The sequence below is a fragment of the Muntiacus reevesi genome, chromosome 5, assembly GCF_963930625.1.
Source record: "Muntiacus reevesi chromosome 5, mMunRee1.1, whole genome shotgun sequence".
Lineage (NCBI taxonomy): Eukaryota > Metazoa > Chordata > Mammalia > Artiodactyla > Cervidae > Muntiacus > Muntiacus reevesi.
In genome coordinates, this window is record NC_089253.1 from 66064809 (window position 1) to 66208987 (window position 144179).

Below are 144179 nucleotides of genomic sequence, written 5' to 3' on the forward strand. Positions count from 1 at the left end.
GATGTGATGGAGAAAGGTTTGAAGTAATACTCTTCTTTGTACCTAATGACTCTCACAATAATGGTTATAAACTAGGATGAAATTTTTCTTAAACCAACCTTTCAGATTCTATGGGAATTTTAAATAATCAAATTATATTTAGCATTGATGTATATATTCATTTAAGTAGCCTAATATATTGGTTATATGGTTATTTGTTAACAGAAATCTTATTTGTTTTACTCACTTTTTCTGTTCATTATGTGAGCTCATTCTGAGGTTTGAAGAAAGAATATATCTGATTTTTAAAAAGGAGATCACAATTTCAAGCTACAGTGATATGATTTCTTATTTAAACCATAGCATTAGGAAGTGCTTTCTCAAAAGTTCATGTATATTGTGTACATTTTTTGGTTCAAATTTTTTCCTACTAAATTAAGTATATGATGATGGTTACTTTTTAAGAAAGCAATCTTCATCTTCATCTTAATTTTAGTTAAAAATCTTATTGAAATGAATCCCACCCCCCCTTCAATTATTCTGTATTCTTTTAAATTAAGAAGTCTACTATTCTTAGATTCTTAGACTTTGAGCAAACCTACCAAGAAAAATGTTGTGCCTTTGAAATAATGAAATTTGTTAACATTTCTTCCAAGAAAGTGAGGTAGAACTAATGCTCTCTTAAATAATATAAAGGAAATAGTATCAGTTATAGAAGAAGTGTTTCTATATTTTGTGCTTGTATAGGAACAAAGCAGATCACAGGGCATAATGTCACAATTTGAACACTTGAAGAATTCTTCTGATTCCTTCCCTTTTCCCCAAATCTTGCAATAATGGAATGGGATTTGGATTCATAGTTTTCAAAGTACTTTTATATAATAATTTATTAACCTTTAATTAAAATTCAACATATATTGACTAATGGTTATAAGAAACTTTTAAAAAGTACTCAACTGAATATATTAATCAGTAGTATCATCAGAGAAACTGTTGAAAATAGACATATTATTATAGCCAAAGTAGTCCAAGTTTTAGTTCTTTTTACACTTTAAGGAACTGTTGGTGTTGAATTTTGTATAAATACAAACCTTGTATTTATATCTGGTTGTATTTAAGATTTAAAACTTTACGGGATGTCCTAATCTACTATATCCTATTTCAATAGCTAACCCACATTCCTGTAAATCAGAAATTTAAATGTGTTGCACAACATCTGGGGGAAATGGGAAGAATGATCACAACCATGGGAGTTTCCTCTGGACAAAGTGAAAGAAAATCATTATATTGTTTTCTTTTTACCTAGGATGACAATGTGGGGAGAAAATCCAGTTTAAGAATTTGACTGAAGTTTCCCTGGTGGCTTGGCAGTAAAGAACTCTCCTGCCAATGCAGGAGAAGCGGATTTGGTCCCTGGGTTGGGAAGTTCCCTAGGAGAAGGAAATGGCAACTCACTCCAGTATTCCTGCCTGGGAAATCCCAAGAACAGAGGAGCCGGGCAGGCTACAGTCCATGGGGTTGAAAAGAGTCAAATCTGACTTAGCAACTAAACAACAACAAAAAGAGTGGTTTCAGTTTGGGTGTCCCTCCTAAATTTCTGACCCCAAAATATAGCTGCCTACTCAACATCTCGCTTCAATATCTGATACAATGCTGCCTTAACTGTGGTCCTCTGACTGGAGCCCATCCACAAATCATTTGTTATCTGCAACATACTAAGTACAAAAATGAGAATGAGTTTAACAACTTTTATAGCAATTTCACTTCACCTCATTCAAGTTCATCAGCAATGTTCTTATCTCATTGCACAAGGTGTAGACCAGTTTGGATGTTGTCAAATTTGCTTGATCAGTTATACTTGGCATGGGTGAGTTCCAATCACATACAGTAGGAACAAATATTGATCTGCAATGAAATGGAAATAAAACAAAATTGTCCTTAGTCTAAGACAGTTTGAGAAGTACTGGTCTAGTAGATATTCAAATTCAACATGTCCACTAAAAACAAGGGGGGGGGGTGTTATTTAAAAAGTATTTAATTTATATTTTTACATGTATAAATCTTTAAATGATATAACATTTTAAAACTGTCATTCAGACAACCTTGAATCTACTCTATTTTTTTTTTTTTAATACGTACAAACAGCCTGATAGCTCAGTTGGTAAAGAATCTGCCTGCTATGCAGGAGACCCCAGTTTGATTCCTGGATCAGGAAGATCCACTGGAGAAGGGATAGGCTACCCATTCCAGTATTATTGGGCTTCCCTTGTGGCTCAGCTGGTAAAGAATTTGCCTGCAATGTGGGAGACCTGGGTTTGATCCTTGGGTTGGGAAGATCCCTGGAGAAGGGAAAGGCTACCTACTCCAGTATTCTGGCCTGGGTCGCAAAGAGTCGGATAAGTGAAAGTCTGAGTGACTTCTCCTGTGGCTCAGGAGATGAGGAAGCTGCCTGCAGTGCAGGAGCTGCAGGAGATGCGGGTTGGACCCCTGGGCCACCCACTCCAATATTCTTGTCTAGAGAATTCCGTGGATAGTGGAGCCTGGTGGGCTACAGTCCCTGGGGTCCCAAAGAGTTGGACACAACTGAAGCAACTTAGCATGTAAGCATGAGCGACTCACATTTTCAGTTTTTTTTTTTTATGCATATACGTACAAGTAATGCATGATTGAAAACTCATTGTAAACACTTTAAACAATGTGAAAATCCACAGTTAAAAGGTTCTGCCTCTGTTCTTCACGGATGCCTTCCTCGTCTTGATTGTAATGACTATCCTAGTGTTAACATTTCTTCCCAATTTAATATGTGCACTTTTATATAGAAATTAGGAGACACAGACAACTTTAGTTTTGCTTTTTTAAAATAAATGACATTGCACTCAATGTATTAGTCTGTGACCTGATTTTTTCCCTCACCTATTTATTTGGAGACCTTTTCTGGTCATTTCATAATGATTTGCTCCATAATAATCATAATATGCAGCAATTCAAAAAATCATTCCCCTATTGTTGAACAGTCTAATTGATTCTAAATACTGCTACAATAAATGTAGCAGTATCAATATCACTTCTTGATCTGTACCTTGTGCATTTCTACAATAGTTCTGCAGGATTTATTCCTAGAAGATAAGAGCTGGGTCAAGGGTGTATACATTTCAAATGTTGATACTCTCAAGTTGTCTTCCCAAAACTGTATCTTTTAAGTTTCAACCAAAAGTGCATGTATGTGACCATTTCAATATTAGGTATTTACCAAACCTCTTAATTTTTTCCAATCTTGTAACTGAAAATTACATCTTTCTCTGTTGTTTGAGAAAACATTTCAGTGTTTTTGTTAGTTATCATTCCATCACTTGCCTGTTGATATACTTTCCATATTTTTCACATTTTGTCTTCTCAGTTGATTTGTCAAATGATACGTGTAATCACGTGCTTTGGATTTTTAATCATTTGTCTGGTAGTATTAATATTTTTTCCCATTCTGCTGCTTATCTTTGTTAATAATGTTCTGATTTGTTCAAGTGAAAGTATTAGTGTCAGACTCTTTGCGACCCCGTGGTCTATAGCCCACCAAGTTCCTCTATCCATGAGATTTCCCAGACAAGAATACTGAAGTGGGTAACCATTCCCCTCTCCAGAGGATCTTCTTGACCCAGGGATTGAACCTGCAGTGACAGACAGATTCTTTACCACTGAGCCACCAGGACTGCCTTATTTATTTTTAAGGAGTAAATCATATCCTAACTTTAAGTTTTATGAGTAAGAAATCCCTTCAGGCTCACACTGATCTGGACACATCAAAAAGCCCTGACCATTTTATTTTATAAAATAGTTGGTCTTTTCTCTTCTGACGAAACATCTTACTGATAGTTAATAATTACTATGCATGAGATGAATATAGTTTCATTTATTTATTTCAGGAAAGATAAGCCTTGTCACAAATAATTTTACACTTTTTTTTTTAACTTACAAGGCTTTATTCCAATCTGTGTTGGCTCTTAAGTTTATTAAAGAGAAAAATCTGTTAATAAATGCTCTTTTACTTTTTCCAGTGGAAAAATTAAACATCCAGGGATAATTAAATGGTCTTTTTTAACCACCTAATTCTGTCCTTCAAATTTGAAAGCAAAGGGTTAGAACAAAGACAGTTAACACTATTTAAAGTGTGAAAGGGCTTCCTGGGTAGCTCAGCGGGTAAAGAATCCACCTGCAATACAGGAGACCCTGGTTCAATCCCTGGGTAGGGAAGTTCCCCTAGAGAAGGGATAGGCTACCGACTCCAGCATTGCCTGGAGAATTCCCACAGACAGAGGAGCCTGGCGGGCTGCAGTCCATGGGACTGCAGAGTCAGACACGACTGAGCTACTAAGAACAAAGTGAAAAATAATTAGTTTGTTGCTCCCTTATCTTCTCAATATAAAGTGAAGGACTCAGGATATTCGTTGGAAGAACTGATGCTGAAGCTGAAGCTCTAATATTCTGGCCACTTGATGTGAAAAGTCGCTCATTGGAAAAGATCCTGATGCTGGGAAAGACTGAGGGCAAGAGAAAAACAGGGCAACAGAGAATGAGATGATTGCATGACATCATTGACTCAATGGCTTGAGTTTGAGCAAACCCTGGAGACAGGGAAGGACAGGGAAGCCTGGCGTGCTGCGGTCCATGGGGTCCCAAAGAGTTGAACACAACTGAGAGACTGAATAACAATAAAGTGAAGATATGAGATGCTGTGCCCTGGTTTCAAACTGTCTTCAAATTCCTGCTATGCCACATGACAGCTACATAATTTTGAACAAGTTTTCTGATCATTTTAAGTCCTACTTTTCTATTTTTGAAATAGTAAAACAATATTTGTGATAAAAAATGACAGAAAATATCTAAATCACTTAGCATGTGATAAATCCTTAAATATAGATCAGCTGTCAGTACCATCATTAACTGGGAGTAAATAATATTTATCTTATATCTGTAAGTACTGCTTTCCTCTTTTAAGTCAAATTTGGATAAGGTCATCTTGTGTGTGCTAAGTCGCTTCAGTCATGTCCAACTCTTTGCTACCTTTTGGACAGTTGCCCACCAGGCTCCTCTGTCCATGGGATTCTCCAGGTAAGGATACAGAATGGGTTACCATGTCTTCCCTTCCAGGGGACCTTTCTGACCCAGAGATCAAAACTGAGTCTCCTACAACTCCTGTATTGCAGGCGGATTTTTTTTTTTTTTTTTTTTTACCATTGAGCCACTGGGAAAGCCCAAGGGCATCATATCACTGGCATATTTGCCAGCAGAGGACTAAAAAATTTTTATAATAATGAAAATTAAAAACAATATCACATAGGTCTTCACGTTGAATTCCTAAGGTGAAACAATACGAAACATGATTCACGCTAAGGATTTAGTACCACAAACAACTTCTGAAACATCGTATACCATCTTTGCTGGCTTGAGGGGAATTGGGTTGTTGACAAAAGAAATTACTCAGTAGATCAAAGAAAGAAATGAAGACATCAACTATACTTCAGTAAAAAGTATGTATGTATATATTAAATAAAAAAGAACTTAGAAAATCTCCAAAGATTAAAAAAGAAATAGAAAACTGTTCTGCCCACAAGAGGTCAAAGCACAGCTATACTAGTGTTTGAGACAGAGGACTGGACACTAAATGATGGTTTACACAATTCAGATCTACGGGTATAAAGTGAGTGGCCCCAAGATTAAGAAGGAAGTTTATCTCCTAAGGAGGTCTGGGGAAGGCAGATGCTCCTTGTGTTGATCTTAAAACTTTCCCCCTCTTGCCATAAAATATGAATTTTACTTCACAAGCTATTATAGTGTTACTATTTAAAGATATATCTTAGTAGCCATTAGAGCTTTAGTTTGAAAAATGTACTACTTAAAGCAAAAACAAATAATATTTACAAAAATTGTATCTGTATGTGTAACATTAGTTGACTGCTTACTATAGTCAGGAGCATGGGGGCCTACACAGCCTAGGGTTCTACCTTTTTTTGCTTGTCTTTTGTTTCCTCCCCTGCTTAACAAAATCTAACTTCTTGGGAGAGTAGGGATGAGATGGAAGAGGATAAGGTAAGGAGTTTGCTAATGTAAGTGCTATAAACTTTTAAAATCCTCAAATTTTCACCACATTTCCACAGTAAATAGTACATGTTTAGGCAAAACTTCTACCTCTAAGAAAATTTCCTTTCTTCTCCCACATCCACGTGGAGAAGGTGTTACTGAGTCCAAGCTCAGTCTAGCCACCTCAGGATAGGCCAATAAATCCAAGAGACAAGGTGTTGAGGCAAGGAACACTACTTTATTCAGGAGCTGGCTAGCTAGCTGACAGAAAAGACAGCAGAGCAGCGTCTGAAAAATAACCATCTCTTTGGGGCCTGGATGCCAGGTTCTTTTATGGCTCAGAGGTTCGGGGAGGTGAGGAAACAAAGTAAAAAGGTTATTTAATTCTTGCAAATATCTCTTAGAATGGCAAGCCTCAGGCAGGGGGGATCTGTTTCATTTCTTTATAGTCAGCTCACAGGTGGTGTGAAACGATCTCCCGTCATGTGAAGAAACAAAGATGCCACAGCTATCTGGCATTCTGGCCCCCCAAACGTGAATATCTCCGTCATACAGGCAAGCAGCCCTACGGGTAAGCAGCGGACGAGAGGCGCCATTTCCCACACAAATAACTCAAGAATGTCACAGTCCTTCACAGGTGGGCAGGGTCACCTTATCTCTCAGTGGAGCCCAACAAAGTCACCCTAGCCCAAGGGTCAAGTGTGAGTGTGTGTGTGTGTGTATGTGTGTGTAAGGGGGGAGGGGGGGCAGGTTATCTCTCAGTGGAGCCAAAGTCACCCTAGCCCAAGGGTCAGGTTGAAGGTGTGTGGGGGACCAGGAAGAGGTGAGGAAGGAGGGGGGGGGGGGAAAGGGAGAGGGATGTAGGGAGAGGGGGAGAGGGGGAGAGGGGGGAGGGGGGAGGGGGAGTGTGGGGGTGAGGGGTTCCCTGAGGCAGGCCATTCTGTAAGCCCATAATAACAAAAGAGACAAAATAAGAGTTAAAGTCACAGAAGCAGATCCCGTGTGGTGTCAACATTAACCCTTCCTGGCTACAAAGAGAGACAGTCAAGATGTTTAGGACAGTTTGTCCAGACTTGCCCTCAATCTGAGAAATCTCGAGTCCCAGGGCTGGAAAATCTGAAACCTAAAAGGCAGAGGCGATTGTAGCGGGAGGGAGGGAAGAAACAGGATCCCGGGGGCGGCGCTGGGCCCGGAGCGCCTTCCTCCCGCCCTCCCGGCGTGCCGGCCTCGGGGCTAGGGAGCTCCACCCCGCCGCTCCTCTCCCCTCCTTGAGCTTCGCGGGCTTCGGCGGGCGAAGGGCCCGGCGCCGCCGTATTTTGTCCCGCGCGGCGATCCCTCCTCGCGCGGACGCCGTGGCCGCGGCGGTGGCGACGGGGCTCGCGGGGAGCTGACCGCAGGCGCCCCGGCCCGGCGGCCTGGAGGCCGCGAGAGGCGGAGGCCCGGCCGCCCTCCTGCTCTGCGGACGCCGAGGAGCCCCACCCGGCCGGCGAGAAGGTGGGGGAGGCTCCGCGCGCCGCCGGCCCCTCGGCCGCCGCCGCCCTGCTGGCTCTGCAGCCGCCACCGCCGCCGCCGCCGCCGCCTCGGGCTCCCGCCGCGGGCTCGGCGGCCCCGGCCGGGGAGGGAGGGCGGCGGGCGCCGCCGGAGCCGCCGGACATGGCTGGAGGGCACTGCGGCAGCTTTGCCGCGGCGGCGGCCGGCAGCGGCGAGATCGTGCAGCTGAACGTGGGGGGGACCAGGTGAGCCAGGGGGAAGGGGCTCGGGGCCGGGATGCGGCGGGCAGGGTCCTCAGGGGCCGGCATCGCAGACGAGCGGTTTGAGGAGCGCAGGGCCCCTCCGGGCGGGTGTGGAGGGGCAGGCGGCCTTGAGAGTCCCTGAGAGCCGGGCCCTTGGCCGCGCTGCCGCCTTCCTAGGACGCCGGCCACGATCCTCCCCTTTTTAGGAGATCTGCCCGGGGAACCTTCTGTAACCTTTTTTTACCTAACTTGGCGCGTACTTTTGAGTTCATTTTGTCGAAGCCCGGCCTTGTGGTCTGGCTGTTGCAGGTGAACCTGCCTCCCTTTCTATTTGGTCAACGAGGTAACATCTGTTTGCTCGGGCGAGAACGCCTCATTGAGGGCTGTTTTTAATCGCCAATAATTTCGGTGGAGGGAGCATTGTCGGTTTGCGGTGCGCTCTTATTTATTTCCAGAGTTTCTTGGTTCATGGCTCTGAAGGGTCTGTTCTGCTTGTAGCGCCGTGTGTCTGGAAGCTGCAGTTTTGAAGAGTTGGTTCTGGGAAACCTTGGTAGTGGCACCGTGTGGCGCCCTCCTAGTAAACAGACCGAAAGCTCTTCTCTCATCTTTCTGGTCTTCCGTTCCCTTACTGTGTGTCTTTTAATGAGCTTGTTGGGGGTAAAAAAATAGTATGCTTTTGGATTTGATATGGTTTATGAGTCACTCCTCTCGGAAATGCGAGTTTGGCAGCCCTGTTTGAAGGAAAGGGTGGTTGCCGTTTTAGGCTAGGTAAGAGATAAGCCATGAAGCGCCTTGGAATTCAGTGTATTTTGCTGTGTTGGAGAAGATAAAAGATTTTCAACGCTTGGGAGTTTTTAAGTAGTGTTTTTAAAAATGCAGAACGGCAGCACTGTGAACCGTAGTGATAACGATTGTGTAGTGTTTTAATAGTTTTCCAAGTGTGCTGGAGAATTCAACACAGGAAACAGTAATTCCTGTTATTCTGCTCACTCTTTTTTCTCCCTCATCCCAAACTGTTACTTGAAGAATTTACAGCTTTATTGCTGCTACATAGATTTCGGTTTCATGGAGTAGAAGATTGGTGTTTCCTAATTTAAGACACGGATAGTTTACCAAAATGAAAGTTTTGCAGGTTTGGTAACTTCAGGTCAGCTCAGTTGTGTCTGACTCTTTGCAACCCCATGGATTGCAACATGCCAGGCCTCCCTGTCCATCCCCACCTCCTGGAGTTTGAGTAAACTCATGTCCATTGAGTCAGTGATGCCATTCAACCATCTCTTTCTTTGTCCTCCCCTTCTCCTCCTGCCTTCAATCTTTCCCAGCATCAGGGTCTTTTCAAATGAGGCAGTTCTTCATCTCTGGTGGCCAAAGTATTGGAGTTTCAGCTTCAGCATCAGTCCTTCCGATGAATGTTCAGGACTGATTTCCTTTAGGATGGACTGGTTGGATCTCCTTGCAGTCCAAGGGCCGCTCAAGAGTCTCCTCCAACACCACAGTTCAAAAGCATCAATTCTTCGGTGCTCAGCTTTCTTTAAAATAGTCCAACTCTCAAATTCATACATGACTACTGGAAAAACCATAGCTTTGATTACACGGCCCTTTGTTGGCCAAGTAATGTCTCTGTTTTTTAATATTCTGTCTAGGTTGGTCATAACTTTTCTTCCAAGGAGTAAACGTCTTTTAATTTCATGGTTGCAATCACCATCTGCAGTGATTTTGGAGCCCCCCAAAATCTGTCTGTCACTGTTTCCACTGTTTCCCCATCTATTTGCCATGAAGTGGTGGGACCAGATGCCATGATCTTAGTTTTCTGAATGTTGAGTTTTAAGCCAACTTTTTCACTCTCTTTCACTTTCATCAAGAGGCTTTTTAGTTCTTCACTTTCTGCTATAAGGGTGTGTGTCATCTGCATATCTGAGGTTATTGATATTTCTTCTGGCAATCTTGATTCCAGCTTGTGCTTCATCCAGCCCAGCGTTTCTCATGATGTGCTCTGCATATAAGTTAAATAAGCAGGGTGACAATTTACAGCCTTGACGTACTCCTTTTCCTATTTGGAACCAGTCTGTTGTTCCATGTCCAGTTCTAACTGTTTCTTCCTGACGTGCATACAGATTTCTCAAGAGGCAAGTAAGGTGGTCTGGTATTCCCATCTCTTAAAGAATTTTCCAGAGTTTGTTGTGATCCACACAGTCAAAGGCTTTGGCATAGTCAATATAGCAGAAGTAGATATTTTTCTGGAACTTACGAATGCAAAAATGAATACCCTGCAAGGGCTGGCCTTCAAAAGAGTAGCACTATAGTCTTCCCTAGTTTCTAATTTCTGTTGATTGTTCATATACTTTTTGAATGCTATAGAGGACCTTCTAGTTTAATTCTAAAAGTGTTCGCTGTGTTTGAAAGTAAATGGCTTAAAAATGAATTAACTCTTGTTAATGATTGTAGAATTGAGTTTAAAATTTTAAACTGTATAAGAGTTATCTTGGAGCTGAACATTTTACTTTTCATTACATATAAAATTTGATTTTATCAGGTTTTAAATTTTTCTACATGATTTAAAAAATACAACATAAATATATTATCAGATTGGACAGTTTAGAAGGCAGGTGCGAGTTGTTACATAGGAATAAGAAAGTTTAAAAAGCCCAAACTTGAGACTTGCTAGGATAAATCTATAAAATAAGTGATGACATATAGAAAATAGAACATTCAGTTCCAAGTTCTCTGCAGATATTTTGAGTTACTTTGGACCATAGACAGTTGCAGCATTTTAGAACTAGGAGGGATCTAGAAATTATCTTGAGTAAAACACAGGTTAATAGTCACTTGAGGCATTATAAAAGAAAAAAAAAAATCCTCCTGTGGTTGTCTTTGAAGTTGAGGAATTGCCCCCAGGAGAACCACCTGTGGCATATAGTTAATGTCAGCTGTGAAGTGATAGCCTGAAACTCAGAAGGAGCTTTTCTTTTGAGCAGAGTAGGGAGCATCTCCCCACTCCCCACAAGAGAGGATAGGAAAATGGATCTATTCAAAGGATTTATAGAAATGACTGATTTTTATGATTTATTTAACACTTTATGGATGGCTCAGAAAGAAGATGAGGTTTCATTTAGAATTGTTAATATTATTACTTACCCAAAAAAAAGTCTAATGAGGTGAAAGAAAGACAGTATGGCTCAATTTGTGATTAATTCTGCTTTGAGTATGATTTTAGGCATCATGAGAGAAGTCTGGGACCAGTCAGTGGAAGTCTAGCTCAGCAACCTTGGGCAAATTATTTTTTAGTGCTTAGTTTCCTAAAATATTTAATGACATTAATAGTACCAGCCTTCTAAACTAATTTGAAGCATTAAGTGGGAAATACAAGTGTTTAGTGGCATTAGCTGTCAATAGTAACTTTACAGAATAATTTTAACTTGATTGCTTCCAAATAAATTTAGTAGGAAGTTAGTAGCATAGTGTATAAATGTGGATAAGGACCAGATTGCACATGACCTTTTTCTTGGCATACTGTGGGTATGAAATAAAACAGAAAAGGCTTTTCGTATGTATTTCAGAAAGTTATGCTTGTCATGTGTAATTTAAATGTAGTTTTCGTGAAATCATATTTGGAAACAGTTTTAGAGCCATGGGTTTTTTTTTCTCTCCTGTCTTTTAAAGTTTGGGGGGAAAAAATTGGTGGGGATGAGAGTCCAGTCCCCTTGCCTAAAAATTACAGATTACTAAACTTAGCTGAATTGTTGATTTTAACTTAAATTTATAATATGAGGCTTCCCTGGTGGCTCAGATGGTAAAGACTTCCTGCAATGCAGGAAACCCAGGTTCAATCCTTGGGATGGGAAGATCCCCTGGAGAAGGAAATGGCAACCCACTCCAATATTCTTGCCTGGAAAATCCCAGACTGTAGCCTGGGGTCGCAGAGTCAGACAGGACTGAGCGACTAACACTCTCACATTCATACCCATCTGAATTACTGATTTTAATTTAAATTGCTAATATGACCTTAAGCAGACCTGTGTAATTTTCTAAGTAACAAAATTTGAGTTATTTGGCAGACAATTTGCTGAATAAGCAGTGAACATGAAAGGTCACAAGTTAGAAATGATCCTTATTTGGAAATGAATTTGATGGCTTCCAAAACGCAGTGATTCATTTTTTGCAGTGGATCCTTGGATCTTTCAGTTTACTGTTTACTGGGTTTGCTTCTATTTGACCAAGTCAGTTTCCTCTACTTAGTTGTAATCTACTTTTCATTTTTTCTTAAAGAGCGTGCTAAGAAATACGCTTGGGAAAATTCGCCATATTCTGTTGGGTAAACTGGCTGCTTTCTCAGTCTGCCCAATGGGCATAGGAACTGCTTTAAAACAGTCATGATGCTGGAAAATGAATGGAGAAAAAATAAAGGTCTGTAAGGCTCTCTTCTGTGCGAGGACACATGATGATGGGGCAACAAGTCAGGAATACGTAGTACAGTGTGATGAGGCTTAAAATGAAAATATTCAGATATCAGTTGCACCATGTATCAGATTCTTTGCCGTGCTAGTTTATGTCAGTTTATTGTTTTGCCTCGGTCTGTTACAGTAGACTTTGATAAAGCATACTTCCCACCCCCACCGTTGGTGGTAATACATAGGCTTGATCAAATGGAGTTAACCTCAAAACAGTATTTACTGAGTGATTTTTGAATGAATGAATTGAGTCGTTGTGAATAGCCCAAGACTGTAAGGGAAGTGTTAAATGTACTCTGTGCAGTGGAGTTAATATGAGCTTAAAAAGCTACTCTAGGATAGACTATTTGGAAAAGCCAATTAAGGAGAAGGTAAAACCTTCGTGGTATCAAGAAAGATGGGTAGAACTCGAATAACTGAACATGAGGTTGATACAGCTGCGATGAAGATTCTGAAATGTTCTGACGTGGTGTAAGCATGGATTGTTTGGGGATGTTAAATGCTATCTTTCTTATTAGAAGGCAGTAGTTGGTGTTGGAGAGGTGAAATGGTGACCTGAAGGTAATTTCATATGTTGAGAAGTTTAGACTTCGTGTGATGGGCATGTTAGAAAGTAGTGTTTTAGGAAGCTTTATATGTAAGCGAATTAATTATTTGATTTTGTTGAGAGTTCTTGGAATAATCTTAACTCTGAAATGAAAGCAGAATTTTACAATGTGAGATGTTAATAAATATAATTGATACAGCTAGAGCTGGGCAACAACGTGTAAGTCATTAGCCAGCAGTTTAAACCAAGTTAACTAACACTGACATTTCAATCCTCTCCTCCCTTGTAATACCAGATATTTTTTAATTGCAGATTTAGTACCTCAAGACAAACACTTATGTGGATTCCAGATTCCTTTTTTTCCAGGTATTTCATGTAATTCTTTAGTACTTTTAAAAAATAGAGTTGATTATTCATCAAACAATAAAAAATTCTCTTGCCAGTTACATTAATATTTTTATTAGATAAAATCTTAACTCTTTGAATATTTAAGTTGTTATTTACTTTGGAGATACAATGATTCATTTTTACTGGTCTTTGACCTTTGAAAGAATTAGGACATTTTTATTCATACTCATGTTTTAAAAACTAATCCTGTCTTAATGATTTTTAGTTTGCTGAGTGGAAGAATTTCAACACTTCGAGATGAAACTGGTGCTGTGAGTATAATAATGTTGATGTGTATTTCTAAATTAGATCAAATAATGCTCTAATGTTTGGTCCTTATACTCTTAGAAGATAGAGGAAGTAATCTTTTAATAACTACTAAATGAAATATATGTTCTTAGATTTTTATTTCTTGTCATGAATTATTTCTGTAACTAGATGAGAACTCAAAACAGAGTACTGCATATACTATTTTAAATAATCATTAGAAATTATAGGATCTGAGCTTACATTGTCGAGAGGAAATATTTCTTTTAATCAATAATTGAAACTTTAACAGTGAATAGATAGGTGTAAACAGAAGTTTTGATATTAGAGTGGTAAAATGTTGCAAATTTGTGAAGCCCTACAATTTTTTGTTCTGAAGAATAACCTTATGAACTTGTGCAGCCATGGTGGAGTGAGGGAAGTAAAGAATTACTAAGTTTCAGCACACAAAAAAGTATTTCTTTATCTTAAAAGCAGTTTTAATATGCACAGTAGCAGGGCAGGTAATTGTGAAAAGCAAATAAGACTTTCAGTTTGGAGGCAGCAAAATGACCACAGGTGTTTATTTGCTGTGCTGAGGTTTGCAGATCAATAAAGTAGCACGAGCAAATATGTCCGTGTGAGGTTATAGAAAGGACATCAGTAACAAGACCCACAAATCTATGGTGTTTCTTCAACTTCAGCTTGATTCTAATAAAAAGCGAGAATTTATGAAGCCAGAAGAACCTCATTCACTGTATATAACACTGTATATAATAATTGATCATAGTAGGAAGAGGTATATTTTTTGCTTCATTCTGCTGTCTGATTGACTTAAATAAATCTTAAAAGATAATCAGTTTTATAGTTAGAGCTTTTGTAATTGGTTCAAAATAATATTGGCATACATTCCTGTAAAGAGTTATCAATTATATATTTCCTATTTTCTAAACATTTTCCCCATAAGTATTTCATGGTGGGTGCTTCAGGTATGTCCAACTCTATGTGACCTTATTCCGTGGTACTGTATTTATTTAAAAAAATTTGTTCTTGTCACTTTTTCTTTTACCCCACCCTCAGTCCTTGAGAAAACAGATAGTGGTATGTGAAAGTGTACTTTTATAATACACATGGGACAATCAAGAAAAGTGTGAAAGTGTTATTCAGTTTTGACTTTTTTGATTGTACACTGTTGTTTTAATGATTCGTTTAAGTCACAGATTATGCAAATCATCACTATCACCAATAATTAGGGATGATATAAAATGTATTTTTGCTTATTATTTTCAAAGTGTTAATTTCTAGAATATTTCAGATAAAAATTTTCCTTTCAGTGTCCCTTTGACTAAAGATGTTAGTTAAGTAGAAATAAGGACTTCCCTGGTGGTCCAGTGGTTAAGAATCCGCCTACCAATGCAGGGGACACGGTTGGATCCCTGGCCTGGAAGATTGCACATGTCACAGAGCAGCTAAGCCCGTGCACTAGAAGCCCGAGTGCCCTGGAGCCCATGCTCCAGAGAAGCATCTAGGGAGAAGCCTGCACATCTCAGCCAGAGAGTAGGCACCGCTCATTGCGGCTAGAGAAAACCTGTGCATAGCAGTGAAGACCCAGTGCTGCTAAAAATAAATAGAAATTTAAAAAAATTAGAAATGAGAAAATGGACCCATTTGATACCATTTTTTTCCCCTGCATGTTAAAATATCAATCTAATGATAGCTTTTCAGGGAGAGAAAAGACACCATTTCTACTGTACATTTATACAGTATACAGTAGTGGTTATAACTGCATTTCCATTTTAGAAGCATTAAAATTTAAGAGTATAATCAAGGAAATAGAGTTTTTATGTAATTCAGTATGTGTTCTCTAAGTTAGTGTTACAGATATTAAAGTTAGAAGTTTATAATTTGAAAATATAATTTGTAATTCTTTATTTACAGATATTTATTGATAGAGATCCAGCAGCATTTGCACCCATTTTAAATTTTCTTCGGACAAAAGAACTAGACTTAAGGTAAGAAATGTATCTTTTTTTTTGTTTAAGCTTTTATTTCTTTACATATGTACTTGTGGCAGTGCCTCACAGCTTGCAGGATCTTAGTTCCCCTACCAGGGATCGAACCCTGGCTCTCTGCACTGGACGTGGGGAGTCTGTTCACTGGACCACCAGGTGAGTCCCAAGAAATGTATCTTTTTAAAGTGCATTTTTATTGGTGGGCATGGTTTTGATCTTTGTTTATGAAGGAAAGTTTTTTTCCTTGCCTCAAGATTATTTTTGCTTGAAAGTTTCCTCAGAATTTCTCTCATAGATACAGGCCACAATCACCTCTTCTAAATGGATTACTCTCAAAGCTTCCTAGCCAATTTCCCTGCCTTCAGTCTTATCCCTTCAATTCATTTTTCACACTGTAGCCAAAATTATATCCTGAAAATATAAATCTAATTTAGTTATTCAGTCAGTTCAGTCGCTTAGTCATGTTCAGCTCTTTGCAACCCCGTGAACTGCAACATGCCAGACTTCCCTGTCCGTCCACCAATACCCAGAGCTTGCTCAAACTCATGTCCATCGAGTCAGTGATGCCATCCAGCCGTCTCATCCTCTGTCACCCCATTCTCTGCTTGCCTTCAATTTTTCCCAGCATCAGGGTCTTTTCTAATGAGTCAGTTCTTCACATCAGGTGGCCAAAGTATTGAAGTTTCAGCTTCAGCATCAGGCCTTCCAGTGAATATTCAGGACTGATCTCCTTTAGGATGGACTGTTTGGATGTCCTTGCAGTCCAAGGGACTCTCAAGAGTCTTCTCCAACACTACAGTTCAAAATCTAGTTAGTTATTACTTTGCTTAAAACTCTTATTTAATCTGCTGCTGGATTAACGGTGAAGGATTTTGCACTTCCTGTTCATCTAGCCCTTGCTTAGTTTCTCTTGCTTGAGCACCTTCAGCCCTTGCTGCCCTTGGCTTGATCTTGATCTTGCTGACGACTCTGCTGTGTCTCCTGACCCAGGTGGTCAGAGTTTCTTGAACTGCCACAGCTCCAGTGGCCTGTCTTACATGAGACTCTAAGAGGGCTTGCATTGTTTCCTCTGTACCTGCAGGATCAAGTATTACGCTTGACACATAGTATACATTTTTTTTGTATGACGCATAACCATACAGGTTTACCTGACACAAGTAAGGAACAATTTAAACTATTTCTGAACTTTGCCATAGTCTGGATTCCTAGTAGGAAGCTACAGTATAATCTGTATTTTATTGTTGTTTTATTTTATATATGCCTAATGAACTTTTACTGGGACTTATTAATACTTTTTTAGGTATAGCTTTTAGAATTCTAAATGTTTTTCTAAGCCACTTCTGTATAATATTACATAACTTTTGACATATTCACTAGAATATGAGCTTCTTGAAAGCAAAGATTTTTTGTTTGGTTTGTTCCTTGCTGTATTCAGAGTGTTGTTTAAAAAAAAAAGAAAAATTATGTATAGTAGCTGCTTAATAGATATTTATTAAATGAATAAAAGAGTTTGGTGGGGCTTTTTGTTTATTTTTTGGCTTGGGGTGGTAGGTGGGAAGTTTATTATTAACTCTTTACTTCTGGGGTAAAATTATTTTTAGCATTTGATGAAAATCTAAGTTTACTTCTCATCAGCGTCCTTGTGACAAATCTACAACTAAATTACCCATAAAAGGGAGCAGTAGTTTAAATATCTGTATTCATTGCTTTTCTTACAACTTGCTTCTTTATTTCAGTTAATGGAAGTCTAGCAAAACTAAGTTCTCTGAGTAGTATCTTCCAAAAGAAAGTGGGAAGGAATTGATAAGAGAATACTATATTCTACTTCCATTTTTTACATAAAATTCTTCCATTGCCTTTATCATTCTGTATTACTCTCCTATTTATTTGTCTTCTCCAAAAGTGTTATTTGTGTCCTGAGCTACTGTACTGTTAATGGAGATAGTTTTGAAATAGAATAAGAAAGTTTTAACTTTTCTTATGTTAAACTAGTAACAACCACTTTCTCAAATAAAAGCAATTTAATATTTCCATCACATATGTCTATTAGGCCTATCAGAATTTTTGTTTTTTGTTTTTTAAGAGCAGTTTTATGTTTACAGTAAAATTGAGAGGAAGGTACAGAGGTTTCCCATGTGCCCCCTGCTTCCATTATCAGCCTCCTCTATTATTAATGGCATTTACCTGAATGATACATTTTTTCTTTTTTTCAGTTGATGAACCTGCATTGATGTCATAATCACCCAAAGTTCATAGTTTATCTTCAATTCACTCTTGGTGTCGTACATTTTAGGAGTTAGCACAAATGTGTAATGACATGTGGACCTCTTTATAATACTGTACACAGCACTTACACTGCCCTAAAAATTTTTGTTCTCTGCCTGTTGCTCTCTCTCTCCACAAGCCACTAATCTTTCAGAAATGTGCATAATTTGACTTTTTCCTAAATGTCACAATTGAACTCACATAGAATGGAGCCTTTTCTGATTGACTTCATTCATTTAATAATATGCAATTAAGTTTCCTTCATGTTACTTCTTTTTAGTGCTGATAATGTTTCATTACCTGAATACCAATTTGTTTTTCCATTCACTTACTGAAGAGAACATTTTAGTTGCTTCCAAGTCTTAGCTGTTGTGAATAAAGCCTCTATAAATATCCATGTGCAGGTTTTTGCTTGGACATTAAGTTTTCAACTCCTTAGGGTAAATGTCAAGGAGTACAGTTGCTGGATCATATGGTAAGTTTTATAAGAAACCTACAGACTGTCTTTCACAGTGACTGTCATTTTCCTTTCCCACCAGCAGTGAATTAGGGTTGCCATTGCTTCATATCCCTGACAGCATTTGCTGTTAGGATTCTGGATTTTGGCCATAGTAATTGATGTGTAGTAGTGACTTACTGTCTTAATTAACATTTACTTAATGACATAATGATGTGGAGCATCTTTTCATAGGTTTGCTGCCTTTATAACTTTGGTTGAGGTCTTTGGCCCATGTTTTGATTGAACTAGTTTCTTTATTGTTGAGATTTAGGAGTTCTTTGTATACTTTGGACAACAGTCCCTTATCAAATCTGTCATTTGCAAATATTTTGTCTCGTTTGGTGGCTTTTCATTTTCTTGATACTGTCTTCTGTAGAGCAGAAGGTTTTAATTTTAATAAAATCTAGCTTATTCTTATTCCTCTCATGGATTGTGTCTTTGAGTTGTATTTAAACAAGTATCACCATACCCAGTGTCATTTAGGTTTTCTCCTAAATTTATCTTCTTGGAGTTTTTTAGTTTTGTATTTTACATTTAGGTCTGTGATCCACATTGAGTTAGTTTTTGTGGAGGGTGTAAGGTCTGTGTCTAGACTAATTTTTTCTTGCATGCTGATGTCTAGTTGTTTCAGCATTATCTGTTACTTCATTTTTTTGTCTTTGCTTCTTGTAGATCAGTTGACTGTATGTATGGGATTTATTTCTGAGCTTTCTGTTCTACTCCATGATTTGTTTGTCTCTTACAGTAACATACTATCTTGGTTTTTCTAGGTTTACAATTTTGATGTCAGGAAATGGTAGTGCTCCAACTTTGTTCCTCTTCAGTATTACGTTGGCTGTTTTGGCTCTTGGGCCTTTTCATGTAAACTTTAGAATCAACTTGTTGATATTGATAAAATAACTTGCTAGATTTTGATTAGAATTGCATTGAATCAAATCAAGTAGGGAAGAACTGAGGTCTTAACAGTACTGCATCTTCTGTCCATGAACTAGAAATATCGCTCCATTTTTCTCGTTCTTTGAGTTCAGCCATCAGAGTTTTATAGTTTTCTTTCTTGTAGATTTTGTGTATATATATATGTATGTATATATATATATATATGGTGTGTTGTGTATTTAGTTAGATTTATACTTGAGTACTTTTTAGGGGAGTATTAGTGTAAATGGTGTTATTTCTAACTTCAAGTTTCTCTTGTTCATTGTTGGTCTATTGAAAAGCAGTAGACTTTGGTACATTAACCTTAGATTGTACAACCTTGATTTACTTGCTTATTAGCTCCAAGAGTTTTGGGTTCATTACTTTGGATTTTCTATTTTGACAGTCATATCATCTGTGATCGTCAGTTTTATATCTTTCTTCCCAATCTGTATGCCTTTTCTTTTCTTGTTTTATTGTGTTAATAAGGATTTCAGTATGAAGTTGAAAAGGTGTGGTGACAGAATCTTTGTCTTGTAACCAGATGTTAGTTCAAAGTTCTCACATTAAATATGATGCTTGATATAGGATATTTTAAAAAAATTCTTAGCAAGTTGAAAAATTTCCCCTCAGTTCCTGGTTTACTGAGAGTTTTTATTATGAATAGATGTTGGATTTTGTTATATGCTTTCTTTGCAGCTGTTGATGTAGTCATGTGAGTCTATTGATGTGAAAGAGTACATTAATTGATTTCAAAATATTGAACCAGCTTTCATACCTGAGATAAATCCTACTTGGCTGTGGTATATATTTCTTTTTATACATTGTTGGATTTGGTTTACTGATGTTTTGTTGAGAATTATTGTGTCTATGTTCATGAGAGATACTGGTCTATAATTTTCTTGTAATGCATTTTTCTGGTTTTGGTGTTAAAGTAATGTGGGCCTTGTCCTATAAAATAAATTAGATTTTTCTCTGCTTCTTTCCCTGAGATTGTAGATAATTGGTATAATTTCTTCCTTAAATATTTGGTAGCATTCACCAGTGAATCCTGGGCCTAGTGCTTTCTGTTTGGAAGGTTATTATTGATCTGTTTTTTTTTTTTTTTTTTAATATATATAGACTGAGATAGTTTCTTTCTGCTGTGAGTTTTAGCAGATTGTGTGTTTCAAGGAATTGTCCATTTTATTTGGGTTCTCAAATTTGCAGGCACAGAGTTGTTCACAGTATTTATTATCATTTTAATTTTCACGGAATCCTAGGTGATGCCCCCTCCACTTTCTGCCCAGGCAGTATTTTTAAAATAAGGACAATTGTAACTGAAACCTAAAATGAATTCTTTTAAACTCTCAAGTTTCTTTCTTTCTTTTTTTTTTTGCTTATTTTCTTATTTGTTGTAACATCTCTATCTGGATAACATAGCCCTTCTTAAGGCTGATCTTTTTTTCCTCCCTGTCTTCTGTTTTGCTTTTATTTTTGGTTTTTGATGAGAGGAGTCATGCTGATTGTTACATACAAGCACTGTGGTAGGCACTGCGTGACGTATACAGACATGGATCAGAGGTAGATCATGCTTCCAGGGAGCTTGTAGATTAATTGGGGATGTTAGAATATGTATAGAAATTACAGTCAGAAGTAATTAATACCGTATAAATGATTTCTACTCTTGTTTGCCTCTTAGATACTTATTGATAATTACTTGTATTAACCCTGTAAAGCCCTCATCTCTAATTTAGTCATCCAGTTCATCTATATATGAGTGGTTTTTTAGTAAGAAAAAGTTCATGGTAGTGTGCAGTTTTATTGTTAATACTTCAAATGATTAAGGATCTTAGGAAAGAAGTAAGTTTTAAAGCCCATGATTTTGTTCATGTTAAGAGCCTAGTACTTTTTCTGCTTCAGATGATAATCCAGGCTGCCACTGTTAGAAGATTTACATCATTAATTTGTTTCTTTGTAGGGGAGTGAGTATTAATGTTCTCCGACATGAAGCTGAATTTTATGGAATCACTCCACTAGGTATGTATCTTACTACTATTTTTTATTTGTGATTTGACCCTCTGAGCACTCAACTTGCCCAAATGAAGTGTGTTTTATATCAGGTTCTAATTTTTGATGGACTAGTCAGTGCTTGCTTTTTGTGGATTTTCATAGAAAAAAGATATTGTCAGCTGATTTAACTTAAGCGTTTTCCCTTTTCTTTCCTTATCCTCTTTAACTAGAGAAAATAAGTGGAGTACTGTTTTTCTGTTTGCATGTACTCTTGACAAGTTTGCTTTGAAATGTTTTTAGTAAGAAGGCTTCTCTTATGTGAAGAGCTGGAGCGTTCATCTTGCGGCAGTGTCCTTTTCCACGGTTACTTGCCTCCACCAGGTACTTCTGCTCTGTTCATTGAGTTCAAGTCTTTTTATCATTACACTAAGTACAAATGTGTGAATAGGAAAATCTATTTCTTGATTATCTCATTTGTAAATCTACTAGAAAAGATGAAAACTTTAATCTTAACAGAAGTTAGGTCAGACTATAAGGTAGGGTAGGAGTTTGCCAGACTTTTTCTGTAGAGGGCCAGTTAGGCTTGTGAGCTAGAAGGTCTCTGTGGCAGTTAACTGAACTCACCGTAAACACTGCAGAAATGGACGGGTGTGATGGTGTCTAGTGCAACTTCACTTACATAAACAGCCAACAGACTGGACTTGGCTTTGGTCAAATTTGCTAATTCCTGTGTTAGAGAACTGGTTGTCCATCTCCTTTGTGGAACCCCAGGAGCTTTGCAGAGATTTGTCAGTGTATAGGGGAGAGGAGGGTGAGGTGCATGTCATTTCTGCCCCTCTTCAGTCAGTTAGCACAGTTCCCTCTGTGCCTGTGTTGTAGCAGAGTTCTGAACAAGAGTTCATTTCAAAATGATTTCAAAAAGACTCCTCTGCCAAATAAGGGATGCTTGAAAATATAGGGCAATTCAGCTCTAAAGCTGAATAAAATTTAAATTAGTAAATAAAGTTTAAAAATTTAATAAAGTTTAAAGTTAAAATTTAAGCTTAATAAAGTTTAAATTAGTGAATAGTACCTGTCTCATAGTAACTGTTCCGTAAATGTAAAGAGTTAGTGACAGAATGAATGAATTAGTGGTGATTGATTTGGTATTATACATATGATAAATCTTAGTCTTACTTATTAAATATATAACATGAAAAATATCAGAAATCTGTTTTTAAAAATTTCATCTTGTTATGGTACTTATTTGTAGTAAATCGCTATATTAGAAGATAAATTTCAGCTATAATGTTTAGTTTTCTTGTTTTTTAGCCATAAGAACATATGAAATTTTCAAATTTTGGTAGGTGAACTTAAAAAAATATATCTTCTTTCCTTTCATAGGTATTCCTAGTCGTAAAATAAACAACACTACTAGATCCTCAGCTGATTCTAGAAATGGACTAAATTTTACAGAAGGTGAAGCTCGAGGAAATGGTACTCAGCCTGTTCTTTCTGGAACTGGAGAAGAAACTGTTAGGCTAGGTAAGCAAAGCTTACATAAATATAAAAAGCAAAGTATGTACCTTTTTAGCTCTAGATATTGAGTAGTTATTTTTAAAGATGTAGCTTTTGCTGTATCTCTTTTTAATCTAGGTCTCCCGTTTATATCTTGAAGAGTCTCACCTAGTATTTTTATTTAACAAGTTTGTGATCTTCTCTTTGCTGTGAACCTTTAGAACAGAGGCTGACAAGCTTTTTCTGGCAGGGGCCAGATGGTGGACATGGTGGGCTTCGTGAGCCCGAGGGCCTCTGTTGGAGCTGCTCATTTCTGTCTGTAGAGCGCAAGCAGCTTTGTGTGTGGACGGATGTGCTTGGCTGTGTTCCAACACAGCTCTCTTTCTCAAAACAGGCAGAGCACTGGAATTGGCCTCTTGGCCATAGTTTGCAAACTCCTTTTTTAGAGCACAAAAAGCATTTCTTTTTCTATTATCAACAGGGTTTCCTGTGGATCCACGAAAGGTGCTAATAGTAGCTGGCCATCACAACTGGATCGTAGCTGCGTATGCCCATTTTGCTGTGTGTTACAGGTATTATATAATTAATAGTGGTTTGCTTTTTACTTTGGGGAGTATTTTTTAATAGCTGTGATTTTATGCTTATAGATTTAAGAGCTACATAATTTTAGTCATCAGATTTTTTTCCTTCCAATTGTGCCTACTGATTAAATTCAGTTTACTTTTATTTTTACAACTAACTTCATAAATACTGATAGCCTCAGTATATTTAAATATTGCCCATACAGTATAAACTGTGAAATAGGTGAGATATCTTGAAGTTACACCTTCTTGCTCAGTATATCCAACTTCCAAGTCGTTTAACTGTTGTGTTAAATGAGGCAGGCTTGTTAATGTGACCCCTGTGTGTTTTTGTCTGTAATGATTAAATATTGTACTCTTAGAGGAGAATAAGATTCTGCATTGGTCGTGAGTACTATACACTTGGGAGTGAGGTAGTTAAGTAGGACTGTCGTGAACAGAAGTGATGTAGTTTAGTATCTAATGTGCAAGGTAGTTTTGTTTTATCTAATTCTTGCATTCTCAGAAACCAGCAGGAACAAGGAAAAGTATATACTAGGGATTTCTCTTTTTCATTTGGCTGAGAGGTAGGATTCTTAGTTCAGAATTACTGTATGAAGTGAGAAATGTTGATGACGGGGAAACGGTGGTGTCCAGTTACTAAGTCCTGTACAACTCTTTGCAACCCATGGACTGCAGCACGCCAGGTTTCCCTGTCTGTTACCAGCCTCCCGGAGCTTGCTCAAACTCATGTCCGTTGAGTTTGTAATACCATCCAACCATCCCATATTCTGTCATCCCCTTCTTCCTTCCTTCAGTCTTTCCCAGCATCAGGGTCTGTTCCAATGAGTCAGTTCTTCACATCAGGTGACCAAAGTATTGGAGCTTCAGCATCAGTCCTTCCAATGAGTATTCAGGACTGATTTCCTTTAGGACTGACTGATCTCCTTGCAGTCCAAGGGACTCTCAGTAGTCTTCTCCAACACCATAGTTCAAAACCATCAATTCTTTGGTGCTCAGCTTTCTTTACGGTCCAACTCTCACATCTGTACATGACTACTGAAAAAACCATACCTTGGATTAAATGGACCTTTGTTGGCAGAGATGTCTTCTACTTTTTAATATGCTATGTAGATTTGTCATCGCTTTCCTTCTAAGGAGCAAGCATCTTTTAATTTCATGGCTGCAGTCACAGCTCTCAGTCATTTCGGAACCCGGAAAAAGAGAATCTGCCCGTATTTTCACTTTCCCCCCTTCTATTTGCCATGAAGTGATGAGACCAGATGCCATGATGTTAGTTTTTTGAATGTTGAGTTTTAAGCCTGCCTTTTGAATCTCCTCTTTTCACCTTCATCAAGATGCTTTTTAGTTACTTTTCACTTTTCTGCCACTGAAGTGGGATCATCTGCATATCTGCAGAGGTTGTTGGTATTTCTCCTGGCAATCTTGATTCCAGTCTGGCATTTCACATGATGTGCTCTGCATAGAAGTTAAATATACAGTATGACATTATGTGGCCTTGATGCACTCCTTTTCTAGTCTGGAACCAGTCTGTTGTTCCATGTCCAGTTCTAACTGTTGCTTCTTGACCCATATACAGGTTTCTCAGGGGATAGGTAAGGTTGTCTAATACTCCCGACTCTTTAAGAATTTTGCACAGTTTTTTGTGATCCACACAGTCAGAGGCTTCCAAGTAGTCAGTGAAGCAGTAGGTATTTTTTTGGAGTTCGCTTGTTTTCTCTCTGATCCAACAGATATTGGCAATTTGATTTCTGGTTCCTCTGCCTTCTTGAAATCCATCTTGTACATTTGGAATTTCTCAGTTCATGTACTGCTGAAGGCTCACGTGAAGGATTTTGAGCATAATGAGCTCAAAGTGCTAGCATATGGAATGAGTGCAATTGTATGATAGTTTTCAACATTCCTTGACATTTCCCTTCTATGTGACTGGAATGAAAACTGACCTTTGCTAGTCCTGTGGTCATGTGGAGTTTTCCAAATATGCTGACATTGAGTGCAGCACTTTAACAGCATCATCTCTTATGATTTTAAATAGCTCAGCTGGAATTCTGTCACTGCCCTAAGTGTTTTGTGGTAATTCTTCCTAAGAGCCACTTGACTTCATGTTCCAGGGTGTCTGCTGCTGGGTGAGTTACCACACCATTGTGATTGTCCAGGTCATTAAGACTGTTTTGTGTAGTACTTCTTTGTATTGCCACCTCTTCTTAATTTCTTCTGCTTCTTTTAGGTCCTTACTGTTTCTGTCCTTTATCATGCCCATCCTTGTATGAAATGTTCCCTTGATACCTCCAGTTTTCTTGAAGAGATCTCTAGTCTTTCCCCTTCTATTGTTTTCCTCTATTTCTTTTCATTGTTCAGTCAAGAAGGCCTTATCTCTTCTTGCTATTCTCTGTAACTCTGCATTCAGTTGGGTATATCTTTATGTTTCTCCCTTGCCTTTCCCTTCTTTTCTTTCCTTGAAAGTGAAAGTGAAGTCGCTCAGTCATATCCGACTCTTTGCGACCCCATGGACTATAGCCTACCAGGGTTCTCCGTCCATAAGATTTTCCAGGCAAGAGTACCAGAGTAGGTTGCCATTTTCTTTCCTTAGGTGTTTGTAAACCTCCTCAGACAACCGCTTTGCCGCCTTCCATTTCTTTCTCTTTGGGATGGCTTGGGTCCCTGCCTCCTATACAGTACTACAAACTCTGTCCATAGTTCTTTGGGCATTTTGTCTGCATTGCCATGCTTCACTTTTACGTTTGTTCTCTTGCTCAGTTTACTGCATGTTACTTGAATTATCGAAAGAGTATTTGTGCAGATTATTACCCTTTTAGAATTGATATTCCACTTTAGATTTTTAAAAATATAATTGTGTCTATTTATTTACTTTGGCCGTGCTGGGTCTTCATCCCTGACTTGCTTTTCTCTGACTAGTGAGTGAGGGCTGCCCCCAGCTTGTGGCTGCTCCCTGGCTTCCCTGTGCCCGTGGCCTGCCTTGTTTCAGAACCCGGGCTCTGGGGTGAGCGGGCTTCCGGAGCTGCCACCAGTGGGCTCACTAGTTGTGGCTCCACGGGATGTGGGATCTTCCCAGATCAGGGATCAAACCTGTGTCTCCTGCTTTGGCCGGGGGATTCTTTACCACCAAGCCACCAGAGAAGCCCTCCACTTTAGATTTTTAATGCAATGTAAAATTTACTTTTTGTATAAGATTCTAGATTTAGGAATCTATTTTCTTCCACATGAGTGGCTAATTATGTTCTGATTATTACATAAACCATCCTTTCTCATTGAATTTGAAAACCTTCATCTTGTTTTATATTTATTTTTATATAATTGCATCTAATTTTATACTTTTTCCCCCTATTGTCGGACACTTGGCTATTGTAAGTAATGCTGCTGTCAGCATGGGAGTGCAGAACTTTTCAGGCTAGTGTTTTTGTTTTCTTTGAGTATATTCCCAGAATTTAAATTGCGTTATCATAGGGTAGATCTGTACTTAATTTTTTTGAGCAAACACCATATTGTTTTCCATAGTCCCACCAACAGTGACAAAGGTTCCCTTTTCTCCACATCTACACCAGCATTTATTGTCTTTTTTTAAACTTTTTATTTTGTAAAATAAATTCTTTTTTATTTTGTTTTGACATATAGCTAATTGGCAATGTGATAGTTTCACATGGACAGCAAAGGGACTCAGCCATACATACATGCATCCATCTCTTGTCTTTTCATGATGGCCGTTGCAACAGGTATGAAGTGATACCTTACTGTGGTTTTAATTTGCATTTCCCTATTGACAATTGATGCTGAGAATCTTTCCTTGTACATGTTAGCTATTTGTATATCTTCTTTGGGAAAATGTCTATTCAAGTCTTTGGCCCATTTTTTAGTTGGATTATTTGGTTTTTTGCTATTGAGTTCTTTTTATATTTGCATATTGACACCTTATCAGATATATGGTTTGCAAATATTTTTTCCTATTCCACTGGTTGTTTTTTTCACTTTGATAGTTTCTTTTTCTGTGCAGATGGTTTTTAGTGCAAGGTAGTCCCATTTGTTTATTTCTGATTTTATTGCTTGTGCTTTATGTGAGATTTTGAAAACAGTCATTACCACAACTCATGTCAAGGAGCTTTTCCCCTATGTTTTCTTCTAGGAGCCTCATGGTTTTAGGTATTCAGTCAATTTTGAGTTTATTTTTGTGAGTAGTATAAAGTGAAAGTGAAAGTGTTAGTCACTCAGTTCTGTCCGACTTTTTGCGACCCCATGGACTGTAGCCTTCCAGGCTTCTTTGTCCATGGGATTTCCCAGGCAAGAGTACTGGAGTGATTTGCCATTCCCTTCTCCAGGGGAACTTCCTGGTCCAGAAATTGAACCTGCATCACTTGCATTGCAGATTCTTTACTATCTGAGCCACTAGGGAAGCCAGTATGGGTCAAATTTGATTCTTTTCTGTTTAAATATCCAATTTTCCAGGCACCATTTATTGAAGAAGCTCCCTTTTCTTCATTTAGTGTTCTTGGCTACCTTATCAAACATTAGTTGACTATATATGCTTGGACTTATTTCTGGGCTCTTAATCCTATTCCATAGGTCTATTTGTGTGTTGATCTTCTTAATCATTCCTTTCATTAGCTGGTGAGAATTAGAAATAGGAGATTGGAGGATTTTTGTGTGTTGTGTTAAATGGAAGAGAAATAAGATGAAATATTCTTATGTGTTAAAGAGAAAAACTTGCATATGTGTTTGGCTTCATAATTTAACCTTTGAGAGGTAGAATCAGCTTCCTTTCTAATTAGCCTGGTAGTGAGGTGTTGGAAAGAAAACAGTGAAAGTTATATTGAGAAAAGTCCAGTAGAAAACAAGCAGTGAGGGATTTTGTGCTAATATATAGTGTTTAAAAAAAATAATAATTTAGGCAAGCAAAGTCACCCTAACGAATGTAGCTCCTTCATCTGGACCTTTAGGGAAGAAGCATCGTGTGCTTGTATTTCTGCATTCTTGTGGTACCCTCCTCAAACCACATTTGTGTTTTTAGTTGCAGAGTCTCCCTACCAACCCCCAGAACCCTTTTTCTGTCTGGGGTCCATCTTTTGAAGGAAAATGGGCAAAGGGAAATCTGAGAGTCTGGTTTGGCAAATGATTTTAGCACTGAGCAGAAATTATGTATTTGGGAGTTGGGAAAGGAATGGGGAGATGTGGGAAGAAGGGAGAGCTCTTCAAAATAAGGTGACTCGGCTCTAGAGGCTCCTGATGAGAAAATATTGGGAAACCATCCAGTTCCATAAAAATGACTTCTGAATATTGAGAAGTGAATTGAACTTCCCAGTTAGGACTTACTCAACTGTTAGTTTATGCCAGGCCTATAACCCTGAAGTCTCTTGTATACATGTTCTCATTTAATTATCACAACAACCTGTGGCATGGATCTCATCATCCCTATTTTACTAATGAGGAAACCAGGTTGGAGAAATTCCCTAGGTCATCCTGGGGAAAGAAATGACAGAATTCTCAACTCTCTCTATCCCAGTGCTTCTCATGTCCCAGGCACATAGTAGATTCCTAAGAATGCACCAGAATAAACACCATGTTCCTGGTCTCTGGTTTAAGTGAGTAGTGTTAGTTCCGACAACATTATTAATAATTCTTTGATTCAGTGGGACAGGCAGTGGGCTGGGCTCAGTTTGAGAGCTACCCCTCCTCATGTTGTGGTTTCTGTTCCTAAGGGAGTGGAGTGGTGTGGAAGCAGCTAACATCAACTGAACAACAAAGTTTTGGCTGAGAAGTATAAAATGAAAATAATGTAGGTGACTTGGTGTATTAGTTTCTTCCTGTTGCTATAACAGATTGCCATACATTTAGTATGATAAAACAACACAGTTTTTTTATCACTCAGTTCTGGAGTTCAGAAAATTCCAAATTGGATCTTGCTGGGCTAAAGTCAAGATATTGGCAGGTCTGTGTTCCTTCTGGAGACTCCAGCAAGTTTCTTTGTCTTTCCCAACTTCGAAAGGGCATCTGTGTTCCTTTTAACATGTTGCCTTTTTTACATTTCAAAACCAGCAGTGTAGCAGCTTCAGATCTCTTTCCTGTCTCCCACTTGTCTATCTGCTTATGAGGACCTTAGTATTACATTCCAGGCACCTGGATAGTCCCTCCGTCTCTTGAACTTAATCACATCTGCAAAGCCCCTTTGCCATGTAAGATAACACTTTTACCATTTTCAGGAATTTAGACAAGGACATGTTTGGGGAGCCATTATTCTGCCTATCACACTTGGCTAGGAGTTCCATAGTTCAGATGGAAAGGACAGACGTCAACCTGGAGGCAAATATTACTCTTCTACTGTGGATTTTAGTTGCTACAAGACTCCTATCAAGACAGGAAAGAAAGTGAAAGTGACGTTGCTCAGTCATGTCCGACTGTTTGCGACCCCATGGACTGTAGCCTACCAGGCTCCTCCATCCATGGGATTTTCCAGGCAAGAATCCTGGAGTGGGTAGCCATTTCCTTCTCCAGGGGATCTTCCCAACCCAGGGATCGAACCCAGGTCTCCTGCATTGCAAGCAGACACTTTACCATCTGAGCCACCCGGGAAGCCATCAAGACAGGACTTTTTTTTTAAAGTTTTAAACTGGAGTGTACAGTTGATTTACAATGTTGTGTTAGATTTAAGTGTACAGCAAAGTGATTCAGTCATCAGTTCAGTTCAGTTGTGTCCAACTCTTTGCGACCCCATGAATCGCAGCATGCCAGGCCTCCCTGTCCATCACCAACTCCCGGAGTTTACTCCAACTCATGCCCATCGAGTCGGTGATGCCATCCAGCCATCTCATCCTCTGTCGTCCCCTTCTCCTCCTGCCCCCAATCCCTCCCAGCATCAGGGTCTTTTCCAATGAGTCAACTCTTCGCATAAGGTGGCCAAAGTATTGGAGTTTCAGCCTCAGCATCAGTCCTTCCAATGAACACCCAGGACTAATCTCCTTTAGGATGGACTGGTTGGATCTCCTTGCAGTCCAAGGGGCTCTCAAGAGTCTTCTCCAACACCACAGTTCAAAAGCATCAATTTTTCAGTGATTCAGTCATATGTATACATATATACATTCTTTTTTAGATTCTTTTCACTTACAGGTCTTTGCAGAATATTGAGTAGATTTCCCTGTGCTTTATGGTAGATCCTTGTTAATTATCTATTTTGTATGTAGTAGTGTGTATGTGTTAAACTCCTAGTTTATCTCTCCACCCTGCATTTCCCCTTTGGTAACCATAAGTTTGTTTTCAAAGTCTGTTTTTGTTTTGTATTGAATTCGTTTGTATCTTTTTTAAAAAATTATATATATGATATATTTGTCTTTGTTTTACTTCAGTTAGTATGATTATCTCTAGGTACCTCTGTGTTGCTGCTACTGGCATTATTTCATTTTTTATGCCCGAGTAATATTTCATTCTATATATGTGCCACATCTGCTGCAGATGAACATTGAGGTGCATACATCTTTTCAAAGTATGGTTTTCTTCAGATACATGCCTAGATGTGGAATTGCTGAATCCTATGGTAGTACTATATTTAGGTTTTTAAGGAATCTCCATACTGTTCTCTGTACGATATACCAGTTTATATTCCCACCAACAAGTGTAGGAGAGTTCCCTTTTTTCCACATCTTTTCCAGCATTTATTGTTTGTAGACTTTTTGATGATGGCCATTCTGACTAGTGTGAGGTGATAGCTCATTGTAGTTTTTGCATTTCTCTAATAATTAATGATGTTGAGCCTCTTTTCACAGGCCTCTTGGTCATCTGTATGTCTCTTTGGAGAAATGTTTGTTTAGACCACCCACCCATTTTTTGATTGTGTCTTTTTTTTTTTTTTTTTTAATATTGAGCTACATGAGTTGTTTGTATATTTGGATATTAATCCCTTATCATTGTCTTTGTTTGCAAATATATTCTCCCATTCTGTGAGTTTTTTTGTTTTGTGGATGGTTTCCATGCTGTGCAAAAGCCCTCCCCCCCCAATTATTTTTATTAGTTGGAGTCTAATTACTTTACAGTATTGTAGTGGTTTTTGCCATACATTGACATGAATAAGCCATGGATTTACATGTCTCTGCTTTTTAATATGCTGTCTAGGTTGGTCATAACTTTTCTTCCAAGGAGCAAGTATCTTTTAATTTCATGGCTGCAGTCATCATCTGCACTGATTCTGGAACACCCACCCACCCCCCAAAAAAAAAAATAGTCTGTCACTATTTCCATTGTTTCCCCATCTAGTTGCCATGAAGTGATGGGACTGGATGACATGATGTTAGTTTTTTCAATGTTGAGTTTTATGTGAAATTTTTCACTCTCCTCTTTCACTTTCATCAAGGAGTTCTTTAGTTCTTCACTTTCTGCCATAATGTTGGTATCATCTGTGTATCTGATGTATTGTTATTTCCCCTGGCAATCTTGATTCCAGCTTGTGCTTCATCCAGCCTGGCATTTCTCATGATGTACTTTGCATATAAGTTAAATAAGCAGGGTGACAACATACAGCCTTGACATGCTCCTTCCCTAATTTGGAAGTTGTTGTTGATCAACAACTAAGTCTGTTGTTCCATGTCTGGTTCTAATTGTTGCATCTTGACTTGCATACAGATTTCTCAGGAGACAGTTAAGGTGGTCTGGTATTCCCATCTCTTGAAGAATTTTCCACAATTTGTTGTGATCCACACACAGTCAAAGGCTTTGGCATAGTCAATAAAGCAGAAGTGGGTGTTTTGCTGGAACTCTCTTGCTTTTTTTATGATCAAGTGGATGTTGGCAATTTGATCTCTGGTTCCTCTGCCTTTCCTAAATCCAGCTTGAACATCTGGAAGTTCACGGTTCATGGACTGTTAAAGCCTGGCTTCATCATTTGTTATACTGGTCTGTAATTTTCTTTTTGAGTGTTACTTTTGTCTGGTTTTAGTATTAGGGTAATGGTGACCCTATAGAATGTGTTTGTGAGTGTTCCTTTCTCTGCAGTTTTTGGGAATGATTTTAGACAGATCAATAATAACTTTTCTCTAAATGTTTGATAGAATTTACCTGTGAAGCCATCTGGTCCTAGACTTTTGTTTGTTGGAAGTTTTTAAATTTCAGTGTCAGTGTTTGTGATTGGTCTGTTCCTATTTTTCATTTCTTTCTGGTTTAGCCTTGGAAGGTGGTGCCTTTCTAAGAATTTAAACGTTTCTTCTAGGTGTTTTATTGGCATATAGTTGCTTCTAGTAGTCCATTATCCTTTGTATTTCTGTGCTGTTCCTTGTAACATTTTCATTTCTCATTTTATCCATTTGAGCCCTCTTTTTTGCTTGAGGAGTCTGGCTAAAGGTTTATCAATTTTATCTTCTCAAAGAATCAGCTTTTAGTTTCATTGATCTTTTCTATTGTTTTGTCTCTGTTTCATTCATTTCTGCTGATATTTATGATTTCTTTTCTTCCAGTAAGTTTCGGTTTTGTTTTCTTCTTTCTTTAATTCTTTAGGTGTAAGGTTATGGTGTTTATTTGAGATTTTTCTTGTTTTCTGAGGTAAGATTGTATTGCTGTAAGCTTCTCTCTTAAAAGTGCTTTCAAAACAAACAAACAAAAAAAAACAACAAAAAAAGTGCTTTCTCTGTGTCCTGTAGGTTTCAGATTGTGTTTTTGTTATCATTTGTTTCTAGGTACGTTTTGATTTCCTCTTTGATTTCTTCAATGATCCATTTAACCTCTATTGTTTTTTTTAACAACTTTTTGTTTGTAATTAATTTCTAATCTCATAGCATTGATCAAAATGATGCTTGATAGTATTTAAATTTTCTTAAATTTAACAAAGCTTTCTTTATGGCCTACATGTGATCTGTCCTGGAGAATCTTCTATGTGCACTTGAGAAAAATGTGTATTCTGCTGCTTTTGGATGGAATGTTCTATAAATATCTTTTTAAGAACATCTAATGATCTAATGTGTCATCTAAGACCTGTGTTTCCTTATTAATTTTCTGTCTGATGACCTGTCCATTGATACAGTTGTGGTGGTAAAGTTTTCCTATTACTGTGTTACTGTTAATTTCTCCTTTCATGGCTGTTAACATTTGCTTTATTTATTGAGTTGCTCCTATGTTGGGTGCATATATATTTACACTCGTTGTATCTTCTTGGTTTGATCCTTTGTTCATTATGTAGTGTCCTTCTCTGTCTCTTGTAACAGTCTTTATTTTCGTCTATTTTGTCTGATATGAGTATTACTATTGCAGCTTTCTTTTGATTGCCTTTTTCATTTAAAACTCCTTTTCCATTTCACTTTCAGTCTGTTCGTATCCCTGGATACGAAGTGGAACTCTTATAAACAGCACACATATATATAGGTCTTTTTTTTTTTTAATCCATTCTGCCAGTCTGTGCCATTTGGTTGAAGCATTTAATCCATTTACATTTAAGGTAATTATCTGTACATATGTTTATATTGGGCTTTCCTGGTGGCTCAGTGATAAAGAATCTGCCTGCCAATGCAGGAGACATGGGTACCATTCCTGGATCAGGAAGATAACCCTGGAGAAGGAAATGGCAACCCACTCCAGAATTCCTGCCTGGGAAATCTCACGGACAGAGGAGCCTGGCAGGCTATAGGCCATCGGGTTGCAAAAGATTTGGACATGACTTAGTGTCTAATAACATGTTAGACAAGAATAACATGCTCTTATTGTCATTTTATATTCTTATGTTCTTTTGACATATTTATCAATTCTCGTACAATTTGGTTACAGTATATTTATAGTAAGTTTCAAAAATTTGAGAGCATATACCCTCCACTATATCTTTCATGATCTTAATTTGAGAGTTAACCATATTCTTTGCATAGCTGTCATGATTTCAGAGTGTTGTTTCATTATGCAGGAATAAAGAGATGGGTTGTTAGAATACCAGAGTTTGTTCTATGTTTTTACACATTTAAAATTGTGAATTTACGTGTATGGAAAAATGTAAAGCAAATATTGCTGCTTCTTTGTACTTAATTTTAACTTAAAAAGTAGTAAATTCACACATCTCATTGAGTTAAATTATGTAATTGTTATAATCACTCCCAAATATGCTCTCCTGATTGTTTTACAGTTGTCTTCTTTTTGTTTTACAATACCCTAATTTCTCTAGAGAAAAATGACATAGAAGTACAGTTTTTGTGAAGCTCAGATCATATTTAGTTTTATTATCTTATTACTCAGTGGTCATAAGATTACATCATTCACCTCATTAAATCAGTACAGCACCCCTCTTTTGAAGACTGTGAGCCTAGTGCCTAGTATATGTCTGCATGCACGTGTTGGCAGATTGTCTTCATTCTTGCAGTGCTGGCAATCCCTGCTCTGTGTCCAGTCTGCCAGTCCTCGAGAGCATCTAGGCTTAATTTCTCAGTGTTCTGTCAGTATTTAGAGTTTATTGGACAATTATTTTCATTTTTGTATTTTGACACATGAATCCCATCTGGTGGCTGAAGTGGGTAATTACAGACCATATGTTGCCTAGGAAAACCATGGTAAGAGTTTTCTATATATTGCCTTTAAGTTTAAGGAAATCATTAATTCTTGGGATTAATAAGAGAGTTGAATTGCATATGTCTGTGGAATATATTTATATTTAGCATACATTTTAAACAAAAATAAAGCTAAAGTGTTTTTATATAGGTTGTTAGGTGGTCATCATTTATGAACACTTAAGTTTGATTTTTGTGGTTATTATGTCAGGTAGTAGTATTTAAAGGAGCACTTACTCATATTTATTGTCTTTGCGTAAGGCAAAGAAATTCTTTACAATTTTTTTTCTGTCACATGTTTTGTGTAACTTTAAAAATAAATATTTCATTGTTAAAAGTTCAGGTTGTTTATTGTCATGATTGCTTAACTGTGTAGGTTTTAAATATTCAAAGGCTTAATGTGTAACCCCACAAAATAATGCATGTCTGAAAGACTTCAATTCAGTTAGGACAGCAAAAGTTATTAAAAATTTACAAATATGTTTATCAACAGTTATATATTAAAGCATTTTTATTCAGTCAACTAAATCTAAATCATGATAAGAAACCTTTACTTATGGAGAAGGAATAGGCTCATGACATTTTTTTTTCATTTTGTGTGAAACCTTTAAAAAATCCAGTCCTCAGTAAGTGGTTTCCAAAGGTCACATTTCATTCACTTGATAATGCCAAGGTAATATATACCAGGTATCATATACCCTTATCTTAGTTTGTCTTAATAGACTATCATCTGAAGTATTAAAAAATGATTGATCCTCAGCTAATCATAGTAATTTAATAACTGATTAGTAACTGATAGGAATATTAATTCTCCTGAAACTGATTTTTGTTGACTATTTCCATTCGCAAATAATGGCAAAGTACCACTTTTTTGTGTAAAATGTAAAAAGATAACTACCTTTTTTTTTAAGTTTCTAAATCTATAGTTTGGAGAACTTTGCTAAATTATTCCTTGGAGAAGTATAGACCTCTAGTCTCTTTTAAGTAGTTTATGTGTATTTTATTTTTTAGTAAATATGCAGATAAATAGCTGTGATTAAATTTATTTTGGTATATTCATTCATGTTCTCTTTGCTAAGTACTGCTGAGTCTTATTTATGTGTCTGTTTATATTCAACAGAATCAAAGAATCATCAGGATGGCAACAAGTGTTTACAAGCCCATATTTGGACTGGACTATAGAACGAGTAGCTTTAAATGCAAAAGTGGTCGGGGGTCCACACGGAGACAAGGACAAAATGGTGGCTGTTGCCTCAGAGAGTAGCATCATCTTATGGAGTGTCCAAGACGGAGGAAGTGGAAGCGAAATCGGTAGGAAAATGTTGTTTATGCTGTTGCATGTAATATTCTGAAGTTTAAGAGGGATTGCCCATAAATATCAAAATTAACTTGGACTAGTTATTAGTTAGCTAGAGCTGGTGCATCTTCTGTTCAGTGTCCAGTAACAGTAAGACTGCTCAGTGTGAGAGGAATGATCTGGTAAAGAGGCAAACAAACTGACTTGACTGCTCTGTAAGAAGGTGCCCTTCCCGAATCCTATTTAGTGGCTGCATTCTCTCCACCTCTTTCATACCACTGGGCTGAAGATGGGGTAAATAACTTTCTTTGTCCCCCCCACTTATTGCTTCTAGACCTGAAGTTCTCAAGCTTTTCAATCTCTTCTAAATCTACTTTACTTTCTTAAGTCATTCAGGACCATTAATTGTTTTTGTATGTATAGGTTTTATCTATTGATATTTACCATAATAGGAGTTAATACTGACATTCTGATAATTTAAAAAATAACAATAAAAACCCATTACATGGTAACATGAATAATTTTAGTAAAAAATAACTATCTCCAAAGTGGGAAGAGTGGCAGTGGTTTACCGTTTTGTAAACCTCTTTTATGTTTGATTGAACCTATTTGTGCATTCAGTCTCCTGTGACTGAATTTGTTCTTCTGGTTGAACTTGGTGAAGAGTTTGGCTTCACACAGATATATGGTTGGAAAAAACATTTTTATATAGTCTTTTTAGATAATTGTGGATATTGTTTGCTCCTGTCCCCAAATTTTGAAATCATATTGATGAACTCTGTTCGTATAGATCATACTCTGTTAAATTAAAGTCAGTCTATTTTGTACTTTGAATGGATCTTTTTGTCCTTATATAATTTTGTATAACATCATGCATTGGTCATTTTTTAAGTGTTGGTTTACTGAGTCATGTAAAATCTTCAAAATGTTGATACCTTTCATTGTCAGTACAGTTAAAAAAATCACATTTATTACTATAACCACTGATCACATCTGTGAATTCCAATGTGTTAGGAAGTTTTCATACTTACTGTGGCAGAAAACATTTTCCAGATTCCTGATTTTCACTTGAAGCATTGAGCTTGTATCACTGAAATAACAAATTTGCTCTGTTCCACTTTTTGGGGGAAGTCTACCAGATACCAGAACTGAATTACCATAGGTGTAAGTCATCCTGTGCAGTGAAAATGGTCCCGTGTGAAAGAAACAGCTGATTTCCTCTCAGATCCAGCAGTTGGGAATGTGCTTCTCCACACAGAGAGAGGACTTAGTCACATAGAATATTAAGAAGACATGCCTTCAAAATTGAGACTTAGTAAAAATTCTTACACAGATTGCTTCATCTAGGAAATTCTTAAGTTAAACTGTTTTCTTTCCTTGAAAATGTGGCAGAGAAGAATTTAATCACTACCAGTATAGTTTACTGCCACTCCTTTGATTCATGCTAAGGTGTGTGCTGTTTTTACCCAACATTGCTTTGCATCGTTATTGCAAAGATCAACACAGATGTTCTAGGATAAAGCATGAGATTCGTAAGTTTTCAAAACTTTGAATATTTCAGTGTCGTGTGTATTTGTAATCAACAGACCGGTTCCAAATAGGAAAAGGAGTAAGTCAAGGCTGTATATTGTCACCCTGCTTATTTAACTTATATGCAGAGTACATCATGAGAAACGCTGGGCTGGAAGAAGCAAAAGCTGGAATCAAGATTGCCGGGAGAAATATCAATAACCTCAGACATGCAGATGACACCACCCTTATGGCAGAAAGTGAAAGTAAAGAGGAACTAAAAAGCCTCTTGATGAAAGTGAAAGAGGAGAGTGAAAGAGTTGGCTTAAAACTCAACATTCAGAAAACTAAGATCATGGCATCGGGTCCCATTACTTCATGGGAAATAGATGGGGAAACAGTGGGAATAGTGTCAGACTTTATTTTTGGGGGGTCCAAAATCACTGCAGATGGTGATTGCAGCCATGAAATTAAAAGACACTTACTCCTTGGAAGGAAAGTTATGACCAACCTAGATAGCATATTAAAAAGCAGAGACATTACTTTGCCAAAAAAGGTCCGTCTGGTCAAGGCTATGGTTTTTCCAGTGGTCATGTATGGATGTGAGAGTTGGACTGTGAAGAAAGCTGAGTGCCGAAGAATTGGTGCTTTTGAACTGTGGTGTTGGAGAAGACTCTTGAGAGCCCCTTGGACTGCAAGGAGATCCAACCAGTCCATCCTAAAGGAGATCAGTCCTGGATGTTCATTGGAAGGACTGATGCTGAAGCTGAAACTCCAATACTTTGGCCACCTCATGCAGAGCTGACTCGTTTGAAAAGACCCTGGTGCCAGGAAGAATTGAGGGCAGGAGGAGAAGGGGACGACAGAGGATGAAATGGCTGGATGGCATCACCGACGCGGTGGGCATGAGTTTGAGTAAACTCCGGGAGTTGGTGATAGACAAGGAGGCCCGGCGTGCTGCGATTCACGGGGTCGCAAAGAGTCAGACACGACTGAGCGACTGAACTGAACTGAATTCATATAAAAGATCTTTAATGATTGGTTGAGGCTGGTACTAGATGAAGAGAAACAAAACACGAGGTGCAGCTACATCTGTGTATTTGTAAGACAGAAATGCAGTTCTGCAGACAAGGTACTGTCTGCCAGTCTTTAATTTGAGGCTTTACTGGGTCACTGAAGAGGGCCAGCATTGTGGCTTCCTTTGCTGACGTTCATCTTGCAGGCATTCAGCATTGCCATCTGTCCAGGCTTTCCTAGTCTCCCAGCGAGGCGTGCCCTCCCCTCGCTGGAGCAGTGCCATACCCTGCCCAGGAGGAAGGGTCAATGACTTTTTCATTTCTAGTTTGAGGTTCTGTAATAGTTCATGGCTTTTCAAAAGTCTTTCCTATCTTCATTTAAAATACTTCTTTAAACTCTCGAGTACTTGGTCTGAAAGAACCCACAACTGGCTTTATAATACTGTTCAAAGAGGTTTTGTTGCTTAGGCACAATAAGGCAAGTTATTAACGTGTATAAACTGGGGGGAAAATTGTTATTTAAAATTTTATATGCAGTTTTGCCCAGTTTCTTTAGAGTCCTTCTTTCCATGAATCAAAGAATTCCTCTAGGTCATATTTATATTTGTCAGCTCTGTTGGATTTATATGGATTGAGCAGGCAAGTAAAGTACAATAAAAATGTATTAAAAATAAATTTATTTCAGAACAAAATATTTAACAGTTTTAGGTAAAATTTAAAAATGTAGAAAGATTTTTATAACATTTTAAAAACTAACATTGCAGAATAGCAAAGTGTACTTTTTTCTTGTATTTCTTTGTAGGCTCAAGAAAAACTTGTATTCTAAAATAATTACAGCAGTTATAACCGAAGACAGCTATTAAAGATAGTGGAAGTATTTAGGCCAAAATTAAGTTAGTCTTGGGAAACTCAGTTGTACCCCCAGCCTGCCACCATAAACCACCCTAGAAAACAGAAGAATACATGTGCAGGTGCCGTTGTCTCAGTGGTGACCTCACGTCATGGAGCCTCTGGAGAACTCCTTGTCTGCACATTCTTGAGATAATGAGAGGTTTTTATTTTTAAAGGCAAAGAAAATAGTCTTGACTTCAGGCTTCCGGAGGGTTTCCACAGACCGGTGAGGATTCCCAGACCATGCTTGGGGCATCATTGTTCTAGACCATTTCTCTTTCCTTCTGTCTCCGTGCCCCATCCTCCCCATCCCCCCACCGCTGCACCTGCCTGGATTTCAGATTTCATTCCTTCTGGACTTACACTTGATGTAGTGTGCTCAGCTGCCCTTTGGATTACTACCCTTCATTCCTTTGAAATTACTAACTCTGATTTTCTAACTCAGAAATTCTTTACCTCCACTGGGATCTTGACTCATTGCATTCCATCAGGCTTGGATTCTCTGTTTACAGTCACTCTAGCATAGAGCCTCTATTTTCTTCTCTTTCTCCCTTTGCTTTACCTACCTGAAGAAACTGTAGCCCAGGCCAAATTGGCATTACTCTCCTGAATAGCCAGGTGAAGTGCGGAGAAAGAAATGTGTGCACACCCAGAACAGTAGTCTTAACTTGTGACCTCTCTCTGGCGGACCTTTAAAGGTTACCCAGAAATCCTAGCACATTATCCGTATCTGATCTTGTTTCTATGTCTTCCTCCTCTCTTCATGATTTGAAGTTGCTCTAATCATGTCCCTAAGCACTGTCTACAACCACTCCTGTTAGTGCCACTCATGGATCTGTACTCTGCTAAATCCTAGGATCCAGTTCATAGTCTTCATCTGATTAGAACTGTCATTTGATATAGTTGATTTGATTACTGTTTCCTTTTGAAGACTTTCTTCCTTTGGCTTCTGGAACACTTCATTATCATGATTTTTATCCTCACTCTTTGTTTTTTCTCAGTTCCTTTTGATAGTTCTTCCTTATTTGCCAAATTTCAAAATGTTGGCATGCCCCAGGGCTTAGTCCTTGGGCTTCATTCCTCTATTTCTGTGTCTGTTCCTCAAGATATTCCCAGGTTCAGTGATTTGCTAGAAGGACCCAGAGGACTTAGCACATAGATACTTGGAGCTATGGTGTCTTGTAGTGAAAGCATGCAAAGCAAACTGACAAGAGAAAAGACCCGTGGTGGCGTCTGCTCCCGTTACTTCATGGCAAATAGGGGAGAAGCTCAGTGGAGGCCAGGTGCAGGCTTTCAGGGGTCCCTTCCAGTGGTGTTTGCTTAAAACTTCCCCTAGCAGTGAGTTCTGACTGCCTTGTGAGATGTCTCAGGGAAGATCACTAGAGACGTGGTACCCAAGTTTATTACCAGAGGCTAGTCACTGAAGTACACTCTGCCTGGCCTGTACCAAGACTCCAGATTCTTGAAAGGAAAGCAGATGTTCAGCAGAAACCCCATTGTTTACACAGCCATTTAGACTTTTGTTTTTTTTTAGATTTCTTTTGTCTGTAATTTCATATGAGTGAAATTATGTAGTATGTCTTCTTTTGAGTCTGGTTTCTTTCGTTCAATATAATGCTTTTGAGATGCATCCATGTTGTTGAGTGTTTTAGTGGTGCATCCCTTTTTATTGCTGAGTAGTATTTCATTGAATTAATATGCCAGAATTGGTTTATCTGTTCATTTGTTGATAGACATTTGGTTTACTTTCAATTTGGGGATGCTAGGAATAAAGCTACTATAAACAGTTAAGTAGAACTCTTTATATGGACATTTTAAAAATTAAATATCTGGGTGTGGAATTTCTGGGATGTATGAAAAGTGCATGCTTAATGTTATGAGAAAATGTAAAACTGTCTTGCACGTGGTTAAATCATTTTACATTTGTACTAGCAGTATATGAGAGTTCTGGTTGCTCCACACCCTTTCCAACACTTTTTCATTGTCTTAATTTGAGCCATTCTAGTAGATATACAGTGATTTTAATATTGGGTTTGATTGCATTTCCCTAATGACTAATGGTATTAAACATCTTTTCATATCCTTATTGGCCGTTTGTACTATTTTTTTTTTGAGACACGTCTTTTAAAAATCATTACCCTCTTTTTATGAGATTGTCATCCTGTTACTGATTTGTAATAGATTAGATTACGTAGATCTAATCTAATCTGTACGTAGATTGGATTAGTGGTTTGCAACTTGGGATAATGTCCCTCGGGGCCTATGGGAATGTCTGGAGACATTTTTGGTTGACACCATTGTGGGAGGAGTCTTCTGTCTTCCTCCCGCACTTCCCCTCCCCCATTTCTCTTTCCATATTATCCCTCCCTCATTCCCTCTTCTCTCTTCCTCTTTTGGAGATTCAGTTTCATGTTATGACGCTTTATATTTGCCTAGAGGCCATTGGAGCACTAGTTGTTTCCAGTTTCTTTCCTCCCCATCCTTCAGTTTAGATCAGTATCTTACTGTCTTTTGCCATTTTGCTGTGGTATTCGTTTAGTCTGCAGTGGAACCCATATGATAAGCTTTTTATTTGAAATGTTGGCCTTTTCAGCTCTAAGATTGCCTTTTAAAATTTTTATTTTAGTTTGTTTCTCTGCTGAGATTTTTCTAGTCTGTTCACTCACTATGTCCTGTTTTTTAATTAAACTCAACATATTCATTATAGCTGTTTTACTAGTTTTTGTCTGCTAAATCTATTATTTGAATCATCTGATTTATTTTGAGTTAGGGTTTCTTGCTTTTTCACATGTCTAGGAACTTGTGATATATGCTGGGCATTGCATGATCCATTATGCAGGGAGTATGGATTAATAGTGCTTTTAAGATGTGAGTTTTGTTCCAGCAGGCAGTTAAATTACCAGAGGACGTTTATTCTGCTAAGCTTGTTGTTCGTTTGCTTTGTTAAGGACAGGTACCCTTTCTCAGCTTTATATTTTATTTTAGGGCATGGGTCCTACTCAGGGTGTGTTAAGTATTGTCATTTTGGAATCTTAACAGAATGCCTGAAGAGTGAAAGACTCTTCACACTTACTGAGCTGGAACTATTGAATTCACCCGCAAGTGACCTCTACTATCTCCACTCAGCTCCCAGGCCTGCTGCAGCCCCTCTTTTTTATTCCTTATGGATTCTCAGGCCAGCCCAGGTGCAGCCTGGCCTCAGCCAAGGCAGAGGGAAACTAGGGAAACCCCTCTAAAATTCTGTGCCATCCTCATATTCACCCTGGTGCGTTTCCCTTCTTTCTTATATCTTATTCGTAAATTCTAGCTTCCTCAACAGCTCTGGCCTCTGATCTCAGCTTTCTCAGTTGAGAAAAACCATCATTTGGTTTTCCCTTGAGTTTCACCTCCCTGTTGTCAGGAAGGCTTATACAGAAAGCTAGTTTGATCGTGGGGCTTATCTTGTGTATTTACTGGCTTTCAAGTCTCCTGCTGCCTGTTGTCCAATGTCTAAAAACGGTTGTCTCATGTATTTTGGCCAGGCTTTTGTTATTGTTGTTTATAGTGAGAAATAGTCTGATGTCATGTTATCCATCATGACTGTTAGTGAAAGTCCACACTAAAACTTCAGGGAAAAAACTTAGAATGTTTTGAAATTATAATATACTTGTAATTATATAGAAAGATCAATTGTGATTTTAGTTTGTTTTTTCAAGTTGCCACTTGTAACATGCCAGTAAGTGAAGATTTTATGCCTTGCTTTTTTTTTCCCCAAAGGCTGACTTGCTAGCTATTTACTGAGATAATACATAGTAATTTATTCACACCCTGTAAAAGAGATCATTTGTTGTTATAAATATTCTTCAGAACTTGACAAAACCATCCAAAGAAAACTTGAGAGCTGGTGTATCCATGATAGAGCTCCCTTAGAGGCTGAATCCCTTCATTATAACTTACATCAGACAGTACTGCTGGCTTGCTGCTATAAGCAGTTTTTACCAGGAGGCTCCCTTAAGACAGGAACTTGTCATTATTTACAGTGTCTTCTTTGTGGATAACGGTCTGGGTTGTTGAGTCTAAGCAAGGGTCGGGGGTGACACTTTAAATTTCTTGAGATGGTTCAGAATGTCTTTCTTGATTTCCCAGAATCTTACTCTTCTCTCAAGTTATCAGTGTTTGCTAGTTTTCCTGTTTTTATTTCTACCTTTCACATAGCCTGTGTTACTGAATATAGGTATCTTAATGTGTTCTGAAAAATTGTCTAGCATCAAAATTAAAATACTCATACATGAGAATCCCTGAAACTGCATGTGAAATGATTACACTGCTTTGAAGTGGCAAGTTTATTTCTCAACCAGTTTAGCTTTTGTGTGCAGGCTTTGTTTTGTTTTGCTCTGGTTTTTCTGGTTGACAGGTTGGGCTGAGGTGATCGATTCATGTGTATAAATACGTATTTATAAATACGTAAAAGTTAAGGTGTGTATAAGGAAGACATTCCTAGCCATACTTTCCGGGTTTGTTTTTCATTTTTGTCAAGCTTATATCATTTTCATTCCTTGCGAGATGCCTGGCTTTTTCAAGATTGGTTGAGAATTTTCAAGGTGTTGTTTATTGCCACTGGCCTGGTCTCATATATAGTACAGTTCTGAACAGAAAGAGAAATATCCCTCATTGATATAAAATTCAAAAGAAATCAGTTACCTTTTCTGGCTTATGGTTTTAACATGTTGCAGTTACATTTAATAGTTTTTTTTCTCCCCATGAGTTCTTCAAAGTCTTGTGAATCCTTGTTTTTCTCAACTAGATGCTGAGAAAATTGTTCTCGTTGTCACATATTAGGTACCTTTTTAAAAATAAAAAAAATCTGATACCTGAAACAGCTAAAGATCCACATAAAATGGTCTTCTAAATGAGACTTATTTAGACTTATTCTATAATGAGACTTATGGTTAAATAAAAAGATACTTTTCATAAGATACTTTTCAAATAATTAAGATAATACTATTTTTTTTAAGATAATACTATTTAAATGTTAAAATTGGATTATAACATTTTTAAGGTGAAAGTGATCCTTGAGACACTGAGCGTAGACCCTGTTTTATCGATTAGATAAGTAACCCGAAAAGTGGTGAAGGTACTTTCAGAGCCAGGATTCCAACACAGAATCTTCCTGACTGCAGGTGTAGTGCTCAGCTACAGAGAGACAGCTGTGCAGTGCCACACGGACAAGACCAAGGTTAGCCGGGGCAGCTGTGGCTCTTTTGCTGTTAATGTGAGCTCTCCTTACAAGGTCCTTCCTCACCTGTGTCTCCTCTGCCCTTTTCTCAGATTCCCTGGGCTTACCCATTCCAAGTCCCCCCGTTTGAGGAACTTGTTTTCACCTTTTTAAAAACCCAATTCAGAGGGCTTCTTTCCTAAGAAATATTCTGAAAACTCTTTTCCTACTCTCTTTTATTCTTCTGGTTGTTACTTTATGCATCCTTTTGTTGCATTATAATTGGTTGTGGGGTTTTTTTCCTCTTTTAAATCACAAGTACCTAGTAAGATACTATTTTCTCACATGTGTTTGCTTTTCCTTGAAGTATAGTTGATTTACAGTATTGTGTTAGCTTCAGTTGTACGGCAGAGGAATTCAGAGATAGATCATATGTATACATTCTTTTTTAAAAAATTACCTTTGACTGTGCTGGGTCTTTGTTGCTGCATGCGGGCTTCCTCTAGCTGCAGTGGGCAGGGGCTCCTTTTCCTTGTGATGTGCGAGCTTCTCGTTTTTGGTGGTTTCCCTTGTTGCAGAGGCTCTGGGGCCGTTGGGCTCAGTAGTTGTGGTGCGTGGGTTTAGTTGCTCCCCGGCATGTGGACTCCTCCTGGGCCAGTGATCCAGCCTATATCCCGTGCATTGGCAGGTGGATTCTTAACCACTGGACTATCGGGCAGTCCTCTGTATATATTTTTTTGTTTTTGATTCTTTTCCATTATAGGTTACTGCCAAGATATTGAATTTAGTTCCTTGTGCTATACAGTAAATCCTTGTTGTTTAACTATCATTTCATGTATTTTAATCCCGTGGCCTAGTATAGTGTATCTGGAGTGAATTAAATTGAAATCTGCAATACTGGCAGATGAGAGGTTTAAAATAAGCTCTGATAAAGGCCTGAATGTTTACTTTGAACACAGCATGACTACTCGCTGTTTCATTTTTCTTGTTTGCTTATTTTCAGTTTTATAGATACATTGTGGATAGTTGGGTTGCCAAGTCTGTGTCTTCAGATCAGTGATTCTCAAATATCCGGTCTGTGAGCAGGCTGCAGCTAAAGCTTCTATGAATTTTATACAAAGGCAGTGGGTTTTCTCATTTAGTGGGCCTAGCATGAATCCCAGGATCCTTGCTATTTTATTATGTTCACTTTAAATCTACCCAGTTGTTTTGATGGTCAGCTATGGTTTTTCCGATAGTCATGTACGGATGTGAGAGCTGGACAATAAAAAAGGCTGAGCACCAAAGAATTGATGCTTTTGAACTGTGGCGCTGGAGAAGACTCTTGAGAATCCCTTGGACAGCAAGGAGATCAAACCAGTCAATCCTAAAAGAAATCAGCCCTGAATATTCATTGGAAGGACTGATACTGAAGCTCCGATACCTTGGCCACTTGATGTGAAGAGCCAACTCATTAGAAAAGACCCTGATGCTGGGAAAGTTAAGGCAGGAGAACGGGGTGACAGACGATGAGATGGGTGGATGGCATCACTGATTCAATGGACATGAGTTTTTGCAAGCTCTGGGAGATGGTGAAGGACAGGGAAACCTGGCGTGCTGCAGTCCATGGGGTTGTAGAGTTGGACACGCCTGAGTCACTGAACAACTACATCTAGGTTTGGGAGCCACAGCTTCAGATAACAAGCTGTTCAATCAGAGTGAGATTACTTGGGGCAAACTTTTACCTGCTGTTTAAGAGCTTAAAGTTTCTTATTTCTGGTTCCCAAAATGTCTGGCACATAATTTGTAGAAATGAGACGCCTTTAAGATGTTTTTAGGCTGAGTTTTGATTAATTGAAAGCTGGTGATTGCTTAACCTCCGTTTTTTTATTATCATTTAAGGAGTGTTCAGCCTTGGTGTTCCTGTCGATGCTCTCTTCTTTATTGGTAACCAGTTGGTGGCCACGAGTCATACAGGGAAAGTGGGAGTGTGGAATGCTGTCACCCAGCACTGGCAGGTTAGTTTTAACTAATGCGTGTCACAGAAATGAGATTATTTCTGAAACGTGTGCTGATTGTGCATGTGCTCTGTTCTTGTGGAATTCGTATTGTTTCTGTTTTGATTATATAGAATATTGAATATATTTAGTGGTAAATTAGCTTCTGGATACAAGTCTGACTATATTTTCAAGAATCTTAAGTCACTTTGGAAAATGAGTGGGTTTTTATACTGTGATTTGACATTTCTGTATTGCCTTGAAATGTTTTAAGTTTTATGCCTTGGGAAAAAGTTAGTCCAGGCAAACTTCATCTCCTGAGTGGAAGCACAGTTCTGTAGGAAAATAGAGGATAGCTAACTAAATGGTCTCAGGTACTTGAGACGAACAAGGATATAAGACTGAAGAAAGGTTAATACCTGATTCTGAAGAAGAGGAGAAAAATTAAAGAACTTTAAGCAGAGAGTGATTTGATCAGATCCATGGTTTAGAAAGATAACAATAATAGCTAATACAAAAAGTGGACTGGAGATCAGGGAAGGTATCCAGCAAAAGAAGCAGAGATTCAGCCAGAGTGAGTAGATGGTAAGAGACTATTTGAAAAGCAATTCGTAAGCCATCCTAAAACGATGAGGATTGGTATCTGATTAGATATAGAAAATTAAAGAAGAGAGATGGCTTTCTAATTTTGGCAGTTGGGTGGCTGGTAGTATTTTAAATTGAAAGGGAATGGAGTGAGAGAAGCATATATGCTGGTGCATAGTGTGAGGAATAATTAGAATGATTAAATATGTTTCTTTTGAGATTCCTGTGGGCATCCGAATACAGGGGCTCAGGAAACAGTTGGGAGTACCTCTTTGGAATTTAGGAAAGAAGAAAGGGCTAGAAAAAAGCATTTGGAAACCACAACACTTCTGTGGTAATTGAAAGATAAGAATTGATAAGATATTTCCATTGAAAGGATATCTCTAAGGAAAAGCCAGAACTAAAATGCTGGGTAACATTAGCTTTTTCAGGGAACAGGATAGGAAATGAAGAGCTAAAGGGACACATAAGGTGCGATTGGGAAATGGTGTTGGTTTTGGTGGTAGAATATCATTTGCAAAGTTAGGTTGTGGTGGGGAGACAGATTACAGGAACTGAGAAATTAAAAGATCAGAGATTAGAGGCAGCAAGTTCAGAATGTTTTTCAAAAGTTTGATGATGAAGTAGAGCAGAGAAATGAAGTGATAGTTTAAGGATCAAGGCTAGATGGAGGAAAAGATATTCAGTGCTTCATTTTTTTCTCTAGGATTTTAGAAGCTTGAGCATGCTTGTTAGTCAGAGAAGGGAGTTGACAGAGAAAGCATTTAAAGATTGGAAGAATGGAGATGGTTGCTAGTCCCATAGAAGTCAGGAGTATACGTACATAGTGTCTAGGGCATAGTAGACCCAATAAACCCAAAAGAGAAGAAAGACTTCTTTCTGTGTGACAGAAGGGTCAGGAAGGAGTACTGTGGAGGAGAAAGGCATGGAGGTGTGTTTGAGGGATTGCAGAGATTATAAATCTTTATAAGGGACCTGGTTGGTACAGTTTTATGAGTTTCTTCCTTAATCCTCAGTACTGGGAGGGAACAAGAGCAAGAGAAAACAGCAAAAGATGTAATTAAATGGGTCTGACACACAAAGGGATGAGAAACATAAAATGGCAAACCAGTTGAAATTGTAAGATTGAAATGGATTACTAGGCAAGCAGAGAAGGATGCAAGGATTCTAGGGACTGGAGAGAAGGTAAAGCAGGTCGATGACTTAAAAGGAGTGGAAATTGTGAAGATAGGAAGTTGTTGTCAAAGGCTGAAATTAAGATTTTGGAGTTGGAGCAGTTCTCGGTGATGTCATTTAAATCATATGTTGGACTGACTTAAAGGTGAAAGTAGTTGCAATAGGGGTCAGAGAACTGTGAGGGTCATCAGGGTGGACATATTGGTACCAGGATGGTGACAGAGAATAGGACAAAAATACAGCTGATCAGATGCCCAGCTCCTCAGCAAAGGTGATAGGTTGATCTGGAAACTGCAGTTGGGGCAGAGAGAGGGTAATTGAATGTCATGCTTGAGTTGAGCTTGTGCAGGGATGTCCTTGAGATCTTATGGCAGGGCCTAACAAGTGCCAATATTTTGGCCATCTGATGCGAAAAGCTAGCTCATTGGAAAAGACACTGATGCTGGGAAAGATTGAGGGCAGGAGAAGATGGGGACTACAGAGGATGAGATGGTTAGATGACATCACCAACTCAATGGACATGAGTTTGTGCAAACTCTGGGAGATGGTGGAGGACAGGGAATCCTGGCATGCTGCTGCTGTTGATGGGGTCGCAAAGAGTCAGACATTATTTAGCCACTGAACGGCAACAAAAGATGGTGGGGAAGTGGTGAGAGAGTGAAAGACTTGCAATGAAAGAGATTATGATCAGGGAAAATTAAGTTTCATTCTAGATGAAGACATGGAAGTCATGGTTGTTAGAAAAAGATACTAGCTAAGATTAGGTGGGGCTAGTGTCAGCCGATTTAGCATTGTTCTGTAAATCCCAATGGCTCAGCAAGTAAATATCTGCCTGCAATGCTGGAGACGCAGGTTCAGTCCCTGAGTTGGGAAGGTCCCCTGGAGGAGGAAATGGCAATCCACTCCAGTATTCTTGGCTGAAAAATCCCAAGGACTATGGAGCCTGGTGGGCTACAGTCCACAGAGTCACAAAGCCTGACACGACTGAGCACACACAGATGCACTGCAAATCCAAAGCAAGCAAATGTGGCATGTGCAGGGCAGTTAGTGGTCAGTACACAAGACATCCAGGAGTCAAGTCTCCTCGCCAGTGACTGAGCTAATTCACATAGGACCTTCCATATAGGCACAGAAAAGGCATCACAAAGGTGTTAGCGTAAAAGTGATGGGTCCGGGAGTGTGGGAAAGGACTGGTCTAGGTTGATCTAAAATTGAGGAGGAGGGATTCTTCAGCTGGTGCTGTTCCTGCAAAGAGGAATGTGGATTTTAATGATTTGTGGAAGGTCTGCTCTCAGGTAGGTTACTTGGCTAATATGTAAAGTCTGAACTTTCAGTGGCTCGGAGAAGTGGTGCTATCTGTGCCATAAAACTTGTAAGGTACATTTCAGTTCCTAAAGGAACATGTGTCTTTATCAGCTTTTTTGTCTTTTCTAATGTCACAACTGCGTGTAAAAATTTTCATATTTTTGAGATCCCCGAAACTATACTGGTGTCCTCAAAGTGCATACTTCTTAAGCTTTTAATCCCATGGGTATAGCCTGTTGCTTCTTGTTTGGTACATGCGTGAGTTGAAAACCATAGCTGACAAAGTAGGTTTGTTATCACATTTCAGGAAGACCTGGGGTAAGTTGAACATTCATGCAGCAAACAAGCCTTGTAACTTATAACCTAGATAGATGATTTATTTATTTTGTTTTTTGGTGTTCAGGACCAAGCTAGTCTGTCATGAAATCTCAGTGTCTGATCTGAAAATCTCAACAGACAGTTGTGACCTGGGGCTGACTCCTGTGACTGCTGTGGCACAGATGAGCAGATTCTGATGTGGCCTGAAGCCACAGTTCTGCCCGGGAGTAACTCAGAAGTACACAGGACAACTGGTGTAGTTCCTGACTCCAGTTGTAAAATCAAGATTGATTTGAAATATTTGAGTCAGATGAGCAAGCCTGAGAGCAAGAGTTTTTAAGCCTGAAAGCCATGGTGGTATTTAGGGGTAGCAGTTTCTCACTGTAGCTCTTGCCTGGTGGCTCAGATGGCCTGCCAGCGCAGGAGACATAAGAGACTTGGGATCCCTGGGTCAGGAAGACCCCCTGGAGAAGGAAATGGTACCCCACTCCAGTATTCTTGCCTGGAGAATTCCATGGACAGAGGAGCCTGGTAGGTTACAGTTCATGGGATCGCAAAGAGTCGGGCATGACTGAGCGACTGAACACACAAAACACACGTGTGCGCTAGGGCAGCTTCAGTGAAGTGTTAATAAAAGTGTCATGTACGCATTGTATCTGATGGGAGTAAGAAAAAGGGAAATTAACGTTTAGAAGAAACATTTCAGTTTTCTCTTTAATTCCTCTTTAGATTTAAGAAGATTAGAAATAAGGAGTGTTTCAAATAGGTAGGCTAGGCTGAGTTACATGGCAGAATAACAGTTTTAGGACTTATTTCCTCAGTCATTCAAGTTTAAATGTAGATGTATATTGGAAACATTACAGGTTTCATTCTCATATTGAAAGACAGTTTTGGAAGTCAGTCCTGGAAAGTCGTTGTATATCCTGATTCCTAAAGGATCAGAAACCTGTTCATTCTGGAAGACTGGGATCATCAGCCAGTCACCTTCTGAGTCATAAGCTAACTGAACAGTGGAGGGCAAGCTTGAGGAGGAAATTCAGGCTCTGGGAACGGAGAATGAAAGTGAATTTCTGTGGTCTGAGGGCTGTGCTGGACCAGAATGCGGGAGGCTTGTTTGATATCACTTCCCTTCTGTTGTGGTCTGATGCACTTGCAGCACTGATGTTGCAAGTACGGTTTGGTGGGATTGGCTGTCTTGTTTTTTGTATTTGTAACAGGTTTGTGAGCCCTGCAAGGTACAGATAAGGTGGGAATTGGAATCTTAGGGCCAGAATTCATTGGAGAGAGGACTGGCATTTGGGTGTCTACTGTGTCCTGAACACTATCCCAAGTAGGTTGTTTTTCTGAGTTGGGATGTGCAGCAGCACAGCTGAGCCAGCTGAGTCTCTGGCGAGGAGACGTGACACCTGGATGTCTACTGTGAGCTGACCACCGCCGTGTCACACGTGCTTGCTTAGGTTTTCAGTGCGTGTGTGTGCTCGGTCGTGTAGGCTCTTTGTGACTCTGTGGGCTGTAGTCCACCAGGCTCCTTTGTCCTTGGAGTGGGTTGCCCTTTCCTCCTTCAGGGGACTTTCCCGACCCAGGGGTTGAACCTGCGTCTCCTGCCTTGCAGGCAGATTCTTTACTTGCTGAGCCATCGGGATTTACAGTACAATGCTAAATCAGCTGACACTAGCCTTGCCAATACTGACATACAGAAATATTGGGTAAAAATATTAAATAGTATATATCGTATTAATATCAGATATTGAATTATATTTGCTATTTGTTTCTTTATACATAGTTGCATACCACATATCAAAGTCAAGGCTCTGGATTCTGGGATTCCACCAGAAACAAGAAAGAGGCATGGCTTCAGGGGACAGTGTAATTCCAGCCTTGTGCAAAAAGCTGAAGCTTTGATAATCTGCCTAAGTCCCTGAGAAGAAGACTGGGAAAATTTTGCTTAATAATTTTGGAATAGAAAAACTTGATATATGTTCCATATCTTGGATTGGGAAAGGTAGTTCAGGAGAAAACCATCAATGAGAAATTGAGGCCACAATCATATTGAGAGTACAGATACATGAATTGTGCTTTGGGAGCTCCAATTTGAGAAATTTATAGAACTGGTCTAGGGTCATGTACATTTCTAGAGGTGGACATTAAACCAAACAAGATATGGCACACAGGACTTCACGAAAGAAATATTTTCTAATGAAAGTGAGCCCATAACCTTCCTAAATTGGTAAAGTACACATGAGAGCAAATGAGGGAAAGTCATCAAATGTAGGCAGGAATACAAATGTTCCCTAGAGCTGACCATAATTGAACAATTAGCTACTATTGAATAAATTTCTAAAGTTATTTAATGAGAAAGAAGGACTAAACTATAATGAATAGGAACAGTCAGAAAAGAAGCAAAATAAAACTGTGGAAATTTGAAAGCCATTGAAAATTCAAAACAAAACTTACTCAGTGTAGGGGTCCCCCGCGTCCGGGCTGCAGACCCGTACCACCTGTCAGATCCGTGGTGCCTTTGGATTAGGAGTAACGTGCAAATTGCTTGAATCATCCCAGAGTCAACCCTCTCCATCCCTCCCACCAACCCCAGTCTGTGGAAAAATTGTCTTCCACAAAACTGGTCCCTGATGCCAGAAAGGTTAGGGACTGCTGAACTTAAGGTGTTAAACGGAAAGACAAATAAAAAGACAGTGGATGCTTCTGAGAGAATCATTCACAGTGAAGCAGAAAGTGAGTAGAAAATATGAAAAGAAGAAATGAGCCAATCACTTTCAGAAAGGAATAGTGGAGATGGGGGAATTTAGAAGAGATAATTGCTCACAGTTTTGGAGAATTAAAGAGAAACATGATTATGTTGATTAAAGAAATACATTAAGGCTGAATAAAATCAAATTCACACATTGTGAATCAATATACACATTGTGATGTAATAGAAGATAAAAAATATCAAAAGGTGTCCATAAAGTACTGACAGGTACATATCGTGTGTGTGTGTGTGTGTGTGTGTGTGTATTAGAGAGACAGAGAATCGCTCAGTTGTGTCTGACTTTTTGTGACCCCTTCGACTGTGTGTGTGTGTGTGTGTGTGTGTGTGTATTAGAGAGACAGAGAATTGCTCAGTTGTGTGTGACTTTTTGTGACCCCTTCGACTGTGACCCTCTAGGCTCCTCTGTTGATGGAATTCTCCAGGCAAGAATACTGTAGTCGGTTGCCCTTTCCTCCTTCAGGGGATCTTCCCAGGCCAAGGATTGAACCTGTGTCTCCTGCCTTGCAGGCGATTCTTTACTGTTGTGAGCCATCAGGGAAACTCCCAGATACACTGTAGTTAGATGTAAAACAGACTCTTCGTGAGCACCAGTAGAAGCCAGAAGACAGTAGGCTATTCTCGAGTTAGTTGAGGAAGTAAGTTTCAACCGAGAACTTTGCATTCAGCAAAACTGTCATTCAAACATGAATGAAAGATGTTTTCATATAATACAGAAAGACTTTGTCACTTATAACCCTCAGTGGAAGGACTGCTGAAGAAATGCCCTTTGACAAGGTTATTTTACTTAGAAGAGGAAGGAGTGGAATACTGCGAACATTACTAGCAAAGGCATTTTCTCGATATGTTGATGAATCTAAATAAGTATTTAAAAAGTAGTGGATGAAAGTTAAAACATTTTGTTAAAAAAATGATTATCCAGGTAGAGATTGTGGTTACAAGATTTAACGGGCCTAGTATTGCTTGGGAAGATAGACTGATTATTTTCAAAATGTAAATCATTTAAATTTTTGCATAGACATTAATGATAATCTCTGAACTACCTTAGGAGAGAAAACTCCCTTCCACCTTAGGTTTGTGACCACCATGACGGAACCACACGTACCGATCAGTGTGGTTTCTCAGGTTCTTGACTGCCTCCTTGCTTACGCTGGGAGAGAAGATCTTGGTACCACCTCCTCTGTAACCTAACTTCACGTGTCCTCTGCTTTTTCTGTTCTCCTTGTGCTCAGAGGTGGACATGAGGAGAAGAGCAGGATGTGGTCGGGGTGCCGGGGAAGAGCTGGTGGTGGTGGCGTTTAGTCGCCAAGTCATGGCTGATGTTTCGCAACCTCAGGGACTGTAGCACGCCAGGCTTCCCTGTCCCTCACTGTCTCTTGGAGTTTGTCCAGGTTCATGTCGTTTGAATCAGTCATGCCATCCAACCATCTCATCTTCTGTTGTCCTCTTCTCCTCCTGCCCTCAGTTTTTCTCAGCATCAGGGTCTTTTCCAATGAATCAGCTCTTCCCATCAGGTGGCCAAAGTTATTGGAGCTTCAGCTTTAGCATCAGTCCTTCCAAAGGATATTCAGGGTTGATTTCCTTTAAGATTGATTAGTTTGATCTCTTTGCTTTCCAAAGGACTCTCAGGAGTCTTTTCTAACACCACAGTTCAAAAGCATCTATTCTTTGGTGCTCAGCTTTCTTTATTGTCCAGCTCTCACATCTGTACATGACTACTAGAAAGACCATAGCCTTGACTATATGAACCTTTGTCAGCAAAGTGATGTCTTTGGTTTTTAACACATTGTTTAAGTTAGTCAGAGCTTTCCTGTCAAGAAGCAGTTGTCTTCTAATTTCATGGCTGCAGTCAGCATCAGCAGTGATTTTAGAGCCTAAGAAGAAGAAATCTGTCACTGCTCCAGGATTTGGAAGGCTCTAATCCTGGAGCCCACCCTCCCAGAGAATAGGAGGTCAGGTGTCTGTCTGGGATGTGCCTGGGAAAGCTCCAGGCTGCTGCCATCCTTTCATTGAAAAATGGTTGAGAGAGAGGAATCTCATGGGCTTACCTACCCCTATCCTCTGACTGTGAAGACTCTGGGGTCGAACTGAAGCACTTTCTGGAGTACCTGAACTAAAAAGATACAGTTGATAGAAGAAGATACATTAGTGAAGCAGCCTCCCCTCCTTTCTTCAGACCTCTTGACCCATCAGGGAAGAGTTCTCAGTGACTACCTTCCTCTGAAGCTGTTGGCTCTAAAACAGAAACCTGACCTGGGGTTGAGGGTGGCCATCAAATCTCTGCAGACATACTGCTAGTGTGACTTATAACCAAGCATGACACCAGAAAGTATGCACAGAAATTAGGGTTGTGAACATGAACAGCTTATAGGAGTCATTATTTCCAAGATTTAGCTGTTTTTAAGTTTGGTTTTTAGTTAAAATTGGTAGATTCTGTGCTGTACTTGCTGTTCTTCAGACATGTGCCTTTTTCCTTTCTCTGCCTAACTCCCAGTTATTTATTTGTTTTGTTTTCAAGCGTTACTTCCTTTTTCAACTTCTCCTTGATCTTTGTCCTTCTCCCTGGACTGGAGTTGGAACAGGAATCCTTTCTTCCTCCATGGTTGTATTGCACATCCTATTTTAGTGCCTGTCACATTGTAATTGTCTTTTTTTTCTTTCTTGCCCATGAGTTTCTAAGCTCCTACGGAGCAGAAGTAATATTTCATACCCCTTATCCATTCCAGTACCTCTTCACCTGGATGATATCTAGTACATAAAAAATGTATAATGTGAATGTTGAGTGTGTAAAGTTACACATGCATGCCTGTTCTGGCTGTACATAAGGGCAATTGAGTTTGATCTTACTGCCAGTACTCAGTAAGACTTTCTGGTTTTCATTTTGTTTTATAGTAAAAATCATGCCCTTTGCTTTTCTCTTAGCACAAACATAAGCATTCATTAATTTGTAACTAGCCTGATTTGCTTGAAAACTGATTTTTCTGGTGCTTGAAAAAACAAAAGCATTTGAGAACTTGGTTGGCCATTTCCTAGGAAATAGAGGAGAAGTCTTCGGGGGGAGATAGAGAATGCTTCCTTTTTGAAGAAATGACAGTGTATCAAGGGAGCAAGTACTGTCTGGAAGTTTACTGATCTGTTTTCTGATTCTAATTCTGGGCAGGTCATTTCATCTCTTATTTGAGAGAGAGAAGGGAGAAAGGGGCCTGGGTCAAACTTAGTTTTCCAGTTTTAGTATGTGCTCTGACCTCATGCTCATGTGCAGAAAATGGAGATAGGCCAGCTAAATTCTGAAAGGAAAGTGCTGCTGTTGGAAATAAGTTTGTTTTTTTTTTTTTTTAAAGAAGCTTTAAAGGGGACTCTATTGGTGGTTCTTCAGAGTTCCCCATGGATATGTGTGTGAGCGTGTATAAAGAAAGTCCATGTTCTAAGCCCTAATTAAGTATCTTCTTCATTGCAAGAATAAAAAAGTTTAGGAAATTGAGCAGAAAATATAGATTGTAATTAACATCTGACATCTAACAGTATTCTTACTACATCAGGTTCAAGACGTTGTTCCTATAACTAGTTATGACACTGCTGGCTCATTCCTTCTGCTGGGATGTAACAATGGGTCAATATATTATATAGGTAAGTGGTCAGACACTTAGTATGGCTCTGTTTAGTATGACTTTTTAAAATGAAAATAAAATACTAATTTTTTAAGTTTTAGATTTACTATTTATTTTCATACTATTTTTACTTTTTAGATATGCAGAAGTTCCCTTTGCGAATGAAGGATAATGATCTTCTTGTAACTGAACTTTATCATGATTCCTCAAATGATGCTATTACTGCTCTGAGTGTTTACCTCACACCCAAAACAAGTTAGTGCATAGCAAAATTATTATAAGCTATTGATGTTGTTTTATGTATGTTTATTCATTGGTTTATTCTAATACTAATCTGGTCCTTTGTTTTGGTAAACTGCAGTGATAGGATTTCATCTCTTTTAGTCTGAAGTTGATGTTTGGTTTTAGATTGAGGTCAAACATAACCAACAAACATACTCTGGGGTGGAAGATTAGAACTTTTCTTCTTCTGAATTGTATTGTTAATTCTTATGATGATAACTAGAATTATTTTTAAAACTTACCTTCACATTTACCTTCCTATGATCACTGATTTCATTTTGAAATTAAGAGCTTTATCTTTTTAACAACAACAACAGAAGCTTTTAGACTATTAATCCCTATTGGAAAATAAGCTTATTTCTCTGGGAAACTTCAAATTTAAGTTTCAGAGAACATCAGTACCCATAACTTCTCTTTCAGAGGCCATTGCAGTGAAATTAACAAACTAGTTCTGTAAATTATTAAGAATTTTTGTATTCTAGAGTGAAGGATAAACATAAATGGGGAACTGAAAATTAATCTGTAATGAAAGGAATTCTAGGAAATACTTACATGTGGCCAGTAATATTAATAGTTGAATGTATTACTTGTGTAGAATCATATTATTGAATTGATTGTAAGAAATCATTATCTTCTGTATGAAAGAAAAATATTCTGGTGTACACAGTTTTGATTGAAATTATGGTAGAATTTAAACTGTATTGCTCCGGAACAGAAGTCAGCAAACCATGTTCTTTTCATTGATAGTTTTATGTATTGTCTTTGACTGCTTTTGTGCAGCTGTGTCAGAGGTGAGTGGTTGTCACAGAGACAGTTTGGCATGCAAATTTTACACTGTTTGCTGTTTAGCCTTTGACAGAAAGTTTGCTGACCCTTGCTCTAGAATGAAGTATGCTGGCCCCCCCACCCCTGCAATTTAATTTAAAAGGGAGAAAAAAATTCGTGGTGGCAATATCTTTTAAGACATGAGGGTGTAGTTGCCTTAAATTTTGAGAAGTGTTTTCCATAGGCTGCCCTTTCTCCCTTGATTCAAATATTTTGGGGTTGATCAGAAATAACAGCTATTAAAGTTAAGAGGTTCTCTGTGAAGCTTTGAAAGGCTATCGATTCTGAACTCCATTCTGTCTTTAAATATGTGATGGAATCTGGTCACCTGTTTGAGAAAGAAATCCATAGATGAACCTAACATGATGAGATAACTTGTACATGATTAAAAGAGACAGCATAGGTAAGTGAGATGTCAGCAGTGTAATGGGTATATTTGTTCCCTAGTTAACAGCTTTGAAACTGTTGAAGAGCATATTACTTGTATATGTACAAGTAATTACAGTACTTGATTACACAAAGAGAAGATTTAATATTGTAGCAGAAGTAAAACAGATGGTCATTCTAAGCTGGAAGTCATGGAGCATTACTTTTGGAATGCTGTGTTGTATCAGTGGTGTTCTTAGCATATCAGATTTATTCTTTAAGCAGTTAATGAGTACCTGCTATGTCTCAGGCAAGGTACTCTGTAAGGTGTTTTAGATTAAAAGTGATTATGATTCAGTCTCATCAATAAAGAGTAGTGGTAGAGAACAGGGCTCACAGTTGCTGTGATAGAATCTAATAGTACAGTGGAGTGAGTGTTAGGAATCGATTTATAAAGGAAGTAAGGCACTTAAGACGGTCAGAGAAGTCTTAAGATTTCTGTGCTGAGCTGGATTTGGGCCGATACAAGTGCTGAACCCAGCTCTGCCTCTTCTGTCACAGGGAACACTTGCAAGGGCAGCTTTCTGTTGATCGTCTCCTATTATTTCACTGCTCCACTTTTGATTCTGTGCAGGTGTCAGTGGTAACTGGATCGAGATTGCCTATGGTACGAGTTCTGGTGCGGTGCGCGTCATCGTGCAGCACCCAGAGACGGTCGGGTCCGGCCCGCAGCTTTTCCAGACCTTCACTGTTCACCGAAGCCCCGTCACAAAGATCATGCTGTCAGAGAAGCATCTGGTGTCAGGTGAAGTGATTTTATTGGTACTGGTAAGGTGGGCTGCCTCCATGAAACCTTGCCTTGGGTATAATTTTCTAGACTCCTACAGATTAAAAGAATACAAAAGCAGTGTTTTATGTATAGGCATACCAAAAAAAATGATAGTAAAGTTTAATAAGAAATACTATGAAAATATGATTTTCTTTGATCATGTCTGGCTGTAGTATACATAAATTTAGGAGGCATTGCATCTTTTATTTACTCTCTATTTTAATAGTTTGTTCTTACGGCATGTTTTGCTTCAGAAAGTTTCTCAATCTTGTTGAGAATTTTTTATTAGAGGAATTAAGTATGAATTTAATATAAATTTGGTTGTATTGTCTTAAGGTTTAATGCTAAAGTTAGTGGAATGTTGGTAGTCTAACATCAACTACTAATGTTAAAAATTAGAAAATGTATAAAGAGGTGTGAAGAAGATAACATTTGTGGGTTTACTGTTTTTCATAGTCATAGAGGGCTTCCCTGGTGGCTTCGTTGGTAAAGAGTCTGCCTGCAGTGCGGGAGACTTGGGTTCAGTCCCTGGGTTGGGGAGATCACCTGGAGAAGGGAAAGCCTCCCCATTCCAGTATTCTGGCCTGGAGAGTTCCGTGGACTGTATAGTCCATGGAGTCACAAAGAGTTGGACATGATTGAGGGAATTTCAATTCTGTATAGTCATAGATTTTTTAAAATTTTAGAGATACCAATTTGATATTTAAAAAATTAGTTACAGATTTTAAAGCAAAATTAGGATGATACAACGTAAAATGATCAAAAAGTAAAATTCCACTGTGAAATTATTGTATATGATAGATAATTTCTGAAAGACCTTAAAAAATTGAATTGTCATGTATATCATGAGTATTTGCATTTATAAAACAATACTGCATTAAATCTTTTGTAGATCAGTTCCTGCCTAATTTAAATTTTTATAAGCATCATTTTCATATATCAACTTTGTTTATATGAAGACTACCTAATATAAAAAGGTGATGCATCTTTTCAGTAATTAAACATCAAATGGAGCTGAAATACCTTGTCCATATATGGATGAATGGGTAGAAGGGCAGATGGATGGATGACTGTGCTTTTATTGAATGTCTCACTGTTTTGGATGTAATGATGCCTTCCCGAAACAATCTCTTTTTTTAATCTTTCATCTAAAGCGGTACTCATCTAACATCTGCCTCACTGAGAAATCTCTCTCACTCTGTATGGGTGGTTCTTCCTCTTTTGCCCAATTACTAAGTGTTGGTTTGCCTTAGATCTTTTTCTAGATTCTCCATTCTTCTTTGTTCTTTCTTTCCCTGGTGATTTGAATGTTATCATCTATATGCCGGTGACTTCCAGACTTTCCTTCCACCTGTGACCATCCACAGAGTTCCAGACTTGTATATACAGTGCTTGTCCTTAGGATTTGGTTGTAGGTTTAAGAGCCATCTCTAAATTAACCCGGTGAATAAAATGGTACTTTTGATTTCTCTCTCAAAAGCCATCTTATTACACAGTATCACTAGGCATTTATACCCAAGCTGAAAATCTAGGAATCAGGTCTGATTCCTCCCTGTCTGTCACCTCCCTGCCTCACTACATGGAACCCATCGGTAAGCCCCATTTCTTTGATTCAGCATACATCACATCTGAGTGCTTCACTGTGTGTCCATGGCTGCCAGCCTGGTAGCGAGTTAGCGTTTCTGCCCTGGGGTGCTGGACCTCTCAGTTTTCCAGGTTCTGTCTTGGCTCTCTCTGTCATGTTCCACACCGCAAGCAGAAATATCTTTAGAAATGCTAGATCTTTAGAAAACCAGATCTGACTTGCTGATGGCCTCCTATTGTATGTAGAATAAATAAATTAACATGGCGCTTCCTGTTCTGGATCCTGCTTAGCTTTCGGGTCTCTTCTCTCAGCCTCCCTTGTCACTTTTCTTACTGCGCGTGATACCCTAGCTCATTGGCTCTTCTGTTTCTTAAAAATGCCTTAGAACCTTTGACCTTGTTCTGTTCGTTTGAAATGTGTTTTCCTAGATACTTGTTTGGCTGCCTCTCCTTGACGTTCAAGTCCCATTGCAAGCTCCTCCGCTTGAGGCCTCCTTGGCCACTCCGTCTAAACCAGCCAGACCTCTGTCCAGTCAGCTTTCAATAGCAGCAGAAACTTTTGTTCTCCACCCTGTCCTCAGCACTTAGCTCAGTTCTTGTAAATAAATGAATGAGACGACGCAATATGATCCTGTGAGAAAAATATTCGACTTTTTCTTTGCTAGACCGTTTTGGTATTTAAATGACAGCAACACACTAAAGAGCAGTTAATGCTGTTTTGATGGTAATGTTAGTGTTGGATGTGTTGTCTAAGAATTACTTGGTTAAGTTTGTATTTTAACAAACCAGCTGTTACTCTGCCACCTGGTGGATGTGAACAGATATGTAATGACGTTCTGTTTCCCTTAGTGTCAGTTTCAATGTTGTAAATAAATGTTAGATGATGATTCATACTAACAAATTTCACAACTGCATTTTTTAGTCAGCTAAGTATTTCAGTTATTTTTCTGAATCCTCTTAAGTTTAATAATGAAATCAGGAAACTATTTCCCATGAAGCCGATTAAATAGCCTAGAACTAAATGTCTTCTTTTTCACCAGAAAACTAGCATTCCGAGAATTGAGAATTTTGCTGTATAAGTAATGTGTACGTTTTTTATTCTTACTGCTGTTTGCTAAAATTAGATTTCTAAATTTCTGTTTAAAATGTGCAACTGTGCCACTTATCCCGGAGGAAATGTGTGTATAAAAGAAATTTTGGATAATTTCATAGTATATACTGATGAGTTCATAATAAAAGACAAGTTAGTAAATTTTTTTTATTAAAGCATGCAACAAAAGTACAGTTCTTGCATTAATGATATAATTGTTTATATATTTTAATAGGGTATCTATTCAGACAAAACCAACAGAAACAGATTACTTATTCGGAGATATCTCAGTATATAACTGCTTAATATGATTACTACAGAAAAATAAATTCAGCTAATTGGAATATGTTTCTTATATACAGACTTATATAAAAATAATTCTCAATTTTAGTATTAAAATCTTAATTTTCCGTGATGTAACTGAATGAGCAACAAGTTTTTGGACAAATGTCATTTGTGTCAGTAAATTTTCAGTAACTCCTGGTCTTGATTGTTTAATATCTGAGTAACATAAGCAGAAACCGTTTATATGGTTGGAAAAAATAAAGTAGGCAACTTGTCTACAGTGTAGTTTAGCAACAGAGCCGAAAATATTCCACATCTCTCTTACATTTTTTTTAACCTTTTCTAAATCTATACCCTATAGGCTACTTTTATAAGGATCTGTAGATTAACATATATACCTTATATTTGCAGCAAGGTAAACCATATTCAGTTATCTCATTTTTGTTGGTTAGGTACTAATTAAGTATGATTTTAAGATAAGTAAGTTGTTTTGTCACTCAAAATGTGCTATGATCTACTTATTGTAGATCATAGTGAAAAAAGTTAAAATGTGTTTGTAAAAGTGATTTTGTTGATGGTCTTACAATCTGTGTTTTAAAACTCTTTTGTGTGTCTCTTTCTCTCCTAGTTTGTGCAGACAATAATCATGTCCGAACGTGGACAGTGACACGATTCAGAGGAATGATCTCTACTCAGCCAGGTTCTACTCCTTTAGCATCGTTCAAGATCCTGTCTCTGGAGGAGACAGAAAGCCACGGAAGCTACTCCTCTGGGAATGACATAGGTGGGCATTCTCAAGTACAATGAAGGCAGTGCTGAAGAAGTGTATTACTGGTAGTAGGAACCTAAAAAAAGAGTTCTAAATATAAATTCTTCATGTTCACTTTTAAACTTATTTAAAACAGAAGCTTAGTGTGTTTTTCTGATTAAGTTCTCTAAAGTAAAAAAATGATACAGATGATATTTTTTGACTTTATGATGGTACAAAAGTGTGATAGTCATTCAGTAGAACCGGTACTTCGAAGTTTGATCTTTTCCCAGGCTAGGGATGTGTGGTACCATATTCCCTCGTGATGCTGGGCAGCAGCAGCAGGTCTGGTAAGTTCCCAGGCAGCCCCATGACCACGAGGATAAACAAGTGATAGGCTTAGAATCAGTCTGTATGCACACAGCTGTTCTCTTTCTTGCTTCCAGTATTCAGTAAATTATATGAGGTATTTAGCACTTTATCATAAAATAGGCTTTGTGTTAGAAGACTTTGCCCAGCTGTAGGCTAATGTAAGTGCTGTGAGCACATTTAATGTAGGCTAGGCTAAGCTGTGTAAGTAAAAAATGCATTTAGTACTAAATGGTATTTTCAATATTGTAAGTCATAAGCCCATCATAAGCTCAGGAAGATCTGTATTATGAAATTATTTTTAATTGTTAAAAAGTTGAGAGCAGATTTTTCATCTTTACTAGCATTTCCTAAGTGTTACCATCTCCAAATACCACTTTTGTTTATAATTAGAAGCCATGATGGCTATACACATTTGAAACTTGAAATGCTTTTTTTCCATTGTTGCTAATAATTAACCTGAAAAGGGGGCTGATGTTCTTAGATTCTGAGAGTGATTTTGATGGCATCCATCAGGAAATAGTATAGCCTGTCTCTACTGAAAGGTTCTGATTTTAGCAAAAGGTATATAAAGTTAAATCAGTTTCTCCATACACCATAACACATCATATATACACACACAGAATCTTCACAGAAGTAGATTCTTTTCCTCAGAGATCCATTTGAAACAATCTGTAATGTATGTGTATTATACCCACCATACTTTTAATAGTTGTATAGGACCTGTTTGTTAATTAATGTGCCTTCTAGATCACCTTGTATAGGCAGAACTTATAGCATTGGTGGAATATAAGGAGTACATTAGAATTGTTTAGGCATGAAACTATTAAATGAATATGTACCCACAGTAAAGATTTCAAAATAGTTCTCTTTAAAAAGTGTAAGCTGCTTATGAGAATTGTACCACCACCGTCTTAGTATTTTTAGGGCGAGAACTGCTAAGTATTGTCAGTTTTAATAGTTGCCCTGAGAACCCATTTCCCACTGTGATGAGAGGCACTGAAAGTTTACAGTTTTGACAACAAAATTTTTTCCCCCAACTTTATTGAGATATAATTGACACATAACATTGTGTAACTGAAAGGTGTAGCATTGACATATTTATTGAGTACTTTTGTTCCAGGCATTAGAAATCTAAAAAATTGCAAAAAACATCAACTTACACTTATATCATCGTTTTCTATTTTCTGATCAAGGACCTTTTGGAGAGCGAGATGATCAACAGGTGTTTATCCAGAAAGTTGTTCCCATCACTAATAAACTGTTTGTAAGACTGTCATCTACTGGGAAAAGGTAACACTTTACTGAAAAGATTCTGTTTTCAGAAGTCAACGTTTGTCTTACAAAAGGGGAAGTAAGTTGACAGTGGTAAAAGTGAGCAGGGAAAATCTTTGTAAAATCTTTTAAAGGAGGAAGTAATTCTAAGGACTCTATCCTATAGGAAAAATTAAAAGAGCCAAATCATATGTTTATTTTCACACATTTAGGCTTTCTGTACTTTTTAAAAATTTTATTTTTTTGAAATATGATTGATTTACACTGTTGTAATTATTTCTGTTCTACAGCAAAGTGATTGTTTTTTATACATACACACACAACTTTTTCATATTCTTTACCACTATGATTTGTCACAGGATTTTGTATATAGTTCCCTATAGTTAATGGCAACCCCCTCCAGTATTCTTGCCTAGCAAATCTCATGAACAGAGGAGCCTGGTGGACTACAGTCCATGGGGTCGCAAAGAGTCAGACACCACTGAGCGACTGATAAACACAGTTTGCATCTACTAAGCTCAAACTAACAATCCATCCATCCTCTCCCTTGGCAACCACAGGTCTGTACTCTGTCTGCAAGTGTGTTTCTATTTCACAAAGAAGTTCATTTGTGTCATATTTTAGATTTCTACATAAAAGTGATATCATGTGGTATTTGTTTTTCTCTGACTTCTCTTAGTATGATAATCTCTAGGTCTATCCCTGTTGCTGCAAAAGACATTATTTCATTCTTTTTTAAGGCTGAGTAATAGTTCATTGTGTATAACTACAATATTTTCTTTATCCATTCATCACTGGATATTTAGGTTATTTCCACGTCTTGAGTATTGTAAACAGTGTGGCTGTGGACGTAGGGGGTGCATGTATCTTTTTGAATTATAGTTTCATCTGGATATATATGCCCAGGAGTGGGATTGCTGGATCCTATGGCAACTCTTGTTGTAGTTTAAGGAACCTCCATACTGTTCTTCATACTGGCTTTACCAGTTTGCATTCCTGCCAACAGTGCATGAAGGTTCTTGTTTCTCCACACCCTCTCCAGCATTTTGTTATTTGTAGATATTTTTAATGATGGCAATTCTAACCTGTGTGAGCTGGTACCTAATTGTAGTTTTGATTTGCATTCCTCTAATAAGCAGCAATAATGAGCATCTTTCCATGCGCCTGTTGGCCATCTGTCTGTCTTTGGAGAAATGTCTATTTATGTATTCCTGCTTTTTGACTGCTTTGGTTTTTTTGAGTTTTATGAGCTGTTTGTATATTCTGGAAATTAAACCCTGTGGGTCAAATCACTTGCAAATATATTCTCTCAGTCTGTAGGTTTTGTTCCGTTTTGTTTATGGTTTCTTTTGCTGTACAAAGGCTTGTAAGTTTAATTAGATCCAGTTTGTTTGCTTTTATTTCTGTTGTCTTAGGCAACTGACATCAAAAAACATTTTATTAGTTGTTTGTACAATTTGTCAGAATGTTCGGCCTGTGTTCTCGTCTAGTTTTAGGGTATCGTGTATTTTACATTAAGTCTTTAAGCCATTTGAGTTTATTTTTGTGCATGGTGTGGAGGTGTGCGCTGATTTCACTGACTGCATGCTTATTGACAGTGGGCCCTCTGTGTCCCTGCAGGCAGATACCAAAATCCCACCATACTCAGGTCCCACATATAAAATGATACGGTCCACTCAGCCCTCTGTCTGTGTGGGTTCCATATCATGGAGAGCCGACTGTAGTTGTTCTAAACAGGAGTCAAGATTTTTAAAAATATTTTGTCAGTTCATATGTAATATTGAAAAATAATTCACCACATTAACAAAAATTGAAAAATGATCATCTTGATAAACACAGAAAAAACATTTGACAGTTTAGCAACAATTTGATTAAAAAAAAAAGAATCCTAGCACTTAATAAAGGCACATTCTTTAACCTGATGAATAATATCTGCAAAAGTAATTATACAAACTTCACACTCACTTGTAAAATGTTACAGGCTTTTCCCTTGAGGTTGGGGATGAGACTGGGATAGCTTCTATCACTATGTGGACACTGCAGGAATCAACTCTCCCCCTCACCCTCCGGTTCCCTGGTTGCTGGGAAGCTCAACTAAGTTTCATATTCTGTGCCTGTGTCTCTCTCATTAATAAGAATTGTGTTTCCTCTTCATTTTTTGACCTTGCATTTGCCTGGCGTTAATTGTTCTTAATCTTTTTTTTGCTTTTTTAAAGTGGGCTGGGATAAATGTTTCAATCAAGTACAATTTTGTTAACCTTTCTATGACTTGGGCACATCACTTACTGACATTATTTTTTGGTCTTCTTATTTGTCAAATGTGGATTACTGTTTATCTTTAATGAAAAAAATCAATGAATAACTTCAAAGTAATTTACTAACTAACAATATTAGTCTATTGGAGGGTACTGTTTAGACATCTCCATATAGCTGCACATTTCTGGTTTTAGATTTTTAAAATTTTCACAGAAATGTTAAATGATTTCAAGATTTTTTTTCTAGTATCATGCCTGCTTGCTTTGTTTCTTTATGCCTTTTTAGTTTAGTAACTTCTTTTTGAATAATTGCTTAATTCCCATCCAGGCTCTTTTAAATTTTCTTTTAAGATTGATTTATTTGTCTTATTTCAGTTACTTAATACATTGTTTTATAAGAGCCTTTTCTCTAGGTTCAAAGAAACAAGGCTTAAATTTTACTGACTTTCTTTGATTCCTTTAAATCTGTTTTATATATGTGGAATATTTGATTATAACTTGGCAAAGAGGCAATTAATTTCAAAAGTCTGAATTATAAAATGTGATTTGTTCTCCATAGTTAACAACTGCACAATATGTTTTGCAGAATCTGCGAAATCCAAGCTGTTGACTGCACTACAATATCCTCATTTACAGTAAGAGAATGTGAGGGTTCCAGCAGGATGGGCTCGAGGCCAAGGCGGTACCTGTTCACAGGCCACACAAACGGCAGCATTCAGATGTGGGATCTGACCACTGCCATGGATATGGTCAACAAAAGTGAGGATAAGGGTAGGTTCCTTAAGGAACAGTGTTCGTCACAGGGTAGGCTTTTGATGCAAATGATTACAGTGATGTATGTATTCCTAAGATGTAGGTGGTCCAACTGAAGAAGAACTACTCAAATTACTGGATCAGTGTGACCTGAGCACGTCTCGCTGCGCCACTCCTAATATCAGTCCAGCAACTTCTGTGGTTCAGCATAGCCGTCTTCGCGAATCAAATTCTAGGTAGGTTCATGCACTAGATTGATTGCTTTTTGGAAAATTGGCTGAAATATTGTAATCTCATAATCTTTTAAAGCCAAATTTTTCAAAGTACATTTTAAATTCATACTTTGTCACTATTCAATTTTTTAAAAAATTTTTTACTAAATTTCTCATCTACATGCATGTTTCCTTTCATAGAAAAACATTTTTCACCCTTTAACTTATTTGTGAATTGCTGCCAATTTAGATGTCTGTTACAGTGATCAAGAATTCATTCAAAGGAAATTAGAAAAATCACATGTCCCCTTAGATGCTATGTGGAGCTTTTTTTCCTATTGTCTCGGGACATATTAACCAAAATGATTACGCCTCTAATCTTAGACATTAAGTACTTTTAATACAATGACATGTATGTTCTTAGTTAACCATATTTTTGAAAAATTCCAAAATGTGAACTAAAGGCCAAATTCTGAAACTATATTAGTTCCACATTGATTTTAAAGGTTTTTTTTCCCTAGCTTTTTTCAGCTATTCAGGAATCTAGCTTCATTGAGAATATATGTATGGCATTGTTTGCATCGTTAATTTTATACACACAGTATATAGAGTGCTTAAGATATTTTTATATAGCATGCTAAGATACATTTTTACATATAAATATTGTAATATTCTTTATATATATTTACATTTTAACTGGTAGTTTAATTAATTAGATGTGCCCCTGAAAATTCCCAAGAAGACATGTGACTTTTGTATTTCAGCCTTCAGCTCCAGCACCATGAAACCATCCACGAAGCAGCTACTTATGGTTCCATTAGGCCTTACAGAGAAAGTCCTTTGTTAGCAAGAGCAAGGAGGACTGAGAGCTTTCACAGTTATAGGGACTTCCAGACTGTGAACTTGAACAGAAACATAGAAAGAGCTGTCCCTGAAAATGGTAACTTGGGTCCAATACAAGCTGAAGTTAAGAGGGCAGCAGGGGAATGTAATGTGTCTGAGAGGAAGTCTCCTGGAACAGAAGTTAAAAGCTTGAGAGAATCAGATAGTGTAGTGGAAGTTCATAGACTAGCTGAAGGTTTTCTGGAATCCAAGAAAAGGTCATCAGAAGATGAAAATGAAAATAAAGTGGAGTCACGGAAGAAAGGAGGGTTTGAAGGAGGAGGATTCCTCGGAAGAAAGAAAGTCCCTCACCTGGCGTCTTCACCAAGTACGTCTGATGGGGGGACTGACTCACCCGGTACTGCATCCCCGTCTCCTACAAAGACTGCTCCCTCTCCTCGGCACAAAAAAAGTGATTCTTCAGGTCAGGAGTACAGCTTGTGACACTCAACAGAGTGAGTAGTTTCGTTATTCATGAGAGTGTTAAACTCTACTGAATTTCAACTAGCTTTTACACCAAAACTTTACAAATTTGGACTTCATTTAGTATCTTTTTGACAGAATTACCTGGGTTAAGGAGATAAAATAACCATATCTCATCAGATCTTTTGGAAAATTTTTTTAGTTTTACAGGCACATTTAATAGATCATTTGTAAAGAAGTCCATTTCCACATTTATCTACTCTGGATTTTGGAAGCATAGTATTAATACCGTGTCTCAATAAGATGGTGCCCGGTATAGATGACCATCCCCTCAGAGTGTGGGAATCAACAGACTGCACTCCTTATGCTGATTTTGCCTGAGCTTCGTCTTGCAATGTTATGTTAAACGGGTTCCATGATTCTCTCTGGAGCTTAATCTCCCAACCCTTACTGTGACTGCAGAGTGGTTTACCAGGTATTTCATGAGGTGCTATGTTTGTGAAAAAATATGTAACTCAAAAACACTATTGAATACCAGATTGCTCTGTGTAGTACTAAGTCCTTTAGGATAATTTTAATTGTGGTCATTTTCTGATTCTCATTGTTGGAGTTCTTAAGTCTTAGCAAGCATCACCAATATTAAATGTCAAAAGTCCATTTAAACTTTCTTTAAAGTTGGAGCAACTGTTTGAACAGATGAAATAAAGACAGTTTTGAGTGCCCAGAAAGGAAAACTACCAGTTACTAGTTTGCCTTGTTTGAGGAGCCACCATATTTTTTTCTTGTGTTAATAATGAAGATAATTAAATTAGAATGTGGCCATTTTGTTAAACTTAAGAGACTGTACTTCTGAATTTTTGGTTAAAAGTTTTGGCTGCTATAGAAATTTTACTTTAAATATAAGAACAAAAATCTTTTGTACTTTGATTTAATTGGAATGATTTCCAAATTTCTGCAAGTAAGGTAATTGTAAATTTAAAGCATTAAGCATTTATTGATGAATAATGTGTATATTCCCATTCTGAGAAATATAAGTGGGTCAAGTCAAAATAAATTCTTTATATTATATTGCCAGTGGTTTCATAGACGTTCTCTTGTATTTGTCAAGTAAGGCAAATAAAAATGATTAAGACTAGGTGTTTTCAGTTATTTAAGGAATAGTAATCCTGTTTAAAGTGTACTTAGGTTTTGGTCATGTCTTTGCTTCCTCTCTTAATAAAGGAAGAGGGAGGATCTTATATGTATGAAGACTAACTTGTGTTGTCAGGGAAAAGGTATGCAAAGCATAATTTCAGTATTACCAAAGATTGTATTTCTCTCTTAAACCTTTTTTCTCATTATTATACTCATGTAAAAAGTTGGGTGGGCAAGTAAGAAAACTAAAAATTAAATATTTACCCAGTCTTTTCCAAGAGTAAAAGGCCTTTTTATGGGATTTTAGTGTAATTCTGAAAAAAAAACTGCAGTGGCAACTCACTATAGTTATTCTACAAATGTTTGCATTACAGTCAGATTGTTTTTCTTTCCCGTAAAAAAAAGCTTGAACCTTGATGGTACAGCAGAAATTTGAGTCTGTTCTGGCACTTAACTTTGTAAACTTGAGCAGATTATAATGAAAAATCTTAGGCATAGCAGGGATAGTTACATTAGGGTTTTTGAAACCGAAAAGGGGAAAAACCTCCAGAACCACCTGCACACATTGCAACCTCCTCACCTGCACTGTGAGAACTTCTCTCACTTCTTAGGAGAACGTGGACACTGTCTGTTGTTGTAAGGAATAATAAGATTTCCGAAAAAAGGCCATGTGAGTCCTCGAGAGAAGATGGCCATCTACAGGAGAGCGTTCACCAGAAACCAACCTCAGTGGCACTGTGATGCCAGGCTCACAGCCTCCAGAACCATGAACAGAGACTTTCAGCCAAGGTGGTGGAGTAGGACTTGAGCTCACTCTCCTCTCACGAGCACACCAAAAAAAAGTCTACATCAGGAGACGTGAAGATGAAATCAAGACGCGAGAGGACAGGTGCACTCATGGTGTAATCAGATCCCATGCCACTCAGCTGGACAACCCACAGACTGGAGAATAACTAAATCACAGAACTTCTCCCACAGGAGTGGAAGCTGAGCCCCATGCCAGGCTCCCCAGCCCAGGGGTCAGTCTTTGGGAGGAGGAGCTTCCAGAGCATTGGGCTTGGCAGGCCAGTGGGGCTTAAATTCAGGAGCCCCCCAAGGATGGGGGAAACAGACTCCACCCTTGGAGGACACACACAGGTGTTCAGGGTGAAAGCTGAGACACCACACGAACCTGGGCCAGACCTACTTCCGGTCTTGGGGGTGGTCTCCTTGGGAGGTGGGTGTGGCTGTGGCTTGCTGGCATCATAAAAGCTGGTGGCCGATCCAGTGGGGACCTATGCGAACTCTGGGTGGAGTCAGATATTTTCAGTCCTTGGCACTGGGACCCCACCCAACAGCCTGCAAGCTCCAATGCTGGACGCCTCAGGCCAGACAACCAGCGGAGTGGGAAGTGGCCCTGTCCACAGGCAGACAGGCCCAGACTTCGTGACTCACAGCCGCCTCTGGACACATCCCTTGGCAGAAGCTGGCCCACCACAGGGCCAAGACCCTGCTGCACACAGCAGTGAGGAGGCGCTGGCCTGTTCCCCCCAGAAAACCTGCATAGAGCCCTAAGACCAGCCTTGCCCACCAGGAGCAGACACCAGAAGTGAGGAAGTATAGTTTTGTAGAATTGAGTTTATAGCACAGATCAGAATCTACACTGGAACCGACTGGTCCCTGACCCTCTGCTGGGACCCAAAGGACATCCCCTTACAGAGGGCCCCTTCTCTAAGATGGAGAAGCATAACTAAGCGACTACACAACATACAAACAGAAATGTAAACAATGAGACAGCAAAGGAATATGTCCCAGACAAAGGAACAAGATAAAACCCCCACAGAACAGCTAAGTGGAGACAGCCAACCTATCTGTGAAAGAGTGCAGAGTAATCACTGTAAAAGAGGATCTAAGAACCTTGAGAAAGAATAAAGACACACAAAAATTTAAAGAAGAGCCAGAAGATCTAAATTAGAGCAAACAGATGAACCATAACTGAAGTGAAAAATACACTAGAAGGAATCAATAGCAGAATAAATGAGAGAAAGAATGGAAGAGACCCCTAGGATAACATTAAATGCACCAATATTTGCATTATAGGGGGATCACAGAAGGAAAAGAGGGAGAAAAAGGGCCTGAGAAAACATTTGAAGTGGTACTAGCGAAAGGAAATAGTCACTCGGCTCAGAGTCCCATACAGGATAAGCCCAAGGAGGAACACGCTGAGACACAGTAGTCAGATTGACCAAAAAAAGAAAAAAGAAAGTATTAAAAGCAACAAGGGGTAGAGCAACAAATAACACACATGGGAATCCCCCGTCAGCTGAGTTTTCAGCAGAAACTCTGCAAGCCAGGAGGCATGATAAATTTAAAGTGATGCAAGGGAGAAACCTACAGCCAAGAATACCTAGCAAGGAAGGCTCTTGTTCAGATTTGACAGAGAAATAGAAAGCCTTATACACAAGCAAAGCTAAGAATTGAGTACCCTCAAACCAGCTTTACAGCAAAAGCCAAAGAAGTGGAAAAGCCCAATACACTAGAAACAAAATTACCAATGGGAAAGCTCACTGGTAAAGGCAAACTTCAAAATACAGAGCAAATATTAACAGACATAAAAGGAGAAATGGACAGTAACACAGTAATACTGGGGGGACTTGAACACCCCACTTACCTAAATGGGCAGATTGTCCATCCAGACAGAAAATTAGTAAGAAAACAGGCCTTAAATGACAAAGTAGCTTAGATAGGCTTAATTGACATTTGTAGGACATTCCATCTGAAAGCAGAAGAATACACTTTGTTCTCAAGTGCACACAGAACATTCTCCACGAATAGATCACATCTTGGATCACAAATCAAGCCTTGGTAAATAGAAGAAAATTGAAATCGTAATCAAGTATCTTTCCCAGTCTCAATGCTATGAGATTAGAAATCAGCTACAAGAAAAAAAAACTGCAAAACACAGACGTGGAGGAAAAAAAATGAATATATGTATATACTTTGTGTGACAGATAAAAAACAATAGAATGTGTCAAGTTTTCCCAGTAATTATGAAATAAGTATTTTCATGTCAACTGGATAAGTATTGTTATCCTCTTTCACGATGAGATTACCGAGGCCCTCTGAGGATCAATAGCTTCACCTCAAGGCTCCTTAGCTACTGAGCCACCTCATGAACCCACGTCTGTCTCTGCAGCCTGTGGTCTTTTCCTGGCTTTCTCATCCAGGCTTACATATCAGAGCCACCTGCGGTTATCTGCTAAATATGTATCTCTGCTGGTTGGGACTCATGTTTTGCAAAATGTGTTACATTGATTCTGATGTACATCGATTTATTCAGAATATCCTGTTTTCTTAAATGGGCTCACCTTTATGTGTAAACTATAAATACAACCCAGAGCTATTAAGAGTATTTTTTCATAAATATATTAAATCAAACTTGGTCCACAGTTAAATATTTATTAAGCAAACCACATTTTGATTAATTTACATGATATCTGTGCATTGGAAATAAACTACTATTCATGTGTGACATAATTAAGTTCCTACTCGCTGACTTATTCCACCTGGACTATGTTTTATTTACAGGTTGTTCAGGTTGAATTATATTGACGCCAACTTGATTTTTAGATCAGCATAAGGTACCATAACAGATTTCACATTCAGGTAGAAATGCCAATAGATCATCGATAAGTACATGTGCTCTCATCAGACACAACAAAGCAGATCTTGAAATTAAAGCTGAGTATGTGATGGGACCAGGGTCAGGAGGTTTACGGAGAACTGCCTGGTGTCGTCTCTGTAAAGAAGTGGGCAAGGACCGGAGTCCCAGGGCACCGCATGTATTCTTTCAGGTTCTTTACAAAACTGGTTCTCCACTTTAGGAACATCTGGAAGCTTTTAAAAGTACTGACACCTCAGTGCCACCCCAGACCAGCTGAATCAGAAAATCTAGGGGTGAGTTGAATGGAGGCTTAATTAGCATATTGTACCACTTAAAGCAGCAAGACAATATCATGTGCTTCTCTGAAATCGATACAAGTCATGTTCAGAGTGTTGCGAGGGTGGTGTGGGTGGAAGCCATGCAGGCTTCTGTCCACTATGAGCCAGGGGATCAAAATGTGCAAGAGTCAGCTAATAAATTCATGCAGTAACTAAATGTCTAAATAGATGACTAAGTAGAGAAAATTTAAAGATAAAACCCTTGCAGTTCTTTTTGTGTTCAAGTTTTAGAATGTGATGATGGTGTCTAGTTAACCTTTCAGCGGTGAGGATGTACTCATTCTCCTGAATCCACCACCCACGACTAGCTCCTCATATTTGTGGAGGAGTAGACCAAGGGTAAGGATGCACAGACAGGACCAGGAGGGAACAGTGTGCTGTGGACAGAAACTCAGCCTCGGTCAAGGCATATCTGTGCCCACTTTAAACAGCTGACTGACCAAACCAACATGTGGGGATTGAAACCTGTAAACTAAATTAGCCAATCCTGTTTCCAGGTCAGAAAATATAAAACTTTTGGCGAGGGAAATTATATAATTTGAATATCCACTGCCAAACCGTTTTTTCGGATTTGTTTGTAGCAGTTCTAACGTGGGGGCAGAACTTGGGCTTAACACTGATCTGCGCTTTTGACACTTACTGTTGGCAAGGCTTGTCCAGGAGTTGGTCATTCTGAGGAGCTGCTCTTCCGAAAATTTGGATAAAGTCTCAGTGCCCTCAAAGTCCGTGGTCTATCTTTGACTGCTAGACAGTTAGTGTGATTCCTCATTTTTTCAGGCAGAATAAGCAAGGTTATTCCTTGTGCTCCAAGTTTTGCCAGCTCAGCTTTGGGGAAATCTACTTATCTCTGAATGTAATTTACAAAATATGTCCAACAGTTGTATTTGAGGCATACAGACTCAAAAGTAACTTCCCAGAATCATTAAGACCTTTAAGAATGAAGAAGAGGTTTTCTTACATTGTTTTCTGTGAAGAATAAACTTAAATACCTTTCATTTTATGTTTACTTGGGGAGGAAAGTGTTTCTTGAGGTAGGACTTACCAGTAACTTTCTAATCCAAATAGAGTAACAAAAACTTTTTTGACTCATGGAAATTGGTCATGAGTCACTTTAACAGTTAAAGTACCAATTTTCGCTCTTAGTGATTTTAGTAGTTCTCTGAAATGAAAGAAAATAGGACAGATATATGAAACATGTATATTCCTATATTTATATGTTTTATTTTAAAATTTTTCAAAGCTGGAAGAAACATAATTTTTTTAATTCCACATAGGCTAGTTAAAAATGCAAATAAAACAGTAGTTTCCATATAGAATGTGCCAAGTTGAAGGTATTCCTGGGTATTCAGTGAACTGACAGAATTCTATAAAAAGTAATGACTGGAGTTTCAAAACTATGTAAAATATCAAAACAGTTCATTTTTTTCTCTTTGAAATATATAAGTTAGCTGCTTGTTCCTTAGATTTTTAGAAGATTGATACATGTAAGGACAGACATAAGTTTATGTGGTTTGGTAAATACTTACCCCTAAACATCATAGTCAAATGGAAACCTGCACAGTCAAGTGTGTAGCCTCAACGCAGAGTTTGTTTTTCTCCGAGTGTTTCGGCTTGATCCGACACTGGGATCTGATTTTGCAGTTGTTACTAGAGTTGCTCCTCACAGGCTTGTTTCAGCCTCCATGAGCACGGGGCTGAGAGCAGCAGCAGTGACAGCCTCTCGGAAGAGCCCCTTAGCTTTCAAATCAGAACTTGCCTGTAGCAACTGTGGGCCAACCTGATCGCCACTGACTAGTCATTTAGATAGCCGTGTCACTGCCAAACATAGCCAAGTGACAGTTACATGCCTAGGGTCCTCTATTATAAATAAGAAGAGCAAAATAAGCGTTTTTCACTTGGACATAAAATTTCAGGAACCCCTCATTTTAGACTGCCAGAAAAACAACTTAGACCTCTATTAGGGAGGAGTAATTTCAAAAACACTCATCTTGAAAGAATTACAGCATAACAAGCAATAGCTCCTTAGCATTCATGATGTCTGATAACCCAGTGGGGATGGGGTGTGGGGCCTGAATCCAGCTTGTGTCTTACAGGTTTCCCTCCGTCACAGGTGGGTGTCGGTGAACGCGGTGTGTTCCTTAGTCACAGAGCTGAAACCCTTGATGGCATTCATCAGGTCCTCTTCATCCACATACTGAAAAGACACCAATCACCACTGGTTAGGATATTTGCTGGCAACAGTGTTACACAAAATGTGTATCTTTTGAGCATTAAAAGGTTAAGACGTGGCACAGTGTAAGCCTCAGTTTTCTCATTCAGTGGGGAGGTTTCATATGATTCAGTTCAGAATTTAAGCAGAAGAGCCAGAATGCAAGCTGTTGTGCTTCATTGTGTCCACTATCTTCTTACTGTATTTTTTTTTAATTGAATAGGGCTAGGAATACTGATTATAATGTTATAGGGAACAGATAATTTGCCACATATGGATATCTTAAAAAGCTTTCGCTGAATTGCTTTGCATACTGCCTATTACTAGTAAGGTCAAAAGTAAGCAAAAATGTCAGCATAGTACAATAGTGAAGAATGGGGGCACTGTAATCAGCGCTTTTAAGATCCCCAGTTCCAAAAAAAATTACTATTAGATGTGTGTCCTTGGGTAAGAGCACACATGCATCTAGCCCTCAATGTAATATATTGAACTACATGAAATTGCCATTTTGTATGTCAAATATGATCAATTAACAATTCTTTGTTTCAACCTAATATAATTATTCCTGACATAGAAACGTCACATCTGAAATGGAGTCATGGAATTCAGTAGTCATCACAACTTCAAACAATTCCATGATTTTAAAGTCCTTATTATATATCATCATTCTAACAAACCAGAAGGACTGTCAATTTTATTTTGTGTGTGTGTGTGATTGAAATCTAGAGCCATGAAAGTTTATTTCTTACCATTAGTTAAGGAAGTCTTTATGAAAATCATCAACTTTTCAGTAAAGGAAAAGTGAGAATTGGGGGGGGAAGAGGTGAGTGAGAGTTCAAATGTAGAACCAGAGCTAGAGACTCAAAAAAATATTAGATAATGATGAGGTTAACTTTTTGTATCCCCTGGGCCGAAATTATGAAAAGTAAAGTTCATACATACCAACGCTCTTACATTTATCATGATTTTCTGAGTTTTTTTAAAAGAAACTATAGATCCTATTGAGAGATTCTCTTTTACCTCTAACCATAAACCAGAAGGAAAATACGTATCTTTTCTTTCTCCTTTAGTAAAATAGGAGCTTGTACTTTATGCCTCAGTTAGGCCTGTTCCAGTGTTTTCAGTCATGTCCTGCCCAAGTTAATGAAGTAGAACCTGTTCATCTCTTCACTTGCACATGAATGTATTTTCTGAGCCTCTATTGTGTGCCAAAAGAATAAGACAGTCTCTCCCCCACTACTCAGGCAGGTAAACATGTCGTTACAAAATAATTGGGTAAGTGGCCCGAGGGATGAAGTGAGTATTCTGGAGATGATCGTTCTTCAGGGTACAGGAAACCACGCCACCTCTTTATCGGCATACTTGTGTTTAACAAAAGCTCGGGATGAGGAAATGGCTCACCAGTCCGCTGTCATGGCCCATGATGGCTTCCCACAGCGAGTCGTCTATCAAGACCTTCTTGTCCTGAATGTCCATGAGTTGACTGACACTCCGGTGGAGAGAGCCTTGGGAATAGGTCTGACTGACTTGACTCTGACTTGGGATGCGCAGAACAGACAGGCTTCGGTTGCTCCTAATGCTCACAGGTGTCCCAGACCGGGGGATTTTGGTATCAGCTAAGCCCTGAAGAGAAAGTTCTGTTGGTGACTAAGGTCTGAAGAAAATGGGCTTTAAGCAAGACAGAAAGTCATGTGTCACACACTGGCAATGAAGGGAACACGGTCCCCATGTCCTACAAAACAGTTCATCAGGAATACTGTAGCTCACAACTTCCTGGTAAAGGGAGATAGTAAGCTAATGGCCTCACTAGACAGCCGGTGTCCTTGCTGCCTCCCCGAGTCCTGTACTGTCTGGGGCACTGGCTACGTTTCCCTGTGGACAGGGCTGCTGCATAGCAAAGCAGTAGAGAGGGCGTGAGGGTAGCAAGGTAAGCTCTTCATGGCCGTCAACACACAGCCTCGAAAACCCCTTCCCCAGAGGAGAGACCAGTGTTCTCTCCTGGCCACTCACTAAGTGAGCACCGCTGTAGTTCACTTTAAAATTCTCACTTTAAAATTCCTGGATTTGTGTACAGAACTTGACTCCTCCCTCCCTCTTTTCTCACCCCACCTTGTTCCCCTTATTGCAGCCTCCAAAATAAAGTGGACCCAAAACACATCAGAAAGAAAAGCACTCTAGGATTAGGTTCTCGAATGTGCCATTAAGAAATGTAGCTGCTCTAAACATCTGAGGGTTCTGATTGAGCTGATTTAACCAAACTGTTTGGCTTATCGTCATGCAGTTGACACAACACACAGAGATCATGCATTATGCAGCACACAGAGGTACCTCAAGGTGCAGAGTGTAACTTTTTAGAGTAACATTGCTTGACACATCAGATACATCAGCCACAGAGTCAAACTGAAAACAAAAGTGGGGTATCAGTCTGTGGAACATTTAAAAACAAATTCTATAGAGGGAAGAATCAAGATGGGGGAATAAAAGGACTGGGTCTCACTTCCTCCCACAAATGCATCAGAAATACATCTTCATGTGGATGGATTCTCACGTGATGCCTTACTGCATGACGGCAGTAGGTATCAGACACCCAGAAGTGCAAGAAAGAACTCCACATAACCAAGGGAAAAAGGAGTCTGGATGGGACCTGGCCCCTGGAAAGGAGCCGTGGGAGAGGAAACTGTTCCTGCACCCTGGGAAGCCCCTTGACCGGCCAGGAGGTCAGTCTGGACAGAAAGCGAGCTTCAGAGACTTGGAAGAGCACATACTGACCGGTGCTTTGGCTATGGTGGCAGCAGGCAGAAGACAGACCAGCAAAGAGGATTGGTGCTGCGTTGCTGCAGTACGCGGCCCAAGATGCACACATGCCGGTACATGCAGGGGCTGGGTGCTGAAACTCGGGGTTCAGGACAGGCCCAGGGAGAACACAGGTTGGCTACACAGAGACAGCCTGAAGGGGCTAAAGTGTGATTGCAGAAAAAGCCTGGGCCCACCCCAGGGCAAAGTACCATTGCTAAAGGGCATGTGAAGGGGTGGGCACGGCCCGCCCTAACAGCCTTTCATCAGGCTGCCTGTAAGAGCTCTAGGAGCAGGACAGTAGGTGTTCCCACGCCTGGCACCAGTCTGGCCTCAGCAGCTATGGGTTTAGTGGCCCGTACACGCAGAGGTGGGGCTGGGAGGCTTCCACAGCTCCCATGCTGCCTCCAGGTACGTGACCCGGCACCCGACTTCAGGGGATGGGCACCTAAGGGTCTGTGCTGGTGGCCTTGCAACCACAGCGCCTGAGGGACACCAGGGCCAAGTGACCGCAGTCCCAGTGGAGGCGGTGCCAAGGGTGTTGCCGACAATCCACCCTGTGAGCCTGCACCCCACAGCGGACAGCTCCAGGGACGGAGTGCCCCAGCCAAGGCTCCTCTCCCAGCAGGAGCTCTCCAGGTCTGTCTCCCTCTCACTGGAGCTCAGAAGTGGAACCGAGGCTTCTACTCCAACAACTCAGGAGCAGGCCCTGCCCCTGACGTGCAGTGACGACAGAGCAAAGAGGCCCACTAAATGTGTGAAGGCCGGATTGGAACAAAAATGGGTACAGTTTGTAAGGAAACACAAAAGATGCTGGATAGCCAAAGCAATCTTGAGAAAGAAAAATGAAGCTGGAGGAATCAGACTCCCTGACTTCAGACTATGCTACAGAACTACAGTAGTCAAGAGTATGGGCCTAAACAAAAACAAATATAGATCAATGGAAGAGCACTGAAAGTTCAGAAATACACCCAGGAACCTGTGGTCAGCTCGTCTATGGCAAAGGAGGCAAGAATATATAGCGGAGAAAAGAGTTTCTTCAATAAGTGGTGCTGGGAAAACTGGACAGCTTCAAGTAAAAGGATGAAATCAGAACACTCTCCTAAGACCATACCCTAAAATAAACTCAAATAGATTAAAGACCTAAATGTAAGACCAGACACTATAAAGGAAAACACAGGAAAAACACTTGCTGACATAAAGCACAGGAAAATCTTTTCTGACCCACCTCTTAGAGTGATGAAAACAAAAATAATAGCAAGGGTAGTAAAAGATACTCCTTACAGATGGCTTCACAGGCAAATTCTACCAAACATACAAAGAAGAATTTTAAACACTGATCCTTCTCTAATTCTTCCAAAAGACAAGAGCAGGGAACACTCCCAGAGACATTCAATTAAGCCACCATCGCCCTGATACCAAAACCAGAAAAAGACATCACTAAAAAGAAAATTACAGGCCAATATCATTGGTGAATATAGATGCAAAAATTCTCAACAAAATATTAGCGAACAGAATCCAACAATACATAAAAAAGATCAAACACCATGAACACCTTGGATTCATGCGAGGGTCACAAGGATGGTTCAACATATGTAAGTCAATCCAGGTAATACACCACATCAGAGAAGACAAATACCACATGATCATGTTAATAGATACAGAAAAATCATTTGATAAGTTATCACCCATTTATGATTTTAAAAAAACCTCTAGAAAGTGGGCATAGAGGGAACCAATCTCAACATAATAAGGCCATATATGACAAATCCGTAGCAAACATCATGCTCAATGGTGAAAAACTGAAAGCATTTCCTTTAAGATCAGGAAAAGACAAGGATGTCCAATCTCACCACTATTATTGACCATATTTTTGAAAGTCCTAGTCACAGCAATCAGAAGAAAAATGGAGAATCCAAATTGGAAAAGAGGCAAAACTGTCACTGTTTGCAAATGACATCATACTATACCTAGAAAATTCCAAAGGTGCCACCAGGAAACTTTTAGAACCTATCAATGAATTTGATAAAGTTGCAGGATACAAAATTAATACATATAAATCTCTTGCATTGCTATACACTAACAATGAAAGATTGGAGAAATTCAGGAAAAAATCCCATTTACCACTGCATCAAAAAGAATAAAATACCCAGGAATAAACCTATCTAAGGAAGCAATGGACCTGTACTCAGAAAACAATAATAATGATGAAAGAAATATGACACAAATAGATGGAGAGATAGAGTATATCCGTGGCTTAGAAGAATCAATATTGTGAAAATGACTATACAACCCAAAGCAGTCTACAGATGTAATGCAATCCCTATCAAACTACCAATGACATTTTTAAGAACTAAAACATGAAATTTTAGAATTTATACAGAAACACAAAAGATCCTGAATAGCCAAAGCATCTTGAGAAAGAAAGATGGAGCTGGAGGAATCAGGGTCCCTGACTTTACACTATAGCTTCCCTTGTAGCTCAGTCAGTAAAGAATCTGCCTGCAGTGCAGGAGACCTGGGTTTGATCTCTGGGTTGGGAAGATCCCCTGGAGAAGGAAATGGCAACCCACTCCAGTATCCTTGCCTGGAAAATCTCATGGACAGAGGAGCCTGGTGGGCTGTAGTCCATGGGGTCACAAAGAGTTGGGCATGACTGAGTGACTAACACTTACTTACGAAACCACAGTAATCAAAACTGTACAGTTCTGACACAAAAACAGAAATATGGGTCAGTGGTACAGGATAGAGCCTATAAATAAACCCATGCACCTATCGTCTCCTACTTATGAGGAGAGGCAAGAATATACCAATGAGAAAAGATGGTTTCTTCAATAAGTGGTGCTGGGAAAAAATGGGCAGCAACAAGTAAAAGAATGAAATTAGGACAATTCCTAAGACCATACATGAAAATAACCCAAAATGGATTAAAGACCTAAATGTAAGTCCAGACACCATAAACTCTTGGTGGAAAGTATAGGCAGAACATTCTTTGAGATAAGCAAGAATCTTTTAATATACGCAGTAAGATTTTTTCACATATACCTCCTAGAGTAAGGTAAATAAAAACAAATGAGATGTAATTAAACTTCAAAAGTTTTGCACAGCAAAGGAAACCACTGAAATCAAAAAGACAAAACACAGAATGGGAAAAAAATATTTGCAAACCATGTGACCAGAAAGGGATTAATCCCCAAAGGGTATGAACAGCTCATACAGCTCAATAAAAAAATAAAAACGCAATCAAAATATGGGCAGAACATCCAGACAGACATGTCTCTACAGGAGACATCCAGGTGACCAAAAAAAAAAAAAAAAAAAAGCAACAGGTGAAGAGATGCTCAATATCACTAATTATTAGACAAATGCAAATAAAAACTACAATGAAGTATCACCTCGCAGCTGTCAGAATGGCCATCATCAAAAAGTCTGTGAACAATAAATGCTTGAGAGGTTGTGGAGAAAGGGGAACCCTCCTACCCCTGTTGGTGGGAATGCAAATTGGTACAGTCACTATGGAGAACAGGATGGAGGTTCCTTAAGAAACCAGAACTACCATATGATCCAGCATTCACACACCTGGGCATATATTCAGAGAAAACCATACTAGGAAAGAGTAAATGCAGACCAGTGTTCATTGCAGCACTATTTACAATAGCCAGGACATGGAAGCAATCTGAATGTCCATCAACAGATGTGGTATGTATACATAATGGAATATTACTCAGCCATTAAAGAAGGAAATAATGCCATTTAAAGGAACATGGATGGACCTAGAAATCATTATACTAAGGGAAGTAAGCCCAGCAGACAAAGGCAACTGTCACATGATACCACTTATATGTGAAATCTAAACATGATACAAATGAACTTAAAAAATGGAAACAGACTCACAGACTTAGAAAACAAACTTATGGTTACAAAGGGGAAAGCTATGGGTAGGAACAAATTAGGAGGTTATGATTAACATATATATACACTACTATGTGTAAAACATAATCAACAAGGATCTAATATATAGCACAGGGAACTGAATGTAATACTCCACAATATCTGTTTGGGAAAAGAATCTGAAACAGCACTAATATATGTACTGTTGTTGTTCAGTCACCCAGTCGTAGCCAACTCTTTGTGACCCCATGGACTGCAGCACACCAGGCCTCCCTGTTCCTCACCATCTCCTGAAGTTTGCCCAAGTTCGTGTCCATTGCATCGGTGATGCTATCCAGCCATCTCACTGACACCCTCTTCTGTCCTCAATGTTTCCCAACATCAGGGACTTTTCCAATGAGTTGACTGTTCACATTAGGTGACCAAAATATCAGCTTCAGCATCAGTCCTTCCAGTGAATATTCAGGCTTGATTTCCTTGAAAATTGACTGGTTTGATCTCCAAGGGACTCTCAGGTGTCTTCTCCAGTTCAAAGGCATCAATTCTTTGGTGCTCTGCCCTCTTTACAGTCCAGCTCTCACAACTGTACATGACCATTGGGAAGACCATAGTCTTGACTATACAGACCTTTGTCGCAGAGTGATGTCTCTGTTTTTCAACACACTGTCTAGGTTTGTCATGGCTTTCCTGACAGGAGGCAGCTGTCCTCTGATTTCATGGCTGTAGTCACTGTCCTCAGTGATTTTAAACCCCAAGAAGAGGAAATCTGTCACTGCTTCCACCCTTTTCCCTTCTATTTGCCATGAAGTGATGGGATTGGATGTCTTGATCTTAGTTTTTCTAATATTTATTTTTAAGCCCGCTTTTCCACTGCCCTCCTTCACCCTCATCAAGAGATTCTTTAGTTCCTCTTTGCTTTCTGTCATTAGAGTGGTATCATCTGCATATCTGAGGTTCTTAATGTTTCTCCCGCCTATCTTGATTTCAGCTTGTAACTCATCCAGCCTAGGATTTCTCATGATGTGCTCAGCGTGTAAGTTAAACAGGGTGACAGCATACTTCTTTCTCAATCCTGAGCCAATCAGTTGTTTCATACAGGGTTCTAACAGTTGCTTCTTGACCTGCATACAGGTTTCTCAGGGGACAGGTAAGATGGTCTGGTATTCCCATCTCTTTAAGAACTTTCCACAGTTTGTTATGATCCACACAGTCAAAGGCTTTGGTGCAGTTGATGAAAGAGAGGTAGATATTTTTCTGGAATCTTTGGAATTCCCTTTCTTGCTCTATGATCCAGCGAATGTTGCCAATATGTACTATGTATAACTAAATCACTTTGCTGTATAGCTGAAACTAACACATCAATGTAAATCAACTATACTTCAGTATAAAATAAACTATTTTAAAATAAATAAGGAAAATAAAAACTTTTCTATGAAAGACACAAAAATATAAGGAATTAAAAATACATTGAGGCAAATGACAATGAAAACACAACCATACAAAATCTGTGTAATGCAGCAAAAGCAGTTCTGGTGAGACGGAAGTTCACAACTATACAGAATTTCTTTAAGAACAAGAAAAATCTCTAATAAACAATCCACCACCTAAAATAATTGGGAAAGGAAGAAACAAAACCTAAAGTCAGCAGAAACCAGATAAAAAAGGTCAGATAGGAAATAAATAAATTAGAGATTTTTTAAGGTATAGGAAATAAAAGAGATGCAAAGAAAGTAAATAAGGAAAGGAAGAGGAGAAATGACAAGTGAAATGGAAAAAACAAGAGAAAACTATATAAAGAATTATTTGTCAACAAATTCAACAACGTATAAGAAATGGACAAGTTTTGAGAAACCTACAGTGTACTATAACTGAAGTAAGAAGAAATAGATTACCTGAACAGACCAACCACTAGAAGTGAAATAGAATCTGTAATTTAAATAAAACTCCTTACAAACAAAACTCCAGGGCCAGATGTTTTCTCAGGCAAATTCTATTAAACATAAAAAGAATAAGATATCGATCCTTCCCAAACTCTTCCAAAAGACTGAAAAGGAGGGAACACTCCCAAAGGCATTCCATGATGGTAACCAACCCTGATACCACAACCAATGAAAGTGAAAATTACTCAGCCATGTCCAACTCTTTGTGATCCCATGGACTATACAGTCCATGGAATTCTCTAGGCCAGAATATTGGAGTGGGTAGCCTTTCTCTTCTCCAGGGAATCTTCCCAACCCAGGGATCAAACCAAGGTCTCCTGCATTGCAGGCAGATTCTTTACCAGCTGAGCCACAAGGGAAGCCCAAGAATACTGTAGTGGATAGCCTATCCCTTCTCCAGTGTATCTTCCTGTCCCAGGAATCAAACCAGGGTCTCCTCCATTGCCAGCAGATTTCTTACTATCAGGGAAGCCCCACCACAACTAAAGTCACTACCAAAAAGATAATTATAGGTCAATATCATTGATGAATACAGATAGAAAAATTCTCAACAAATATCAGCAAACCAAATCCAACAATACATAAAAGATATCATATACCATGAATAACTTGGATTCATCCCAGGGTCACAAGTTGGCCCAACAGGTGTAAATCAGTCAATGAAATATGACACATCAAAAAAGACAAATACCACATGATCATCTCAATAGAAAAAGCATTTGATAAGATTCATCACCCATTTAGGATAAAAAAAAAACTCTCCAGAAAGTGGGCATAGAGGTAACCAGTATCAACATAATAAGACCATACTTGGCAAATGCTCAGCAAATATAATTTTCAATGGTGAAAAACTAAAAGCATTTCCTCTAAGATCAGGAAAAGACAAGGATGTCCACTCTTGCCACTATTATTCAACATACTTTTGAAAGTCCTAGCCATGGCAATCAGAGAAGAAAAAGAACCCTAACAGGAAAAGAAGTAAATCTGTCACTGTTTGCAGGTGATATGATACTATATGTACAGAATTCTAAAGACACCATCAGAAATTTTTTCAGTTCAGTTCAGTCGCTCAGTCGTGTCCGACTCTTTGTGATCCCAAGAATCGCAGCATGCCAGGCCTCCCTGTCCATCACCAACTCCCAGAGTTTACTTTTTAAAGCCCATCAAAGAATGTGGTAAAGTGGCAGGATAGAAAATTAATAGAAAGAAATCTCTTGCCTTTCTATACACTAACAATAAAAGATCAGAAAGAGAAATTCAGGAAACAACCCCATTTACCACTGCCTCAAAAAGGATAAAATAACTAGGAATAAACCTATCTAAGGAAGCAAGAGACTTGTACTCAGAAAACTGTAAGATTTTGATGAAAGAAATCAAACATGGCACAAAGAGATCTAGTATAGCATTGGATTAGAAGAATCAATATTGTGAAAATGACTATACTACTCAAAGAAATCTATAGATACAATACAATTCCTATCAAATTATCAATGGCATTTTTCACAAAACCAGAACAAAACCAAAAGACCCCAAATAGCCAAAGCAACATAAGAAAGAAAAATGGAGCTGGAGAAATCAGGCTACCTGACTTTACACTATACTACAAAAACTACAGTAAACAAAATAGTACAATATTGGAACAAAAACAGATATGCATATTAGTGGTACAGGATTGAAAGTCCAGAAATAAACCCAGGCACCTGCTGTCATCTATTCTATGACAAATAAGGCAAGGACATACAGTGGAGAAAAGATAATTTCTTCAGTAAATGGTGCTGGGAAAAGTGGACAGCCACAAGTAAAAGAATGAAATTAGAATACTTTCTAACATTATACACAAAAAATAATTCAAAATGGGTTAAAAACCCCAATGTAATTCCAGACACTATAGAACTCTTAAAGGAAATGCAGGCAGAGCATTCTTTGACATAAACTGCAGTAAGATTTTTTCTGGTATACCTTCTACAGTAAGGAAAATTAAAAATAAACAAATGAGACCTAATGGAACTTAAAAAGATTTGCACTGCAAAGGAAACCATTGACACAAAGACAGACCACAGAATGGGAAAAAATATTTGCCAATGATGTGATCTACAAGGGGTTATCTCCAAAGTGTGTAAACAGCTCATGAAGCTCAATATTAAAAAAACAACAACAACACACAATCAGAATATGGGCAGAAGGTCCAAACAGACATTTCTCTACAGAATATATACAGATGGCAAAAAAAAAAAAAAAAAAAAACCACATGAAAAGATGCTCAATATCACTAATTATTAGAAAAATGTAAATCAAAAGTACAATAAGTGGAAGACCCAGAGGGATCGGGTGGAGAGGGAGGTAGGAGGGGGGATCGGGATGGGGAACACATGTAAATCCACGGCTGATTCATGTCAATGTATGACAAAAACCACTACAATACTGTAAAGTAATTAGCCTCCAACTAATAAAAAATAAATGGAAAAAAAAAAAAAACTACAATGAGGTATCACCTCACAACAGTAAGGATGGCCATCATCAAAAAGTCTATGAACAATAAATGCTTGAGAGGGTGTGGAGAAAAGGGAACCCTCCTACACTGTTGGTGGGAATATAAATTGTTGATAGTCCCTATCAAGAACAGCATGGAGTTTCCTTAAACAACTTGAGCTACCATATAATCCAGCATTCCGATACCTGGGAATATATCCAGAGAAATTCATACTTGGAAAAGGTAGACGTGCCCCAGTGTTAACTGCAGCACTATTTACAATAGTGACAATATGGAAGAAACCTGAATGTCCGTTAAAAAATGAATGGACAAACATGTGGTACATACACATAATGGATTATTACTCAGTCATTAAAGAAGGAAATAATGCCATTTGAAGCAACACTGATGGATCTAGAAATCATCATACTAAGTGAAATAAGTCAAACAGAGAAAGACACATATCATATGATATCTCTTATATGTGGAATCTAAATGGTATAATGAACTTACTTACAAAAAAAGAAACAGACTCTCAGAAAACAAACTTATAGCTACAAAAGAGAAGTTATGGATAAATTAGGAGATTGTGAATAACATATACACACTACTATATATACAACAGATAATCAACAGGGACCTAATGTATAGCACAGAGAACTCTGCTTAATATTCTGTAATATCCTATATGGAAAAAGAATCTGAAACAGCATTAATATATGTATATGTATGACTAAAGGGTTTCCGAGGTATGGCAATGATGAAGAATCCACCTGCCAATGCAGGAGACACTTTCAATCCCGGGGTTGGGAAGATCCTCTGGAGGAGGAAATGCAACCCTCCCATCAGGAAGTTTGCACAAGTCTCTTATCCTCATCCATCAGAGGGCAGACAGAAGAAATAAGAACTCTGGTCTCACAGCCTTAAGAAGAAAAACCACAATCACAGAAAGATAACCAAAATAATCACATGGATCACTCCTTGTGTATTTCAATGAAGCTATGAGCCATGCAGTGCACAGCCACCCATGACAGATGGGTTATGGTGGAGAGTTCTGACAAAATGTGGTCCACTGGAGAAGGGAATGGCAAACTACTTCAGCATCCTTGCCTTGAGAAACCCAGGAACAGTATGAAAAGGCAGAAAGATATAACATTGGAAGATGAGCATGCCAGGCTGGTGGGTGTCCAATATGTTACTTGGGAACAGCAGAGAAATTGACTCAGAAAAAAAAGAAGAGGCTGAGCCTAAGTGGAAACAATGCTTAGTTGTGGATGTGTCTGTTGGTGAAAGTAAAGTCCAATGCTATAAAGAACAACATAACATAGAAACCTGGAATGTTAGGTCCATGGATCAAAGTAAATTGGACATGGTCAAGCAGGAGATAGGGTGTTTTTGTCTGGTTGCAGCTACCTGGTCACACAGCCTGTGGCATAAGCTCTCTTGGAGGTAACCATTAACCCCACAATTGACCTGCTGAGCAGATGACCTACAAACTGCAGAACAATTATACCAAAGACATTCTCTCATTGTTAAGAAAGTTCTAGGACCCACAACAGATCTCCCAACCTGGGGATCTGGCAAAGGGACTGAGAATCCCCAGGGAATTTCACTTTGGAGGCCAGTGGGATTTGATTACAGAACTTACACAGGACTGGGGAAACAGAGTCTTGAAGGGCACTAATAAAACCTTGTGTGCACCAGGACCCAGGAGAAAGGAGCAGTGACCCCATAACAGACTGGCCCAGATTTGCCTGTGAGGATCCAGGAGTCTCCAAGAAGGCGTGGGCCAGCGGTGGCCTGCTGCAGGGTCTGGGGCACTGAGTGTAGTAATGCATGAATGGGACCTTTTGAAGGAGATTGTAATATCTTCATTACCTCCACCATAGTTTGGTCTCAGGTCAAACAACAGGGAGGGAACAAAGCTCCGCCCATCAATAGAAAATTGGATTAAAGATATACTGAGCATGGCCCCACCCATCAGAACAAGACCCAGTATCACCCACAGTAAGTCTCTCCCAGCAGGAAGCTTCCATAAGCCTCTTATCCTTATCTGAATGAAAACCTTATCACAGAAAACAAATCGAACTGATCACATGGACCACAGCCTTATCTAACTCAACTAAGCTATGAGCCATGCCCTGTAGGGCCACCCAAGACAGATGGGTCATGGCGGAGAGTTCTGACAAAATGTGGTCCACTGGAGAAGGGAATACTGGCAAACTTCAGTATTCTTCCCTTAAGAACAACATGAATAATATGAAAAGGCAAAAAGACATGACACTGAAATATGAACTCCCCAGCTCGGTAGGTGCCCAATATGCTACTGGAGATCAGTGAAGCAATAACTCCAGGAAGAATGAAGAGACGGAGCCAAAGCAAAAACAACACCCAGCTGTGGATGTGACTGGTGATGGAAGTAAAGTCCGATGCTGTAAAGAGCAATATTGCATAGGAACCTGGAATGTTAGGTCCATGAATCAACAAGGTAAACTCAGTTCAGTTCAATTCAGTTGCTCAGTTGTGTCCAACTCTTTGCGACCCCATGAATTGCAGCATGCCAGGCCTCCCTGTCCATCACAAACTCCCAGAGTTTACTCAAACTCATGCCCATTGAGTCGGTGATGCCATCCAGCCATCTCATCCTCTGTCGTCCCCTTCTCCTCCTGCCCCCAATCCCTCCCAGCATCAGGGTCTTTCCCAATGAGTCAACTCTTCGCATCAGGTGGCCAAAGTATTGGAGTTTCAGCTTCAGCATCAGTCCTTCCAATGAACACCCAGGACTTATCTCCTTCAGGATGGACTGGTAGGATCTCCTTGCAGTCCAAGGGACTCTCAAGAGTCTTCTCCAACACCACAGTTTAAAAGCATCAATTTTTCGGTGCTCAGCTTTCTTCACAGTCCAACACTCACATCCATACATGACCACTGGAAAAACTATAGCCTTGACTAGACGGACCTATGTTGGCAAAGTAATGTCTCTGCTTTTTAATATGCTATCTAGGTTGGTCCTAACTTTCCTTCCAAGAAGTAAGCATCTTTTAATTTCATGCCTGCAGTCACCATCTGCAGTGATTTTGGAGCCCCCCCAAAATAAAGTCTGACACTGTTTCCACTGTCTCCCCATCTATTTCCCATGAGGTGATGGGACCAGATGCCATGATATTAGTTTTCTGAATGTTGAGCTCTCAGCCAACTTTCTCACTCTCTTTCACTTTCATCAGGAGGCTTTTTAGTTCCTCTTCACTTTCTGCCATAAGGGTGGTGTCATCTGCATATCTGAGGTTATTGATATTTTTCCCGGCAATCTTAATTCCAGCTTGTGCTTCTTTCAGTCCAGCGTTTCTCATGATGTACTCTGCATATAAGTTAAATAAGCAGGGTGGCAATATACAGCCTTGACGTACTTCTTTTCCTATTTGGAACCAGTCTGTTGTTCCATGTCCAGTTCTAACTGTTGCTTCCTGACCTGCATACAGGTTTCTCAAGAGGCAGGTCAGGTCGTCTGGTATTCCCAACTCCTTCAGAATTTTCTACAGCTTATTGTGATCCACACAGTTGAAGGCATTGGTGTAGTCAATAAAGCAGAAATACAAGGTAAATTAGAAGTGGTCAAACACGAGGTGGCAAGAGTGGACATCGACATTTTAGGAGTCAGTGAACCAAAGTGGACTGGATGGGTGAATTTAATGCAGATAACCAATATGTCTACTAGAGTGGGTAAGAATCCCTTAGAAGAAATGGAGTAGCGCTCATAGTCAGTAAGAGTCCAAAAGGCAATTCGGTTCAATTCAGTCACTCAGTCATGTCCGACTCTGAGACCCCATGAACCGCAGCACGCCAGGCCTCCCTGTCTATCACCAACTCCCGGAGACCACCCAAACCCACATCCATTGAGTTGGTGATGCAATCCAACCATCTCATCCTCTGTCACCCCCTTCCCCTCCTGCCCTCAAAGTTTCTCACATCAGGGTGTTTTCAAATGAGTCAACTCTTCGCATCAGGTGGCCAAAGTATTGGAGTTTCAGCTTCATCAGTCTTACCAATGAACACTCAGGACTGATCTCCTTTAGGATGGACTGGTTGGCAAAAAGGCCAAAAGGTTGTCTGAGGAGGCCTTACAAATAGCTGAGAAGAGAAGAGAATCTAAGGGCAAAGGAGAAAAGGAAAGACATACCCATTTGAAAGCAGAGTTCCAAAGAACAGGAAGGAGAGACAAGAAAGCCTTCCTTAGTGATCATACAAAGAAACAGAGGAATATAGCAGAATGAGAAAGACTAGAGATCTCTTCAAGAAAATTAGAGATACCAAGGGAACATGTCATGCAAAGATGGGCACAATAAAGGACAGAAATGGCATAGATCTAATAGAAGCAGAAGAAATTAAAAAGAGGTGGCAAGAATACACAGAAGAATTATACAAAAAAGATCTTTATGACCTAGATAACCATGATGATGTTGTGATCACTCACCTAGAGCCAGACATCCTGGAATGTGAATCAAATGGGCTTTAGGAAGCATCATATGAACAAAGCTAGTGGAGGTGATGGAATTCCAGTTGAGCTATTTCAAATTCTAAAAGTTGATGCTGTGAAAGTGCTGCACTCAATATGCCAGAATATCTGGAAAACTCAGCAAGTGGCCACAGGACTGGAAAAGGTCAGTTATTATTCCAATCCCAAAGAAGGGCAATGCCAAAGAATGTTCAAACTACTGCACGATTGCACTCATCTCACATGCTAGCAAAGTAATGCTCAAAATTCTCCAAGCTAGGCTTCAACAGTATGTAAACTGTGAACTTCCAGATGTTCAAGATAGATTTAGAAATGTCAGAGGAACCAGAGATCAAACTGCCAACATCCGATGGATCATAGAAAAAACAAGAGAATTCCAGAAAACATAATACTTCTGCTTTATTGACTAGCCAAAGCCTTTGACTATGTAGATCACAACAAACTGGAAAATTCTTCGAGATGGGAATACCACCTAACCTACCTCCTGAGAAATCTATATGCAGGTCAAGAAGCAACAGTTAGAACTGGACATGGAACAACAGACTGATCCCAAATTGGGAAAGGAGTATGTCAAGGTTGTATACTGTCACCCTGCTTATTTAACATATATGCAGAGTATGTCACGCCAAATGCTGGGCTGGATGAAGTACAGCCTGGAATCAAGATTGCCAGGAGAAACATCAATAACCTCAGATATGCAGATGACACCATCCTTATGGCAGAAAGTGAAGAGGAGCTGAAGCACCTCTTGATGAAAGTGAAAGAGGAGAGTGAAAAAGTTGGCTTAAAGCTCATCATTCAGAAAACTAAGATCATGGCATCCGGTTCCATCACTCCACAGCAAATAGATGGAAAAACAATGGAAACAGTGACAGACTTTATTTTCTTGGGCTCCAAAATCACTGCATATGGTGACTGCAGCCATGAAATTAAAAGACACTTGCTCTTTGGAAGAAAAGTTGGGACCAACCTAGACAGCACATTAAAAAGCAGAGACATTACTTTGCCAACAAAGGTTCATCTAATCAAAACTAGATTTTCCAGTAGTCATGTGTGGATGTGAGAGTTGAGCTATAAGGAAAGCTGAGCCCCAAAGAATTGATGCTTTTGAGCTGTGGTGTTAGAGAAGACTCTTGAGAGTCTCTTGTACTGCAAAGAGATCCAACCAGTCAATCCTAAAGGAAATCAGTCCTGAATACTCATTGGAAGAACTGATGCTGAAGCTGAAGCTCCAATACTTTGGCCACCTGATGCAAAGAACTGACTCATTGGAGAAGATCCTGATCCTGGAAAAGATTGAAGGCAGGAGGAAAAGGGGATGATAGAAGCTGAGATGGTTGGATGGCATCACTGACTCGATGGACATAGTTTGAACAATCTCCAGGAGTTGGTGATGGACAGGGAAGCCTGGCATGCTGCAGTCCATGGGGTCACAAAGAGTCAGACACAACTGAGTGACTGAACTGAACTGACTGACTGAAGCAGGAGAAGGCAAGAGTGAACATCGACATTTTAGGATTCAGTGAACTAAAATGGACAGAATGGCTGAATTTAATTCAGAAGAACAATATGTCTACTACCGTGGGCAAGAATCCCTTGGAAGAAATAGTAGCCCTGATAGTCAATAAGAGTGCAAAATGCAGTACATGGGTACAATCTCAAAAATTTAATGATACGTCAAATCATTCAACATAACAGTAATCCAACTGTGTGTCCCAACCACTAATGCAGAAGAAGCTGAATTTGAATGCTTCTCTGAAGACATCTCTGAAGACTTACAAGACTTTACAGAACTAACACCAAAAAAAAAAAGATGTCCTTTTCATCATAGGGGATTGGAATGCAAAGTTAGGAAGTCAAGAGATACACGGAGTAACAGACAAGTTTGGACTTGAAGTACCAAATGAAGCAGGGAAAGGCTAACAGTTTTGTTAGAAGCACACACTGGTCATACCAACACCCTTTGCCAACGACACAAGAGACAACTACAGACATGGACATCACTGGATGGTCAACACTGAAATCAGGTTGATTATCTTCTTTGCAGCCAATGATGTTGTTGTTTACTTGCTGTTGTGTCTGACTCTTTTGAGACCCCATAGACTGTAGCCCACCAGGCTCGTCTGTCCATGGGATTTCCAAGGCAAGAATCCTTGAGTGGGTTGCCATGGCCTTCTTCAGGGGATCTGCTTACCCAGGGGTTGAACTTGAGTCTCCTTCATTGACAAGCAGATTCTTTACCAATGAGCAACTAAAGATAGAGAAGCTCTATACAGTCAGGAAAAGTAAGACCAGTAGCTGACCGTGGATCTGATCATGAGCTTCTTATTGCAAAATTCAGGTTTAAATTGAAGAAAGTGGAGAAAACCATTAGATCATTCACTTATGACCTAAATCAAATCCCTTTGTAAGTGACAAACAGATGCAAGGGACTAGACCTGGTAGAACAAGCGTCCAAGAACTATGGACAGAGGTTTGTGACATTGTACAGGAGCCAGTGACCAAACCATCCTCAAGAAAAAGAAATGCAAGAAGGCAAAGTGGTCGTCTGAGGAAGCCTTACAAATAGCTGAGGAAAGAGAAGAGAAAGGCAAAGGAGAAAGGGAAAGATATACCTAACCGAGTGCAGAGTTCCAGAGATTAGCAAGGAAAGACAAGAAAACCTTAAGTGAACAATGCAAAGAAATAGAGAAAAACAATAGAATGGGAAAGACTAGAGATCTCTCCAAGAAAATCAGAGCTACCAAAGGAGCGTTTCATGCAAAGATGGGTACAATAAAGGACAGAAATGGCAAGGACCTAACAGAAGCAGAAGAGATTAAGAAGAGGTGGCAAGAATACACCAAAGAAGTATATAAAAAAGGTTCTAATGACCTGGATAAGCACGATATTGTGGTCAGTCACCTAGACCCAGAAATCCTGGAGTGTGAAGTCAGGTAGGCCTTAGGAAATATTACTACAAAGTTAGTGGAAGTGATGGAATTCCAGCAGAGCTACTTTTTAATCCTAAAAGATTATTCTGTGAAAGTGCTACACTCAACATGCCAGCAAATTTGGAAAACTCAGCAATGGCCATAGGACTGGAAAAGGTCAGTTTTCATTCTAATTCCAAAGAAGGACAATGTCAAAGAATGTTTAAACTTCTGTACAATCACACTCATTTCACATGATAGCAAGGTAATGCACAAAATCCTTCAAGCTAAGTTTCAGCAGTATGTGAATCAAGAACTTCCAGATGTACAAGATGGGTTTTGCACTAGTCATAGCAAACACCTCTTCCAACAACACAAGAGAAGAGTCTACACATAAACATCACCAGATGGTCAACACCGAAATCAGATTGATTAGAACAGGCAGAGGAACCAGAGATCACATTGCCAACATTCACTGGATCATACAGAAAGCAAGGGAATTATAAAAAGCATCTACTTCTGCTTCATTGACTACACAAAAGTTTTTGACTGTGTGGATCACAACGAGTTGGGAATACCAAACCACCTTATCTGCCTCCTGAGAATTCTGTATGCAGGTCAAGAAGCAACAATTAGAATCACAAATGGAACAATGGACTGGTTTAAAATTGGTAAAGGAGTGAAGGCTGTGTACTGTCACCCTGCTTATTCAACTTATTTGCAGAATACATTATATGAAATGCTGGTCTAGATGAAGCACAGCATATCTGAATCAACAACCTCAGATATGAAGATGATACCACTCTAATGACAGAAAGTGAAGAGGAACTAAAGAGCCTCTTGATGAAGGTGAAAGAGGAGAGTGAAAAATCTGACTTAAAATTCAGCATTCAAAAAATGAAGATCATCACATCCCGTCCTATCACTTTATGGCAAATAGATGAAAAAAGTGGAAACAGTGGCAGATTTTGTTTTCTTGGACTCCAAAATCACTGCAGACAGTGACTGCAACCATGAAATTAAAAAAACAAAACAAACAAAAAAAACCAACTTGCTCCTTGGAAGAAAAGCTGTAATAAACCTAGTGAGTGAGTGAGTGAAGTTGCTTAGTCATGTCTGATTCTTTGCAACCCCATGGAATGTAGCCTACCACGCTCCTCCGTCCATGGGATTTTCCAGGCAAGAGTACTGGAGTGGGTTGCCATTTCCTTCTCCAGAGGATCTTCCCAACCCAGGGATCAAACCTGGGTCTCGCTCATCGTAGGCAGACGCTTTACCATCTGAGCCACCAGGGAAGTGACATCACTTTGCTTACAAAGGTCCATATAGTCAAAGCTATGGTTTTTCCAGTAGTCATGTACAAGTGTGAGAGTTGGATCATAAAGAAGGCTAAGCACTGAAGAATTAAGGCTTTTGAACTGTGGTGCAGTAAAAGACTCTTGAGAGTACCTTGGACAGGAGGGAGAACAAACAAGTCAATCCTAAAGGATTGCAGTCCAAGGGTCGCAAAGAGTCAGACACAACTTCGTGACTGAGCAACAACATGTATAACTGAGTCACTTCGCTGTACAGCTGAAACTAACACATCATTCAAAATTACTATACTTCAATATAAAACAAGCTATTCTAAAATAAATAAGAAAAATAAGAAATGTTCTCTGAAAGATAAAAAAAAAGCAGAAATTAAAAATACCTTGAGGCAAATGACAATGAAAACACACCCATACAAAATCTATGTGATGCATCAAAGCAGTTCTGGTGAGATGGAAGTTCATAGCTATCCAGAACTTCTTTAAGAAAGAAGAAAAATCTCTAATAAACAATTCAATCCACCACCTAAAAGAGTTAAGAAAGGAACAAACAAAATCTAAAGCCACCAGAAATAAGCAGATAACAAAGATCAGAGAGGAAATAAATAAATTGGAGATTTTAAAGTTTAGGGAAAAAATACAACACGAAGGGCTGGTTCTTTGAGGTGGTAAACAAAATTGACAAACTTCTGGCCAGGTTCAGCAAGACCAAAAGACAGAAGATAGATAATAAATTAAAAAGAGAAGAAGAGAAATGACAACTGATACCACAGACATGAAAAAAAAATAACATAAGCAAATACTATGAGGGATTATATGCTAACAAATTCAACAACCTAGAAGAAAAGGGCATGTTTTGAGAAACCTCAAGTGTACCAAAACTGAAGAAGAAATAGATAACTTGAACAAAGCAATCACTAGAAGTGAAACGGAATCTATAGTTCAAATAAATAAACAAAAGTTACAAACAAAACTCCAGGACCAGATGTCTTCCCAGGCAAATTCTACCAAGCATACAAAGAACTTGTATTGGTCCTTCTCAAACTCTTTCAAAAGACTGAAGAAGACGGAGCACTCCAAAAGGCATTCCATGAAGACACCATCACCCGGATACCACAACCGGGTGGTATCTGGTTGTGGATACAAAGTCACTAGCAAAAAAGAAAATGATAGGCCAATATCATTGATGAATATAGACACAAAAATTGTCAACAAAATATTAGGAAATTGAATCAAAAACACATAAAAAAGATCACGTGGCACAAGCAATTTGGTTCATTGCAGTGTCACAGGATGGTTCAAGATATGCTAATCAGTTGATGTGATATACCTCACCAGCAAAAGAAAAGACAAATACGACATGGTCATCTCAACAGATACTGAAAAAACATTTGATAAAATTCAACATTCATGCATCATTAAAAAATACCCATATGAAAGTATGTAGAAAGGGAAAATAACTAAACATAATAAAAGCTATTTATGACAGACTCACAGCCAATGTAATATTTAATGGTGATAAGCTGAAATCTTTGTGCTAAAATATGCAGCAAGATAAAGATGCCCACTCTCACATCTTCCACTCAGAGTAGAATTGGAAGTCTTAGCCACTGCAATCATAAAAGATAAATTTTAAAAGGAAGACCCAGAGGAATCGGGTGGAGAGGGAGGTGGGATGGGGGACCAGGATGGGGAATTCGTGTAACTCTATGGCTGATTCATATCAATGTATGACAAAACCCACTGAAAAATAAAAAATTAAAATAAAATAAAATAAAATAAAATAAAAGGGTACTAAAATTGGTAGGGAAGAAGTAAAATTGTAATTAATATACAGACAACAAAATACTATATCTAGAAAAAAACACCACACAGACACTACTAGAACTGATAAACTAATTCAGAAAGTTAGCAGGATACAAAATTAACACACAGAAGTCAGTTGCATTTCTTTACACTAACAGTGAAATATCAGACAATCTCTTTTAAAGCTGCATCAAAAAAAAAAAAAAAGCCCCAAAAAAACCTTCGGAATAAACGTCTCCAAGGAGGTAACAAATTTATATGCTGAGAACTACAAAAGATTAATAAAGTAAACTGAAAAACACTCAAAGAAATGGAAAGACATTTCATGCTCTTGGATTGGAAGAATTAAATTTGTGAAAATGGCCATACTGCCCAAAGTAGTCTACACATTTAATGCAATCCCTATCAAATTAACCATGTCATTTTTCTCAGAACAAGAATAACCATAAAATATATATGGAACCATAAAAGACTCAGAATTTGCAAAAGGAATCTTGAAGAAAAAGAACAAAGCAGAAGGCATAATTTTTCTAGACTTCAGACAATACTACAAAGCTACAGTAATCAAAACTGTGTTTGGTATTGGAACAAAAAACATTTGGACCAATGGAACATAATAAAGAGCCCAGAAATAAACTCACACACTATGGTCAGTTAATCTTCCACAAAGGAGGCAAAAATATACAATGGGGAAAAGAGAGTTTATTCAGCAAGTGATTTTGGGAAAGCTGGACAGCCACATGCAAAACAATGAAGTTAGAGGACTCCTTCATATCATACACAAAAATAAGCTAAAACTGGCTCAAAGACTTAAATATAGGACATGATACCATCAAATTCCTAGAAGAGAACATAGGCAACGCATTCTCTAGCATAAATCGTATCAAAGGTTTTTAAAAGTCAGTCTCAAGTAATAGAAATAAAAGCAAAGATAAAATGAGACATAAGCAAACTTATCAGTTTTTGCACACCAAAGGAAATTATTTTAAAAAGAAAAGACAACCTAGAAACTGGGAGAAAAAGCTTGAAAATAATGCAAAAGATGGCTTAATTTCTAAAATATACAAACATCTCATACAACTGAACAAAAAACCAAACAATCCAGTGGGAAAATGGACAGAAGGATGGCCCAGAGGTACATGAAAAGATAGTCAATATCATTAATGACTAAGGAAATGCAAATCAAAATTAAAACAAGGTACTATCTCACACTGGTCAGAATGGTCATCATTAAAAAGTCTACAAACAACAAATGCAAGAGTGGCTGTACAGAAAAGGGAACCCTATTGTATTAGTGGTGGGAACGTGAACTGGTGCAGCGACTGTGAAAAACAGTATGGAGGGTCCTCAGAAAATGAAAAACAGAGCTACCATATGATCCAGCAATCCCGCCCCAGGGCATACATCCAGGAAAAAAAAATTAATTCAAAAAGATACATGTGGCCAATGGAAATATGCTGTATGCCTGGGGGAGCTCAAACTGGAGCTGTGTAACAACCTAAAGGGGCGGGAAGAGGTGGGAGGTGGGAGCAAGGTTCAAGAGTAAGGGGACATATGTACACCCATGGCTAATTCATGTTGCTGTATGGCAGAAATCAAACCAATATTGTAAAGCAATCATCCTTCCATTAAAAATAAATTTAAAAAATGCATGTTCCCCAATATTCACAGCATGGCTATTTACAAAGTCAAGATACAGAAACAACTTAAATGTCCATCAACGGAGCAATGGATAAAGAAGATGCGGTACATATATACAATGGAATATTACTCAGCCACAAAAAGAATGAAATAATGCCATGTGCAGCCACATGGATGGGTCTAGAGATGATCATACTAAGTGAAGTAAGTCAGAGAGAAAGACAAATATCATACAATATTACTTATGATGGAATCTAAAAGACAAAACAAATGAACCCATATACAACAGAAACAGACTCACAAACATAGAGAACAGACTTTTGTTTGCCAGTGGGGAGGTAAATGGGGGAGAAATGGATAGAGAGTTTGGGATTAGCAGATACAAAGTATTTTATACACAATGAATAAACAAGGTCCTACTCTACAGCACGGAGAACCATATTCAATATCCTCAGATAAACCATAGTGGAAAAGAATACAAAAAGAATGCATAAATACATATGTATAACTGAATCACTTTGCCATACAGCAGACATTAACACAACATTGTAAATCAACTCTACTTCAATAAAACAAAACAAACAAAAACCAAATTCTTTGTGTTTCTCCAAAGGCAGCATAAGCATATCCAAACATGAATGCTATTTGGAGATGCATTTTCGAATATGTACTGAGTTCTACAATATAAAAGGTTTGGGGAGCAGAAACAGTGCCACGCTGACACTGAGTTATTTATTATCAAAGAATGAAAGGATCTTCAAACCAGTAATTACATTACAATTGTCCTTCAATTTACAAGGGGGAGGGGCCTCAGGACCCTGGCCTTGTATCAAAATTTGAGGATGCTCTAGTCCCATGGTCAGCCCTCTGTCTGTAGATGTGGAACCTGTAGAGACTTGGGCTGACCGTGCAAGTGAAACCTGCGCTTAAACTTAGCTGGACTCAATTTATGCTGTGTCATTTTGAAAATGTTTTAAAAAAATTTAGTATTAAGCAATACAAACAGTTCTCTCATTCTCTGGCACTACTGACCCATTTACCTCTGTTCACGGTGGAGCTTAAAATCTTTTTGCCAATTTGTCTCTGACCTCAAAGAGTATCTCAGCTGTTCAGAGGACAGGGGTGCCTGGGAGAGGATTACAGCAGAACTGAGACCACAGCTTGTCACATGATGAGGGTGTGTGTGTTGCATTGGTACCCAGTACTCAAGTGAAAAGCAAGTCAGTCAGTGAAACTGAGCAGGTGAATGCAGCCCGCTCCTGTTCAGATTCTTACCTGCAGATTCTGGAGCTCAAGGACATCTACTTCAGCTCTTGGTTCTGCTCTCCTAATGCAAAGTGTCTTCTCTTTAGTTTGAATAACGTTTACTAATGTTCATCCAAGTCTCCAGCTTGATGAGAATAGTTTCCATAAGGTCTGAGAAAAGCAGACTTGCAAGGACCTTTTGTCGACTGTGTAGAATTAAACTGTGATTCAATGGGTTCCGGCAAATGTTGCCTAGCACCCTGGTATACCCCAGATGTCACTTCTGTGAGCCCTCCAAGACCTGAAAGTAGCACCCTCCCTGCCTACTACAAGCCACTCCTCTGGGCCCACAGCCCCCGGCCTCCAATTCCTTCCCTTCCTACTCTGTTCAGAACCCTCAGCAGAAGTGAACTGTGGGGGAGGCAGGGGGTGGTGCTCTGCTGTACCCCCATGTTCCGCGAGCAGAGGAGGGGTTTGAATTTGTCAGCTTCTCCCAGCTGTAGCCTATGTCTGGCCCCATGCGTGGCTTGGCCTGGGCCTTGTCGGGCTCATCAGCAGCCTCACCTGTTTTATTTTTAAATTTGATTCTATTAAAGTAAGAGATCTAACCTCTCAACAACCCTGCAATGCTCTTTGCAGGAGCAGGTGGTAGAGTGGAGTCCTAGAACTGCATCATGCATCACTGAAACTTTCCACCTGATCATAGCAACTGCCCATTCCCCCCTCCCCCAGGCCCTGGCAATACCACTCTGGGCTTTGCTTCCCTGACTTTGACTGTGTAAATACCTCACATAAATGGAATTGCACAGTCACCTCCTGCGCGGGTTCTACTGGCTCTGGGACTGTATACACGGCTCACAGCAACTGAATCATCTTCTCATTCATTGAGGGCTGTCTTCAAACTTCACTGAGCTCAGACCTCCCGAGGCTGCTGGAAATGGCAGATTCTCTGGCTTCCTCCTCAGAGACCCAGGACTGTCTCCCAGGTGATGCTGATACCAATATTTAGGAGCCTCACTTGGAAAAAGCCATGCTTAATAAGACTCAGGAAAACCCCACGCAAAGGAACTCTCCTGATTAACTTGCCCACAGAAATGACCCGCTCGCTTCTTGATCACTAACTCAACCCAAGAGGCAAAACTAGATTCCTCCTCGGGACAGGCTACCAGGCAGAGGGGCCTGTCTGGAGTGATGAGTCGAGGGACAGAAATGATCCCTGAACCCAGTTCTGGATGCTACTGGCCTGTGGGTTTGTCTCCTGTGACTCAGGTCGTGTCATAGAGGAGATGTACCTGAACGACCACCCCACCCACATTCTCCACACACTCAATGGGTCCCAGGGGTGATTTAAGTCATCTCCCAGGCCAGCTAAACAGACCTTTCCAGTCTTCCTGGCCCCTCCCTCCATCAGTGCAGAGAAAGTCACTGTCCAACAAGGGAAAACTCTGCAGTGTCAGCCCCTCAAGGAAAGTCTCCTTAGGACTCTCCCCTGAACACAAGCACATGGCCCCTGGCTTGAACTGACCACTCAGCAGTCATTCATTCAGCAGCTGGCCCACAGGAGGACCCAGATGTACTCAGAGAGGAAGGAGGCTTGGAGGACAGAGCCAGGAGAGAGGACGTGGTTGTCGAGGGAGCCAAGGGCCAGGGGATAGAGAGCATCTTTCTTGCTTTCCCACCACCCAGTCACTGTCCCCTGGCTGCTTCCTGCACCGGCTGCACCCCATGGGTCTCTGAGAGACTGTGGCTCTCTCGTGCCCTCAAGGCTCTGCTACTTGGCTGTGATCTCACTTCCTCGGGACTTTGACATCACTCATTGCTCTGTCCTTGAAAAGTGAAGAGCTCTGGAAGGTGGGCAGTGCTATCATTCCTTCATTTCTATGTTATGAAGTCTTGAAACTTAAGCACTTTGACCAGGTTTCTGCACTTAATTTGGATGATGCTGTGATAACTGATTTATAATGAGAAATACATATTTGATCTTTGTCTAGATTCTGGCACAGGACTTCTCAAATCATTTGTTGTTCAGCCGCTAAGTCATGTGCGACTCTTTGTGACCCCATGAACTGCAGCATGCCAGGCTTTCCTGTTCTTCATTATCTCCCAGGGCTTGCCAAAATTCATGTCCACTGAGTCGGTGATGCCATCCAAACATCTTATTCTGTTTCCCTCTTCTCTTCCTGCCCTCAAACTTTCCCAGCACCAAGGTCTTTTCCAGTGAGTTGGCTCTTTGCACCAGGTGGCCGAAATATTGGAGCTTCAGCCTCAGCATCAGCATCAGTCCTTCCAATGAATATTCAGGACTAATTTCCTTTAGGATTGACTGGTGGGATCTCCTTGCAGCCCAAGGGACTCTCAAGAGTCTTCTCCAACACCACAGTTCAAAGGCATCAGTTCTTTGGTGCTCAGTCTTCTTTATGGTCCAACTCTCACATCCGTACACAACTACTGGAAAAAACATAGCTTTTACTAGACGGACCTGTGTTGGTAAAGTAATGTCTCTGCTTTTTAATATACTGTCTAGGTTTGTCATAGCTTTTCTCCCAAGGGGCAAGTGTCTTTTAATTTCATGGCTTCAGTCACCATCCACAGTAATTCTGGAGCTCAATAAAATAAAATAAAATAAAATAAAATCTGCCACTGTTTCCATTTCCCCCCATCTATTTGCCATGAAATGATGGGACTGGATGCCATGATCCTCATTTCTTGAATGTTGAGTTTTAAGCCAGCTTTTTCACTCTCCTCTTTCACCTTAATCAAGAAGCTCTTTAGTTCCTCTTGACTTTCTGCCATTAGGGTTGTATCGTCTGCATATCTGAGGTTGCTGATATTTCTCCCAGCAATCTTGATTCCAGCTTGTGATTCATCCAGCCCAGATTTTGCATGATATACTCTTCATATAAGTTAAATAAGCAGGGTGACAATATACAGCCTTGACGTACTCCTTTCTCAATTTGGACCCAGTCTTTTGTTTCATGTCTGGTTCTAATTATTGCTTCTTGACTTGCATACAGATTTCTCAGGAGGCAGGTAAGGTGGTCTGGTGTTCCCATCTCTTGAAGAATTTTCCAGAGTTTGTTGTGATCCACACAGTCAAAGGCTTTAGTGTAGTTAATGAAGCAGAAATAGATTTTTTTCTGGAATTCTCTTGCTTTTTCTATGATCCAATGGATGTTGGCAATTTGATCTCTGATTCCTCTGCCTTTTCTAAATCCAGATTGTATGTTTGGAAGTTCTCAGTTCACATACTGTTGAAGCCTAGCTTGAAGGATTTTGAGCATTATCTTGCTAGCATGTGAAAAGAGTACAACTGTATGGTAGTTTAAACATTTGTTGGCATTGCGCTTCTTTGAGATTAGGGTGAAGTCTTGGAATGAGAAATACATATTTGAACTTTGTCTGGATTCTGGCACAGGGCTTCTCAAATACTTACAATTTTCTAAATAATCAGCATGACAAATGTGTCTTTTTTTTATGTTAATAAAGTGACTTTTGGTTGCACTTAATTTGGGGGCTGACTGCCAGGGAAACCAACCCCTTGATTAAAGGATCAGGATTTTCAGTCTCACCCTCTGCTCTTCAGAGAGGAGAGAAGGAATGGGGGTTGAATCTGTCACCAACGGCCAATAACAGTCAATCACACCTACACAACTAAGCCTCCATACCCAACACCCCTGCCCCCAACATGGGGTCCAGATGGCTTCTGGGTTGTTGTGCACATGGAGATTATGGAAGAGTGGTTCATTTGGGGCATGGATGCCCTGGGTCCTTCCCCTAGACCTTGCCCCCTGCAAGGTCTCTTCCACCAGTTGTTACTGACATACATCCTTTTATAAGAAACTAGTGATCCAGTAAGTAAAATGTTTCTCTGGGTTTTGTGAGGTGTCCTAGCAAATTGTTTGAACCCAAAGAGTGGGTTGTGGGACATTATTACAAAACTACAGCAATCAAAACAATGTGGGATTGGCACAAAAAGACATGTAGATCGATGGAACTGAATAAAGAGCCCAGAAATAAACACACACACGTATGGTCAATTAACAATGGAGACAAGAAAATACAATGGGGAAGGAGAATCTCTTCAACAGTGGTGTTGGGAAAGCTGGACAACCACATACATGTCAAAGAAATTAGAACCCACCTTCATACCATGCACAAAAATATACTCAAAATGGCTTAAAGTCTTAAATACAAGACACGCACCATCAAACTCTTAGAAAGGAACACAGACCAAACATTCTCTGACATAAATTGTACTAATGTTTTCTTAGATCAGTCTCCCAAGGCAATAGAAATAAAAGCCAAAAATCATCAAATGGGCTGAATCAAATGTATACACTTTTGCACAGCAAAGGAAACCATAAACCAAATAAAAAGGCAACTTATGGACTGGGAAAAAATATTTGCAAATATGTAAGCCCAACAAGGGCTTAATTTCCAGAATATATAAATGGTTCATACAGCTCAGTAAAGAAAAACAAACCCATTTAAAAAAATGAGCCAAAGACCTAAGTAGACAATTCTCCAAAGAAGACACACAGATGGTCAATAAACACATGAAAAGATGCTCAATATTGCTAATTATTTGATGAATGCAAATCAAAACTACAAGGAGATACCACCTCACACTCATCAGAATGACCAGCAGAAACAAAGTCACAAACAATAAATGCTGGCAGAGAAGGGAACTCTCCTATTCACATGGTAGGAATCTAAATTGTACAGCCACTATGGGAAACAGTATGGAGGTTCCTCAGTAAACTAAAAATACAGTTGTCCTATGATCCAGTGATCCTACTCCTGGGCATATATCCAGACTAAACTCTAGTTTGAAAAGATACACGCAGCCACAATATTCATAACAGCACAATTTACGATACCCAAGATATGGAAACAACTTAAATGTCTATCAACAGATGAATGGATAAAGAAGATGTGTGGTTTTACACAGTGGAATATTTACTCAGCCATAAAAAAGAAGGAAAGAATGCTATCTGTAGTAACATGGAAGGACCTAGAGATGATCATACTAAGTGAAGTAAGCCAAAGTCAAAGATAAGTACTATATGATAATACCTATGGTAGACTCTAAAATGTGCCACAAATGAATCTATCTGTGAAACAGAAACAGACTTAAGGGCATAGAGGAGAGACTTGTGGCTGTCAAAGTGCAGGGATATGGAGGAGGTAAGGACTGGGGGTTCGGGATTAGTAGATGCAAACTGTTGTATACAGGGTGGATAAGCAACTAGGTCCTACTGTACAGCAGGGGAATTATCCTCAATATCCTTTGATAATGCACAATGAAAGAAAATATGAAAATGAATATATATATGTATAACTGAATCTCTCTGCTCTTCAGCAAAATTAACACATTATAAATCAACTATATTTTAATAAAATAAAAACAAATTCTTCGTGTTTCTCCAAGGACAGCATAATCATAGCCACACATTAATACTATCTGGAGATGCATTTTCATAACATAAAGAGTTCTGCAATTTAAACCACACAGTGAGTAGAAACTAATTGCTTAGTCCAAAGTGACACTGCATTATTTTTTAGTATTTCAGAGAATGAAAGAATCTGCAAGCCAGTAAATACAATTGTCCCTCCATATCCAAGGGGAATTGGCTCTAAGAACCTCCCCCTCCATGGGTACCAGAATCCAAGAAAGCTCAGATCTTATGGTCAACCCTGTGTGGGTGTCGGTGTGGAACTTGTAGGTATGTAGGGCTGACTGTAGAAGTAAAACCTGCACTTAAACTAGCTGGACTAAACTCATGCTTTGTGGTCTTGAAAATGACAATTAAACATTTGTTACCATTTGTTAAATTCATTAAAGAATTTAAAAGCTGAAGGAGTGGGTCATTGGAACCTCCAATCTATAGCCAGCAGCCACAACCTGGACTTGTCTGAAGTTGGCAGGGAGGGGACACAGAGCAGGCAAGAGTCTCGTAGGACTGAGACGCTAGTGAGACCTGAGGTTATTTCTGGGTAGATAGCAACAGAATGGAATTGAACTGGAAGACACCCAGCTGGTGTCAGAGAATTTTGTTCTGGTGTAGAAAACCTCCCCTACACACTGGAATTGGTGATCAGAATTTCAGCTACAGGCGGTGGCCACTAGCTCACACAGAGTCTAGCGCAAACTGGGGGAGGATGTCGCATGAGGCAGATGGGTTTTGGCACACAGTTTGTGAAGCAGACTGGTGCCTGGGGGAGATTAGAAATTACAGCCTTTCCTGGCCCAGGCAAACACAGCCCCACTCTGGAGTGCACTGGGGGATCAGTCTCCTTTACACCTTCAATTAGTGTTTTGTTGGCAATGCCCCGGGTCACCCTCTGTGTTACCTTTAGCCCCTGAATCTTTGCCCGACCTCTGTCTTGGCAATGGGTGGTCTGGAGCCACAAAGAGCCATCCATCCACCCGCCCTGGTGCAGGGTGTTACAGCCAAGGATAGACCCAGCACTGCTACCACGTAAATCCCTCTCCATCTTCCCTTTTATCTCTAATCTTCCAAGTTGCACAGTAACATAACCTATAAATTCTCCAGCTGATTTCAACATACAACTCTCCTCTGCCATGCCCCGACATAACTATAGAGCAGATATATTTACCCCCAGGGCACATCAGAATCACTTTTGGAGTTAGAAAAGGAATGCAATCCCCAAGTCCCACCCAAGGCCAATGAAATCAGAATTTCTGGGATAAGACCCAGGCATTGGTATTTTTCAGTTTCCCAGATGTGCTATAACAGAACACTATGGACTGGGCGGCCTGGAGACAACACTAATTTATTTCTTAAATCCTGGAGGTTGGGAAATTCAATATCATGGTGCCAACAGTTTGAATGTGTGATGGGGGCACACTTCCTGGTCCCCACGTGGTGGAAGGGACAGGGGCGCTCCCTGGCGTCTCTTTTATAAGGGCATTAATCCTGGTCGTGAAGCTCCACCCTCACGACCTAATTATCTCTCAAAGCCCTTCTTCCCAGATATCAATTTTGAGACTAGGGTTTCAACGTATGAATTTGGGGGGGGGGGGCGCACACCAAGATTCTGTCTCTAGCATCACGTGATTCTATTGTGCAACCGAGGGACTTCCTTGGTGGTCCAATGGCTAAGACTCCATTCTCCCAAAGTAGGGGGTCCAGGTTCGATCCCTGGTTGGGGAACTAGATCCCATAGGCTGCCACTAAAGATCCCACATGGCTTAACGAAGATGGAAGATTCTGAGTGTCACAACTAAGACCCAGCACACTCAAATAAACAAATAAAAAATATAGACCTAATGAGCAGCCAAAGCTGAGAATGCTGTTCAAGGGTTAGCCTCCCTTGGCCCCACATTTAGCCAGACTGTGCTGTCGTCTAGTTCCTTGTTACTATGGTTTTGAAAATCTTTCCTTCTAAATAAAAACAAATATTCTAGTCCATTGGGAGAGAAGTGAGGCTGCCTTTAGAAACATACCATGTGGGTTTCCCTGGGTGGGTAGACATTCAACGGAGACATTCGTTTTGGAAGAGGCACTAGGGGAGGCCTCTCTCTGATATATGGTTCTTTGTGGATTTTTCTCTGTAGTATCAGGGACAGGAAAATGGCCAACAAGATCAAGCCCAGCACTGCCATTAACACTATGAACCACAGCTCACTGTAGAACTCCCTGCTTTTGCTTCCTGATCCTTTCTTTTCTCCAGGAGTTGTCAGCACCAAGCCTGCAAAAGCCAAGGACAGAAAAGGGAAATGTTATTTCAAAAGGCAAATTTGTGACTTCTTGCTCTGTTGTTTGGTAATAAACTAGACAAGAATTTATAGTGTTTGGGCACACTAGTACTCAGGCTGGGGAAATGGTACAGTGGATCGGCGGGGTGTAAGGAGACCCTGACAATCCTCAGGAGACCCTGCTAACACTTCTCGGGTTGGAAATTGCAGCTGCCTTGGCACATTCCCTGGAAATACAGCTGGAGGTAGGACGAGTAGATTTTCAAGAGGGTTATCAAAGTAACCTTCTGTGGGGCTGCAAAGAATTGGACACAACAGCACATCTGCATGCACCCAAGGTAACCCTGGGGAAAGCCTAAGTCACCGCTATGTGTCCTGGGAAGAAAGTCCTTTCTGGGCTCATGTGAGGGGCTGGAACCAAGAAGAATATTGCTACAGACACCTCATCACAGAACACACGTAGCTGTGTGAATCCAAAGTTCTCTCACTTCCTGTAACTGCTCTGTTCCCATGAAGTTCTGTGCAAATCAGATATTGAGACAGCAGATCCCATTTTCTGTTGGGTCGTTAATAGCCTGCACTCATTAACATATAGTTTCTTTACTTCTTATGCTCTGGCCCCTCGGTTAAGCAGCAAGGGCTCTGCAAGTCATCATTCAAATGCCCTGGGAGAACTGGAATTGGCCAGGTAGATAGGAAAGGCTTCCAGGTCCACTACAGGGCAGGGTAAGGCAGTAGAATCCTGCCATCAGCCTGGTTACCTGAGCAGGAGAGTCTAGAGATCATCTCAAGCCTAGCCCCTTGTGAGGGCCAGCTTAGAGGCCTCTGGATCCGTGCCAGTTGCCATTAGACTGGCATGAAGCAGAGGGCAGGGAGCTACTTTTCTAAAGTCAAGGCTCATGGCACAAACTGTGGAAAATTCTCAAAGAAATGGGAATACCAGACCACCTTGCCTGCCTCCTGAGAAACCTGTATGCAGGTCAAGAAACAACAATTAGAACTGGACTTGGAACAACGCTCTGGTTCAAAATTGGGAAAGGAGCATGTCAAGGCTGTGTATTGTCACTCTGCTTATTTAACTTATATGCAGAGTACATCATGCAAAATGCTGGGCTGGATGAAACTCAAACTGAAATCAAGATTGCTGGAGGAATATCAATAACCTCAAATATGCAGATGACGCCACCCTAATGGCAGAAAGCGAAGAGAAACTAAAGAGCCGCTTGATGAAGGTGAAAGAAGAGAATGAAAAAGCTGGCTTAAAACTCAACATTTAAGAAACGAAGATCCAGTCCCATCTCTTCATGGCAAGTAGATGGGGAAAAAATAGAAACAGTGACAGACTTTAGTTTCTTGGGCTCCAAAATTACTGCAGATGGTACTGAAGCCATGAAATTAAAAGACACTTGCTCCTTGGAAGGAAATCAATGACAAACCTAGACAGCGTATTAAAAAGCAGAGATATCACTTTGTTGACAAAGGTTCATATAGTCCAAGCTATAGCTTTTCCAGTAGTCATGTACAGATGTGAGAGTTGGACCACAGAGATGGCTGAGTGCCAAAGAATTGATGCTTTTGAACTGTGGTGTTGGAGAAGACTCTTGAGAGTCCCTTGGACTGCAAGGAGATCTAATCAGTCCATCCTAAAGGAAATCAGCCCTGAGTATTCATTAGAAGGACTGATGCTGAAGCTGAAGCTTCAATACTTTGGCCACCTTATGCGAAGAGCCAACTCATTGGAAAAGAGCCTGATCCTGGGAAAGATTGAGGGCAGGAGGAAAAGGGGACGACAGAGGATGAGAAGGTTGGATAGCATCACTGACTCAATGGACATGAGTTTGGGTAAACTCCGGGAGTTGGTCATGGACAGGGAGGCCTGGTGTGCTGTGGTTCATGGGGTCACAAAGAGTTGGACACGACTGAGTGACTAAAGTGAATGAGCTTGCAGGGGGCATTCTTGGATAAGTCCCCATGTCCCTCAGGTCTTAATCTTTCCACTTGTGGAAACACTGGGGTTCCTAAAAGAAGATCAAATGAGGTCTGCTCTGTCCCACAGCTGCTATTATGTAAGATGAAATACACTATGCATTAGGTGTTACAAGAGATTTTACATGGCATCCAGACATGTAATGTCTGGGAACAGAATAATGCTTCATTATTCTTATAGATTGAAGTTATCTTTTTTTTTTTTTTAATTTTATTTTATTAGTTGGAGGCTAATTACTTCACAACATTTCAGTGGGTTTTTTTTTTTTTTTCTTTAATTTTATTTTATTAGTTGGAGGCCAATTACTTCACAACATTTCAGTGGGTTTTGTCATACATTGACACGAATCAGCCATTGACTTACACGTATTCCCCATCCCGATCCCCCCTCCCACCTCCCTCTCCACCCGACTCCTCTGGGTCCTCCCAGTGCACCAGGCCCGAGCACTCGTCTCATGCATCCCACCTGGACTAGTGATCTGATTCACCATAGATAATATACATGCTGTTCTTTTGAAACATCCCACCCTCACCTTCTCCCACGGAGTTCAAAAGTCTGTTCTGTACTTCTGTGTTTCTTTTTCTGTTTTGCATATAGGGTTATCGTTACCATCTTTCTAAATTCGGGATATATGTGTTAGTATGCTGTAATGTTCTTTATCTTTCTGGCTTACTTCACTCTGTATAATGGGCTCCAGTTTCGTCCATCTCATTAGAACTGATTCAAATGAATTCTTTTTAATGGCTGAGTAATATTCCATGGTGTATATGTACCACAGCTTCCTTATCCATTCGTCTGCGGATGGGCATCTAGGCTGCTTCCATGTCCTGGCTATTATAAACAGTGCTGTGATGAACATTGGGGTGCACGTGTCTCTTTCAGATCTGGTTTCCTCAGTGTGTATGCCCAGAAGTGATATTGCTGGGTCATATGGCAGTTCTATTTCCAGTTTTTTAAGAAATCTCCACACTGTTTTCCATAGTGGCTGTACTAGTTTGCATTCCCACCAACAGTGTAAGAGGGTTCCCTTTTCTCCACACCCTCTCCAGCATTTATTGCTTGTAGACTTTTGGATAGCAGCCATCCTGACTGGCGTGTAATGGTATCTCATTGTGGTTTTGATTTGCATTTCTCTAATAATGAGTGATGTTGAGCATCTTTTCGTGTGTTTGTTAGCCATCTGTATGTCTTCTTTGGAGAAATGTCTGTTTAGTTCTTTGGCCCATTTTTTGATTGGGTCATTTATTTTTCTGGAATTGAGCTTCAGGAGTTGCTTGTATATTTTTGAGATTAATCCTTTGTCTGTTTCTTCATTTGCTATTATTTTCTCCCAATCTGAGGGCTGTCTTTTCACCTTACTTATAGTTTCCTTTGTAGTGCAAAAGCTTTTAAGTTTCATTAGGTCCCATTTGTTTAGTTTTGCTTTTATTTCCAATATTCTGGGAGGTGGGTCATAGAGGATCCTGCTGAGATTTATGTCAGAGAGTGTTTTGCCTATGTTCTCCTCTAGGAGTTTTATAGTTTCTGGTCTTACATTTAGATCTTTAATCCATTTTGAGTTTATTTTTGTGTATGGTGTTAGAAAGTGTTCTAGTTTCATTCTTTTACAAGTGGTTGACCAGTTTTCCCAGCACCACTTGTTAAAGAGGTTGTCTTTTTTCCATTGTATATCCTTGCCTCCTTTGTCAAAGATAAGTTGTCCATAGGTTCGTGGATTTATCTCTGGGCTTTCTATTCTGTTCCATTGATCTATATTTCTGTCTTTGTGCCAGTACCATACTGTCTTGATGACTGTGGCTTTGTAGTAGAGTCTGAAGTCAGGGAGGGTGATTCCTCCAGTTCCATTCTTCTTTCTCAAGATTACTTTGGCTATTCGTGGTTTTCTGTATTTCCATACAAATTGTGAAATTATTTGTTCTAGTTCTGTGAAAAATACCATTGGTAGCTTGATAGGGATTGCATTGAATCTATAGATTGCTTTGGGTAGAATAGCCATTTTGACAATATTGATTCTTCCAATCCATGAACACGGTATGTTTCTCCATCTGTTTGTGTCCTCTTTGATTTCTTTCATCAGTGTTTTATAGTTTTCTATGTATAGGTCTTTTGTTTCTTTAGGTAGATATACTCCTAAGTATTTTATTCGTTTTGTTGCAATGGTGAATGGTATTGTTTCCTTAATTTCTCTTTCTGTTTTCTCATTGTTAGTGTATAGAAATGCAAGGGATTTCTGTGTATTAATTTTATATCTTGCAACTTTACTATATTCGTTGATTAGCTCTAGTAATTTTCTGATAGAGTCTTTAGGGTTTGCTATGTAGAGGATCATGTCATCTGCAAACAGCGAGAGTTTCACTTCTTCTTTTCCTATCTGGATTCCTTTTACTTCTTTTTCTGCTCTGATTGCTGTGGCCAAAACTTCCAAGACTATGTTGAATAGTAGTGGTGAGAGTGGGCACCCCTGTCTTGTTCCTGATTTCAGGGGAAATGCTTTCAATTTTTCACCATTGAGGGTGATGCTTGCTGTGGGTTTGTCATATATAGCTTTTATTATGTTGAGGTATGTTCCTTCTATTCCTGCTTTCTGGAGAGTTTTAATCATAAATGAGTGTTGAATTTTGTCAAAGGCTTTCTCTGCATCTATTGAGATAATCATATGGTTTTTATCTTTCAATTTGTTAATGTGGTGTATTACATTGATTGACTTGCGGATATTAAAGAATCCTTGCATTCCTGGGATAAAGCCCACTTGGTCATGGTGTATGATTTTTTTAATATGTTGTTGGATTCTGTTTGCTAGAATTTTGTTAAGGATTTTTGCATCTATGTTCATCAGTGATATTGGCCTGTAGTTTTCTTTTTTTGTGGCATCTTTGTCTGGTTTTGGAATTAGGGTGATGGTGGCCTCATAGAATGAGTTTGGAAGCTTACCTTCTTCTGCAATTTTCTGGAAGAGTTTGAGTAAGATAGGTGTTAGCTCTTCTCTAAATTTTTGGTAGAATTCAGCTGTGAAGCCATCTGGTCCTGGGCTTTTGTTTCCTGGAAGATTTTTGATTACAGTTTCGATTTCCTTGCTTGTGATGGCTCTGTTAAGATCTTCTATTTCTTCCTGGTTCAGTTTTGGAAAGTTATACTTTTCTAAGAATTTGTCCATTTCATCCAAGTTGTCCATTTTATTGGCATAGAGCTGCTGGTAGTAGTCTCTTATGATCCTTTGTATTTCAGTGTTGTCTGTTGTGATCTCACCCTTTTCATTTCTTATTTTGTTAATTTGGTTTTTCTCTCTTTGTTTCTTAATGAGTCTTGCTAATGGTTTGTCAATTTTGTTTATTTTTTCAAAAAACCAGCTTTTAGCTTTGTTGATTTTTGCTATGGTCTCTTTAGTTTCTTTTGCATTTATTTCTGCCCTAATTTTTAAGATTTCATTCCTTCTGCTGACCCTGGGGTTCTTCATTTCTTCCTTCTCTAACTGCTTTAGGTGTAGAGTTAGGTTATTTATTTGGCTTTTTTCTTGTTTCTTGATGTAAGCCTGTAATGCTATGAACCTTCCCCTTAGCACTGCTTTTACAGTGTCCCATAGGTTTTGGGTTGTTGTGTTTTCATTTTCATTCATTTCTATACATATTTTGATTTCTTTTTTGATTTCTTCTATGATTTGTTGGTTATTCAGAAGCATGTTATTTAGCCTCCATATGTTTGAATTTTTAACAATTTTTTTCCTGGAATTGAGATCTAATCTTACTGCACTGTGATCAGAAAAGATGACTGGAATGATTTCAATTTTTCTGAATTTTCCAAGACCAGATTTATGGCCCAGGATGTGATCTATTCTGGAGAAGGTTCCGTGTGCACTTGAGAAAAAGGTGAAATTGATTGTTTTGGGGTGAAATGTCCTATAGATATCAATTAGGTCTAGCTGGTCCATTGTATCATTTAAGATTTGTGTTTCCTTGTTGATTTTCTGTTTAGTTGATCTATCCATAGTTGTGAGTGGGGTGTTAAAGTCTCCCACTATTGTTGTGTTGCTATTAATTTCCTCTTTCATACTCATTAGCGTTTGCCGTACATATTGCGGTGCTCCTATGTTGGGTGCATATATGTTTATAATTGTTATATCTTCTTCTTGGATTGATCCTTTGATCATTATGTAGTGTCCTTCTTTGTCTCTCTTCACATCCTTTATTTGAAAGTCTATTTTATCTGATATGAGTATTGCGACTCCTGCTTTCTTTTGGTCTCCATTTGCGTGAAATATTTTTTTCCAGCCCTTCACTTTTAGTCTGTATGTGTCTCTGGTTTTGAGGTGGGTCTCTTGTAGGCAGCATATATAGGGGTCTTGTTTTTGTATCCATTCAGCCAATCTTTGTCTTTTGGTTGGGGCATTCAACCCATTTACATTTAAGGTAATTATTGATAGGTGTGGTCCCGTTGCCATTTACTTTGTTGTTTTGGGTTCACGTTTATACAACCTTTCTGCATTTCCTGTCTAGAGAAGATCCTTTAGCATTTGTTGAAGAGCTGGTTTGGTGGTGCTGAATTCTCTCAGCTTTTGCTTGTCTGTAAAGCTTTTGAATTCTCCTTCATATCTGAATGAGATCCTTGCTGGGTACAGTAATCTAGGTTGTAGATTATTCTCTTTCATTACTTTCATTAAGTCCTGCCATTCCCTTCTGGCCTGGAGGGTTTCTATTGATAGATCAGCTGTTATCCTTATGGGAATCCCTTTGTGTGTTATTTGTTGTTTCTCCCTTGCTGCTTTTAGTATTTGTTCTTTGTGTTTGATCTTTGTTAATTTGATTACTATGTGTCTTGGGGTGTTTCACCTTGGGTTTATCCTGTTTGGGACTCTTTGGGTTTCTTGGACTTGGGTGGCTATTTCCTTCCCCATTTTAGGGAAGTTTTCAGCTATTATCTCCTCGAGTATTTTCTCGTGGCCTTTCTTTTTGTCTTCTTCTTCTGGGACTCCTATGATTCAAATGTTGGGGCGTTTCACATTGTCCCTGAGGTTGTCCTCATTTCTTTTGATCCTTTTTTCTTTTTTCCTCTCTGCTTCATTTATTTCCACCATTCTATCTTCTACCTCACTTATCCTATCTTCTGTCTCCGTTATTCTACTCTTGGTTCCCTCCAAAGTGTTTTTGATCTCATTCATTGCATTATTCATTTTTAATTGACTCTTTTTTATTTCTTCTAGGTCTTTATTAAACATTTCTTGCATCTTTTCCATCTTTGTCTCCAGGCTATTTATCTGTAACTCCATTTTGTTTTCAAGATTTTGGATCATTTTTATTATCATTATTCTAAATTCTTTTTCAGATAGATTCCCTATCTCCTCCTCTTTTGTTTGACTTGGTGGGCACTTGTCATGTTCCTTTACCTGTTGGGTATTTCTCTGCCTTTTCATCTTGTTTAGATTGCTGTGTCTGGAGTGGGTTTTCTGTATTCTGGAGGTCTGTGATTTCTTTTTATTGTGGAGTTTTTACCCGGTGGGTGGGGTTGGACGGTTGACTTGTCAAGGTTTCCTGGTTAGGGAAGCTTGTTTCAGTATTCTGGAGCATGGAACTTGATTTCTTCTCTTTGAAGAGCAATGGTGTGCCCAGTAATGAGTTTTGAGATGGGTCTATGTGTTAGGTGTGACTTTGGGCAGTCTGTATGTTGACTTTCAGGGCTATGTTCCTGTGTTGCTGGGGAATTTGTGTGATATGTCTTGCTCTAAAACTTGTTGGCTCCTGGGTGTTGGTTGGTTTCAGTGTAGGTATGAAGGCTTTTGGACGGTCTCTTATTACTTAAAGTTCCATGTAGTCAGGAGTTTTCTGGTGTTCTCAGGTTTTGGGCTTAAATCTCCTGCCTCTGGATTTCAGTTTTATTCTTCCTGTAGTCTCAGGACTTCTCCAACTACACAGCACTGATAATAAAACTTCTAGGTTAATGGCGAAAAGATTCTCCGCTGTTAGGGGCTCCCAGAGAGGTTCACAGAGTTACATGAAGAAGAGGACAGGGAAGAGGGAAATAGAGATGAGCAGGAGGAGAAAAAGGGGGACTCAAGAGGAGAGAGACAGATCTATGCAGTCGTCTGTTCCTAGAGTGTTCTCCGTAGCCCAGACACCAGCAAAGAGTCACAGAATTGAATTGGGAAGAGAAGGGGAAAGGAGGAAATAGAGGTGTTCTGAGGTAGAAAACAGAGAGTCAAGATTGGGAGAGAATAATCTCCACACTCCTGAATAAAAATGGAAACTGAATATTGGATTCTTAAATGTTTACAATTTATATCATATACTGAAGAACAAAAATTAAAAATCTAGAGTATAGGTTAGACTCATAAAAATACTATATTAAAAACAAAAACAAAAACACCCCCCAAAAAATTTTAGAAATATATATGAGGTTTGGTTTAAAAATAAGGCTTCTCTTCTTTTTTTTCCTTTTTTCCTCTCCTCTTTGTAAGGTTATAGTGTATTGAAAATGAATAATTAAGGAGTAGTAGAGGAGTACTAGAGGACTTTAAAAGAAATAAGAGAAGAAGAAAAATAAAAAATAGAGGAGGAGAAGGGAAAAAAAAAAAAGAAGAAGAGAAAAAAAAGAGGAAAAAAAATTTTCCCTAACTACAAAAATCGTAAGAATTTATGAAAATGAATGTTAAGGAGTAATGGGGGAGTAACAGGGAATTCTAAAGGAAAATAAAAGAGAAAAAATTAAAAAGAAAAAATAAAACTAAAAAAAAATTTTTCTTTTTTTTTTTCCCTGCTTAAAAAAAAAAAAAAGAAAAGAAAAGAAAGAAAGAAAGAAAAAAAAAAGTAAAAATATATGTAGGAAGTTCTCTGGAGCTGTTGCGGTCAGTGTGGGTTCGGCTCAGTTTCAGATAGCTCCTCGTTCCAGCTTACACTTCTTGATATCTACAGGACCCTTGTGGTGTGGTCAGTGTTTCCTACAGGGATTTTAATCTGTTGCACCAGTTCCTTCTGAAGCGGTTTGGCTTCTGTTTGCCAGGCTCTTCAGGGCCTCGTTTCCGCCCTGACCCAAGCGGGCGGAGGTGGACTCTTATTCAGGTAGCTAGTTCCGTCGCGCTGCAGGGAGGGGCTAGAGTTGCTCGGGCTCTGGAGCTGCTCAGGCTCCGGCTGCTCTATATGGAGCGGCGCTGCGCGCAGTTCCAGCCCTCGGGTGTTCCGCCAAGGGTCGGAACTGAGATCTGCGCCTGGTCCCTGTGCCCTCCCCGTCAGAGCGGTCCAGGCAGCCAGGGGCTTAACGCTTGACGGGTGCACTCTCCCCGGGTGCGCGCGCCCACTCCCTTCCGCGGTTCCAGTCTCAGATTCCGCCGGCGCCAGTCCGGTGCGTGCGCCTTCTGCCCGCCGCGTCCCTAGCCCCAGTCCCCGCCTGCGTCGGTCGGGTGCCTGTGCCCTTTGTCTCGCCGCGACCCTCCCGGCGGATGTCGACCATCCAGAATCTCGGTCCCTTTGCTCTGCGAACCGCAGGCGGCGTGTTCTGGCCGGTTAATTTTCTCTCTCTTGCTCTCCCACAGTTCAAGCTGGGAACTCATAAAAGCTCCCTCCGATTGTCCACAGGGCTCTCAGGCCCGGACCCTGCCCCAAATAATGCCGCTCGCTCCTCTCCGTTCCGCTCCCACTTGCTGGTGGCGGATGCGGGTGTCTGGGGTACTTTCCTGCTGGGAGTTGCTTTTAGGCTCGTAATCTGTGGGTTTTATTATTGTTTCTCTCCCAGTCAGGTTGCCCTCTGAGATTCAAACACTTCCCCCAGGCCCGCCAGGTCGAGGGTTCCCCGGTGTCTGGGAATGTCCCCTATTAAGACCCTTCCCGGGACGGATCTCCGTCCTTAGCTCTTTTGTCTCACTTTTTATCTTTTATATTTTGTCCTACCTCCTTTCGAAGACAATGGGCTGCTTTTCTGGGCGCCTGGTGACCTCTGCTAGCGATCAGAAGTTGTTTTGTGAAGTTTGTTCTGCGTACAGTTATTCTTTTGATGAATTTCTAGGAGAGAAAGTGGTCTCCCCGTCCTACTCCTCCGCCATCTTGGCTCCTCCCCTCGGGTTTTGTCATACATTGACATGAATCAGCCATAGAGTTACACGTATTCCCCATCCCGATCCCCCCTCCCACCTCCCTCTCCACCCAACTCCTCTGGGTCCTCCCAGTGCACCAGGCCCTTTAATAACAATATGTATGTACACCTGTGTTTCAGAATTTTTGGATTCTTTTTTAAAGCAAACTAAATAAGCATACAAAGTAGATAGAACATTACTTACTGGAATTTAAAATAGGGTAGTAGTCTCAATTCTACTTTAATGGAAAAGATTTGGCATTTCTCTAACTTGCCCTTTGAAATTGTAAATTATTTTATGTTAGATGCAAAGATTATGGGGAAAACTCAATTTAAAAGCTGCTCCATAAAAATTGCAATTTCACCACTTCAACTAAATTACTTGGTATTAACAGTCAATCATAATCTTTTACAGAGGATACAAGACAGAAATTTCCCAAATTCATCATTTTAGTCTTTGAATCTGGAATATTACTGTTATGATCCACACAAATTGGCATTAGAGTATTTTCTCTTTCCTCTGACTTCCTCTATAAATTCACTTTTTTTGGTAAACAAATTCATAGGGCTCTTTATTGACAGAATTTGTGATTAGGAGAGAAGTTTTGTCATATCTCTCTGCATCTACAATTCAATGATTTGGCATTTTAAGAGCATACCCTAACCCCTTGCCTAATGTAAGTTTCATGAGGATTTAAAAACAAATTCTTACAACACCTAGCACAATTTCTTCCATATAGTCTATGCTAAGATGTGTATATACTTATATACACACACACACACACATATGCATAAACAAACAAGTATGTACAAATAAACATGCATGTTTCTTTAGGAAAATGAGTAAATGCTACACTAAATATAAACTGAGTTAAATATTTACCAAATCCAGTGGAAGTATCATATTGGATCAAAGGCGTCTTAACACTTCCTTCTTCTGTAGTGCAGATGACCTGGAAAAAGAAAGCTAAACAAGAGGTAGATGACTTAGTTATTCAACATCAACAAATAGTGGGCACGGTTTCAGCAAAGCAATGTATTAGAACATGAAACAGTCTAAAAACAGGATTCCACAGCAAGTTTTGAGGTTTTATCTACTATGTAAACTTTAATTTCAAAGTTAAAAACTATCAAGAAAACCAGCTATTATTAATGTAGTAGCAGCATATATATAAGTAACAGAACTAAAGAAGTTCAGAGGTTATCTAGCAAAGGAAAAGAATTATCAGAGGAGTAAAGGATAATATTGGGTTGGCCCAGAAGTTCATTTGACTGTTATGGAAAAACCAAACAAACTTTTGGGTCAACCCAATACATACAGTGTATCTTGTTCTGCATGTGATCTGAACCTGTTTCTTTAAAACTCACAGGTGTTCCTTCACTAGGTGACCTAGAGTTTCTTACTAAGCAGGAGAGCTCAAAAGGGATCCTGGAAATCAAATGGCGTAAATACTTCTTACAGTACTCAGGACCCCGTGGGAAGTGAGTCTTGTAAGGTCACACAGATGGTTAAAGGCCAGGCAGGGGGTAGAACATGAATCTCCCAACCAGAGGCCATCTCCCCATCACAACAAGCTGCCCAGGTGACCAAGAAGTGTGACCATGAAAATGTGTAGCCGAATTGCTGTAAAAATGTTATCGATTAGTTTCAAGTGCTATAAAGGCAATGCTGGAGCTCATTGTTTACCTGCACCTTTTAGTCAAAATAAATAGCACATATTTTCAAGGAAACTAAAAAAAAAAACACTAATTAATTCATTGTATAAATCCAGATTGTTCATAATGACCTCTCATCTATTGCTCCCATGGCTATGTTGATCCTCAGAAAATAGTATCTTGTAAAGCATTTTCTCATTTCAATTTAAAAACATGGTAAGCAGAAGCAGCACATGTAATTAAATAGGGTGAAGGAATTTGGTGTTAGAGGTGTTAGAGGTGAAGAGGGTTGTTATTTGAAGAACAGATATGGAGGTTGGTTAAGAAAAGCCCTTACTCAGGGTCCTTAATATCTGGAGATGGTCATGGCCTAACTGTGCTGGGGGTGTCTCAAGAAAAACTCCAAAGCCCCTCAAAGTGTATTATTTCAGGATACCCACTGCTCACGGCATCAATGATTCAAGACGTGGGTGTGAGCAAGCTCCGGGAGATAGTGGAGGTCAGGGAAGCCTGGCGCGCTGCAGTCCTTGGTGTCCCAGAGTCGGACACAACTCAGCAACTGAACAGCAACAACATGGCTAGTGAGTGCTATATCTCGGGCACACACAGCCTGCCCTCTGCCTCGCTCCTGGGGACCCTCGGGTCAGCGGGAGCAGTGCCCCGAGGACGGCATCACAAACGCAGTGCACCAGGAGGTCACTGATTGGCACAGAGCAGTCATTTCCCCATAAGTGACCACTAAACCCAGGCCGTGTTAATGCTGAACGTCTGCGGGTCACCTTTTCAGATCGAGCATCTTGCAAAGCTGGGAAACCCGGCTCCTTACGCACTGCGAAACGGGGGCAGGAGACTCACTTTTGTCCGCGGTCCTCGGGATGTAGAGGGTGGTGTCGAGGCCACTGTAGAGGCGCTGTCCTCCGTCGGTCAGGACGAACTCCTTCAGCCGCCCGTTCAGCAGGAAGGAGTTGGTCCAGTTGACACACACCACGGACAGGTTGCCGTCCACCGAGAACGGGGCGCGGTACTGCGGCACTGCGGGAGAGGGGTGTCGGTTCCAAAGACAGCTGGCGGAAGGAGCTGCGCTCTAACAATAGCTGAGAGTCGGCTCTAAGTTCTAAAAATAGGGGGGCCTATGTGTGGTGTGTGTGTCTGTGCATGCTTTTTATTTTCAAATATGAGCACACATTTAAAATTTTGCCTTTGCTAGAACCCTTCCTATTTACCTTATAGCTTAAAGGAAAAACCTGGCATTGGGGGGTGAAAAGAAAATCACGGAAACATGTGTGAAATGCTTTCTCAGCAATGTTGCACCTGCTTTCCAAAAAAAAAAAAAAAAAAAAAACAACAATGAAGAATGGTGTATTATGCAATACAACTATTAACATACAATGGTTCTGCTCATCAGCATAGCCCCAGAGCTCACATTTTGTTACATTTTCCTTCTTTTAATAGGTAAAGTATCCTTAACACTATTAACTCCAGCGGATAGCTATTTTTCATATCAAATCGATATTTATTGCTACAAAGCCCTAAGGACTAGATGAAGTTAATATATATTTTTTTCTCCCAACCAAACTGCTTAGATGGTGAATTATGTTCTTTTGGCACCCATTTATTTTTAAAGCTTTTTCTTGAACCGTTAGTTTGTTTTCTAAGATAGTTAAAAAGCCTTGCAAATAGCAATTCGAGAATAATAATTCATTGCCCTGACTAATCAATCAATAGCACAGTACATTAGTATATAATCAAGCTCAGGTCTCATAAGTATTATATCAGATAGAGAAGTGACTTTGTGTGCATTTAGCAGGAATGCTCCCTTTTCATTTTTCAGTTCCTTACTAAAATAAGGAAGAACAAGCCTTAACAGAGGCTCATCTTTTAAATGAATCATTTTGATAGCAACAAATGAAGGGATAACATATCATCTTGTCAAGTCAGAAGAGATTTATTTCATGAGATCTCATTTGCTCCAAAATAATCAATACATTTGTAACAACACTAAGATCCAGCTATATATGAAATTGGCTTTTAGGAAAAAAGTGAGTGGTAGAAATAAATTGGGTATCCTTTTTTCTTTTAAAATCAAATCCATGTGTTGCTGATGTGGGGAAATATAACAAAATAAGGAATCATTATGCTATTGTGATCATAGATTAAACTAGGAAGACAAATTTGGTCTTCATCTTTCAAAATGAGAGGAAAATGCTTACATAAACAGAGGAAAATATTTCTGCAAATACTGAAACAAGAAGTATCAAGCCATTTTTCAATATTGTTTTTCTTTTAACACAAATTGAGCCTAATATCACAATGAAACATACTATTGTATTTGTTGTGGTTTCACTCTTTCATTTAATTTCTGTAGATTTCCACTTCTCCCCTACATTGTAACAGTATAGATAAAGAGAAGACTTGTAAATAGTATGAAAATAGAAAGATAGGGGCGTTATTTGCTTTGTAGGACGTGGAGATCTTTCTGAAGAAAAATAAGAATGATCAAACTATCAAAATAATCAGGCATAATGGATTTGGAGATTGAGAAAATGATAACTACTATGTCAATAAAGTAGTACAATGCATGTACAATAGAGTACTTTTTTTCAGTTACTCCTTAAAACAATCTTGTAAGAATTAGCTCCTAATGTTTCAGAGGAAGGGGCTAAGTTTCAGAGAGATTAAATAACTTGTTTAATGTCAACAGCTGGTAGGGGACCAAGGATCTGAACCCAGGCTTGCTTAACTCCAAAGGCTATGTTATTTTGTTATAATCAATATGCATTTATTTAAAGGAAACTATTTACTAATTCACTTTATGGGGGCACTCCAGTTCTGAGCTGGTTCATCCTGATTGTTAAATATTCAGGAATTTTGTGAGTTGGTTATTGAACCCAGCCACTATTAAAAATTAAATCATGTAAACCTAAATATATTGAAACAAAGGTAATAAATATTAAAACTTTGCATTTTAATATCTGTGCTCTTCAGGCTGTTTACATCTATTGTCTCTGAAGGGTAGAAAAACTGTATAATAGCACACGATCTCTTCCCAACTCTGTGTTCAGTGTTGTCATGTTGGGAACTTAAAATCAGTTAAGTGGGAGTATTTACACTGTGGAAACTGGCAAGCACCTCAAGTCATGACATTTTTCTCTCAAGGAGGCCAGGTGTTAAACATTTGTACTTTACCTCTGCTCTCCCACTGAAGGTGTAATTTAGGAAGAGGTGGCAGAATACGCTGCTAATGCGTCTCCAGGCGCTTTACTGAGTGTACATGAGATTACATTTATATGAAACTGCAAATGCTATCTTCACAGCATCTTGTGGTTTGTATTCTCTGATCCACATTTCCTCTCTGCTAGTTTGTATAATGAGTTAAAAGGAACATAAGTAGTATTTAAACCCCATATGACAGCCAGTCATTTGTTGTGTTTTTCCATGTCTGTGGATTCAGTAAGCAGATTAAGAGAACCCTTTCTCCTTCGGTACTTATGCAACCTTTAGCCACAGCTCCAATGTCAAGGAAGTTCTGATGCCTTCACTCATTCCATAAATAACACATTCTGGGTATCTAAGACCCTCTGCCCAGTGCTAGAGATATAGTGGAGAGAATGAGGCTAAAGGAGGCACAGATTTAAGGGAGAAGATATAAGCTCTGTCGGGGAGTCTTCCAAACTCAAACTGGTTATTAGAAGCTCAAAGAGAGGTGAGGAAAATGGGTATGGGGATCTGAGTTTCAAGCTGAGGGCTTGGGGACAAGGGGACCATTTGGGAATCAGCCTTTGCAACAGAAGCCTTGGAAGAGATGAACTCATCTGAAGAGGGAAGAGGTGAGGCAGGAGAAGAAGAAGGAAAAAAGAGGGAAGTGGGAGGAAGGGGAAAGTGTGGGCAGAGAAAGTTTGGGGTTGAAGCTTAAACTTGTTTGGTGGGAGATCAACCAACAAAGTTGACTCAAATGGAAGAGGGACTTCCCTGGTGGTTAAGAAGGTATGTGCATGCTCAGTGATTCAGTTGTGTCCTACTCTTGGTGACACCATGGCCTGTAGACCATCAGGCTTCTCTGTCCAGGGGATTTTTCAGGCCAGAATACTGGAGTGCCATTATTGCCATTTCCTCCTCCAGGGGATCTTCCTGACTCAGGGGATCCACGCCACTTTTCCTGTGTCTCCTGCATTGGCAGGCGGATTCTTTACCACTGAATCTGCCTTGCAATATAGGGGATATGGGTTCAATCCCTGGTCAGGGAATGGTTCCACATGCTGCAGAGAAACTAAGCCCGCGCAGAGCCCATGCCCTACAACTAGAGAGCCTGTGCCCTATAACAAAAGGTCCCAAATGAGGCAGTGAAGATCTTGATTGCCACAACTAAGACCTGATGCAGCCAAATAAATAAATATTAAAAAAATAAAAGAAACAAAATCAAGGAGGAAAACTGGGAGCAACTTGCCATGCAAAGTATGGAGAACCATTTTTTAACCAAGGATTGAGGGTTCAATCTCACTGAATGTTCCCAAGAAGTTAATGTGATTACTTGGGAAAAATGCCCAGTGGATTATCAGTGTGGAGGTCAAGGGCAAATTTAGGAAGAGATTTTCATGCAGGGACGATGTGGAAATCAGTTGGGAGGAAGCTAATAAGATGTGGGAAGAAAGAAAATGGGAAAGCACTTGAAGACCATTCTTTAGAAGAGTTGTGCTCTGGGGCAAGGAGCCTGGGCAGGAATCAAAAAGGAAATGGAGTCTGTTTGCTTTAAAATTAGAAGGGTAGAAGCAACAGTGATGTATTGAAAATTAGGGATAGAAAAACGGTGATCAGTAGTGATGGAAGTGGTGGTCAAAACACAAGAGGAGGGCCTATTTCAGATGGAAGGACCACCCCTTCCTGCCGTGTCCCTGATGGGCATCATGGAGATGCAGGGCATGTGGCTGTCTGGGGTGGGAAGGAAGCCAGTTACTAATTGATGACTTTTCCTTTCCTGGTGAATTATGAGGAAGGAGTTCTGCAGGTGGGTGAAGTGGGTGAGGATGGTGAGGGCATGTGGGAACAGGGTGAGGAGCAGTGAGGGGTTGGAGGAGGGTGGAGAAGGTCTGAAATCTCTATTACAGAGAGTAGGGGGCTGGTCGACCAGGTTAATACAGCAGTACCGAGGGTGCTGCTGACCTGAGTGATCCTGAACTTAGAGAAACATTTCCACTTTCTAAGTGTGGAAGGTGGAGGGACTGAAGTGCTGGCTTTAGCTCCTCACAGAGCCCCAGGAGCCTCCGTTCAGATTCTAATTGATGTGAACAGCATCCTAGAACTGTACTGCACAGTCCTTAACCCTGCCTCAGCTTTCTCATCTGTAAATCTGGTTAATAACAGTACTTAACTTCATAGGCCTGTGGTAAGGATTATTTTTAAAATGCTTGAACAGTGCCAGCAATAACAAGCTCTTTAAAAATGACCTTTTGCTAACATCCTGTTATATTGCTGCTCAGGCACATTAAGGTCTTTGTATGAGGCACTGAATTTTCATGAATGTGTATCTCTCACTTTTAAAAATGTCAGTATCATATGACATTACAATCTGATACAGTGTTTCTGGAAAGCAAATTTGCAATAAGTGTTCAAAAACTTAAAATACTTAAAACATCTGATGTAGTAAATTCCATTTGCTGAAGATAAACTCCATTTAAGAAGATAATCAGACATTCACACAAAGATTTGTTCAAGCTTCTCACCACATTTATAAAAGGGAAATATTAGAAACAAGTGGAATGGCTCAACTAATTCACATGATGGAATATTATACAGCCATTAACCTTGGTGGCTAAGAGTTTTTAATGCCAAGGATAATGCAAATAAAATAATAGCAAGTATAAAAATCAGATATTAAATTTTCATCAGAGTATGACCTCAACCATGTAATAAAAACTGTATAAAAAGGGATTAAAGGAATAAATTACGCCAAAATATTAATGATGGTTGCCTCTGGGTATGGTGGGATTGATGATAAGCAGGACTGGCTTCATGGCTGTGTAACCCATGCAGTTGCCCAGGGCCCCTCATGTAGAAGAATTTTAGACCTAGTCTGATGCTCTGCTGTCCTTGTTTTGAAGTTCTTAATAATTTCTGAACAAGGGGCCCCATATTTTTATTTTCCAGTGGACCCCACAAACTACATAGCTGGTTCTGATTATAAGTACCTCTTAATACTTTTTGTATTTGCCAGTTTTAAACAGTAGACATATAAACCCTATCAATTCTGAAAAGGAGTTATTTCATATAAACATAAGGACACAATGAATTAGTTAATTGCCCTTTTCTGCACTTAGGAGCCCTTCTGTTCTTCCTGGAAGGGCCAGATTTCAGTGCTTACTGGCAGTGTGAGCGATGATATCATTTGTAAGGAAAAGGAGGGACAAACCTCCAAAAAGTTATCTAAAAGTAGATAAATAAGGCTTCCCTGGTGGCTCCGTGGTAAAGAATCCACCTGCCAATGCAGGAGACATGGGTTCGATCTCTGATCCAGGAAGATCCCACGCGCCGTGGAGCAACTAAGCCCCTGCACCTGCACAGCTATTGAGCCTGTGCTCCGAGCCCACACGCTGCAGTTACTGATGCCTGCACGCCTAGAGTCCGTGCACTGAAACGGGAGAAGCCACTGCAGTGAGAAGCCTGTGCACCACAGCCATGTACTACCCCCTGCTCGCTGCAACTACAGAAAAGCCCACGCAGCAAGGAAGACCCAGCACAGTCAAAATGAAACAAACAAAATTACCAAATTAGCTCATTAAAATTCTTTTAAAAAGTCATCTTCACTGTCTATTTTCACCTTACCCACGTATTAACTTCCTCTAAATTTGTTTTCACCCCATTGCTACCTGACAAACCTTCCTAAATTCATTCCTTTTTTTTTTTTTTTTTAATTATTTGGCTTCATTGGGTCTTAGTTGTGGCACTCAGGGTCTTCGGTTACGGCATGTGGGATCTAGTTCCCCGGCCAGCGATCAAATTTGGGCCCCTTCTTCGGGAGCACGGAGTCCTGGCCACTGCAACACCAGGGAAGTCCTCCCTAAATTCCCTCTTGATCTCCATGTTATTTAATCCAATGGACATTTTCCCCTGATAGCTGTCTTCATGGATGTCTCAGTAGCGTTCCCTGGAATCGAACACTCAATCCCTTTAGCGAACTGTTCTCCCCTCCCTTCAGGACAAGCCTCCCCTCTGGCTGCCCTGCTGCCTCTCCGGCACATGGTGGCAGCGATTTCTACTCACGCTCTTTCTGGGTGACGAAGCTGATCCATTCAGTGGCCGTGCTGCCCGCCTCGTTGTGGGCTACCACCCGCAGCTTGTAGGTGGTGTAGGGCTGGAGACCCTCGAGGCTGGCTCTCTGCCCTGGCCCCGTGTACTTGGTCTCGGTTTGGCTGGGGGTACAGGGGGTGGCTGAATCTGGAGGGCATGCCATGTAGAGTTGGAGCTCATAGCTGGAAGGAGAATGAACACATAAAGGGGAAACAGTCAGTGGAATTAGTCTAACTCGCCTTTAAACCTGATGATGTTTAGTGAGAAGCCATTTTGCTTTCACCAAACTACCAGCACTTTAAAACTCCCACTTGTGGGAGACGGCTGTTTCCAGAAACACTTTATTTAATGCTGTTGGAAGTGGGCAGCAGATGGAACCAGAGAAATGATAAGAGAAGTCCCAGGTATACACATGTTGCTGTCCACCCAGCAGCCAGGAATCCTTGTTGGTACAGATAAGATATTTCTCTCTTTTTTTTTTTTTTTTTTTTTAAATATTATTTTATTAGTTGGAGGCCAATCACTTCACAACATTTCAGTGGGTTTTGTCATACATTGACATGAATCAGCCATATAGTCACACGTATTCCCCATCCCGACTCCCCCTCCCACCTCCCTCCCCACCCGACTCCTCAGGGTCCTCCCAGTGCACCAGGCCCGAGCACCTGACTCATGTATCCCACCTGGGCTGGTGGTCCGTTTCACCATAGATAGTATACATGCTGTTCTTTCAAGACATCCCACCCTCACGTTCTCCCCCAGAGTTCAAAAGTCTGTTCTGTACTTCTGTGTCTCTTTTTCTGTTTTGCATATAGGGTTATCGCCACCATCTATCTAAATTCCGTATATATGTGTTAGTATACTGTAATGTTCTTTATCTTTCTGGCTTACTTCACTCTGTATAATGGGCTCCAGTTTCATCCATCTCATTAGAACTGATTCAAATGAATTCTTTTTAATGGCTGAGTAATATTCCATGGTGTATATGTACCACAGCTTCCTTATCCATTCATCTGTTGATGGGCATCTGGGTTGCTTCCATGTCCTGGCTATTATAAACAGTGCTGCGATGAACATTGGGGTGCACGTGTCTCTTTCAGATCTGGATTCCTCAGTGTGTATGCCTAGAAGTGGTATTGCTGGGTCATATGGCAGTTCTATTTCCAGTTTTTTAAGAAATCTCCACACTGTTTTCCATAGTGGCTGTACTAGTTTGCATTCCCACCAACAGTGTAAGAGGGTTCCCTTTTCTCCACACTCTCTCCAGCATTTATTGCTTGTAGACTTTTGGATAGCAGCCATCCTGACTGGCGTGTAATGGTGCCTCATTGTGGTTTTGATTTGCATTTCTCTGATAATGAGCGATGTGGAGCATCTTTTCATGTGTTTGTTAGCCATCTGAATGTCTTCTTTGGAGAAATGTCTGTTTAGTTCTTTGGCCCATTTTTTGATTGGGTCTTTTATTTTTCTGGAATTGAGCTTCAGGAGTTGCTTGTATATTTTTGAGATTAATCCTTTGTCTGTTTCCTCATTTGTTATTATTTTCTCCCAATCTGAGGGCTGTCTTTTCACCTTACTTATAGTTTCCTTTGTTGTGCAAAAACTTTTAATTTTCATTAGGTCCCATTTGTTTATTTTTGCTTTTATTTCCAATATTCTGGGAGGTGGGTCATAGAAGATCTTGCTGTGATTTATGTCGGAGAGTGTTTTGCCTATGTTCTCCTCTAGGAGTTTTATAGTTTCTGGTCTTACATTTAGATCTTTAATCCATTTTGAGTTTATTTTTGTGTATGGTGTTAGAAAGTGTTCTAGTTTCATTCTTTTACAAGTGGTTGACCAGTTTTCCCAGCACCACTTGTTAAAGAGATTGTCTTTTTTCCATTGTATATCCTTGCCTCCTTTGTCAAAGATGAGGTGTCCATAGGTTCGTGGATTTATCTCTGGGCTTTCTATTCTGTTCCATTGATCTATATTTCTGTCTTTGTGCCAGTACCATACTGTCTTGATGACTGTGGCTTTGTAGTAGAGTCTGAAGTCAGGCAGGTTGATTCCTCCAGTTCCATTCTTCTTTCTCAAGATTACTTTGGCTATTCGAGGTTTTTTGTATTTCCATACAAATTGTGAAATTATTTGTTCTAGTTCTGTGAAAAATACCGTTGGTAGCTTGATAGGGGTTGCATTGAATCTATAGATTGCTTTGGGTAGAATAGCCATTTTGACAATATTGATTCTTCCAATCCATGAACACGGTATGTTTCTCCATCTGTTTGTGTCCTCTTTGATTTCTTTCATCAGTGTTTTATAGTTTTCTATGTATAGGTCTTTTGTTTCTTTAGGTAGATACACTCCTAAGTATTTTATTCGTTTTGTTGCAATGGTGAATGGTATTGTTTCCTTAATTTCTCTTTCTGTTTTTTCATTGTTAGTGTATAGGAATGCAAGGGATTTCTGTGTGTTAATTTTATATCCTGCAACTTTACTATATTCATTGATTAGCTCTAGTAATTTTCTGGAAGAGTCTTTAGGGTTTTCTATGTAGAGGATCATGTCATCTGCAAACAGCGAGAGTTTCACTTCTTCTTTTCCTATCTGGATTCCTTTTATGTCTTTTTCTGCTCTGATTGCTGTGGCCAAAACTTCCAACACTATGTTGAATAGTAGTGGTGAGAGTGGGCATCCTTGTCTTGTTCCTGATTTCAGAGGAAATGCTTTCAATTTTTCACCATTGAGGGTGATGCTTGCTGTGGGTTTGTCATATATAGCTTTTATTATGTTGAGGTATGTTCCTTCTATTCCTGCTTTCTGGAGAGTTTTAATCATAAATGAGTGTTGAATTTTGTCAAAGGCTTTCTCTGCATCTATTGAGATAATCATATGGTTTTTATCTTTCAATTTGTTAATGTGGTGTATTACGTTGATTGATTTGCGGATATTAAAGAATCCTTGCATTCCTGGGATAAAGCCCACTTGGTCATGGTGTATGATTTTTTTAATATGTTGTTGGATTCTGTTTGCTAGAATTTTGTTAAGGATTTTTGCATCTATGTTCATCAGTGATATTGGCCTGTAGTTTTCTTTTTTTGTGGCATCTTTGTCTGGTTTTGGAATTAGGGTGATGGTGGCCTCATAGAATGAGTTTGGAAGTTTACCTTCTTCTGCAATTTTCTGGAAGAGTTTGAGTAAGATGGGTGTTAGCTCTTCTCTAAATTTTTGGTAGAATTCAGCTGTGAAGCCATCTGGTCCTGGGCTTTTGTTTGCTGGAAGATTTTTGATTACAGTTTCGATTTCCTTGCTTGTGATGACTCTGTTAAGATCTTCTATTTCTTCCTGGTTCAGTTTTGGAAAGTTATACTTTTCTAAGAATTTGTCCATTTCATCCAAGTTGTCCATTTTATTGGCATAGAGCTGCTGGTAGTAGTCTCTTATGATCCTTTGTATTTCAGTGTTGTCTGTTGTGATCTCACCCTTTTCATTTCTTATTTTGTTAATTTGGTTCTTCTCTCTTTGTTTCTTAATGAGTCTTGCTAATGGTTTGTCAATTTTGTTTATTTTTTCAAAAAACCAGCTTTTAGCTTTGTTGATTTTTGCTATGGTCTCTTTAGTTTCTTTCGCATTTATTTCTGCCCTAATTTTTAAGATTTCTTTCCTTCTGCTGACCCTGGGGTTCTTCATTTCTTCCTTCTCTAATTGCTTTAGGTGTAGAGTTAGGTTATTTATTTGGCTTTTTTCTTGTTTCTTGATGTGTGCCTGTAATGCTATGAACCTTCCCCTTAGCACTGCTTTTACAGTGTCCCATAGGTTTTGGGTTGTTGTGTTTTCATTTTCATTTATTTCTATACATACTTTGATTTCTTTTTTGATTTCTTCTATGATTTGTTGGTTATTCAGAAGCGTGTTATTTAGCCTCCATATGTTAGAATTTTTAACAATTTTTTTCCTGTAATTGAGATCTAATCTTACTGCACTGTGGTCAGAAAAGATGACTGGAATGATTTCAATTTTTTTGAATTTTCCAAGACCAGATTTATGGCCCAGGATGTGATCTATTCTGGAGAAGGTTCCGTGTGCACTTGAGAAAAAGGTGAAGTTGATTGTTTTGGGGTGAAATGTCCTATAGATATCAATTAGGTCTAGCTGGTCCATTGTATCATTTAAGGTTTGTGTTTCCTTGTTGATTTTCTGTTTAGTTGATCTATCCATGGTTGTGAGTGGGGTATTAAAGTCTCCCACTATTATTGTGTTACTATTAATTTCCTCTTTCATACTCGTTAGTGTTTGCCGTACATATTGCGGTGCTCCTATGTTGGGTGCATATATATTTATAATTGTTATATCTTCTTCTTGGATTGATCCTTTGATCATTATGTAGTGTCCTTCTTTGTCTCTTTTCACATCCTTTATTTGGAAGTCTATTTTATCTGATATGAGTATTGCGACTCCTGCTTTCTTTTGGTCTCCGTTTGCGTGAAATATTTTTTTCCAGCCCTTCACTTTCAGTCTGTATGTGTCCCTTGTTTTGAGGTGGGTCTCTTGTAGACAGCATATATAGGGGTCTTGTTTTTGTATCCATTCAGCCAATCTTTGTCTTTTGGTTGGGGCATTCAACCCATTTACATTTAAGGTAATTATTGATAGGTGTGGTCCCGTTGTCATTTACTTTGTTGTTTTGGGTTCACGTTTATACAACCTTTCTGCATTTCCTGTCTAGAGAAGATCCTTTAGCATTTGTTGAAGAGCTGGTTTGGTGGTGCTGAATTCTCTCAGCTTTTGCTTGTCTGTAAAACTTTTGAATTCTCCTTCATATCTGAATGAGATCCTTGCTGGGTACAGTAATCTAGGTTGTAGGTTATTCTCTTTCATTACTTTCAGTATGTCCTGCCATTCCCTTCTGGCCTGGAGGGTTTCTATTGATAGATCAGCTGTTATCCTTATAGGAATCCCTTTGTGTGTTATTTGTTGTTTCTCCCTTGCTGCTTTTAGTATTTGTTCTTTGTGTTTGATCTTTGTTAATTTGATTAATATGTGTCTTGGGGTGTTTCGCCTTGGGTTTATCCTGTTTGGGACTCTCTGGGTTTCTTGAACTTGGGTGGCTATTTCCTTCCCCATTTTAGGGAAGTTCTCAGCTATTATCTCCTCGAGTATTTTCTCATGGCCTTTCTTTTTGTCTTCTTCTTCTGGGACTCCTATGATTCGAATGTTGGGGCGTTTCACATTGTCCCAGAGGTCCCTGAGGTTTTCCTCATTTCTTTTGATCCTTTTTTCTTTTTTCCTCTCTGCTTCATTTATTTCCACCATTTTATCTTCTACCTCACTTATCCTATCTTCTGTCTCCGTTATTCTACTCTTGGTTCCCTCCAGAGTGTTTTTGATCTCATTCATTGCATTATTCATTTTTAATTGACTCTTTTTTATTTCTTCTAGATCTTTATTAAACATTTCTTGCATCTTTTCAATCTTTGTCTCCAGGCTATTTATCTGTACCTCCATTTTGCTTTCAAGATTTTGGATCATTTTTATTATCATTATTCTAAATTCTTTTTCAGGTAGATTCCCTATCTCCTCCTCTTTTGTTTGACTTGGTGGGTTTTTTTCATGTTCCTTTACCTGTTGGGTATTTCTCTGCCTTTTCATCTTGTTTAGATTGCTGTGTCTGGAGTGGGCTTTCTGTATTCTGCAGGTCTGTGGTTCCTTTTATTGTGGAGGTTTTACCCAGTGGGTGGGGTTAGACGATTGGCTTGTCAAGGTTTCCTGATTAGCGAAGCTTGCGTCAGTGTTCTGGTGTGCGGATCTTGATTTCTTCTCTTTGGATAGCAATGGATTGCCCAGTAATGAGTTTTGAGATGGGTCTATGTGTTAGGTGTGACCTTGGGCTGTCTGTATGTTGACGTTCAGGGCAATGTTCCTGCGTTGCTGGAGAATTTGCGTGGTATGTCGTGCTCTAAAACTTATTGGCTCTTGGGTGGTGGTTGGTTTCGGTGCAGGTATGGAAGCTTTTTTACGGTCACTTATTACTTAAAGATCCATGTAGTCAGGAGTTTTCTGGTGTTCTCAGGTTTTGGGCTTAAGTCTCCTGCTTCTGGATTTCAGTTTTATTCTTCCTGTAGTCTCAGGACTTCTCCAACTATACAGCACTGATAATAAAACTTCTATGTTAATGGTGGAAAGTTTCTCCCCCGTTAGGGATACCCAGAGAGGTTCACCGAGTTACATGGAGAAGAGGAGAGGGAGGAGGGAGATAGAGATGGGCAGGAGGAGAAAGAGGGGGACTCAAGAGGAGAGAGACAGATCTACGAAGTTGTCTGATCCCAGAGTGTTCTCCGTAGCCCAGACACCCACAAAGATTCACAGAATTGGATTGGGAAGAGAAGGGGAAAGGAGGAAATAGAGGTGTTCTGAGGTAGAAAACAGAGTCAAGATTGGGAGAGAATAATCAACACATTCGTGAATAAAAATGGGAGCTGAATATTGGATTCTTAAATGTTCACAATTTATATCATATACTGAAAAACAAAAATTAAAAATCTAGAGTAGAGGTTAGACTCTTAAAAATACTATATTAAAAACAAAAACCAAAACACACAAAAGAAATTTTAGAAATATATATGAAGTTTGGTATAAAAATAGGGCTTCTCTTCTTTTTTTTTTTTTCCCTTTCTTCTGTAAGGTTATAGTGGATTGAAAATGAAAATTAAGGCGTAGTAAAAGGAGTGCTAGAGGGCTTTAAAAGAAATAAGAGAAAAAGAAAATAGAAGAGAAGAAGAAAAAAGAACAGAAAAAAAGAAGAAAAAGAAGAAAAAGAAAAAAAAGAAAAAAAGAAAAAAAAATTGTTTTGCCTAATTAAAAAAAATCGTAAAAATCTATGAAAGTTAAGGAGTAATGGGGGAGTAATAAGGAATTTTTAAAGGAAAATAAAAGAGAACCAAGAAAAAAGAAAAAAAAAATTTTTTTTTTTTTCCTTACTTAAAAAAAAAAATAAAAAAGAAAAGAAAAAGAAAAAATATATCTAGGAATTTCTCTGGAGCTGTTGCGGTCAGTGTGGGTTCGGCTCAGCTTCACATAGCTCCTCGTTCCAGCTTACACTTCTCGATATCTACAGGCCCTTCCGGTGTAGTCAGTCGGTGGTTTCTTCAGGGATTTTAATCTGTTGCACCGGTCCCTTCTGAAGCGGTTCCCTTTATTTGGGTTCTGTTGCCGGTTTCCCGCTCCTAATTTCCGCCCTGACACAGGGGGCGGAGGTGGATTCTTATTCAGGTAGCTAGTTCCGTCGCGCTGCAGGGAGGGGCTGTGCGGGGAGGGGCTGTGCGGGGAGGGGCCGGCGCTCCCGGGAGAGGCTTGCGCTCTTTTCTCGGTCTGCGCTGCTCAGGCTCCAGACTCTTCTGTCTGAAGCGCGCGCCACGCTGCGCGCGGCTCCAGCCCTCGGGCGATTCACAAAAGCGCAGCACACAAAGCTGGGCCCGCGCTCCGGCCCCACGCCGCCCAAGCGGCCCAGGCAGCCAGGCGCTTGACGGGCGCTCTCTCCCCGGGTGCGGCGCGTCTTCTGCCCCGCGCGGTCCCAGTCTCAGTCCCCGCCGGCGCCAGTCGGGCGTGCGCGCCCTCTGCCCTCCGCGTCCCCAGCCCCAGTTCCCGCTCGCGCCGGTCAGGCGCCCACGCCCTCCGTCTCGCCGCGACCCTCCCGGTGGACTTCGGTCGCCCAGAATCTCGGTCCCTTTGTTCTGCGAACGGCCGGCAGTGTGTTCGGGCCGGTTAGTTTTCTCTCTCTCTTTGCTCTCCCACAGTTCAAGCTGGCAACTCACAAAAGCTCCCTCCGATTGTCCTCAGGGCGCTCAGGCCCGGACCCTGCCCCAAGTAATGCCGCCTGCCCCTCTCCGTTCCGCCCCCACTTGCTGGTGGCGGATGCGGGCGTCTGGGGTACTTTTCTGCTGGGAGTTGCTTTTAGGCTCGTAATCTGTGGGTTTTATTTATTCTATCCCTCCCAGTCAGATTCAAACTCTTGAGATTCCAACACTTCCCCCAGGCCCGCCAGTGCGAGGGTTTCCCGGTGTCTGGGAACGTCCTCTATTAAGTCCCTTCCCGGGACGGATCTCCGTCCTTAGCTCTTTTGTTTCGCTTTTTATCTTTTATATTTTGTCCTACCTCCTTTCGAAGACAATGGGCTGCTTTTCTGGGCGCCTGATGACCTCAGCTAGCGATCAGAAGTTGTTTTGTGAAGTTTGCTCTGTGTTCAGTTATTTTTTTGATGAATTTCTAGGAGAGAAAGTGGTCTCTCCGTCCTACTCCTCCGCCATCTTGGCTCCTCCTCCGATATTTCTCTTTTTAGAGAAGAGTGATAAAACTGTTCTCCTGTCAGAAATAAAGAATATCTCTTCTCTCTACAGATTATTTTGAGTGAAATAACTTCTTTGCTCTTTTAAACAGTGGTTCATTACAACACTTTAAATTACATCAAAGGAATTCTGATTCAGCCACAGAAGTTCCTTATGTTCTAGCTGAGCCCTGCAGAGTGAAAAATTCCAGGGAACCATGAGGAGGAGCACATTCTTTCAATGAAGGGGAACACATTTCCTCATCTTTCTTTCATTGTTTTGACAGCACACCGCGAGTCTCGAAGGACCAGGGATTAAGCTTGTGCCTCCTACAGTGGAAGTATGTTGTCTTAGCCACTGGACTGCTAGGAAAGTCCCTGCCTTCTGCTTCTTATTTTTGTTGTTCACCTTTCTAGCCTTAGCTGATTTTATGATTGAAACACTTTGTATGGAATGTGACCACTCAATTTCTTTGTCTGTTTTGCTATAGAGTGAAGTGAAGGGTTAGTTGCTCAGTCATGTCCAACTCTTTGCAACTTCATAGACTGTAGCCCACCAGGTTCCCCTGTTCATTGAATTCTCCAGGCAAGAATACTGGAGTGGGTTGCCATTCCCTTCTCCAGGGGATCTTCCCAACCCAGGGGTTGAACTCAGGTCTTCTGCATTGTAGGCCGTTTTTTCATTGTCTGAGTCACCAGGGAAACCCATTTTGCTATAGGTACCTGTTCAATCAGCATGTCTTCCTGGGGAGGGTTGGGAAGCTGAAGGTCTGTGTGCATGTCTTATTTTGGTTTATTTCTCCCTTTGGCTCTCCCACACTACCTTTGAATAACACCATTGGGGAACAGCGGCGGACTCCACTGGAAGGAGGCTGTCCTCGAGGCCAGCATCTGGATTTGTGGAGAGGACAATCCTGTGGGTGGAGCAGGAGGAGTTCTCAGCTCTGCTGTTGGCCCTTGGCTGCAACAATTGAAGCAAGTGCAGGCCTCCACCCCAATGGAGTAGGTCGTGAAGGGCTGCAGGCTGTAAAGAGTCTGCTGGGTGGCCAGGCCTTCAGCCAGCTGTAGAAGGAGAGAGAAGGCTAGATGAGGCCAGGTCACAAGTCACAGACAGTTGGTTCACTTTTATCACGTATCATACACTGTCTGAAAACTGTGTGTCACTAGTTACTCTGGGAGATGCACCCTAGCATCCAGCACAGTGTTTACCCTCAGGAATGACCAATCCAGAGGGACAGGCATGGCTTACACATGCCAAAAAATGCAATGAGATAACAGTTAGATAGAAGTTTGAGGCCACAGGATAGGAATCACAAGGCAGAGGGTTGTCTATTACCATAGATACTAGAAAATGGCATAAAGCTCACAAAATACTGACCAAGTTCTGTGACCCTCAGAATGATGCCTTTTTGAAAAAAAATCTATATTTGAACTATATTTCAAACTCAGGATTTTCTAAGGTTCATATTCTGCCGTTGTTCCTTGTGTGGATCAATAATTTGGGTACCAAAACTCCCCTCAAATTCTAAAGTTGAGTATTATGAGCTTGAAATATATTTTATGTATCAGTCAGTTCAGTTCAGTCGCTCAGTTGTATCCAACTCTTTGTGACCCCATGGACTGCAGCACGCCAGGCTTCCCTGTCCATCACCAATTCCCAGAGCTTACTCAAACTCATGTCCATCAAGTCGGTGATGCCATTCAACCATCTCATCCCCTGCTGTCCCCTTCTCCTCCCACTTTCAATCTTTCCCAGCATCAGGGTCTTTTCCAGTGAGTCAGCTCTTTGCACAAGGTGGCCAAAGTACTGGAGCTTCAGCTTCAGCATCAGTCTTTTCAATGAATTTTCAGGACTGCATTCCTTTAGGATGGACTGGTTGGATCTCCTTGCAGCCCAAGGGATTCTCAAGAGTCTTCTCCAATACCACAGTTCAAAAGCATCAATTTTTGGCACTCAGCTTTCTTAATGGTCCAACTCTTATAGCCATACATGACTACTAGAAAAATGGTAGGTTTGACTAGATGGACCTTTGTTGGCAAAGTAATGTCTCTACTTTTTAATACGCTGTCTAGGTTGATCATAGCTTTTCTTTTTCCAAGGAGCAAGCATTTTTTAATTTCATGGCTGTAATCACCATCTGCAGTGATTTTGGAGTCCTCCAAAATAAAGTCTCCCACTGTTTCCATTGTTTCCCCATCAATTTGTCATGAAGTAATGGGACTGGATGCCATGATCTTAGTTTTTTGAATGTTGAGTATTAAGCCAACTGTTTCACTCTCCTCTTTCACCTTCATCAAGAGGCTTTTTAGTTCTTTGCTTTTTGCCATAAGGGTGGTGTCATCTACATATCTGAGGCTATTGATATTTCTTCCGGCAATCTGGATTCCAGCTTGTGCTTCATTCAGTCTGGCATTTCACATGATGTACTCTGCATAGAGGTTAAATAAGCAGGGTGACAATATACAGCACTGACATACTCCTTTCCCAATTTGGAACCAGTCTGTTGTTCCATGTCCAGTTCTAACTGTTGCTTCTTGACCTGCATATAGATTTCTTAGCAAGCAGGTCAGGTGATCTGGTATTCCCGTCTCTTTAAGAATTTTCCACAGTTTGTTGTGATCCACACAGTCAAAAGTTTTGGCGTAGTCAATAAAGGAGAAGTAGATATTTCTCTGGAACTCTCTCTCTCTCTATATATATATATAAATATATACACATATATTTATATATATTTAAGAGTTTGAAAGCCCATGTATTTCTCTAAGGGTGTTGTTCTATATGAAATATACTTTTTTCCTCAGTTACCTTTGTTGCATTATAAACTTTTTAGTTTATCTGGAGCAAATGCTTTTTACCTTATTGTGGTTTTATTAAGTGCTCTTTAGAACAGAAGAGCTCAGAAAGTGGAAACTCATTTTCACATTGACATAAGCAACATTTAATTAAGAAGAGCTACCTCTTATTTAGAAAAATGTATACAAAGCACTCCAAATATAAATTATTTTAGTTTATTAATGTTATCATTTTATAAGCATGGATAATCAAGGGTTGATTGTATTTACATCATCTATATTTATTGAATCGGAAGCCTTGTAGAAAATATGCTAATATTTCTTTAACATTCAACATGAAACTTCCTTGCATGTGAGTGATCTTTTGAAATTGTGTTTCCATACCTGGCACGCTGGCCTCAAAGGATTTCTCCACACTTGCCAAAATTGTTCCCTCAATCAGTCTAAATAATTTATCATGTAATACTGGGATGTGCACAATTTCTCTATGAGGTCTGTGTGAACAAAGTATTATAATCTATACTTATTCATGAGAAATGTGAGAGTGATACCAGCTGTCCTGCAGAGAAAAGAGACTTCATCTTCAGGATGGTAGTCTCTTGGTTTAAATAATGCAGGAACCAGACTAGTTGATTATTAGTGTCCTTTTCCGCCGGTGGCTGGGCTAAAACACAATGTGAAAGGTGATTTCCCTCCACAGGACTGTCTTGTCTTCTCAGAGTGCCCCAAATGTGCTAATGCATGAACAGTGGAGTAGGGCTGAGCTGAGTTATTCTATTGTCTTTTCCAAAGACCTAGAACTTTCTCAAAAGACTGAGTTTTCAGTGTATCATTAGAGATTTGCTCATGCCAAAATGGGGATTCTGCGGTTTTCCTTTGCTCTGTTTTTTTTTTCCTTTTTCATATTAACATTTACATCACTGACAAAGACTGTTTCTTGGCCCCTTACTACAAGCCACTACTATTTAAGTGCTTGACATGTGTATTCTAATTAAATTCATTCAATTAATTTGATTATCTCTAAGGTCTTAGGCTTCTTACAAGATCGGTGGAGTCTTGAATACCACCTTTAGCCCTCCTCACCCCAAGCATTTACATATCTTCTGTAGGTTTCCTGATGCTATTTCTTTGCAGTGGGATCTTTGCGTCACTAAGGTCACCACAGGGCAACTGAGAACAGATGGATAAGAAAGAAGGATCAAGGCTAACAAAAAGCCAGGGCAGCAAGCTTGATTCTTTAAGTAAAGCAATCAGAATACTGCTGCTCACCACTGTCTGGGCCCCGCTGGCGCTCCTGGAGAACAATCTGTAGAGAGTGACAATCCCATTGGGCTTCTGGGGGGCGCTGATGTTGACAACTGCTTGGGTGGCAGAGATCGCGTGGAACTTGGGGGCCCTGAGACCTTCCGGCGGGGCAGGTCCAGTTCTACACCGCGTCCAGCTGCTGGGGGCTTTTCCTGCTGAATTCACGGCCCAGACCTCCAAAGAGAAATCAGTAAGACACATCAAAAGCAAGGTAACCTCAAGCTGCAAAGAAGCTGGCAATCAGAGCAACTGAACACAACAGAATGAGAGGAACTGTGATCCTGGAACTTCACAATCACAAAGGAGGGCAGGTCTTCCCTCTTTTTAGCCTTTGACCCTGTGAACAGAGAGGGGCTGATCAGAACCTCGGTTTCCAAATGCAATCAGCTGATTTAAGCCTAATGAAAAGCTGCTCATTCCTGTGTGGGGCGTGGAGTGACTTTTGTCAGCTTCTGCAAACTGGATGGATCTGCAGACTCCATAAAACTCAGCAATTCTTAAACCCTGTCCTCACTCAATCTGCATGAAAATTAAATTTTCCTTTCATCAAGGAGGGAATAAACATATGGAAGGAGGTGTAATCTTATTTATCAAGCACCATTTGTATAATTAAACGCGAATATCCTAAAAGGTTGCCTTAGGTCATTATTTGCATGAGTAAGTAATTTGTAGAATGTCAGGTACAATAGACAGAGTAGATGGATGTGTGAGTGGATAGGGTTAAATTAGGCCCAATAATAGCCAACTACACAGTGATCAATCAGGATGATAGATCTAAATGGCAATACGAGCGGACTGTCTGCATGTTTACGAGTAGGAGTCTTCCTTAGTAAGCTTTCGTGTTGGGCAAGTCTAACTTCAGGAAAATTTCTCTGCATTTGGTGTCTTTGTGTGTGTGTGTGTCTATACACACACATATATACACATACATGAATATTATAATTCATAATATATGTGATATATAATTGTCTATTTATAACATATAAATGTTATATGTATTTAATTATATATATTTGTTTTGAGCTTTTAAAGGCAAGTCTTGAAAACTTGATTCTATAGTACACATGTTCTAGGTGTGTGATGTTAAAAGAGCATGTGGAATGTTCAAATGCAAGATATTTAGGAAACACTGTAGGAGAATACTTTGCAGTGAGAGTTTAGTTTCATTATTATTTTGCTTTCACGTCATTAATATCTTTAAGAGAATTTAATGAATATCAGAGAGCTTTCAGCAGTTAGGCTAACTCTTATCAGTGTTTCTGTACTTTTTTTTTTTTTTTTTTGCAGATTTCTCTAAAAGTAACATTTCTGATGTTGAATTGCTCTTGAAATACGGTCAACAGCAAATCGCCAATCTGTTGCTGATAGGATTGCCAGAAGCCCTGTTTTTCACCCCCAGTTTTATTGAGAAATAATTGATATACATCCCCACTTTAAAAAGAGATAACTAACCTACTTACTAAGTAGAACCTGCTCTTTGCAGTGCTCTGATCCATTGCTCCCATCGTGTGCACAATAATCACTCACATTTGTATAAATTTTATACTTTTCAAGACACTTTAACAAATTTTCACTGACTAGGTCCTCACAAACACAACTTTGTAAGGTGGTTGGAGAATATATTATTGGCCCCTTTTACAGATGAGGAAATCAAGCCTCTGAACTGTGACTCTCTTGTTCAAGGTGACAGAAGTCACAAGACCTGAAACTAGAATTCTACTCTCCGGGAAATTTTATTGCTCTTTCCAGTAAACTGTGCTTTTGATTCTGCATGTCATCCATACAAATAAATAAGATACTCGGGATTATGAATATTAAATGACTTGTCTATAGACAATTACCTGCAATTCTGGTTTAGGTAAAATCTCAGCTTGCAAGGGTAAACAGACATACCCAGGTTGCCTTGAATGATGAGGGTTTGTTTTGATAGACCCAGGGGAGTAAGGAGCAGAAAACTAAGCAATGGGAGAGCCAGGTTCCATGGAAACCAGGGTCCAGGGCAGAAGACAACAGCTGCTCTTACCACCCCCTCCTAGAATAGCCATGGTCAGTCTTAACAACAGGGAGAGTAGCTATAGGAAATAATTGATGAGGAGGTCAGACTGCAAGGCTGATGAGAAAGAGCCTCTGACTTCAGTCTGCTCCAGACTAACCTCTTTTACTGAAAATTTCTTTCTGGAGGGTAGGAAAGCATTTTTGATTACACAATAAGTGACAAAGTTTGAAAAGAAAATAAATATTCTTGAGAAAGCGTTGCAAAATAAGGCGAACATACTGATATCAAACTCTTTGCCAAGTGTGTCAGACTTTGGTTGGTAATTTAAGTGCATACAGGATTTTAGTAGAGGCCACAAAGGCTGGAGAAGAACACAAGGAGGAAAGTGCAGTTGGGTTTGGCAAAATAAAAACTCACCAAGCTGCCAATTAATTCATGATCAGTCACTCAGTCATGTCCAACTCCTGGAGACCCCATGGACTGTAGCCCACCAGGCGCTTCTGTCCAGGAGTTTTTCTAGGCAAGAATACTGGAGTGAGTTGCCATATCCTCCTCCAGGGGATCTTCCTGACCCAGGGATCAAACCTGCATCTCCTGTGTCTCCTGCACGGCAGGCAGATTAACTACTGAGCACCAAATCTATCAAGGCTTTTTAATGCTCATGTTGGCAGTTAGGTCTAGACCTCATGCCTTTCTGTGTTGCATGAGTTTTTATGGGGTAGAGTTTTAGTTCCAAAATATAATTTAGCCCATGGTATTTTAAAACACTTGAGTCTCAATAATGTAGTATTTTACTATATTTCTCTAGAAGTATTTTTTTTTTTTTTTTTTAAACTGGGCCATACAGAATTCCCCATCAGTAACTGGGAATGAATGTAGGCTCTAGTGTCTTTTGTCTTTGACAGGAGACCTTCATAATGCAGTGCTTTTTTCCTAGTCTTTCTTTTTAGTATTCAATCAATTTGAGATCAAAATAGCATTCATATAAATCAACATGCTTATGCAAAGCAGGAGCAGCCTATTTACATGAGCTCCTCTGAAAATGAAAACAGTTACAATGAAGAAGGTTGTGCTAATGAAGTATTATGGATTTCTCAAGACTTGTGGTATCTCTTATGCCAAACTACCAGAAGAAAAGGCAGAAAGAAACTGTTACTTTCTTTCAGTCTTTCTCTCTCTCAAGGTAAAAAGTCCTTTATCCAAAAATCGCTGTAGATTTTTGTCTATGCCCAGCTAAACAGGAGATAAATGAACTAAAGTATAGTTTAAAATTCAGGATAAAAATACTAACAGATTATGCTTATGGTTTATTTCTACTGAGAAACAATGGCCCCAAGATTTAGGTCCACCTTTATATGGTGGATAAAGAAAAAGCAGAGATCTTATATGGGGAAATGTGCGTAGTGTACTCTGATCTTATACTTTGAATGAACCTATATAAACATTAATAAATGAGACATCTTGAGAACGCAGGTAGAGTTGCCTACTTAATCTCTCTATCTAGCTACCCATCAGGTTGGTGAAAAAGTTCATTTCCATTTTTCCATAAGATGTTATGAAAAAACTTGAATGAACTTTTTGGCCAACACAATATCTGTGTCTATCTGCCACCTATCTACCTCTTATTTACCCAACTAATACACCAACACACCTGGTTTGTATTCCAAGATCCCCTCACATATTCTTGTTGCTGTTGTTTAGTCACTAAGTCATATCTGACTCTTTGTGACCCCATGGACTGTAGCCTGCCAGGCTCCTCTGTCCATGGGATTTCCCAGGCAAGAACACTGAAGTGAGTTGCCATTTCCTTCTCCAGGGGATCTTCCTGACCCAGGGATCCAACCCACATCTCCTGTATTGCAGGTAGATTCTTTACCACTGAGCCACCAGGGTATATAAACAATGTATGAGTTACTTAGAAAAAAGAAGGGACTTTTTAAGAATTGAAAACTAAAGTACAGTTTATGAATTTCATGCTCAAGCACGAAAAAAAGGCTACATTTCATCTTTCGCTTATGCAAAATATCCTCACACCCACACTATCTAGTTGAACATATTTATCCATGGAAAATAAAAAAAATTAAAGGTGATTAAAGTTTCTATTTATCATTTGGGTTTAACAAACATTTGCACATGTGCACAGATATACACACATACATACAACACACTCACCCACACATTATAACTATAAGAGTTAGGAGTTTCCCAACTTGGTGCTATTAATTACAACAGGTTAGGACTGACTGAGATGGGGTGCTTCCTTCTCCAAGGTTTTGGGTGAAACTATGAAAGGAGTTACAATGTAAGAAGATGTCATAGAAGACACAGGTTAACTATTTGAATAAATAAAAAATAACTAAAATGATATAACCCCAAATTTTCTAATTGACTCACGAAAGAGTAGATCTATTTGTTTTCTATCTAATTTTTATCTAACTAGTGAATATTAGCAACTAGTGACTTATGCTGTTGTCCATTAAAGATAAAATTGTTCTTTTATCTACCCCCTGCCCACTTTCCCAGCCTCCTAGGACTAGTTACTATATGTTGCTTTAAAAAGTTTTAATTACATGAAATGTCAACATCTGCCACCATGCTGCCCTAATCTCACTGCTGTGGAAACAATGGGTTCAATTGTTTGTCCTCTGCTGAAAACTGCCTTTTATAAATCTTTCTTCAGAGGAGTCTTTGTCCAAACGTGCTCCCTGGCTATTATCTTCAGAATCATTTTGCGTT

At 39.6% G+C, this 144179-nt stretch overlaps 2 protein-coding genes across 3 annotated transcripts in view; one reads left to right on the top strand and one right to left on the bottom strand.

Moving 5' to 3' along the window:
* The first annotated feature begins 7343 nt into the window (after nucleotides 1-7343).
* KCTD3 (potassium channel tetramerization domain containing 3) lies at nucleotides 7344-73153 on the top strand. 2 transcript variants are annotated; one of them, XM_065938327.1, is made up of 18 exons: nucleotides 7344-7787; nucleotides 13092-13145; nucleotides 13393-13438; nucleotides 15351-15424; nucleotides 21064-21122; nucleotides 21396-21476; nucleotides 22479-22619; nucleotides 23074-23164; nucleotides 35804-35994; nucleotides 46472-46587; nucleotides 56257-56344; nucleotides 56464-56580; nucleotides 58433-58603; nucleotides 62215-62370; nucleotides 63900-63996; nucleotides 66820-67004; nucleotides 67090-67222; nucleotides 67963-73153. In XM_065938327.1, the coding sequence occupies exons 1-18, from the start codon at nucleotides 7705-7707 to the stop codon at nucleotides 68522-68524; spliced, it is 2445 nt and encodes an 814-aa protein (XP_065794399.1). In that variant the 5' UTR covers nucleotides 7344-7704; the 3' UTR covers nucleotides 68525-73153. The 2 variants fall into 2 exon arrangements, with proteins under 2 accessions (XP_065794399.1, XP_065794398.1); XM_065938326.1 differs by having other exon boundaries at nucleotides 7346-7787; nucleotides 67084-67222.
* A 1890-nt stretch (nucleotides 73154-75043) lies between these two features.
* The window catches only part of USH2A (usherin), a 905205-nt gene continuing 836069 nt past the window's right edge, over nucleotides 75044-144179 (bottom strand). The window contains exons 64-71 of the mRNA XM_065936753.1: nucleotides 139412-139621; nucleotides 136173-136411; nucleotides 127021-127229; nucleotides 120622-120798; nucleotides 118994-119077; nucleotides 107820-108064; nucleotides 77229-77450; nucleotides 75044-75812 (exon numbers count right to left, since the gene is read on the bottom strand). Coding sequence (XP_065792825.1) covers nucleotides 75723-75812; nucleotides 77229-77450; nucleotides 107820-108064; nucleotides 118994-119077; nucleotides 120622-120798; nucleotides 127021-127229; nucleotides 136173-136411; nucleotides 139412-139621 — 1476 coding nt within the window. The 3' untranslated portion in view covers nucleotides 75044-75722. The remainder of the gene's footprint in view (nucleotides 75813-77228; nucleotides 77451-107819; nucleotides 108065-118993; nucleotides 119078-120621; nucleotides 120799-127020; nucleotides 127230-136172; nucleotides 136412-139411; nucleotides 139622-144179) is intronic.

Excerpts from the sequence above, each read along its gene's own strand:
- KCTD3 (XM_065938326.1), top strand. The coding sequence starts at position 7,705 with ATGGCTGGAGGGCACTGCGGCAGCTTTGCCGCGGCGGCGGCCGGCAGC. Across the intron at positions 13,146-13,392 it reads CCAGATTCCTTTTTTTCCAG|TTTGCTGAGTGGAAGAATTT; the intron begins GTATTTCATGTA and ends AATGATTTTTAG. Across the intron at positions 56,581-58,432 it reads TTACCTCACACCCAAAACAA|GTGTCAGTGGTAACTGGATC; the intron begins GTTAGTGCATAG and ends GATTCTGTGCAG.